The sequence below is a fragment of the Felis catus genome, chromosome B4 (assembly GCF_018350175.1).
Source record: "Felis catus isolate Fca126 chromosome B4, F.catus_Fca126_mat1.0, whole genome shotgun sequence".
NCBI lineage: Eukaryota > Metazoa > Chordata > Mammalia > Carnivora > Felidae > Felis > Felis catus.
Genome location: NC_058374.1, coordinates 46770673 through 46913774, shown reverse-complemented (window position 1 = coordinate 46913774; position 143102 = coordinate 46770673). Strand labels below are relative to the sequence as shown.

The 143102-nt window shown below is 42.7% G+C and overlaps 4 protein-coding genes across 17 annotated transcripts; 1 reads left to right on the top strand and 3 right to left on the bottom strand.

Annotated features, from left to right (window-relative positions):
- Nucleotides 1-26481: 26481 nt before the first annotated feature.
- Nucleotides 26482-41736, bottom strand: DDX47 (DEAD-box helicase 47). Its single transcript, XM_003988430.6, has 12 exons — nt 41592-41736; nt 40618-40711; nt 34862-35050; nt 34542-34613; nt 34192-34310; nt 33543-33614; nt 33330-33446; nt 32434-32580; nt 31749-31886; nt 29722-29792; nt 28581-28710; nt 26482-27034 (listed from the first exon to the last, which is right to left on the bottom strand). Exons 1-12 carry the CDS (start codon nt 41676-41678, stop codon nt 26903-26905), a joined length of 1368 nt encoding a protein of 455 aa, XP_003988479.3. The 5' UTR covers nt 41679-41736; the 3' UTR covers nt 26482-26902.
- A 20075-nt stretch (nt 41737-61811) lies between these two features.
- APOLD1 (apolipoprotein L domain containing 1) lies at nt 61812-122426 on the bottom strand. 14 transcript variants are annotated; one of them, XM_045061401.1, is made up of 5 exons: nt 119470-119658; nt 101733-101836; nt 95136-95301; nt 68187-68336; nt 61812-65590 (listed from the first exon to the last, which is right to left on the bottom strand). In XM_045061401.1, exon 5 carries the CDS (start codon nt 65585-65587, stop codon nt 64847-64849), a length of 741 nt encoding a protein of 246 aa, XP_044917336.1. In that variant the 5' UTR covers nt 65588-65590; nt 68187-68336; nt 95136-95301; nt 101733-101836; nt 119470-119658; the 3' UTR covers nt 61812-64846. The 14 variants fall into 14 exon arrangements, with proteins under 14 accessions (XP_044917336.1, XP_044917333.1, XP_044917335.1 ...); XM_045061398.1 differs by lacking the exon at nt 101733-101836 and adding an exon at nt 74068-74171; XM_045061400.1 differs by lacking the exon at nt 101733-101836 and adding an exon at nt 74068-74171 and having other exon boundaries at nt 95165-95301.
- Nucleotides 122427-124444: 2018 nt separating this feature from the next.
- Nucleotides 124445-128065, bottom strand: CDKN1B (cyclin dependent kinase inhibitor 1B). Its single transcript, NM_001009870.1, is given in 3 exon segments — nt 124445-124726; nt 126831-126960; nt 127530-128065. Coding segments are annotated over 2 exon segments (597 nt in total). The 5' UTR covers nt 128005-128065; the 3' UTR covers nt 124445-124726; nt 126831-126838.
- A 394-nt stretch (nt 128066-128459) lies between these two features.
- Nucleotides 128460-136254, top strand: LOC109501464. The gene is made up of 2 exons (XM_045061407.1): nt 128460-131091; nt 135689-136254. Exon 1 carries the CDS (start codon nt 128460-128462, stop codon nt 129090-129092), a length of 633 nt encoding a protein of 210 aa, XP_044917342.1. The 3' UTR covers nt 129093-131091; nt 135689-136254.
- The last annotated feature ends 6848 nt before the right edge of the window (nt 136255-143102 follow it).

Below are 143102 nucleotides of genomic sequence, written 5' to 3'. Positions count from 1 at the left end.
GAAAGATACGGGTTTAGAGTCATTGTGATGTCTGTATATTTTATGCTTGTAGTGATGTCTCTGGGACTTTGTCTCACAGGGTCCCCCTTAGGATCTCTTGTAGGGCTGGTTCAGTGGTGACAAATTCCTTCAGTTTTTGTTTGTTTGGGAAGACCTTTATCTCTCCTTCTATTCTAAATGACAGACTTGCTGGATAAAGGATTCTTGGCTGCATATTTTTTCTGTCTAGCACCCTGAAAATCTCGTGCCAATTCTTTCTGGCCTGCCAAGTTTCAAAAGAGAGATCAGTCACGAGTCTTATAGGTCTCCCTTTATATGTGAGGGCACGTTTACCCCTTGCTGCTTTCAGAATTTTCTCTTTATCCTTGTATTTTGCCAGTTTCACTATGATATGTCGTGCAGAAGATCGATTCAAGTTACGTCTGAAGGGAGTTCTCTGTGCCTCTTGGATTTCAATGCCTTTTTCCTTCCCCAGTTCAGGGAAGTTCTCAGCTATGATTTCTTCAAGTACCCCTTCAGCACCTTTCCCTCTCTCTTCCTCCTCTGGGATACCAATTATGCGTATATTATTTCTTTTTAGTGTATCACTTAGTTCTCTAATTTTCCCCTCATACTCCTGGATTTTTTTATCTCTCTTTTTCTCACCTTCCTCTTTTTCCATAACTTTATCTTCTAGTTCACCTATTCTCTCCTCTGCCTCTTCAAGCCGAGCTGTGGTGGTTTCCATTTTGTTATGCATTTCGTTTAAAGCGTTTTTCAGCTCCTCGTGACTGTTCCTTAGTCCCTTGATCTCTGTAGCAAGAGATTCTCTGCTGTCCTGTATACTGTTTTCAAGCCCAGCGATTAATTTTATGACTATTATTCTAAATTCACTTTCTGTTATATTATTTAAATCCTTTTTGATCAGCTCATTAGCTGTTGTTATTTCCTGGAGATTCTTCTGAGGGGAATTCTTCCGCTTGGTCATTTTGGATAGTCCCTGGCGTGGTGAGGACCTGCAGGGCACTTCCCCTGTGCTGTGGTGTATAACTGGAGTTGGTGGGCGGGGCCGCAGTCAGACCTGATGTCTGCCCCCAGCCCACCGCTGGGGCCACAGTCAGACTGGTGTGTGCCTTCTCTTCCCCTCTCCTAGGGGCGGGATTCACTGTGGGGTGGTGTGGCCCGACTGGGCTACTTGCACACTGCCAGGCTTGTGATGCTGGGGATCTGGCGTATTAGCTGGGGTGGGTAGGCAAGGTGCACGGGGGCAGGAGGGGCAGGCTTAGATCGCTTCTCCTTAGGCGATCCACTTCAGGAGGGGCCCTGTGGCAGCGGGAGGGAGTCAGATCCGCTGCCAGAGGTTTGGCTCCACCAAAGCACAGAGTTGGGTGTTTGCGCAGAGCGAGCAAGTTCCCTGGCAGGAACTGGTTCTCTTTGGGATTTTGGCTGGGGGATGGGCGGGGGAGATGGCGCTGGCGAGCGCCTTTGTTCCCCACCAAACTGAGCTCTGTCGTCAGGGGGCTCAGCAGCTCTCCCTCCCTTTGTCCTCCAGCCTTCCCGCTTTCCGAGCAGAGCTGTAAACTTATGACCTCCCAGACGCTAAGTCGCGCTTGTTGTGGGAACACAGTCTGTCAGGCCCCTCCGCTTTTGCCAGCCAGACTCGGGGGCTCTGCTTGGCCAGCGAGCCGCCCCTCCGCCCCGGCTCCCTCCCGCCAGTCCGTGGAGCACGCACCGCCTCGCCGCCCTTCCTACCCTCTTCCGTGGGCCTCTCGTCTGTGTTTGGCTCCGGCGACTCCGTTCTGCTAAACCTCTGGCGGTTTTCTGGGTTATTTAGGCAGGTGTAGGTGGAATCTAAGTGATCAGCAGGACGTGCGGTGAGCCCAGCGTCCTCCTAAGCCGCCATCTTGCCGCTCTAAACATTTTTTAATTAAAAAAATTCTGGGGGTGCCTGGGTGGCTCAGTCAGTTAAGCATCCGACTTCAGCTCAGGTCATGATCTTGCAGTTTGTGAGTTTGAGCCCCGCGTCGGGCTCTGTGCTGACAGCTCAGAGCCTGGAGCCTGCTTCAGATTCTGTGTCTCCCTCTCTCTCTGCCCCTCCCCTGCTTGCACTCTGTCTCTCTCTCAAAAATAAATAAACATATTAAAAAAAAAATTTTTTTTTTAATTCTGAATGATTCCCAGACCAGAAAGAGTAAAGGTGAGATAGAATGGGAGGTGGAGAGTGGGATGGGAGGGGTGTCTGGAACAGGGCCAAAGTCAGCCTAGCATCCTGAATCTTCTAATCAACAAAAATTAAATGTCCCAAATCATTAGGAAATAGGTCAAATAACTAAATAATAAATCATTTGTGAGACATTGGCTTCTACAGATTCTCATCTCTCTTTGATATGCAATTACCATTGCATCAATTACATCATAGTAATCTGCATACTTTTCACTCCAACTAGGTTGTAATCCCCTTAAGAGTAGACACTGATTTTGTATCCTCCACAGTGCCTAGTGAGCTGAGGATAGTCATTCAATGGGTTATAGTTACATGTTATTTATTTTTTTTTAATAGGTAAATTCATAGTATTCAAAACTCAAATGTTACATAAGAGTATGTGTGCGCATGTGTGTGTGTTGGGGGGGGTGTTTGAAGACTTTCCCTTCCTCAGCACCCCCCAAAATACCTGGTTTCCCTCCCTGGAGGTACCAATGTTACCTGTTACCTATTTCTTGTATATTCTTTGAGGGATATTTATTATATTATATATTATATATATATAAAGAAGGTGAAGGTAAATATATATTTTTTATACATTAAAACAGTGATAGTATATTATACACTCTGTACTATACCTTGCTTGGACTTTAGGCAATGACTAAGGTAAACAAGATTATAAGAAATGATGAGATGAATACTATACTCTCTGAGGAGAAATGGCTGATCGGTTCTAATTTAGTCTCCTTGCCAGGATAGGTCCCTGGGGAGGTTCAAGATAGTGAGGCAGGCAGAATTATGTCTTAACGACCAGGGGTGATAGTCTTACCAGAAATATGGAACTACGTGATTTCTCTTAAATCTTGGTACTATGGCTAGAGGAGGTATAGTTTTGGACTAGGCTAAACCAGCCTTGCAATTAGCTCTAATTAAATAATATCTAATATCATATCTAATTGGTATCTAATATCATTTATATATATATAAATTTATATATATCATTTATATATATATAAATTTATAATATCATTTATATATATAAATGATCATTTATATATATATATATATATATATATATATATATATATATATATATAAAATGAGTGGCCTGGCATGGGATTGGTTTTAAAGCCCATGTTGGGTGACAGGGGTATCACTGAGCCCTGATATTGGGTCTTAAAGCCCAAGCAGGATTAGAAGAATGTTCCTGCATCATAGCTGCCCAGAATAGCAAGTTGGGAACTAAAAGGTGAGGAAAACATCCTTAGGGGGCCAGGGAGGGCGAAGGGAAAGATGGTCCATCGTGAAGAAATGGAGCCCAAGGAGATGAATGGTGTATCCCCACAGAAGGATGTCACAGTGTGAGGTGTCTGAGCCAGAGCAGGGTGAGGAGGGCATATGTGTGAAGGGATACTACCATGGGATGTTGGGGCCAAGCAGATGCGTATGTCTATGCTATGAGATAGGCTGGCACAAGATACCAGAGTCTAAGCTGGGTGATGTCCCCACAGAGGTAGCCTGGAGTAGGGTATTGGAACCCAGACAAGGTAAGGAAGGCATCCACACCTGAAGGCAGCCTAGAGGTGAGAAGTCCAAGACCAAGTAGGGAGATTAAGATGTCCAAGCAGGGGGGTAACCTGGCATGGTATGTGAGTGCCCAAATGGAGTGATGAAGTCATCTACTTAGTGGGGTTAGTAGCAGTTATGGAATATTGGTTCCATACAGAGGGATTGATCAGAAAATGGACTAATATGAAGGCTAGTAAGAGCCATCACTGTTGGAGAAGGAAGTTACACAAATAGAAAGGAAGAAAACTAGAATAAACCCTGTGCTGTTAGATTGGAATTGGAAATATTGGCATGAACTCATGTTTTCCAATATAGAAAGATAGATGCAGAAATAGAGGTAAATGTGAAGGTGTGTCTAATATATGTATGTAATATATTTGTACGTACACAAACATATATTCTCTAACTCTGTCCACTGAGAGGGTCTAGGAACGGTGACACCACAATAGCAATGACCACACATAGAGCCCAGATGTTGGTTTCTAAATGCCATTATGTACCAAAGGCCCCTTGAAGAAATGACTCTTCCTGGAAAGTATAAAATCTGCCTGGAATGCCTTGTGGTGCCAGAGATAAAAAAAAAAAGTGCTCAAAGAATCTTGGGGATATATTAAAAGGACACAGAAGCCAGATGAAAGTAGGGCTCCCCTCTGGCCAAGTCTGGGATAGTTTGAGCTTCAACATAAATAATAAACAAAACAGGAAGCCATAAATCCGTACTGCTGTAAAGAAATAACTTGAAAGCTTCATGAAGTGGGGGTATTTATAAGCTTACAAACCACGTCTCCATAAAAGCTACTAATTACAAGGGGAAGAAAGTAACTGTTTGGTGAAGAAGCCTCACAGAGACCACCATAATCAAAGGATCAAAGTGAACACAACAGTAATGAGAAAATCACAATCAGGAGCCACCTCACAGGCTGCCATGAGAAAAACACAGCATCGATTCTCACATACTCAGTCAAAAGTGCATAACCCAAATCTAAGCAAAGGAAAAACATTCAATTCTAAACTGAGAAATACTCTGCAGAATCACTGGCCTGCAGTTTTGAATGGAGTCTGAGGATTGGGTTGTAATAATGTGTCAGTGTTAACTTCCCGATTTTGATGGTCGCATTTAGGTTATGTAAGAGAATATACTTGTTTCTAGGAAATAAAAACAAAAGTACCCCAGGGATGATGAAGCATCATGTCGACAACTTTCTCTCAAGTGGTTTAGGGGGAAGATGTTCCTTGCTATACTTGCCACAGTTCTATCAACTTGAAATTGTTTCAAAATTATAATTATTTTTAAAACATGAATGGGGTTGTGGAGAGTCACAAGAGACCCACTCACACCCTAAAGATGAGAATAAGGGGGCTAATCTACAAGATCACAGTTTTGTTTTGGTTTTAAATCCATCAGAAATATGAGGACACAAAGAAACCTAAATAAACTAAATTTCAGTGTTATAAGGGCTTCTTCCTAGGAAATAAGAGAACCATAGAAGCTTTCATCTCTAACAGAGTAGTGAAGGATAAAAAATCTATAAGAGATAGGAACAGGAAGAGCAGCTGAACTTTCAATGGACTTTTATTTATTTATTTTTTTTTTTAAATTTTTTTTTTCAACGTTTATTTTTTTTGGGACAGAGAGAGACAGAGCATGAACGGGGGAGGGGCAGAGAGAGAGGGAGACACAGAATCGGAAACAGGCTCCAGGCTCTGAGCCATCAGCCCAGAGCCTGACGCGGGGCTCGAACTCCCGGACCGCGAGATCGTGACCTGGCTGAAGTCGGACGCTTAACCGACTGCGCCACCCAGGCGCCCCTCAATGGACTTTTAATGGCTGTGGGTGGCAAGCTACAGAGCAAATCTGCACCTACCCACCCATGTTTTCCCATGGCCTTCACCAAATGCTCAGAGGTAATAACTCAAATTCTGGGGACAGAACAGCAGAGCTGAGAGAGGTCTCCTCGGGTATGCAGATCTTCCCAAGTGCACAACTGCATAAGAAGAAAGCTGAGAGGAATACCTCTGAGTGCTCTTGGCCTTCAGGGAGAGCACTGCTGTGGCCCTCCAAAGACTGAGGACAGAGCAGCAAGGCAGAGAGAAGTTTTCTAAGGTGCGTAAAGCCAGTAACATGACTGGAAAGCAAAGAGAACTTCCCAGAAACATATACTTAGCAGCTGGGCTAGAAACAGAGCTTTCCATGGTTTGTGAAGCTGGTAGCTAGATATAAAGCAAAAAGAGATCTCTATGGTCTTACTAGTGTCAGATCTCAAGCTCTGCTAAAGGGAAAGTCCTGATCCTGCCCTCAAAACATTTGAGGCCAATGGTGATCTAAATGAAACTAAAATAGCAAAACGCCCAGACCCATTTAAAATTCCAGCCTCCTATTGGGTGTGTCCTTTGTTGAGAATAAACATTACTTCAATTTTTATTTTCTGTCATACATATAATGTCCAGCATACAATCTAAAATTATAAGGCACATAAAGAGGGAAGAAAATATTATCCATTATCAAGAGAGGAAACAGCCAATAATAGCAGGCATAGAGCAGGCCTAAATTTTGTAATTATCAGACAGGGACTTTAAAATATCTTTGATAAATATGATAAAGGAATAGGGGCACCTGGGTGGCTCAGTTGGTTAAACCTCTGACTTTGGCTCAGGTCATGATCTCACGGCTTGGCTCATGAGTTTGAGCCTCACATCAGGCTCTCTGCTGACAGCTCAGAGCCTGGAGCCTGCTTCAGATTCTGTGTCTCCCTCTCTCTCTGCCCCTCCCCTGTGCTCTCTCTCTCTCTCAAAAATAAACACTAAAAAAAAAAAAAGTTTTTTGGAAAAAATAGACACCATGCATAAACAAATGAGAAATTTTATCAAAAAGATAAGAGAGAGAGAGAGGGATGGTAGGAGGGAGAGAGAGAAAGAGAAGAAAGAGAAGAAAGAGAAGAAAGAGAGAAAGAAAGAAAGAAAGAAAGAAAGAAAGAAAGAAAGAAAGAAAGAAAGAAAGAAAGAAAGAAAGAAAGAAAGAAAGAAAAGGGGAGGGAGGAAGGAAAAGAGAGAGGAAGGGAGGAGGAAGGAAGGAAAAAGAAAAGGAGGGATGGGGTGTCTGGGTAGCTCAGTCGTTTAAGCATCCCAACTCTTGGTTTTAGCTCAGGTCATGATCTCACAGTTCACAAGTTCAAGCCCTGCATCAGGCTCTGCACTGACAGTACAGAGCTCTGCTTGGGATTCTTTCTCTCTCTCCCTCTCTCTCTTTGCCCCTCCCCTGTTCTTCATCATCATCTCTCTCTCTCTCTCTCTCTCTCTCTCTCTCTCTCTCTCTCTCTCTCTCAAAATAAATAAACTTTTAAGAAAGGAAGGAAGGAAGGAATTGCTAAAAATAAAAAATATGATATTAGAAAGGAAGAAGTCATTTGATGGTCTTAATTATGGGCACAGCAGAGGAAAGAATCAGTAAACCTAAAGACATATCAATAGAAATTATCCAAACTAAAACAGAAATAGAAAAGGGTGGGGGTGGAATAAAACAGAGCATCTAAGATGCTGGGATGATATTAAATGGACTAACGTATTTGTATTTGAAGTCCCAGAAAGAAAAGAGAGAAAGAATGAGACAATATTTGAAGAGATAATAGACACAAATTTTTCAAAATTGATTACAGAAATCAATCCACAGACCACAGTATCTCAGTGAACCTATCATAGTTAATGTACTGAAAAACAAAGATAGAAATAAAATCTTAAAAGCATCCAAAGGAAAAAAAAGAACAATCATGAATGATGGCTGACTTCTTATCAGAAACAGTGGAGGTCAAAGGACAATAGAAAAGTTCTCTTAAAGAACTAAACAAAAAAAGAAACTCATCAACCTAGAAATCTATGTCTATTTCAAACATGAAGGTAAACTAAAGACGTTTTCAGGCAAAGCTGGGGGAATTTATGTTCATAAAACCTGCTTTACAAGAAAGGAAAGGATATAGATTGAAGTGTAGATCTGCAGGAAGGAATAAGAGCCCCAGAGACTATAAATATAAAGCTAAATATAAAAGACATCTATATGTTTTTTAAGACTGTTTAAAGACTGGCTGTTTAAGCAATACGACAATGACATATTTGTACAATATATAGCATATGGAAGTAAAATATATGACAATCAGGGCTCAAAGAATGGGAGTTTAGTAAATGAAATTATAGTGCCACAAGAGTCATGTATACATTGTTTAAGAACTAGGATGATGTTATTTAAAGGTAGACTGGGAAAAACTAGAGATATTTGTAATCTCTAGAAAAACCACCAAAGTAACAGGTGATGTCTAGCTAAAAAGTCAATGGTATATTTAAAGACATTCAATTTGTCCAAAAGAGGGCAGGAAAAGACGAACAGAGAAACAAATAGTAAGGACAAACAGGAACAAAATATCACCTAACCAAACTGTTTAGAATTAAACCTAAACATATCAATAGTTACATTAAATATAAATGAGCTGGCCTCCAATAAGAAAACAGAAATTTTCACACTGGGGAGAAAACACCCAGGTATCTGCTATTTGAAAGAAACACACTATAAATATAAAGACACAAAGAGGAAGGGGAGACCTAGAAAATTTTAAGAAACACACTCCAAAGTGTGGGGAGTCCTGAGAAGCAGGAGGAGGGCCTGCATGGAGGAGGGCCTCGCTTGTTCAGTTTTAAACTCCTGGGCTGTCCAGGAATCATGATGTGGGATTGGTGCCCCCCACTTTATCCTTCTGAGGAACTCCCTCAAGAAAGAAGGGGAGTTGGCATGCTGGGCAGTCAACAAAGCAGCAAATGTCAACTCCATGCCCATAACTAGCTACATTTCCTTATCAGCATGAGAGGACCACTCCAACTACTTAGTTATTTCTAACCAACACAAAGCCCTTGACCTTTAAGTTGGCCCATGCAGTCTTATTTCAGATAAATATAAGACTTCTCTTAGGCTCTAGAAACAGTGAAAATAACTCACACAACTTCCGTGAACTCTTAGGGAACTGAGGAAAAATCTGTGGTTTGAAACTAGAATTTGGAAGCTGCACTAAATTCTAACAACCTATGTATCTAAAAACGTAAGAGTGGACTTATGTTTTCCCATTTCTACTTCAACCATGTAAGGAGCTTGGAAGTGGCACCCTAATAAGTTAAAGCTAAACACACTGATAAATCAACAATTCTTTTAGGGTCTATAAGAGAGGTGAGGATAATGTCAAACTGCTGCCCCCAAGATTGGAGAGAGATGAGTGAATACAGGAAGTCATGGCTTCCTGGAGGAGAGACTCAAAACAGAAACCATGGTGGGAACCACTGCCAGGGTAGGAAAACCTGAACTGTAACTGAGAGTGCGGACAACTCAGAGAGTTAAAACTCCAGGTGGTTGGGGCGGGGCACCTGGTGGCTTAGTCATCTGAGCATCCAACTCTTGATTTTGGCTCAGGTCGTGATCTCACGGTTCATGAGTTCAAGCCCTGCATTGGGCTTTGCACTAACAGCGCAGGGCATGCTTGGAATTCTCTCTTCCTCTCTATCTGCCCCTCCCCTGTTCACTCCCTGTCTCTCTGTCTCTCAAAATAAATAAATTATTTTTTTTTAAGTTTGAAAAAAAGAGGTGCCTGGGTGGCTCAGTCGGTTAAGTGTCGACTTCAGCTCAGGTCATGATCTCATGGTTTGTGAGTTCGAGCCCTGTGTCGGGCTCTATGCTGTCAGCTGGGAGCCTGGAGCCTGCTTCAGATTCTATGTCTCCCTCTCTCTCTGCCCTTCCCCCGCTCACACTCTGTCTCTCTCTCTCAAAAATAAATAAAACATTAAAAACAAATTTTTTTTAAGTTAAAAAAAAAACTCCAGGGGGCGCCTGGGTGGCTCAGTTGGTTGAGCCTCCAACTTCAGCTCAGGTCATGATCTTGCAGTTCATGAGTTCAAGGCCCATGTCGGGCTCTGTGCTGACAGCTTAAAGCCTGGAGCCTGCTTCAGATTCTATGTCTCCCTCTCTTTGCCCCTCCCATGCTCATGCTATCTCTCTCTTGCTCTCTCTCTCTCTCTCTCTCTCTCTCTCGCGCTCTCAAAAATAAACAAACATTAAAAAAAAAAAAACAAAAAACTCCAGGCGGGCCCAGTCACAGGGGAGCCCCACATTTGTGAGATCTACCTCCAGGAGTTCAACCAGGTTCTCACAATGAATATAAGAGAAAAATCCTCCTGTGCTTCCAGCAGGGGGAAGGGAAGAAGAACGATTTGAAACACATCAGAGTATGCTGTTCTTCTTAATAAGGGCTATCTTCAAGAGAAACTAGTCAAACAGACTAGGACGTTATCAGACCTTCAGTAATATGGTACGGTATAGGGAAAAGAGAAGTGTTCTATAGTCCTATGATTAGGTTTCAGTCCTTTAGTGAGCCTATGTCTCTGGACTGTGAACTTCAAGGTGTGTCTCAGTTTTTTTCCTCCCCCTTTAGATGAGACAGGATGGCTAGGGTGGGCTGGAGTTGGGTATTCCCCTTCTACATAGAAAGCTAGTGTAGGCTGGAGCTGAGCTTCTCCAGCCTTCTATGTAGAAGAACCTTGAAGTGCACAGTGCAGAGACATAAACTCACTAAAGGGCTTTTATTCAGCACATCCTATCCAGCTATCAAGAAAAAACTACAAGGCATACCAAAAGGAAAAAAGAAAACAGAACTTGAAGACACAGATAAGCATCAAAACCAAACATGGCAAGAAGTTGAAATTATCGGAAAGGGAATTCAAACAATTATGATTAATATGCTCAAGACTCTAATGGATAAAATAGACAGCATGCAAAAATAGATGGGCAACGTATTCAGAGAGATATAAATCCTAAGAAAGAACATAAATGAAATGCTAGATATGAAAAACACTGTAACAGAAAAGAAGAATGCCTTTGATGGGTTTATACACTAGACATAGCTGAGTAAAGAATATCTGAGCTTGAGGAAATCTTAGTACAAACTTCCAAACCTGAAAAGCAAAGAGAACACAAACTGAAAACAAAAGAAGAGAATGTCCAAGGACTGAAAAAATACCGACTATGTGAACAGACCGATATCTATTAAAGACATTTAATCAATAGTTAAAACCTTCCAAAACAGACCCAGACTTCTCTGGTGAAGTCTATCAAACATTTAAGGAAAAAAATTATACCAATCCTCTAAAATCTCTTTCAGAGGATGGAAGAGGTAATACTTCCTAATTCATTCTAAGACCAGCCTTACCCCATTACCAAAACCAGACACAGACATTACAAAAAAACTATAAATATCTCCCATGAACACAGAGCAAAAATTCTCAACAAAATATTAACAAACCAAAGTTCATATAAAAAAGTCAATTGAAGGGCACCTGGGTGGCTCAGTCAGTTAAGCATCCAACTTCAGCTCAGGTCATGATCTTGCAGTTCATGAGTTCAAGCCCCATGTCAGGCTCTGTGCTGACAGCTCAGAGCCTAGATCCTATTTCAGATTCTGTGTCTCCCCCTCTCTCTGCCCCTCCCCCGCTTGTGCTCGCTCTCCCTCTCTCTCGCTTTCTCCCCCCCAAAATAAAATATTAAAAAAAATTTTTTAAGTCAACTGATTTCCTAAATATCAGCAATGGACAAGTGGAATTTGACATTAAAAACACATTTATATGAGTACTCAGAAAAAAATGAAAAGCTTAGATATAAATCTAATGAAACATATACAAGCTCCATGTGAAGAAAACTACAAACTCTGATGAACAAAATCAAAGAACTAAATAAATGAAGTGATATTCCATGTTCATGGATAAGAGACTCAATACCTTCAAGATATCAGCTCTTCCCAATTTGATCTATAGATTCCATCCAATCCCAATCCAATCCCAGCAAAAGTCCCCACAGTTACTACATTATTAAATCCAACAGTGTTCAACAACAACAAATCACAAGCCATACAAATAAAAAAGCATGGTCCATTCAAAGGAGAAGAAAATCAACAAAAATTGTCTCTGAAAAAGACAACAGATCTATGAGACAAAGACTTTAAAATAACTGCAAAGAACTAAGGGAAAATACAGAGAAAGTCAAGAAGATGATGTGTGAACAGAATGGAAAGATCAATAAAAATAGAGACAACCTAAAAAGAAACCAAAAAGAAAATTGAGAGCTTAAAAAGTACAAGAACTGAAAGTAAAAATTCATTTGAGGGATTCAAAGGCAGATTTGAGAAGGCAGAAGAAAGAATCAGCAAACTTGAAGAGAGGAAATAGAAATTATCGGGTCTGAGGAACAGAAAGAAAAAAGATTGAAGAGTGAACAAAACCTAAGGGACCTGTGAAACACAACCTAGACAACCAACATTCACATGGAAGGGAGGAATCCCAAAAGGAGAAGAGAGAGAAAAAGAGGCAGAATATTTGAAGAAATAATGGCTGAAAACTTCCCAAATTTGATGAAATACTTAAGTATAAACACACAAAAAACTCAAAGAACTCCAAATAAGATGAACTCAAAGAGATCCACACCAAGACTATAATCAAACTTTCAAAAGCAAACACACACACAAAAAAACAAACAAAAACAAAAGCAAACACAGAATCTTGAAATCAGCAAGAGAGAAGCAAATTATCACATACAAGTGATCTTCAATAAATCCAGGATGTTTCTCATCAAAAACTTTGGAGCCAGAATACAGTATGTTGACAAAAATACAAAAGACAGACAAGATGACAGGGGAGGGGAGGGGAGGGGGAGGGAGGGGAGGAGAAAAAAAACCTGTCAACCATAAATCCTGTGTGTGGCAAACTGTTCTTCAAAAGTGAAGGAGAAATTAAGACATTTCCAGACAAACAAAAGCTAAGGGACCACTAGACCTGTCCTGCAAGAAATGCTTGAGATTCCTACAAGGTAAAATAAAAGGACACTACACAGTAGCTTAAAACCATATAGAGAAATAAAGATCTTAATATAGATAAGTTAAGAAAAAAATATATATATAGGTAAATATATGGGCAATTATAAAGGCATAATTGTGTTAGTGTAAAAGCTAAAATTACTGTAACTTTGGTTTGTAACTCCAAATTTTGCTTTTTATATAATTTAAGAGTCCAATGTATTTAAAAGAATTATTAGTTTATGTTTTGCGTACAAAATGTATAAAGATCTAATTTTGTGACAACAACCAAAAGGGGTGGGGACAGAGCTATAAAGGAGCATAGTTTTTGTTTGTTATTGAAGTTAAGCTGGAATGATTTCAAGTTAGACTATTATAACTGTAAAATGTTAAATGTAATCCCCATGGTAACCACAAAGAAAAGAGCTACAGAATATACATGAAAGGAATGTAAACATTTCACTACAAAAAAAAAAAAAAAAATCAGCTGAACAGAAAAGACCATATAATAACAGAAATGAGAAATTTGAAAAGGGGGTGCCTGGGTGGCTCAGTTGGTTAGGCATCCAACTTTGGCTCAGGTCATGATCTCCCAGTTCATGAGTTTGAGCCCCGCATCAGACTCTGTACTGACATCTCGGAGCCTGGAGCCTGTTTCAGATTCTGTGTCTCTCTCTACCCCTCCCCCACTCATTCTCTGTCTCTCTCTCTCTCTCTCTCTCTCTCTCTCTCTCTCTCTCTCAAAAATAAATAAACATTTAAAAAAAACTTTTTTGTAATAAACTTAAAAAGCCATAAGGCATACAGAAAATAGCACAATGACAGAAGTAGGTCCCTTCTTATCAGTAATTATTTTACATGTAAATGGATTAAACCCTCCAGTCAAAAGACAGATTGGCAGAATGGATAAAAACACAATGATGTCAATTAATGCAGAAAAAGAATTTCACAAAATTGGACACCCTTTCATGGTAAAAAAAACATTAAACAAACTAGGAACAAAAGGAAATTATCTCAACGTACCAAAAGCCATATATGAAAAACCCAGAGCAAACCTCATACGCAATGATGAAAGACTGAAAGACTGAAAGCCTTCCCTCTAAGATCAGCAACAAGACAAACATGCCCATTTTCACCACGCCTATTCATCATAGTACTGGAAGCTCTAGCCAGAACAATTAAACAAGAGAAAGAAATAAAAGGCATTCTTGGAGTGCCTGGGTGGCTCAATTAGGTAAGCATCGGACTCTTGATTTAGGCTCAGGTCATGATCTCATGTTCATGGGATTGAGTCCCATGTCAGGCTCTGTGCTGACAGTGTGGACCCTGGTTGGGATTCTCTCTCTTGCTCTCGCTCTCGCCCTCTCTCTGCCCCGTCCTTTCTTGTGAATGCATGCGACTGTGCTCTCTCTCTCAAAAATAAATAAACATTTAAAAAAAAAGAAAGAAAGAAAAGGCATCCAAATTGGAAAAAAGGAAAATTATCTCTGGAGGTGATATGATCTTCTACATAAAAATACCCTAAAGATAATCCTAGAAAAACTACTAGAGTAAGTGAGTTCAGCAAATTAGCAGGATACAAAGTCCAACACACAAAAATCAGTTGTATTTTCTGTACACTATTAATGAATAATCTGAAAAGGAAATTACAAAAACAGTTCCAGTTATAATAGCATCAAAAAGAATAAAATTCTAAAAAAATAAAATGAAATAAAATAAAATAAAATAAAATAAAAGTAAAATAAAATTCCTAGGAATCAACATCACCAAGAAAGTAAAAGTCTCATACAAGAAAACTATATACTAATTCTAAAAGAAATTAAAGAACACATATATAAATGTTAACACATCCCATGTTCATGGATTAGAACACTTAAAATTGTTAAAATGTCAGTACTTCCTTGGGGTGCCTGGGTGGCTCAGTCAGTTAAGCGTCTGACTTTGGATCAGGTTTTGATCTCACAGTCTGTGAGTTTGAGCGCCACATCAGGCTCTGTCCTGATAGCTCAGAGCCTAGAGCCTACTTCAGATTCTGTGTGTCCCTTGCTCTCTGCCCCTCCCCCACTCACGCTCTATCTCTGTCTCTCTCTCTCTCAAAAATAAATAAACATTAAAAAAAATTTTAATAAAAAAAGGTCAATATTTTCCAAAGTCATCTATAGATTCAATGCAATCCCTTATCAAAATCCCAATATTTTTTTTTGCAGGAATGGAAAACCCATCCTAAAATTCATATGGAATCTCAAGGGACCCTAAATAGCAAAAACAATCTTTATTTTTTCAATATATGAAGTTTATTGTCAAATTGGTTTCCATACAACACCGCAGTGCTCATCCCAAAAGGAAAACAATCTTGAAAAAGAAGAACAAAACTGGAAGATTCACATTTCCTGATTTCAAATCTTAGCACAAGCTACAGTAATCAATACAGTTTGGTATTGGCATAAAGACATACTTATAGACCAACGGAATAGAATAAAGAGCCCAGAAATAAATCCTCACATCTATGGTCAAATGGTCTTTGACAGGATGCCAAACCTTTCAATGGGGAAAGGATAGTCTTTTCAACAAATGTTGCTGGGAAAACTAGTTATCCACATGCAAAAGAATGAAGTTGACCCTTACCTAACACCATATACAAAAGTTAACTGAAAATGAATCAAGGACCTAAATGTAAATAAGACCTAAAACAATAAGACTCTTAGAAGAAAACATAGGACAAAGGCTTCATGACATTGGATTTGGTAATGATTTCTTAGGTGTGACACCAAAAGCCCAGGTAAAAGAAGAAAAAGTAGACAAATTGGACTTCATGAAAAATTTAAAAATTTGTGCATCAAAAGACACTATCAGCAGAGTAAAAAGGCAACCCACAGAATGGGGGAAAGTATTTGCAAATCATATATATGATAAGGAATTAGTATCCAGAATATACAGAAAACTCCTAAAACTCAACCTCAAATAAAACAAAAACAAAAGCAAAAAAAACCCAAAAAACCAAACCCCAATTCAAAAATGGGCAAATGGAGAAGCAAAATGCGGTCTATACATACAATGGAATATTATCCTGCCTTTAAAAAGGAAGGAAATTCTTTAATATTCCATAATATGTATGAAACTTGAGGACATTGAACCAAGTGTAATAAACCAGTCACAAATAGACCAATACTGTATTATTCCACTTACGTTAAGTAGTAAGAGTAGTCAAAACCATAAAGACAGAAAGTACAATGGTGGTTGCCAGGGACTGAGAGTTGGGGAAAATGGAGATTTATTGTTTAATGGATAGAGACTTTTAGATTTACAAGATGAAAAGAGTTAGGGGGATGGAGATGGTGGTGGTGTTTGCACAATAATATGAGTGTATTTAATACCACATAACTCTTAACTTTAAAATGGTTAAGATGGTAAATTTTGAGTATTTTATCACATTAAAAAAGAAGTGGGGGAAAAAACCTGCACAGGGATGTTTACAGCAGCTTTATTCATAATTGCCAAAATGTGGAAGCAACCAAGATGTCCTTCAGTAGGCAAATGGATAAACTATGATGCATCCAAACAATGAAATACTATTCAATACTAAAAAGAAAAGAGCTCTCAAGCTGTGAGAAGACATAGAGGAAACTTAAATACATATTATTAAGCGAACCCGGTCTCAAAAGGCTAAATACTGCATGATTCCAACTATATGACATACTGGAAAAGACAAAATGATGGAACCAGTAAAAAATATCAGTGGTTGCCAGGGTTTGGGGTACAAGCACAGAGGATTCACAGAGCAGTAAAAATTTTCTGTATATTATAGTGGTAGATACATTTGTCCAAAGCCACAGAATGCACAAGCCCAAGCATGAACCCTGAGGTGATCTACGGACTTTGGGTGATTATGATGCGTCAGTGTAGGTTCACGGATGGTAACAAAGGTACCTCTCTGGTGGGGGATGTTGATAATGGGGGACGCGTGTGTGAAAGGAGATACATGGGAAATCTCTGCACCTTCCTCTCAATTTTGCTGTGAACCTAAAACTGCTCTTAAAAAAAAAATTAAATTAAATTAAATTAAATTAAATTAAATTAAATTAAATTAAATTAAATTAAAACAAGTCAAAAAAGGGCACCTGGGTGGCTCAGTTGGCTAAGCGTCTGACTTCAGCTCAGGTCATATCTCACGGTTCATGGGTTCAAGCCCTGCATCAGGCTCTGAGCTGACAGCTTCAGATTCTGTGCCTCTCTCTTTCTGCCCTTCCCCTGCTCACACTCTGTCTCTCTCTCTCTCCTCAAAAATAAATAAAACATTTAAAAATTTTTTGGAAATAAAAAAAGTTATATATAGATGTAAGGATTTATCAAAGTTTTATTTAAAAATTCATTTCAGGTGTGGCGCCCGGTTGGCTCAGTCGGTTAAGCGTCTGACTTCGGCTCAGGTCATGATCTCACAGTCCGTGAGTTTGAGCCCCGAGTCAAGCTCTGTGCTGACAGCTCAGAGCCTGGAGCCTGTTTCAGATTCTGTGTCTCCCTCTCTCTCTGACCCTCCCCTGTTCATGCTCTGTCTCTCTCTGTCTCAAAAATAAATACATATTAAAAAAAATTTTTTTTTAATTCATTTCAGAATGAAACATGAAATAATTCTTTTAAAGGAGTGTTGTCAGAATAATTCCCTAGAGGGGTGCCTGGGTGGCTAAGCATTTGACTCTTGATCTCGACTCAGATCACGATCTCACAGTTCATAAAATCAAGCCCCTCGTCAGGCTCTGTACTGACAGCACAAAGCCTGCTTGGGATTCTCTCTCTCTCTCTCGCTCTCGCTCTCGCTCTCGCTCTCTCTCAAAATAAAGTTAAAAAATAAAATAAAATAAAATTCCCTAGAGCTTTAGTCTTAAACCTTCCTGATAGTATACCTCTATTTAACGTCACTTTAACAAACTTCCATACTTGTACATATTCATTATAAATTGGTATTCCCATACTTTATGTACTTTATAAAACACAAAAATAGAAATTAGAGGATGAGTTTAAAATAAGGTATAAAAAAATTCTAGTATTTTCTTTCCACACCCCCAACAAACTGTCATACACTCCCCTAGATGCATGTGCCCCACCATGGAAACCACCCTTCTAGGCCATAGGGGAGAGAGGAATGAGCCGTGGCCACAGGCCACTGGCCAGTGGGAAACCCAGGAAGCGCGGAGAATGGAGGAGAAGGGGCAGGAAATGACTGTACTGCTGCCGAGTACCTTAAAACTCTGCAGTTTATGTACAGGCTATAACTCCTACAGGACACGCTTCTCCCCCTCCTTTCCTCTCTGTCCCTGCATCCTACCCAGGTGATCAACATAGAGGTGAGTCGCTCTTCTCCATTCCCACAGAAACTTCAGTCTGTCCCTTGTCCTCGTAGGAACTTTTGCCTCCTTCTAGGCTGCCCTTGGTGATCACACACGATTGGAGTTCACCTGGACAAAGATGCTGAAGAGGTGAGGTATGAATACGACTTACCCACACTCCTCCCAACATAGCACCTACAGCCTGGTTTGGGACAATACTGGCATTTATGAGGAAAATAGATTAGGCCAATCAGGGTTTTCTAAAACACATTTCTGTCCCCCAACATCTTCCACTACTCTTTCCAAAAAGAGACTCTACTCTTAAGACATTAGTCCTGAAAAGCAAGTATTTTCTTCCTTAGGCAGGGATTATGAACAAAATTCCACTAGAACTCTTTTGAAGAACAGGAGTCTATTTTAGTGTCTCTCTTTAAAGAGCTATAACCTCATAAGCACAATACAAAACCTATCCAAACTTACAGGGGTGCCTGGGTGGCTCAGTCAGTTAAGCATCCGACTCTTGATTTCCACTCAGGTCATGATCTCATAATTCGGGAGATCAAGCCCCCGCATCCAGCTCCGCACTGACAGCTTGGAGCCTGCTTAGGATTCTCTCCCTCTCTCTCTGCCCCTCCCCGCTTTCAAAATAAATAATCTGAAAGAAATACTCAAATTTATAAACACGCACATACTTTCCTTTACTCTTAAGGAAAAATGAACAATCTAATCTGGTTCATCGCCAAGATCCTCTCAACCCTAAAATTCTGATTTTGTGTGAGGTTTTGCACGTGAATAGAATGGCAGAGTCCAAATGTCAAATTTATTCATTTTGTAGGAATGTGGTGAAAATATAAAACTACAGTGCCGAGAGGCATCTTTCTCACTTCCCCCTCACCCCCAGCCCTTTGAATTCCACCACAAATCGATGAAATGGAATCAGAAGCCACAGATTAACTATGATGTAACCGAATCTCTACTTCATTTTATTAGCCTAAGCCCACCGTGCAAAAGTGCTTGAACACCCTTCGATGCATGCATGAAATCGTGGAAGATGCAGAATAAGAAATGACAAGGTTGTGGTTTTAACATATCGTAAACAAGCTTGTCCATGTTTCCTCACGAGATGAGTCATTACCTCCAGTAAATGCAGTAATATACGCCAAGCCCCTAGCAAATGCCTAGCACACAGCGGGCTCTCCACCGCCTTATGGTAAAGAATCACAAACAGACCATTACGTATGTACAAACAGAGTACGTCAAATAAGAAATCTTCTGGCGGTCCCCACTCTCTTGACCCACCCAGAAAACACAACAAGGATGTTGGCTTGAAGTTGGCACTGCATTAAATAGGTTGGGTTAGAGTTTCTAAGAAGGCAGGTATTGAGCAGGAGTCACCCGCAGCCTCCTCCAGCAAAGGAATGCTTGGAGAAGAGCCAGCACAGAAATGAGAGAGAGCGGAGGTAGCCCAGTATTTCTGACCACCATGCCTTCTTATGGAACCAGAGGGACATTTCCCCATCACTTGGAGCCGAAAGACTTCTTTAGGACAGAATGGACAAATGAGTGGCTCACCAGCTAACCAGCACCAAGCTGATGCGACAGAGGAGGGAGGGCAATAGATAAAGCTTATTAGATGGATATGCAGTAAGATAGAGGGATACAACAGAAGGGGATTAATGGCTCAGAGAATTTACATTCATAAACACAAAGCACATGTACTGGGGTAGGAAGGGGGTGAATAACAGCACCCATAGGTTACAGGCTGGGGTGTGGGTTGAGGGAGGACATAAACAGAGGGCAAGCGACTTCATCAAAATCCCAGGAGGGAAGGGCACACTTCTGAAGAGAACAGAGCTGCCTGTAACATGAAAAGGGAATGTAGACTGAAACTGTGAAGACAGAATCGCAGAAGGCAACTTTGTGTTCTTACTACATCTGAACTTCAGCTTACTTCAGTCTCCCAAGGCCTGTCTTGTGGGTCAACCTAGATCTTGAAGGCTGAGCCTTTTACATACCTGTGGGGAGTTCTCATATGCACTCTGGCCCCCTTTCATCACTGTGGGCCACACATGACATCAAGAGCCCTTGTGATCAGCCACCACGTCTCAGTCCCTGCTCAGTATTTATCCTTCTGCTCAGGATGAGAACTCCTGCCCATTCAGAGGTATCTTTTCTTCCTTCTGCCATCTACTGGTGGAAATGAAAATTTCATCTTCTCCCCCCAGACTTCCCAATAGGTTAAGTCTGAAAGCTCATTTAGGTAATACTTATTTGCTGGTAGAAGAGATTTTTCCAAAAGAAAAAATATATATTATGGTTCAATCATTCATTCAGTAAGCACTTCCTGAATGAATAATATGAAATTATAGACACACACACACACACACACACACACACACACACACAGTGCATATAGTATCAAGAGCAGAGTCCTGAAACCAAATTTTGCTTGGCCCCTTATGTGCTATGTGACACTGGGCAAGCTACTTAGCTACTCTCCATCTGTAATCACAGTAACAATAATGATAATCATAATGGATAACACGTATTAATCATATGATAAGCCACAGTCTACCTCACTTAAACCTCACAACCCCATGAGGAAGGTATATCGCTATCTGCATTTCTTCAGGTAAGACTGAAACACAAAAAGGCTGAAAAACTTGCCCACAGTCCCAAAACTCTTAAGGAGCAGATTTGACAGTCTGCCCTTACAGCTTATAATGGGAACAATAATATCTACCTTTCAGGATTATTCAAGGAACTAGAGACAACACATGTAAAATTGCCAACAGAGTATGTTCCAGAAAATGACAGATATTGAACAAATGCTGTGTGCTAGGACCTATGAGATGTTAAAATTACATCCACAAATAAGCCATGGTCCCTCCCCTCTAGACAAGCATAATCACAACACAATGCTAAAACAAATCCTGAATTTACCTAAGGCTGAGTTCAGCAAAAACAGCATCTGACTTTCTTCTTCAGTGTTGTCTTCCTGGTACCCGGCACTGTAGCTGGGATACAGCAGACACCGGAAGGGAGGGAGACAACAGAATTTAAAAACACAAAACACAAAAACTAGGTTCAAGACTCTGTGAGGCAGATAGGACGGATGATCTTATTTCCATGTTAGCAAAGAGAAACTGAGGTTCAGTAACTCCCATGAGGTCACATAGTAACAGTCAATAGGTCTTTTGACTAACATTTTGCCTATATACTCTGTTGCATTCCCCCATCCTTCTGGCTTCTTCCAGCACCAACATGGCACCCATAGGTTAATGAAAATATCAGGTGGAGGGATGGCTTGTAAGCAAAAACTTCCAAGAGTATGAGCAGACATCAGGGCCCCCATCCTAGAGATTACATGGTCCCACATGAGCCCATTTTCTTCCTGTCTGTCTTCCATTTGGCATAAACCAGCTCTTCACTCTAGAGTAGGCTGTTCAGTGCTACTTCCCAGAGTTCGAGTTTCTGTAGTTATTTTTAGCTGGAGTTTTAGTGCATTCCTGGGACAGGTGAGGCATGAAAAGGAATGTGGGTGTGGGTAACCCTTGAATCTCTAGTGCCAAGGTCTGGGTCTCTTGTCATTCCAACTAAAGAGATGACTCACACCCTGACTTATTATCTGCCCTGAGGCTTGATTTCACCTTAAGAAGTGTGTGGATTAAAACTTCTTGTATATTCTCTAATTTCAAGATCTTGGAACTTTTTTTTTTTTTTTTTTTTTTTTTGATGGTTATTTAGAGACAGGGGCAGAGAGCATGTGTGTGCATGCACACAAGCGGAGGAGGGGCAGAGAGAAAGAGAGAATTCCAAGCTGCGAGAATCGGACGCTTAACTGAGCCACCCAGGTGCCCCAGAACATACTTTCTTGATGTTATTTTGTTACCTGCTTTTGATAACACGGATGCCTTCACTTTTCGTAACTAATGCCACAGGCTGTGGTTCTTTCTGATCTCCTTTCCCAGGGCTTCGAGGGAGCTGGGGTAGACAGTCTCTGATTTAGACTTTTGGATATTATCTACAGATAGAAAGCTACCTGGAAAACATCTGGTTGTAAGCCAGATATCTTTATAGAAGTCAGACAAGTTTTAGGATATTTATCACATCTTTCAGGGACTAAGAAACAATAATCATAACCTAGTTGAGTCTAGACCCCTTTTGGCAACCACTGGAATCCCTTCAGAGCACCCTTAAGTTCCAGAGTGCCTCGAATTCTGGACCTGCTTTAAGCCTGGAATAGCCTACCCAACTAAAACCCTATCACTGGGACCCTTGCACCCCTTCCTAAGGCAGAGATATTTTCCTCCTCTCACTGTAGTTCTGGACAGAGGAAGTAAAACCAAGTTAGCTAGTTATCATGAAGCCATGATACAACGAATGTAAAGTGGCTTCATGATTCAGGTGAGAAATAAGGGGGAAATTTTCTCTGGGCCAGCATCACATGACTATCACAAGCTATTTCCTTTATTAAGGCCTACAAATTAGGCAGACCTGGGTGGCTCAGTCGGTTAAGCCTCCAACTCTTGATCTCGGCTCAGGTCATAATCTCATGGTTCATGAGTTGGAGTCCCAAATTGGGCTCCGTGCTGACAGCTCGGAGCCTGCTTGGGATTCTCTCTCTCTCCCTCTCTCTGCCCCTTCCCCACACATGCACCCACATGTGCTAAGTAAATAAACATTAAAAAAACATTTTTAATTTTTTTTAAGTGTATTTTTGAGAGAGAGAGACAAAGAGACAGAGCACGCATGGGTGAGGGGCAGAGAGAAAGTGAGACAGAATCCCAAGCAGGCTCCAGGCTCCAAGCTGTCAGCACAGAGCCCAACGCGGGGCTTGAACTCACAAACCGTGAGATCATGACCTGAGCTGAAGTCAGACTTAACCGACTGAGCCACGCAGGCACCCCCTCTCAAAAATATTTTTAGGCAAGGAAATTAAAAGCAAAAATGAACTACTGGGACCTTATGAAGATAAAAAGCTTCTGCACAGCAAAGGAAACAAACAACAAAACTAAAAGGCAACCAACGCAAAGGGAAAAGATATTTGCAAATGACATATCGGACAAAGGGCTAGTATCCAAAATCTATAAAGAGCTCACCAAACTCCACACCCGAAAAACGAATAACCCAGTGAAGAAATGGGCAGAAAACATGAATAGACACTTTCCTAAAGAAGACATCCGGATGGCCAACAGGCACATGAAAAGATGTTCAGCGTCGCTCCTTATCAGGGAAATACAAATCAAAACCACACTCAGGTATCACCTCACGCCAGTCAGAGTGGCCAAAATGAACAAATCAGGAGACTATAGATGCTGGAGAGGATGTGGAGAAATGGGAACCCTCTTGCACTGTTGGTGGGAATGCAAACTGGTGCAGCCGCTCTGGAAAACAGTGTGGAGGTTCCTCAGAAAATTAAAAATAGACCTACCCTATGACCCAGCAATAGCACTGCTAGGAATTTACCCAAGGGATACAGGAGTACTGATGCATAGGGGCACTTGTACCCCAATGTTTATAGCAGCACTCTCAACAATAGCCAAATTATGGAAAGAGCCTAAATGTCCATCAACTGATGAATGGATAAAGAAATTGTGGTTTATATACACAATGGAGTACTACGTGGCAATGAGAAAGAATGAAATATGGCCCTTTGTAGCAACGTGGATGGAACTGGAGAGTATTATGCTAAGTGAAATGAGCCATACAGAGAAAGACAGATACCATATGGTTTCACTCTTATGTGGATCCTGAGAAACTTAACAGAAACCCATAGGGGAGGGAAAGGAAAAAGGAAAAAAAAAAAAAAAAAAAAGGAGGTTAGAGTGGGAGAGAGCCAAAGCAGAAGAGACTCTTAAAAACTGAGAACAAACTGAGGGTTGATGGGGGGTGGGAGGGAGGAGAGGGTGGGTGATGGGTATTGAGGAGGGCACCTTTTGGGATGAGCACTAGGTGTCGTATGGAAACCAATTTGACAATAAACTTCATATATTGAAAAATATATATATATATATATATATATTTTTTTTTTAAGGCATAAAAATTAGGCGTGGGAATTGTTTGCAATTAGGGGAGGGAGAGAGGTTGGTGGGTTATTTTGAAGCTGTTTCTTAAATCAGGAAAGCAGAACTAAGGGATTATATCAAGAAGGAAACAGGAGAAAGGCCAGAAACACCCTTCCTACTCCTGAAACTAGAGCCTCTGGTACGCTGACTGCAAAAATAATTTACATTTCATTTAAAAGAATGTCATTTTAAACTTCTATACGTCTACCCATCTTACTATTTCTGAAGACCTACCTTCAGTCCTCTCTCCACTTTCTTTGTAATCAACTCTATCTGCCATTTCTATTCCACAATGCAGTCTTAAACCCCAAAGAATATAGCAGTACAGAAAGATGGTCTGTACTGGATTAATAATCTCCCCCTAAAATTTGTGTCTACCTAGAACTCCAGAGTGTGACCTTATTTGGAAATAGGGTCTTTGCAGATATAATTGGTTATGATGAGGTCACACTGGATTAGGGTACACCCTAAATCCAATGACTGGTATCCTTAGAGGAAGGCCATGTGAAGACACAGACACATGAGGAAGATGGTTACATCGAGAGGGAGGCAGAGATTAGAGTTACGTTGCCACAGGCCAAGCGACACCAAGGACTGCCAGCAACCACCAGAAGCTAGGAAGAGGCAAGGAGTCTTCTCTAGAGGTTTCAGATGATGCATGGTCCTGCTAACACCATCTCAGACTTCCAGTTGCCAGAACCGTGAGCCAATCAATTTCTGTTGTTTTAAGCCACCCAGTTTGTAGGACTTTGTTATGGCAGCCCTAGGAAACTAACACACATCTTGATGAGGGTTTCAGCAGCAAGACTTCGCAACGTTACCTTAGAGGATAAGGGAACATGAAGAACAGATCTAAATAATAGTACAAACTCACAGCTCTGTCCTCATTTACTAACAGATCACATTCATTTATTTCTGTGCCTCCTGTCCTCCACAGTAATATCTTTATTTGTTCTGTGTAGGACTCTAGCTTACAGTCTGGACCTACTAATATGCCTGAAGACGCATCATCCACATTTCTTTGCTTAGTATCCTATCGTCCCATCCTAGCAAAGCATAATTACATGTACACTTTAGAGACAATAGCTAAGCTTTAGAGCAGTTTTTAACCCTTTCAGTCTCCCCAGAAATAGGCACATACTTCAGGGGTCTACGGACCCCATGTGAGAGACCACTTTTTTAGAAAGTTCAGACACCTTCAGGATAATTCCAATCTCTTCTCCTTACCCACCACCCACACCCCAATTCAATGTCAGCGTGCTTCTGAAGTCCTCCAATGAATGACAACAGCAACCCTCCATTCACTTTTACCCAAAGGCTCAGAGAGAAAGTGTTGCTATTATCCAAGCCACTGCAGAAAGTTCCATCTGGAAAATACAACATTCAGGGAGAATTAACCTCCAATCATACCCACAATTCAAAACAAAGTCACAGTTATGGCCCCCACTCGACTACTTGACTCCTGCTTTTGTTCCACCCTTTTTCTCCTTTCCTTCTTTCTTACTGACTCCTAATTTTTCTAATTTAACCTTCACTCAAATGCACCACAACGAGGAGCAATGAAATTTGGAGCAACCTAAACAAAATAATCCATGTGTTTAGATTTCAATTAATTATAAATGCCTTATCCACAGGCATTCCTCTTAGGATACGTTTCTGGCAGAATGTACCCTGTATTTATAAAGATCTTCCTGCAAGTAACCATCCACACCTGACTACCACAGAGAATTTTACTGACATCTATTTTTCACTTCTTGCCAGATACTTTGACTCTAAGACGCACTTTCCATTAAGATATACATAGAAAGTTTCTCTTCAAAACTCAATCTTAAACCACTGGAATCTCTTCACCCTGGTTCTGCCAATTCAGACCCTTTCTCTTCTAATAAAATTGTTACATTTGACAAAAATGATTAGGCATCTTCTATGAGTTGAAAGTCTTCAGGGCACAAGACTGTTCATGACCGTGAAGCTCACAGCTGTTTCTGATTTCCATCAACTTTCCCCTATCTGACCCAGTCTCTACAGAGCCACGGTCTATTTTCTCTCCAGGAGCTGATGATCCAGCTTTACATATTCTGAGTTATGTAGCCATATAGATGGAGACAAAAGAAAAGAAACCAGTCTTCCTAACCCGAGCAGTCTTCTTCCTAACCCGAAAGCAGTCTTCTTAAACCGAGCAGTCAGGGAAGTGAATGTACCGAGGGATCTAAGAGACTCTGCAGTCTTACTTAAGGCCTTTGATCCATCCCCAAGAAAAACACAACCACCTTTTAAGCAGGACTTCCCATTCAAAGCCATCCATCACCTCGTTCCTTTGCAGATCTTTAAAAATCATAAATAATGTTTACCTTAATTAAGAACAAGCAATGATTTCGCCACATAACTGCCACTGTCAATTTCTTACCTATTAGCAAGATCTTACTTAAATCTGTAAAGTCCCTCAACCCGTAAAGGTTTTCAAGGAGTTTGAATCTTTTAAAGTAGGTAAATTTATTAGTCCACATTTGGTCTAATGAAGCACAAGCTAAGACTGCTTAAGTATCACCAGTTTTACAAATACAAGCTTCTTCCCTTTACAAATACAGGTCCAGGGCTCCATCAACCTAGTCCTTGACTTGCAGCTGAAAAAGCAAAAGGTCTGTGTGAAGTGATAAAAGAACACATCCTACTCATCTCGTGACCAAGAAACCAAAGCTGACACGAGCACTGTAAAAACCGGTGTGCGGTAATGGCACCCTATGGAAGGAAAGCGAGTGCTCAAGTAGATGAGCAGGTTCTCGACATCACTGTGACAGATTTCGGTCTGAGGAACTGTGCTGGAGGGGGCTTCATCCTCTTCTACAATCCCCTTATACGAAACAAAAGGCTGAAATCAAGTCTTTATAAAAGAAATTAACGGCCTTTCCGTTTCTTCATTTTTCCTCCAGCGACCTTGTTCCTGACACCCATAGCACCCTCCGTGTCGTCATTGTCCCCAGTGTCCTCCCGCACGCGTTTCTTCTTTTCTCCATGCTCCCTTAACTCCTGCAAGAAAAGAGAAAGGATGGGATTGAAAATGAATTACTGGCACTGAGGGTAACACATCCTGCTCTCCTCTCCTTAAAATGCAACACCGGGGCACCTGGGTGGCTCAGTCGGTTAAGCAGCTGACTTCAGCTCAGGTCATGATCTTGCAGTTCTTGAGTTCAAGCCCCATGTTGGGCTCTGTGCTGGCAACTCCTGGAGCCTGCTTCGATTTCTGTGTCTCCTACTCTCTGCCCCTCCCCCACTCACTCTCTCTTTCTCTCTCAAAAATAAACAAACATAAAAAAAAAAAAAACCACTACATAACTCCCTAATACCTCACACTAACAAAGGGAGAAGACCAAAACCCCGATACACAAAAATGTTTACATGAAAATTAAAACAATAAGCTATTATTTACACATGGCAGGCCAGCAAAGATTTAAGAGAATGGTAATACCTAGTATTTGTCAAGGTGTGGGGACACCCACATAAACTGTCGCCGACAGCTCTTCTGGGTGGGAGAGGGAGGAATCTGGTATTCTGTATGAATTCAAATTTTAACTCCATTTACTCCTCGGCCCAACAACTAATTCTACTTTTAGGAATTTATTCTAAGGAAACGAGTACACAAAGCTGTACATACTAGGATGTCCAACATGGTACTAGTTAAAACACAAAACATGTGAAAAAACATAAATATACACCCATGTAAGTCATGTTATATATTTATAATGGAATTTTTTGTAGCCACTGAGAAGTGATCACATTGCTCTATAGTTGTTAAAATAGAAAAAATGTTAATCATATACAATTAGATAACATCTAATTATGGCTAAAAAAAGAAAAATAGCCAAATGTTATCAAGAGCCAAATGCTCGCCGTGGGGGATAACTCATATGTCTCATTTACTATTTTAATCTTTTCCATATTTTCTGAAATTCTTTCCAATGTATATCTAATACTTTTATAAACCAGAATACCAAATGAGAGTTCTATGTGAGCAGAAAAACACAAGTCCACGCCTCAGCTACTCAGAAAGCAGCCCAGGGGCAAAGTCTCTTCATCCCTCAGACTAGAACTCTAGGGAGCAGATAGCACTTGCTAGGATTCTCTTTTACAATCTTCCCATCCTCACCATTATTATTACTGCTACTTACTGTTAGTTACTATGCAGTTCACATTAGCTTATCTGATGCCCAAAAAACCCCTATAAGGATCAAGGTAACTGTTATTTCCAATTTACAGGCAAGGAACTGATTCCGAGAGGTCAGACGCATTGTTCAAACCACAATGTCCAATTCACAGCTGGGTCTTCTGATCTCGAGTCCAGAGGTTTTCTTGCCACATGTGAAACATGAACAGTGGCTGAGCATGTGGTCACTGTGGTCAGACTGAGTCCAGACCTCGATTCAAATTACCTACCATCTCTACACGTTAGTATGCTCATCTTAAATTTAGAATAAAATAATACTTCCTGAAGTTAGTTATGAGGATTAATCCAACAGCATCTAGCACGTAGTTGCCATTATTTGCATAAAAGTTGGTGAAAAAGTAAGTTGCATACCATTCGGGCAAATCTTTGGGCTTCAGTGACACGCTCTGTCAGCATCATAACCTCATCATCCTGTGTTGGAAAGACAGGCAGTTTCTTCCCAATTAAGTGTTCTATGCGCTGGAAGAGTTCTACATCATACCTGAGGAAGGAAAATTGGTGTGGTTTTGGCTGGCTGACAACGCAGATGTCTGTCCATTCCCAAACTACACATTATGCGGTATGAGGCAACTGACGCAAGTTTTAAACAATACTGAATCCAGAATACTGATTAGAGCAATCTTCGGTACACAGCCCACTAGAAGATCACCCAACATATTTTTACTCCCAGAAAAGCCAAAATTTGTCTCTCTAAAAACAAAATCGGGGCGCCTGGGTGGCTCAGTCGGTTAAGTGTTTGACTTCGGCTCCAGTCATGATCTCGTGGTTTGTGCTGGAGCCCCATGTCGGGCTCTGTGCTGACAGCTCGGAGCCTGGAGCCTGCTTCGGATTCTGTGTCTCCCTCTCTCTCTGCTCCTCCCCGGCTAATGCTCTGTCTGTCAAAAATAAACATTAAAGTTTTTTATTTTTATTTTTTTTATTTTTTTAACGTTTATTTATTTTTGAGACAGAGAGAGACAGAGCATGAACGGGGGAGGGTCAGAGAGAGAGGGAGACACAGAATCTGAAACAGGCTCCAGGCTCTGAGCAGTCAGCACAGAGCCCGACACGGGGCTCGAACTCACAGACAGTGAGATCGTGACCTGAGCCGAAGTCGGCCGCTTAACCGACTGAGCCACCCAGGCGCCCCTGAAGTTTTTTAAACAAAATCAAAATAATTATTCTAATACTCTGAGTTGAGGGAAAAGTCACTACTCTCCAGCTTCAGCAGTTGAAAGAAGGAGCAGGGGTTTGTGTGTTTCTATATGCCAAATGCTACACTAGATCATACGTATATATATAGGATACATGTATATATATACATATGTATATAATCTTCATTAATGCTCTGTTAAGTAGATACCATTATTTCCATTTTACAAATGCTGAAAACAACATGAAGGAGGTTAAATGACTATTACAGTAAGTGGCAAAGTCAGGCCACCAAATCAGTCTGCACCAAAGCTCTGCTCTTTTCTCTGCATTGTTCTGCCCCTGAAGTCAATTTACTTACTGTGTGACAAAGGTGATAGCCTTTCCAGAACGCCCAGCTCGAGCGGTTCGACCTACTCGATGGATATAATCCTGAGAAAAAAAGCATAAATAAATCTGAGTTACATAAAATTTAAATAAAAAACTATGAACACAAAGTCTTACTGCAAACTTCTGAAAGGAAATAAACTCATGTTGCAACATGGAAAAATGGACTGGGCAATTTGTTCAGATAAATCTACTTCATCTTTTTTATTTTCCTTGCAGCACAAAACTGACTCTCTTTTCTTTACAGGAAGACAAATCTAAAGCGTATCTACACGGCTGCAGACAACATGGTCTAGAGAAAAACAGCACTGGATCTAGAGGCAGACCTGCATCATGGCTCTGGTCTTACCACCTACCAGCTACACAACTATCTACAAGTCACATAGCCTCTTCGAATCTTGGTTTCTATCTATAAAACAGGGATAGAAACACATGCCCACACTCAGAGTTATTGGGAAAATCAAATGAGACAGCACCTTGTCTACAGCAGTTAAATACAAAGCCAAGAGATACTAGTTGTTCTGGGGGCAATTCTGTCCTCCCCAGGGATATTTGGAAATGTCAGAACACATATGCGGTTGTCATAATGTCACCTATGGATAGAGGCCAGGAATGCTGCTAAGCATCCTACAATGCGAAGGACAGCCCCACAGCAAAGAATCTGCTGGCCCAAAACATTAATAGTGCCAAGGCTGAGAAACCCTGAGATACACTGAGAACCACAAGCTGACGACTCTGAAGAAGTAAGACTGACAAAGATCAGCACGTGCTGCATCTACTCCTGTGATCTCACACCTCTCTTTAGCTACCTTCATTCACATTTATTAATATCACATCCTCAGGCACATGCAAGATAACGAGAATAAATAAATCAAGAGCTTTCCCAGTTTTTGATACTTAACCAATAAAGGATTAAGAAGAAAAAAAAAGGAGACAGAAAACATTCCATTAAGAAACACACTTTGGAGGGGCGTCTGGGTGGCCCAATCAGTTAAGCATCTGACTCTTGATTTCAGCTCAGGTCATGATCTTGCAGTCATGGGATCAAGTCCCATGTAGGGCTCTGCTCTGACAGCAACAGAGCCTGCTTGGGATTCTCTCCTTGCCTCTCAAAATAAATAAGTAAACATTTAAAAAAAAAAAAGAATATTTTTAAAAAATACACTTTGGACGCATTGGAATATTATTCAGCCATAAAAAAGAGTTGAATCTTACCATCTGCAATAATAGAGATGGACGTTAAAGACATTATGCTAAGTGAAATAAGTCTGAGAAAAATAAATGCTGTATGATCTAACTTATATGTGGAATCTAAAAAAAAACAAACTGAGCTCATAACATAGACAACATATTTGGTGGTTTCCAAAGGTGGAAATAATTCCCTCCAAAGGTGGAGTAGGGAATCAACTGGGTGAAGGGAGTCAGAAAGTACAAACCTCAAGTTATAATACAAGTAAGCCATGGGAGTGAAATGTACAGCATAGCAAAAATAGTTAATAATACTATATTACATATTTGAAAGCTGCTAAGAGAGTAGACCTTAAAAGTTCTCAGTGCAAGAAAAAAAACTCATAACAACGTATGGTAACTAGACTTGTGGCAATCATTTTGTGATATATACAAACATCATACCATTATGTTATACAACTAAAACTAATGTTTTATGTCAATTATACCTCAATTTAAAAAAAAAAAAAAAAGAAAGAAAGAAATACAGTTCAAAACTAGAAAGTCAAGTCAGCAGGGACACCTGGGTGGCTGAGTCAGTTGAGTGTCTGACTTCGGCTCAGGTCATGATCTCATAGTTTGTGGGTTCAAGCCCCACATGGGGCTCTGTGCTGACAGCTCAAGAGTCTGGAGCCTTCCTCAGATTCTGTGTCTCCCTCTCTCTCCTCCTCCCCCATTCACATTCTGTCTCTCTCTCAAAAAAAACATTACACATCAAATCAACATTAAAAAAAAATTTTTTTTAAAGAAAGTCAGGTCAGCAATGGGACTCACCTTGGAATGGGTAGGAATGTCAAAGTTAACAACTACATCCACATGAGGTATGTCCAAACCTCGGCTTGCAACATCAGTTGCTAGAAGAATAGAACGAGCCTTTGCCTTAAACTTATTAAGAGATCCTAAGCGTTTGCTCTGACATGATGAAAAGAAATGAAAAGAATGTTAATCTTGATAAACTAAGGAATCTCAGAATCTAAGACACACAAACTAGAAACACTAAATATAAGAACCAAGACAGAAATTTTTAAAAGGATGTTTCCCCTAAGTCCAAACTAGGCTCCAGAGATCAGAAGGAAACATGGAAGCAACAAAAAAATATTTAAGACGAGGCTAGAAAATACTAACAGGAAACAGGGATCGTTTAACATGACAGATAGTTGAAAAATAATTTATTAAACATCTTTAGAGACCAAAGAATCAACGTTAGCACTAGGGCTGAATAAATCAACTGAAAAGCTTCCATACCAGACAAATAACTATGAAATCTTCTAATTTGAGCCTCTTACTATCCTAAAAGGAGGAAGTAAGCAACTAGAGCAACACTTTAAAGCCCATAAAATCAAAACAATTCTGAAAAGATGCATGAACACCTCATGTTGTTATTGTACAGAACTACTGCTATAAGCTTTACCCTTTTCACACCACCGTTTCACCACTAATGATGCCGAAGAATCTTTACCTGACTCATCTGTCCATGGAGGGGGATAGCAGTGAATCCAAGATTTCGAAGCAGCAAAGCTGTTCTCTGAGTATTGTTACAGGTGCTGCAGAATATCATAAAGGAGTTTCCAGCCAGTTCATTTAGAATGTAAACCAGGTAGGTATCCTAAGTTACAAACCCAAAACAATCAATGTAAGTAACTGATCTGGAAGAAAAGACTGGAGTCCCGGGAATATAAATTATCTAAAAAACTAAGCCTAGGGGCGCCTGGGTGGCGCAGTCGGTTAAGCATCCGACTTCAGCCAGGTCACGATCTCGCGGTCCGTGAGTTCCAGCCCCGCGTCAGGCTCTGGGCTGATGGCTCAGAGCCTGGAGCCTGTTTCCGATTCTGTGTCTCCCTCTCTCTCTGCCCCTCACCCGTTCATGCTCTGTCTCTCTCTGTCCCAAAAATAAATAAACGTTGAAAAGCTAAGCCTATAGTTGACTCTCAAATACCCAGACCCCAGCTACCAGTTTGCACTCCTGAAGCAGCATTATCATCTCTGTGAACCATGAATTTCACATGCCTGAAGCCAAGCACAAGGAAATCTATACTTGGCAACCAGGAAAAGTCCCTACATCAAAGCATAAAACGAGGGTCCCTTACCTATAAAAAAGTCACATAATCAGGAGACAAAAGAAAAACTACTTCAAGAATGGAGCTGGAAAGGAATTACATCATGACTTCATTATTGTGGTTTAGCATGCTGTGAATTCCCGGAATGTTTGACTTTATCAGTGATAAATATAAGCACAGTATGTGTTCTAAAACAAACAGTAGAACAACTCTTAGCTAATCAAAAGTGGACACACTTTCAGATGCTTTAGTGAGGAAGGAGAGGGAGAGGCAGGAACGATCAAAGTAAACACTTTACCTTGAATTTAGAAGGAATAAAAACGTAATATTGCTGTAATTTCTCAACTGTCTGGTATTTGGAGGAAACAGCACATTTCACAGGATTCTTCAGTGCTGCTCGCTGAAGTTTTTGCACCTGCAGAAAAAAACCTGGAATAGTACACTGATTCCTAAATTCTGTTTTTACTTATCACTTAATAAAGAAGAAATCAGAAGTCCTAGAAAACTTCACCTTCTTGGTCATGGTGGCCGAGAAGAGAAACGTTTTCCGATCTCGGGGAATCACTTTGAGGATCTTGTCAACCTAAGGCACAAAGAAAGGATACCAATGTAACATTTAGAGTGGATATTTACAAATGCTCTTTGTGAAGCAGAGAATGAAAAACTATATCACTGTGGGAATTTGGGAACTCAAAAATTCCATTCAATTCAGCTAAAATTTATTGAATATTTATTATTTGTACCATACTCTATGCTGTTTTAAAAAAATGCCACTCAGAGAAAAGAACAGTTTAAATTACAGTAGAGCTAATCTAAGAGAAAAGTCAAAAGTGTTCATCAACTAAGTTATGAGTGGGTCAGCTATGATGACAGAAAATAAAAATATTTCAAGGTATACGAAAGAGGTATATATCAAATAAAATAGAAACGAAATCTGGTAGAAATTTCTCATCTCTAAAACTACAGTCAGAGTATATTCTCTAGAGGATACTGAGGCACTGACAACGTGAGGAACACCAAGAATGAAAAAAAGGCAGCAGAAATGTTTAAATTAACTGATAATGATATATAGTATTCCACAAAGCAGTTGTGCAATGAACCGAAGTTTGAAAGAGAGCACTTGAGATGTCCTACAATGAGGAAAGAAACTGGGTGCTCACCTCTGTCTCAAAATCCATATTCAATATTCGGTCTGCCTCATCCATAACCAAGTATTTGAGGGCTCTTAAGTTGAAACCTTTTGTATTTTCCAAGTGGTCTATCAGTCGACCAGGAGTCGCTATCAAGAAAGGTTGAAGAGAAAGGGCAATGTTTAAGAACTAGGACAAAAAGAAAAGTTACCAACCACCCCACCCACCAAGCCCCCCAAAATTTCGGAAATTAAAAAATAAAACAAGACCACAAAAATCCTTTCTTCAAAATCTTTCTACACAAATAAGTTTTATGCAACATGGACAGATCTTCTCCAATTCATCGTTGTCAGTGCCTTTTACCGTTGTCAATTACTCACCTATTATTACATGTGGTTTTTTCGCCAGGGCCAGAGACTGGGACATTGAATCGATTCCACCTACAATCACAGCTACAGAAACAAAAAGAATACAGAAGAGAGACCCTCAATTTTTTCCATAGTTCACTGAATACGTTTTAAGCCAGTGCTAGATTTCTACTTAAATTTTTCTTCCCGTATAACTTTCCCTAAAGCTAAAATACCAAATTCGCTCTTAAGGTCAATAAAGTCATGTTAATAATATTTGCTTCTATTCTCCTTTTCCATTCATTCTCAACTTGTGAAGAAACTCTACAGTTCCTTTCCTGTCAGACACTTACCGCTTTGCACACCAATGGAAGACCCCAGGGCTTCAAACTGCTCTGAGATCTGAAAGGCCAACTCCCGAGTGGGCGTGAGAACTAAGGCAAACAATCGCTGGGGCGTCTCCAACAGTGCATTCAGAATGGGCAAAGCGAAGGCACCCGTTTTTCCAGAGCCAGTTTCTGCCAGCCCGATGATATCACGACCTAGGAAGAAAAAGAAAACCTCTAACCGCAAAGAAACGCTCTCTGCATTATTTCCCTTTTTCTACAATGACACAACGTGGGCACAAAGTAGACAGTGAATAAATATTTGATGAACTGGAGGGAGAGGAAGGTTGAACAGACAGAAGACATAGTCTCTGTCCGAGGTAAGCTTAACCCAGGGGTGACATACACAAATATGATATAATGTGATAAGGGCTTTACAACAGGCCCCTACAACATACAGTGAGAACACAAAGGAAGGAGTAACTCACTGCCCAGGGGAGTCAGGAAAGGCTAACAGACCTGATGAGTAAATTAAATCTGGAATTAAGCAAAGAAAGAAAGGAAGCACATTCCTATAAGAGAACAGAGGACGGAGGCTGTAAAGAACACAGCCACGTGCAGGGAGAGTGAGAAGTACAATGCGGCAGGAACACAGAAATGTTAAGGAGGGAGAGGGAGAAGAATGAGGCTAGAAAGGAAACTCATAAGCCATGATAGGGTGTTTTGATGTCTTCCTGTAAGAGAGAGAATTAAAGGATTTTAAGCAGGGAACATGACAATCAATGTTACTCCTTAGGAAGATAATCCCTATGCCTGATGGCATAATGAGCCAAGGAGCTCAACAGTACATGCATTTACACTGCTTCTTCTGAGGGAAGAATGCCGTAAGTAATCCCTTAAGAAGAGGTCCCCATGGTCTGTTATCACCAATCAAGCTGTAACTATAAATAAGATTTGGAAATTAACTCCCAAACCAAGGCCACCATCTCTAGGCTGGCTGGCCGCAGCTCACAAGGTAGCTGTGCACTCCAACAGCGCCTGCTGAGATTGCTTCCTAGTGATAATGACCTCCACGGTTGATGCTCACATTGTTCCCTGACTGTATATAACTGCTGAGATTTCCTTACCTAGAGATTAACCCTACAATAAACCCCTTTTCTCCGAGGTTACCTGAGTGACTCTCTTCCTTATGACCTAAGATGACCTTAACAGAATGGGGAACACAAAGAAAAGTAAGAGCTCAGTTAGGATACCAGGGGAGTTAGTATGGTGGTCTGAACTGAGGCAAGACAGTGAGGATAAAAACAAGTGAGATGTACAAAGTAATGAAAGAAAATGTGGTTGACACATGGGTTTCTAAGGGCATATAAAAAATTAGCTCTGGTGAGGAAAACAATGACTCTGGTTTGAACATAGGAACTTGAGGTTTCTGCAACAGGCTCAGAGAGAAATATCTAAAAACCAGTTGGACGCACTTGTCTGGAGCTCAGCAGAGAAGTACAGGCTAGAAACACAGAAGTGGGAGCATCCTAACAGTTTTGCTCCCCCAAGGGCAGACACATCAGAATAACCTATGGGATTCTTATACCTATACATGCCCAGGTCACACATGTGGAAATTCTGATTCGGTGACTCTAGAAATCTCTACTGTTTTACAAGTAAGACAGGTAATTCTGATGAGCACTGGCTGAGACTCACTGATGCAGATAGTGTTAAAGCTTCAGGACTGGATGAGAAATCTTAGTAGTGTTTTCAGAGTGAGGAAAAAAAAAAGGAAAAAGATAGAATTAACCTTACAAGGAAAAAGGAAAGGAACCAGAAGAATCTCATAAAGAATAGCTGGAAAGACAGAAGATAATACTGACTTGAAATTGAGGAGGAAGAGAGCTCAAGAAAGGAGAGTGATTGATATCAAGTAGAGCAGACTTCTCAACATCCGTCTTTTAGACACTGATCACTTAAACTAGGATCCTGCCAAGCCAGAGCAAGCAACTCCATAGTCTAGTGAATTCTACCATTTACCCTTCTAAACAGTAACATCGATGTTACCTATAAAAGTACAGGTGTAGATGTGAATTATAAGTCAGACCAGACAATGCACTAATTTTGTAAAGGTCAGAGCAACAAATGACAATATACGGATAAAATTTCTCCCTCATTTACTAACTTTAATGTTCCTCTTGGTTGTAGGGTAAGTGATAATGCATTGCAACAGCCTCTAACTATTTGTGAGCTAAGGGCTTCCAAAGCCTTTTATTCCCCAACTTTGGGGGGATTCTGCCCTCCCTGCCTGGGTACAACATACCTTCTAGAACAGGAAAACAAGAACAAGAACAAAAACAAAAACACACCCACTGGGATCTGTTCCCCTTTTCTTTCAAGGGAAGTCTTAAAATTTCAGAAGAAAGGGGTATACAAGAAAGATTTAGGGAAATAAAGGAGCTTAAGTCTCTCAATTCATGTGGCTGTAACGCCCACCGCCCACAAAGCAATATTCACTTTGTGAAATTATTTTTCTCTATTATCTCCTTTCTTCTTCTCACAACCTGTAAGCCTTTCCAGTGGTAGTATCTGTGTAGAATGAACACCCAGTAAGAGGAGCAGGAATAAATTCATTCACCTGCCACACTGCTAGCACCTAACACAACTACTTGGTATATGGCAGCCATTCAAAAAACTGTCTGAAATTCGTAGAGGACTTTGAGTGATCTCTGAATTAAAAATAAACTTAATATGGAGTGCCTGGGTGGCTCAGTCGGTTAAGCGTCCGACTTCAGCTCAGGTCATGATCTCACGGATGGTGGGTTCGAGCCCCCATCGGGCTCTGTGCTGACAGATTGGTGCCTGGAGCCTGCTTCGGATTCTGTGTCTCCCTCTCTCTCTGTCCCTCCCCCGTTCGTGCTCTGTCTCTCAAAAATAGATTAAAATGTTAAAAAATTTTTTTGAAAAATAAACTTAATACATGAAACAGATGGGAAGAAAAGCATCCTCAAAAATCATCAAAAGATTTTGCTCTCCCCACTGTAACACTATAATATAGGGCCAAGAACACAGGCTTTTCACTAGAACATCCTATTATTCAAATTCTAGCTCTACTGATAACAAGTTATGTGCACCCACCCAAGGTACTTAATCCACTGGCCATCACCAATAAAATAATTATTCCTGCCTTTCAGAATTGTTATAAGTTTAAGAACAATGGATGGACCCAGGATGCCATAATTTTGTAGAAACTGACACCATCATTAGTACTCAAACTAAATTTTAAAGTTAATTTAAGAGAAGACAAAAGAAAAACTCTGTTAGATTATTTAAATCTCTTGCTTAGAGCCAGCGTCTATAGGTTTTTTAAATGAAGCATTTGTAAACTGCTCCTTAGAATGAAATGACCTCAAGAATAAGAATACTTTCCATGATGATTGTATCAGTCACATTACTCAGTTCCTAGTAATCTTTCATGGACTCCTACTTTCTCTGCATTAAATACAAACTTTTTACTGAAAACATTATAAATAATTTAAGGATTATTACCACCACCTAATTTGGGTTCATTCTTCCAACACATGCTGTAGGGCAGGCAGGAAAATGCCAGAAAGCACCAACCCTTCTTTTTGCTTTTTAAAGCAATTCCAGTACTCCTGACTGCCGAAACTTCTTCCCCACTAATGGCCTTTACACAATCCTTATCCTCTTAGCGTCTCTAGACAACTTGAAAGTGTTTACATCCCCCTCCCTAAAACACTCTCCCTTACCTAATTTGTATGAAACTGTCCTCTCATGATTTTCAACCTGTTACTGAGTCTCCATTTCTCCCCTTGTCATCTCTTGACCCTATGTGGCAACCTCAGCCATTTCCATAGTTTCAGCTACAACTTCTCTTTAGATGTGGTATCTGCATCCAGTTCTGGACTCTTAATCAAGCTCTAATTCCCAGATTCCACCTGTGCGTCAGTCAAGTCTATTTCTTTGATGCCCGAAATCAATTATTTCCAACTGAACTCCTCTTTCCTGAAATTATTTTTCCTCCTATGTTCCCTTTTTACACCAGTAATATGTCCTAAACACACAGGCAACGATCCCAGATTTCCCTACCCCTTGCCTTCCATTAACTAACTAGTTATAAAATCATGATGACTCCTTTTCTATCATTTTTCTTTCTTTCTCACTACCTCTACCCTACCCTTTATTTATTGCCAAAATTACCGCAATGCCCTCCTAATTGGTCTCCCAGCCTCTTGTCTCTCATCTCTAAATTTCCTTATAAAGCTATGAGATTAATAGTCCAAGAAAACAACTCTAAGCATTTCATTCTCCTGCTAAAAAAAATAATCCCCAAAGGCACTCCACTGCCCATGGAACAAAGACCAAATTCCTTTACCCACATTTAAGTCCTGCATAATCTGGCCCCAAAGACTTTACTAATCCTTTCCCTATTCTCTATTAAGTAGTTGCAAGCCTCCACACATGCCCATGTGTTCCAGCCTCCTTAGCTTTTTTTTCATATTGCTCCCTATGCCTAGAAGGTCCTCCCCTCCCATCATGCACGAATGTCTAAATCTTATTCAGTCTTCAAGGTTCCGCTTGAATGTCTTTCCAACCTTTCCAGCCAAAAACTAAAGTTTACTTTAGTCCATTCCAATGAGTAGTAATCTCTTCTCCTCCCTCAGTGCACTTGGAATGTAACTTTCTTATGTCCCAGTTCACTTTGTAATAGATTTATAATTATCTCCTTACTAGAATCTAAGTTCTTAGAGTGGGCAGAATCTTAACTTCTGGTGGCTTACACTTGTATCAGATACTTACTATTTATAGAAGGAGCAAATGGAATTTCATAGAGCAAGTCTAATTACTTTTCCACGTGACAGCTCTCCAAATCACTGAAGCCAATTACCATATCCCATCCAGATCTACTCTTCTGCAGACTGAATGCACTCAAGCTCCTTTAACTATTTAGGACTATTCTTGTTACTATACCACACTCACTGCCACTCTTGGTCCCTCAAAACTGGGCCCCAGAACTAAGCATAATATTCTAGATGTGTTCTAACCAGCAAAGGCATTTCTCTCACTAGAGCTAGTTCAAGGGTTCTTAACCTGGGACATATGGGAGAGGAATTCAGAGTGAGGGGTAAATTCTACATACAGATATGTTCATACACTTTTTTTTTTTTTTTTTTTTTTGCTTGCCTGGAAAATCTCTTATACTAATGTAGCTGAGATTCCATTCATTTTCTCTATGGAACTTAATGAATTTCAGTGAACATTGCTAGGTCTCTTTTACCACCAACCCTAACACTGTGAAGCTGGGCTTTGGGAATCTAAGAGCAGGACTTTACCTCTACTCCCATGAAAGTTCACCCTGTTAGTTTCAGTCCCACTAGTCATCAGACATGTTAGCCATTCTTCTGAAAATCTGATAAACACGTCTCACAAAGCGAGAGCTCTCAACTCCTCTAGATACTGATGTGTGTTCCAGGCACCCTTATGTAAATCTGCACTTATTGATTCATAATTCCTAACAAGTTTCTTGTTCATACACTTTAATCCAGTGTGTCCTTAAAGTTAGCACCTGTTGCAAACAACAAATCTCCTTATAGAAAGTAAGCTCAGTAGAACAGAATTACTTTTTCAAAAGCCAATATGCCACAAATTTTGTATCTTTAGTGACCATATTTTTATATTACTTGAAGTATACAACAACAGCTCTCAAAAGTGGTAAGTAGTTGATTGAGTATAACTTCAAACTGAACCTGTATTAAGCCACATGTTTAATTTCAACCTACCTTGTAAGGCCAAAGGAATAGCTTCAATCTGGATCTTTGTGGGCTTTGTCCATCCCAACTGGTCACAAGCTTCACACAACACATCTGTCACACCCTTAGAATTCAGAAAAATACACTTTAGCAAAGAGGAACCCACACACCTGCCTCCCAGCTAATTTTTTTTTTTTAATGTTTATTTTATTTTTGAGAGAAAGAGAGAGCATGAGCAGGGGAGGGGCAGAGAGGAGGTTAACACAAAATCCGAAGCAGGCTCCAAGCTCTGAGCTGTCAGCACAGAGCCGCAGCCAGGCTGGAACCCAGGAACCACAAGATCGTGACCCAAGCCACAGTCGGTTGCTTAACCCACTGGGCCACCCAGGCGCCCCTGCCTCCATCCTAATGAAATGACTGTCGGACCCACCCTGCTGGTGACATGTGCATCCCTTACGCTTGGATTCAAGAAGTATTGCGAGCCTACTCGGTCCGCTCTTTATGAGCACTAGGAGATAGTAGCACTTCAAGACTTAACACTTTCTACTCAAAGAGACAAACCCAAGCTCTTCACGTGCACTATTTCATTCAAGCCTCACAATTCGCTGAAGTACGTATTATTACCCCCAATTTACAGATGTGGAAAGTGAGGCACCGCGAGGTAACAACGTGCCCCTAGTAAGTGACTGGGTCAGAATCCAAACCCGTTGCATCTTACTCCGAGGGGTGGGGGGGTGGGGGGAGGAAACTTACAAATACAAACGTCGCCACACCAAAAGGGAGAAAAGCGCAAATGGGGACTCTCAGGGACGGGCATCCCTCCCACCATCCAAACCCAGAGGCTTAGGGAGAGCGTCTGGAACCCAAGTTTCGGAAATTCTGAAGGAAACCCAAGCTAGGCCCCAGGTGCGTCTATACACTATTAGTCGGAACCTAAGGCAAATGGACTCTGCCTGCGCCCAGTGTCAGCAGTACAAAGAAAAGCCTGAGTCATCCACGCTCACCAGATCTTTAAAAGTTTTAGTTTCCTCCTCTTGCACCGCCGGCTGAGGCGCTTCGGTCGGAGAATCGTGCTCGTCGGGCGCCGCCATGTCTTCCGCGCACTCCGGAAGCGGGTCGCCGGCGCGCGGCGTGCCGGGAAATGTAGTTTTAGTTCTCCCCGGCCAGCGTGTTCTGGGCGCCCCCCTGCGGACTGGTTGGGATTTGCCGGCTGGAGGGCTGAGGCCTTGTGGAACTTAGTTTTAAAAAGGGCGTGGGGGGTGGATATTAACGTGTAGGCTTGTGGAACTGAGAGGAGTGCAGAAGGCACTGATGACCTGGGCCTCCTGTCTGTCCTTTAGGATCCTTATAAGAAGTTATTCCCACCTCTCACACCTGTTATGTTCCTTGCTTCTCCAATCATACAGCATTGAACAGGGTGATACTGCAATACTATTTATTTATTATAATTGTTTCATTCATTTACTCAGTTGAGCCCACCATATGCTAGGGCTATACTACATGCCTAGTGGCCAGGACACCATCCGTTGCTGTGGAGAAGACAGATAATGAATAAATGATCACAGATAATTTCAAACTGTGAAAAATGCTATGATGTAACAAACAAATAAAAATGATGGAGAGTAACCTGGGGAGGACAGGTTGTGGGGACAACTGTGAGCTTGGGCAAGGCCTCTGGGAAGCAGGGATAATTGAGCTGAGATCTCACTGGTGAGAAGACAGTCCCTTGAAGAGTCCAGGGGACAATTATTTCAGACTAAAGGAACAGCAAACGCAAAGGTCCAGAGGAAGCATAGCCAATGAGGCTGTCCTGGGAAACAGTCTGCCACTACTGAGGCAAATTAAAAGTTATTTTATGTTGCAGGTGCCTGTGCCCAGCAAGCACAATCCTCCAGCATGCAGGTTCTCACACGGTGCCACAGTGCTCATATTATTGGAGGCAGCTGGGATGCATCCTTGGGAGAGTGGATAATTAAAACGTGTCCATGGTGTGAGCAAATGGGCCTATAACAATACAGCCAGATCTCAAAAACCTAGTGCTGAGTGGGAAAAGTATAAAATATGTCATGTGCATTTAAAATATATACCCAGAGGGTGCCTGGGTGTCTCGGGTCAGCATCCGACTCTGGATTTGGGCTCAGGTCAGGATCTCAGTGTCGTGGGCTCGAGCCCTGGGTCCACGCTAAGCATGGAGCCTGCTGAAGATTCTCTCTTCCTCTCTCTTTCTCTCTGTGCCCCTCTCACCTGCTCGCGCTCTTTCTCTCTCTCTCTCTCTCAAATAAAAAAAAAAAAAATTAGGGGCACCTGGGTGGCTCAGTAGGTTAACCATTCAACTTCAGCTCAGGTCATGATCTCGTGGTTCATCGGTTCAAAACCCAGGTCAGGCTCTGTGCTGACAGCTCAGAGCCTGATACCTGCTTTGAATTCTGTGTCTCCCTCTCTCTCTGCCTCTACCCCACACACTCTCTCTCCTCTCTCTCTCTCTCTCTCTCTCTCAAAAATAAATGTAAAAAAAATTAATAGTAATAAAATTTTTTTAAATATTTTTTATTTAAAAAATAATTTCTAAAGATGTACTCCATTAAAAATAAAATCAGGTAAAAATTTTGCCCACAAAAATATCACTTTCTGCTAGAGCACATACAAATAGAAGGATACACTTCAGACATTTGAGAACGGTTACCATGGAGAGAGAGGAACTGCAATAAAACTGGGAATGAGGGGGGTGCCTGGGTGTCGCAGTCAGTTAAGCGTGCGACTTCAGCCAGGTCACGATCTCGCGGTCCGTGAGTTCGAGCCCCGCGTCAGGCTCTGGGCCGATGGCTCAGAGCCTGGAGCCTGTTTCCAATTCTGTGTCTCCCTCTCTCTCTGCCCCTCCCCCGTTCATGCTCTGTCTCTCTCTGTCCCAAAAATAAATAAACGTTGAAAAAAAAAATTAAAAAAAAAAAAAAACTGGGAATGAGGGAACTGGAAATAAAAGAATACATACACAAAGCAGGAGAAGGGACTTGTGACAATGTGCCTTGACCTGAGAATTGTCAACTCAGCTCAGTGTGCCTGAGGTCCTCCCCACCACCAAGTGAAAAAAGGTCCTGACTTAGGAATCACATTGGTGTCTGCAAAAACAAAAACAGGTAGGGTGAAGTCAGAGAAGCAGGCCCAGGTCAGACCCTGCAGGACGCTGTTAGTAAAAGAGTTTGGGGTTGGACGTTATCCTGAATACAAAAGGAAGCTTCTGGAGCGGACTGAGCAGGGAGGCATGTGACCTACATAAGCTAAGGTATCACTCTAACTCTTTATGAAGATAGATAGTAGAGAGGAAAGGGTGGGAAGAGAAACTCCCTAAGAAGCAAGAGATGATCTTCATACCCCAAGCTCTAAGCACGCTGCCTGATGCAAAATGGATGCCCCGTAACTGCTCGGTGGGTGAATTACAACTCGGCAAAGCGCCGGGGTCAAGTATGATGGCAAATCGGAGAGAACTGCACTGGTGTTTCTTTCGGGAGTGAAACTGCTTCCAGCTTTGAGATTACCTCCTGCAGAATACACTAGGGTCTTTGCTCTTTTCATATCCGTGTCTCCACCTTAAAGGGAAGGAGAGAAGACCCACACCACATAAAACAGGGTGACCAGTTTCGGGTCACCCTGAAACTGGTTCTATCATCACCCGCTTGGGCCAACACAGTCTGAGGCCTTTCAGCTGTCTGTTCAGCTCCCTTCCCCCCCCCCCTCCCCCACCATCCTCTCTATCTTTCCAGGACAGGCAATGAGGCCACCTTAGGTGATCTCCAAAGCAGGTAATTCGATGCGGGATAAGGGGAAGTTGACTTATCCCAAAGAAGTTCTCCCAAACTAGCGCTGTCTCCTTTTGTAGACCTGATGAGGGTCAGCATGAGGCAGGCTGAGGGACAAAGCACAAGTGAGCACCCACCCCCACCGCTCTTCCCCCAGGTGGAATATGTGATATTCCTCAGACACTCCTGGCTACCCAAGAACAAAGCACAGGGGTCTAAGTGCTTGCCATGGTAATATAGGAAACAAAGGCAAATGAAAAATTAAATTCCCTTCTGCCTATAGCCCATTGACAAGTCCTTGAGATAGAAGAGTGACCTCCCTCTAAGAGCTCAGCTGCCTCCATGATGACACTTTGCTGGGGCAAAAGAGAACCTTAGCTTAACATTATCCCAACCTGGAGGATCCTGTAAGTCTACTTCCTTTATCTCAACTGCCCCAAGATATATGCTGGCAATCATACTCCAAGCTTATGCCCCCCCCCCCATATATATCTGAAGGGTCTCATGACTGAGGTTTTATTAAAGGTAACAAATAGTGTTTCCCTAGCAACAGCTAGCCCCTCAAGATCCTGGAAACCTTGCTTCCAAAATTCCTTAGAGACATACTCTATCCCTGATCCCCTCCCAAGCTGAGGGTATATAAGGAGTTACCCATCAGGCCCCCAGTGCAGCTCTTCCTGCCGTTGGTCCTGTCCCCGTGCTTTAATAAAATCACCTTTTTACACCAAAGGTGTCTTCAAGAATTCTTTCTTGGTCGTCGGCTCTGGCCCCCACGAACCCCCAGCACCCCCAAAACTTCATCAGACCTGCTGGAAATGTTGTGTTACTTGTTTGACAAGTGAGAAACTCGAGTCATGTCAAGCGACATGTGACAACGCAAGGTAGCAAGAAACAAGAGGAGAACCCAGGCCTCTGGAGGCCCAGACAGTGCTTTCACCGCAGAGAACATCATCTCCCAAGACCACGAGCAGCTCTGTCCTGCAGTCACACTCAGATTCCTCGGCCCCACAGAGTTTTCTGTAAGAACGACAGAGCCGCTAAAGTATTTATTCAGCTTCCCTGACATTTGTTTTCTGATTTCATTTAAGAGGGGAATGGGGAATGAAGTGTTGAGGGAAGCTGGAAGCCCGGAAAGGGGCCGCAGATGGAAGCAATTGTAAGGACTAAAAAATTGCGTATCATATAGGGTCTAAAGTTACCCAAGTTTTGTTAAAATGTGTTACAGGAAAGAAAAAAAACCTCACACAGAAGATTTGTAATGGGAAATCTGTTTAAACTACTCAGCTGCTATTATAATATAAAACTATCCTCTTAAAAAAATATGTTTAAAAAGAGGCGCCTGGGTGGCTCAATCTGTTAAGTGTCGGATTCTCAATATTGGTCATGAGCTTATGGTTGTGAGTTCAAGCCCCGCATTGGGCTCTGCAGCGCAGAGCCTGCTTGGGATTCTCTCTCTCCCTCGCTCTCTGCCCCTCCCCGATTCATGCACTCTCTCCCTCTCTCAAAATAAATAAATTTTTAAAACATATTTAAAAAAAATTTTTTTAACGTTTATTTATTTTTGAGACAGAGAGAGACAGAGCATGAGCAGGGAGGGGCAGAGAGAGAGGGAGACACAGAATCTGAAACAGGCTCCAGGCTCTGAGCTGTCAGCACAGAGCCTCATGCAGGGCTCAAACTCACAGACTGTGAGATCATGACCTGAGCCGAAGTCGGATGCTTAACCAACCAAGCCACCCAGGCGCCCCTAAAACATATTTTTAAAAAAAAACAAAAAACCTGTCCTTTTCAGCCAAGCAAAAATTTTTTGTTTGTTCTCAGATAATTCAAGCATCAGCTATTGTTAAAACTTCCTCTCGTGCCGGCGTCCCCGAGGTGCAGAGGGATGTCAAGACAACATGGCCTGCTTGCACCATTCCTTGGTCCCGGGGTGTGCCGGCAAGGTTTGGGCCTCAACCAGCACCCACCTGGGTGACACGATTCATGTCAGACCAGCAGGGTGACCACAGAAGCTTCCACAGAGAAGAACCTGCTTCAACTGAGGGGACTGTCTGCTTCTGCCTATTCCTACCAGGCTTGGAGTAGCTGGGATATTTATACTCTGGGCAGGGATATAATAGAGGTCGTTCTAGTAACGGAGCGGTGTCACATCCTGTACTTTAGAACAATGAGGAAGATTGAAGAGGAAATCCAAATAAACACTCAAAATGGTGACGGGGAAAAGCAAGCCTGAAACAATATACTGGCTCCAGAAGGACAGGGCAAAGTGACTGCCCCCAACCCCCACTCTGAAAGCCTTTCGCAGGCTCCCACACACTTCTGCTTTCATATGCCCCTTTCTCCACAAAAAAAAAAAAAAAAAAAAAAAAAAAAAAAAAATCACTAACAAGTATATTTTAAGGCTGCATGAGAATAAGGATAAATACATAAATATTCCGTATTAAAATAGTTTCTCTGATGTAAAAGTCCTTCCCCCCCCCTTGATGTTAAAAGAAATTAAAACCTTTTTGGGGGCGCCTGGGTGGCTCAGTCGGTTAAGCGTCCGACTTTGGCTCAGGTCACGATCTCGCGGTCCGTGAGTTCGAGCCCTGCGTCGGGCTCTGGGCTGATGGCTCGGAGCCTGGAGCCTGTTTCCGATTCTGTGTCTGCCCCTTCCCCGTTCATGCTCTGTCTCTCTCTGTCTCAAAAAGAAATAAAACGTTAAAAAAAAATAAAAAAGATAAAAACCTTTTTTGTGGGCCTCTAAAAGTATGTTGGCCTCCAGACACTGTGGCCACTGTACCTGGCAGATAAGGGGAGGACCATGGCACAGCCTCCAGCAGGACAGGGACACTGGGCCGCTGTGGGGCAGAAGGACAGCAGGGGCTCCTGGACCAAACGCGAAGTGAGCTCCCAAACTTAGAGACAAGGCTTCGGGGAAGACGCAGACAAGAATCCGTTGCTCATCAGTTTCTGCTCAAAATCCGCCCTCCCCCCTGCGGCAGCTGCATGCCCCGTAGTCTGTTGTGGAGACAGACGGCTCCCATTCAGTTCTGGAAGTGTTCTGTATTCGTCAAGAAGGATCCAGTGCCAAACTTAATCAGTCAGAAAATTATGTTTAACTGACGAATTAAAAATCTGTTCTGAGTCTTCTAATGTTATAACGAGGGTAAAAACAAGAGGACAGTCTACGTGGAATTCAGAAGAAAGAGAGCTGACGTACAAGTTACTTAGTGACATAACCAATCTGTGTCTAGAGGAAAAAAGGTAACTAGTCCCAGTTGTTTGTTGCTTTCTTTTTCTTTTGGATTCTAGGTTGAAATTCTTAAATGCTTCTTAAAATGCGGAGGAATCGGTGTTTGTTTCTTTTTTCGTTGTTCAACAAAAATTCTCAAACATTGTGTCAGACCTTGGGCCAGACATCAGGATCCAGAAGGAAGCATGAAACCTATGCTCCAGTTGGGCAGACGCCTGTTTAAAAAATAAGAAGGAAGTTGGGGCGCCTGGGTGGTTCAGTCAGTTAAGTGTCCAACTCTTGATTTCGGCTCAAGTCACCATCTCTCGATCCATGAGTTTGAGCCCCTTATCAGACTACATGCTGACGAGACACAGCCTGCTTGGGATTCTCTTTCTTTCCTTCTGTCTCTGCCTCTCCCCCTGCTCACACTCCCTCTTTCTCTCTCTCTCTCTCAAAATAAATAAATAAACTTAAGAAGAAAGAAAGAAAGAAAGAAAGAAAGAAAGAAAGAAAGAAAGAGAGAAAAAAGAAAGAAAGAAAGAAAGAAAGAAAGAAAGAAAGAAAGAAAGAAAGAGAAAGAAAGAAAGAAAGAAAGAAAGAGAAAGAAAGAAAGAAAGAAAGAAAGAAAGAAAGAAAGAAAGAAAAGAAAGAAAAGAAAGAAAGAAAGAAAGAAAGAGGAAGGAAGGAAGGAAGGAAGGAAGGAAGGAAGGAAGGAAGGAAGAAGATTACACAGAAAAGTAATCACAAGTGGGATGAAAGATACCAAGGAAAAAAGCAAGGGGATGACCTAATCTTTATCTGTGAATCATGGCCATTTTCCCTATGGAAGTGGCTTTTAAACTGAGACCTGAAATTGACCAGCTGTGTGGGAATAGGGGGTGGTTAGGCTTCTTCTAGGTTTGGCTCTGTGGTAGGAAAAAATAAAAGATCAGATGAAGCTTACAGAGATGATAAAATGACGATTTAGGGGGAAGCTGGCAGTCTAGGTAGGGAACTGAATGTCTAGGACCATATGGGCCATGTAAAGGATCTGGGGATCTGGGGCTTTATGCTAAGGGCAATGGGAAGGAAGCCTTTGAAGAGATTTGGGCAGAGACGCATTTGAAAAGATCACTCAGACAGGCGGCTGCAGTGCAGAAAAGATTAGGTCAGGGGAGATGGATGCAGAAATATCACTTACCAGTTATCAAGCCAAAGATGATGGTATTTGGGACCAGGAAGGGGCAAGAGAGAAATGGGTTGGAGAGAAACGGACAAACTCAAAGGGTGTGGAGAGGTTAGATAAATCCTCATGATTGATTTAACTCAGAAGATGAAGGCCGGGGATGCGTCGATGGTCCCCAGTGTCTGGCTTAAGCGAGGAGAAATGGGCTGGAACCTTTACATAGCTAGGAAGCACTGGAAGAGGGGCAAATACGTGGGCAGATAAAGGGAGTGAGGTCATGTTCAGAAGGGAATGGTTATTGGAGGAACTAAGACTCAAACCCAAGCAGACAGGCTCCAGAGCTCCCAATCTTACCACCACACTGTATTGCCACTAGGTTATCCCTAGTATGGCTAAGGGAGGTAGAAATATAAGTAACATGTCCTTAAATTTTTCAATTAGCTGAAGCAAATTATTCTGTCTCCTGTGTAGTGCACATACCCCAAAAGGCATCTCTTCTGTGGATAATTAGTTTTGAATCTCAACTAGACCTTATCTCCCAATGAACATTACAACGTTGGCATCTGGATTTCTCCCCCACACCAGCTTCTCTCTCCATCCTCCCCCTCGCACCTCTTCTTTCCCTCCAGCCTCCGCATCAGCAAGTCCTACAGACTCCTTGAGTCCCTCTACTTTTCCCTTCCCATCACTACCACCGTGGCCCAAAATGGACTTTCTCCTTGTCTGCTGTCCCAGCAGACTGCATGCTCTATAAGAGCGGCGACCCCAACTGTGCTATTCCCTTGCAATGCCCAGCGCCTAGCAGAGAATAAGCATTCAGCAAATAGTTGCCCAGTGAATGAATGAGACTGGTTTGTAGATTAGTCTCCTGTGAGTGAGCTTATCATGAGCAAATCCCCAGAGCCTACTTATTTCCTAATTATATGGATCACGGGAGTTTCTGAATCCAATCTGACAAGGCCACATACAGCCGCTCCCGTGATGGGCACCACCCCGTAAGCGGTGGCTAAGAGCAGCTAGCTCAGTGTGGCAGTAAAGCCACCCTGCCATTTGGTCCCTTGAACATTAGCCAGAACCCCTTGGTCTACCACCATCCTTAGGCCTTTCAGATAAGAGATTTTTTTTTATGTCCGGGACCCGAAAATAGTCTGGTGTTTCAGACTTAAGAATTAAAGTGCAAAGGACGATATTCTAAGACGTAAACAAAACATAGAAAGAATGGAATTAACCTGAAGTCGACAACAAGCAGGAAATTCAAATGGTATGTTATAATCCTTACGTAGAAAACCACAAAGGCTAAAGCTTCAAGGTCAGTTCATACTGTGGGGTGGCTGACAAAGGAAAGGCAGCTTTGTCTCATTTCCTGGTTTCCTGGTTGTTTCACAAGCCTCTTACATAAGTGTTTTATTGTTAATGCATGCACAATTTAACAAATTGCTAGAAATAGAGGTGTTTTTGTAATTCCTTGGCAATGCAGGTACCATTGCCACAGTGAAATAATAATACACAGCAGCTTCCAGCTGCACTTTTAAACTTATTTTTAACATAAGTTAAAACATAAAAAACTTTTTAAAAAAAGTTTAAACATAAAAAACTTATTTTTAATGTTTTTATTTTTTTTTTTAATTTTTTTTTCCACGTTTATTTATTTTTGGGACAGAGAGAGACAGAGCACGAACGGGGGAGGGGCAGAGAGAGAGGGAGACACAGAATCGGAAACAGGCTCCAGGCTCTGAGCCATCAGCCCAGAGCCTGACGTGGGGCTCGAACTCACGGACCGCGAGATCGTGACCTGGCTGAAGTCGGATGCTTAACCGACTGCGCCACCCAGGCGCCCCTGTTTTTATTTATTTTTGAGAGAGAGAGAGAGAGAGAGAGAGAGAGAGAACGAGTGGCAGAGGGGCAGAGAGAGAGGGAGACACAGAATCCGAAGTGGGCTCCAGGCTCCGAGCTGTCAGCACAGAGCCCAAAGCGGGGCTCAAACTCACGAACCACGAGATCATGACTTGAGCCGAAGTCAGACGCTTAACCGACTGAGCAACCCAGGCACCCCTCCAGCCGCACTTTTAAATAGAAGCATGTGAATTTAAGTACAATGAGTTTGATGTCTAAATGTTTGAAACAAACATAAAATAAAACATTAAGTGCTATCCTGGACATTTCTCATCCCAGTGATAGTCCAACATCTTTTTTTTTTTTTTTAATGTTTATTTACTTTTGAGAGAGACAGAATGCGAGTAGGGGAGGGGCAGAGAGAGCCGGAGACACAGAATTCGAAGCAGGCTCCAGGCTCTGAGCTGTCAGCACAGAGCGGGATGTGGGGCTCGAAATCATGAACGGTGAGACCATGACCTGAGCCAAAGTCAGAAGCTTAACCCACTGAGCCACCCAGGTACAATTCGTCTCCTTAAGTAGAAACCAAACACTCACTCGCCCACCCTCCCTCACTGCTAGGGCACAGTCTCTGCAAACAGGAATACCCCTGCCAGGGCTTAGTTTAGAACAGAGCAATGCAAGGAAGTGGTCCCTGGCATTGGCAGCTAAGGGGGCAGCGGGGGGAAGGGGGGGGGGGCAGAGGTCCTGGGGTCAACAGCCTGTGCAGGTCACGTAGATGCAGTCTGAGGTGTCATAGCTTAGCGACAGCTGCGGAGGAGTTTCCGCTGGTGTGGTGACGTCACAAGGTTTGAGTATTGTTCCCGGCAGCATTACCCCCAAGCCTCGCTTGCACCCCTTTGGAGATTCTGTGAGCTTCCTAATATGTTTAATAAGTTTCTTTTCTGCTAAATTGGCTGGAAGAGCCTCTATTGTTTGCACCTTAGAACCTAAGTGGCAGGACTGCTGAGAAGAAACCACGCTTCCCCGATTCTACACAATTAAAACACGCTCCTCAGCTGCCCTCTGTAAGTGGCGCCGCACGCGGCCTGGTGAGCCTAGCACGTTTCCTGTGTCTGTCTACTGTCTGTCCCGCTGTCCTAGACATCCTCCCAACCATTCAATACACCCTCTCCCATTGTTAGTCTCAACCGATGACCTTGCTTCCTATTCGGGGAAAAATGAAGAGACCTTCCACAAGTTCCCACGCCAACCTTATCACCTGCCTGCCCCACGGCCTTCCCTCTTGTTTGGAAGGAGGTGCGCTCAGTGCCCCTACGAGTGAAGGCCAAACCCTACTGTGCACTTGGGCCAAACCCTGTCCTCTTACTTTCTCAAGAACACTCCTCTAAAGTCTCCATTTTCTCTCCCGCACCATCACTTTTTCCCTCTCCCCTGGATCATTCCCACAGAACATACCACATGTACTATGATTTCTCTTCGTCTTACAAAATATTTCTCATCACCCCATACCCCCCTCCAGCTACTGCCCACTTCTCTGTTCCCCTCAACAGCAACAGCCTTCAAGAGAGTTGTCTGTAGGGGCGCCTGGGTGGCGCAGTCGGTTAAGCGTCCGACTTCAGCCAGGTCACGATCTCGCGGTCCGTGAGTTCGAGCCCCGCGTCAGGCTCTGGGCTGAGGGCTCAGAGCCTGGAGCCTGTTTCCGATTCTGTGTCTCCCTCTCTCTCTGCCCCTCCCCCGTTCATGCTCTGTCTCTCTCTGTCCCAAAAATAAATAAATGTTGAAAAAAAAATTTTTTTTTAAAAAAGAGAGTTGTCTGTACATGCTGTTTCCAATCCTGTCTCTCAAATCCACTTCAGTAAGGATTTGTCCCCATTGTTTCCACAGATAGTTCCCATGTCAAGGTCATGAGTGACCTCCATGCTGCTAAACCCAATGCCCAATTCTTATTCTTCATTTTACTTGATTCTCCAGAAACCTTTGGCTCCCTCCTCCCCGAGAAATCCTTTTCACTTGGCTTCCAAAGTTTTTCTTCAGCCCTGATGACCACTCCTTCTATCTTCCTAGCTAGCTCTCCCTCATCCCCACCAACTCCTCACTCTAAATAGTTTTTTTTAATGTGACTTGAGAGGGAGAGAGAGAGAGAGAGAGAGAGAGAGAGGCAGAGGCAGAGAGAGAGAAGAGAAAGAATCCCAAGCAGGCTCTGTGCTGTTAGTGCAGAGCCTGGTGATGGGGGGCTCGATCTCACAAACCAGGACATCATGATCTGAGCTGAAATCAGGAGTCGGATGCCTAACCAACTGAGCCACCCAGGCACCCCTCATTCTAAAGGTTGGCGAGCCCTGAGCTGAGTCCTTAGAGCTATTCCCTATATAGTCTATGTCGACTCACTCCTGAAGTGTCTTATCCAACCTAATTGCTCAACTGCCACCTGTTTGCTAAGGATCCTTACATTCATAACTCTTGTCTAAGTCCTCCTAAAGCTCCAGACTCATTTATTCAACTGTCTACTTGTCTTTCTTCTCGAATGTCTCCAGTGTGTCAAACTTAACGTCTCTAAAATGGAACACTCCTGATCCCACTCCTCCCCACCCACAGCTGTCCCCAGGTGAGGAAATGACAATGTCACCCATCTCAACCGTTCAGGCCCAAGTCCTTACTGTCTCCCACTTCCCACATCTAAACTATCAGCAAATCCTGTTGGTCTACCTCAATAATATACCTAGAATCTTACTACTCTTCTCCACTGTCAGCTACCAACATCTCCCACCTGCCATATTGCAATAGCCTCCCAGTTGGTCTTCTTGCCTCTACTCTCGTCCCTCTGCAGGGAATTCTCAATGTAGCACCAAAGGGATCCTTTTAGAACATAAGTCTGATCAGATCCTTGCCCTGCTCGGAAACTTCCAATGACTTTCCACCTCCCTCAGAGTACAAGTCAATCCTCCAGCAGTCCACAGAGCCCTACCACTCGGCTCTGAACGCATCGCCCACCTGCTCCCCTTCCCTGCCCCACTGCAGCCACGCTGATCTTCTTCCCTCCCTAAATCACATCTAGCATGCTTCTGCCTCAGAAGCTCTGTCCTTTCTGGTCACCTCAGCCTGGTGTGCTCTTTCCTCGGGCGCCCGCATGGCCCTCTCCCACACGCCAGCGTCAGGTCTTCACTCAGATGTGACTTTCTCGTTGAGGCCTTGCAGCACCTCCCCTGCCCTTGCACTGTCTCCCCTGTCCCTGCTTGGCTTTTTTCCATAGCACTTATCGCCATAGAGTAAGCAGAATAATGACCCCCAAAGATGTGCACATCCTAATCTCCAGAATCTGTGAACACATTCTCTTACTTGGCAAGGGGGGATCACATTGCAGATGGAATTAAGGTGGCTAATCAGCTGACCTTAAGATAGGAGATTAGGGGGCACCTGGGTGGCTCTGTCATTAAGCATCAGACTTCAGCTCAGGTCATGATCTCACAGTTTATGAGTTCGAGCCCCGTGTTGGGCTCTGTGCTGACAGCTCAGAGCCTGGAGCCCGCTTGCGATTCTGTGTCTCACTCTCTCTCTCTCTGCCCCTCTCCCACTCACGCTCGCTCTCTCTCTCTCTCTCTCTCAAAAATGAATAAACATTTTTATTTATTTTTTTTAATTTTTTTTCAAAGTTTTTATTTATTTTTGGGACAGAGAGAGACAGAGCATGAACGGGGGAGGGGCAGAGAGAGAGGGAGACACAGAATCAGAAACAGGCTTCAGGCTCCGAGCCATCAGCCCAGAGCCTGACGCGGGGCTCGAACTCACAGACCCCAAGATCGTGACCCGGACCGCGAGATCGTGACCTGGCTGAAGTCGGAGGCTTAACCGACTGCGCCACCCAGGCGCCCCATGAATAAACATTTTTAAAAAATAGGGAGATTATAATAGACTGTCCAGGTAGGCCCAGTGTAATCACAAGGGTCCAGGAAAGTGGAAGAAAAGGCAGAAGAGGAAGCCAGAATGATGTAATGGAAGGACTCAACCCATCATCGCAGGCTTTGAAGAGGAAGGAAGAGGGTCCCAGCTTAAGAATGCAGCAGCCTCTAGAAGACAGAAAAGGCAAAAAAAAAAAAAAAAAAAAAAAAAAAACCCACAATTCTCCCTTAGAGCCTCCAGAAAGAATCCTAGCCCCATCAGCTACTTTATTTTACCCCAGAGAGGCCGTGTCAGACTTCTGACTATAGGAAAATAAATGTGTGTGGTGGTTTTAAGCCACTAAGTCCGCAGCAATTCATTACAGCCCCAAAAGGAAACAAATACACACTATCTTACAAACTAGGTATTTACTTCTTTTCTTATGTCTGCATTCCCTATCATCATTAGACTACACGTTCCACATTCCAAGATAGAAGAGATACTTGGCTATTTTGTTCACATCTCTGTGCTCACGCCTAGAAAAATACCTAGCATATAGTGAGCACTCCGTAAATACCTTGTTGAATGAATGAATATCTACTTGTCTATAGGTGTGTCATGTGTCTGGGAGGGAACAAGGAAGAGGAACGACAAAACAGCCGTTGTCAAGTGAAAAGGTTATATGCTTGTGTGTAAAAGAAGCAGTAAATTAGATTGCGCTTCTGGAAACAGGCTATATTACCCTGGGCCCAGATTGGTCATCCTGGCGAGGAGAGGAGAAGCCCAACATCCTTCCACTTATAAGGCAACGGTGTGGGGACAAGCTCCAACCTGACCATGGTGTAGAGAGGAAAACTCTCTCTCTTACTAGCTCCCGCGCACCAAAGGAAATGGTGTGAAAGACCCCACACTCCAGGGCTGTCCTGGGTGGTCAATGTGGATCAACAGCTACACGAGAAAGCTCAAAGAGCTGGTCATACTAAAGAGGTGAGAAGTGCTACCTGAAGTCTTCTCCCCTTTAGGAAACACCCCTTTTAAAGGAGGTCACTCTAGGGAGGAAAGCTTTCAGAGGTCAGCACCACGGATTTATGATTCAGTGGTGACCTAGGGCTGGGCTTGGGGTGTTTGTGTATGTGATATATACATACATATGTATGTATATATCACACACAACAGTATTCTATTTAGCCATAAAAAAAGAAAAAAATATTGCAATTTGTGACAACGTGGATGGATCTTGAGGGCATTATGCTAAGCGAAATAAGTCAAACAGAGAAACACAAACACTGTATGATCTCACTTATATGTGGAATTAAAAAACCACGCGAGAGAGGCAGGAGCAGGAGAAGGGGGATTGGATTAAAGTAATCAAAAGGTGCAAACTTCTGGTTATAAGATAAATAACAGGGATGTAATGTACAATATGACAACTATAGGTAACATTGCTGTAAAGTATATTGGAAAGTCGCTGAGAGATTAGTAGATCCTAAAAGTTCTCATCACAAGGAAAAATATTTTCTGTTTTTTTTGTTTGCGTCTATATGAGATAATGGAGGTTAACTAAACTCATTATAGTAATAATTTTGCAATATGTGTAAGTCAGTTCATCATATAACTTAAATGAGGCTGTTTGTCAATTATATCTCAATGAAACTGAAAGAAAAAAAAAAAAAAAAAACCCAAACCACCAAGCCTGCAGTTTCATGGAGGTTATCCACCTAGTTCTGGCCTGAGTCTGCCCAACCTGGCTCCTCTCTCTCCGCTTTCCTCCTTACTCCCCCTCACAGGCTTCCTCCCACCACCACTCTTCTTGGACCTTTTCTTCCTGATTCAGCTCTTCTCGTAAAGTCCCCAAACTACATCATTGTTTTGTCATTAAAACCACAGAATCAAGTTCATCTTAGCCCTTCACAGCATCACCAGTCGTAGTATACTGTTAAAACATAACAAATACCACAGCCACTCAAAACCTTTCTGGATGTATACTCAAATTCAGAGTCAAGTTTTAAAGTTACATTCCCTTGGGTTGGAATATGAGAAAATCTGTAATTCATGTAAATGAATCAAAGATTGGAGTATAACATGAAGTTGAGCAGGAAGAACCTCAAATCAGGAGAACCAGATAGAAGATGGTTGCAGGTGTTGGGGGTAAAAGCCTAGATGAGTCGTGGTAGCAGTGGAATTGATCAAAATGGAGTTGAGAGACATTTAATAGGAAAGCAATCCTTTGGCAAAACCTTATCATAGAAATAAGGAAGGGGAAGATTTAGAAGTGAAGTGAGAGGGGCGCCTGGGTGGCGCAGTCAGTTAAGCGTCGGACTTCAGCCAGGTCACGATCTCGCGCGGTCCGTGAGTTCGAGCCCCGCATCAGACTCTGGGCTGATGGCTCGGAGCCTGGAGCCTGTTTCTGATTCTGTGTCTCCCTCTCTCTCTGCCCCTCCCCCGTTCATGCTCTGTCTCTCTCTGTCCCAAAAATAAATAAACGTTGAAAAAAAAAATTTTTTAAATAATAAATAAATAAATAAAATAAATAAATAAATAAAAACGTTGAAAAAAAAAATTTTAGAAGTGAAGTGAGGGATGCCTGGGTGGCTCAGTCAGTTGAGTGTCTGACTTCAGCTCAGGTCATGATCTCGTTCACGATTTCGAGCCCCACATCGGGCTCCATACTGACAGCTCAGAGTCTGGAGCCTGCTTCAGATTCTGGGTCTCCCTCTCTCTCTCTCTCTCTCTGCCCCTCCCCCACTCGTGCTCTGTCTCTCTCGCTCTCAAAAATAAATTTAAAAAAATTTTTAAAGAAAAAAAAGACAGTGAGATTTCAAGGTAGGCGCCTGGGATTCCACTGCTACCTTTGATAGACGTGGAAGCGTTGTGAAACTGCACCAGTTTTGCCGAGGGGGAGGAGATGTTTAGCGTTAGGTGTGCTGGGAAGCAATGCCAGCCAATCCATGAGGACAAAGAGCACTGGTTCATTTGTTCATTCATTCAACAAATGCTTATGGAGCGTGTCCTGTAGCAGGAGCTGGAGAGACGCCGTGGGGAAGCTTATCTGAGATACTGTGTCTGTCCTTCAAGAGCCTTGAGGTATGCACAAATATCTCTAATAAAAGGCACCGTGTGATAAGTCTGTGTAAGAGACACAAACAGATTGCTCTTAGACGTTCAGTCAAGAGCAAAACCATGTCTGGCTGACATCAAAGTACAGCACTGTGATGAGGAGGAATCAGCTAGGGATTTCAATTCTGCACACGCTCCTGTAATCTGTTTTCTTCCGTCAACGACCTCCACCTTTGTTTGTACCTCATGGAATACACACCAATTTCAGTTGCCCTAAGAGAATTCTTTGTCACTGGTTTCATCCATACCAACATCCACGCCAGGACTGTGAGATGCTAGGAATAGACATGTAGGACTCAGTGAAAGCCTCTATGATAGAGGCAGGTCTGTGGCTCAGAGAACCTTCGAATCTCAGGAATGGAGGAGAAAGCTATCAAGGAAGCTAAACAGAGAGACAAATAAGAAAGACCAGCATCACAGAATTCAAGAGAGAAGGATATTTTAAGACTAGGTAATCAACAATGTCAAATGCTACAGAGAAGTTAGAAAGAATGAAAGTCCAACAATTAATAGTGTTGGGGAGCCTGGGTGGCTAAGTCAGTTAAACGTCTGACTTCAGATGAAGTCCATGAGTTTGGGCCCTATGTTAGGCTCTGTGCTGACAGCTCAGAGCCTGGAGCCTGCTTTGGATTCTTTGTCTCCCTCTCTCTCTGCCCCTCGCTCTCTCTCTCTCTCTCTCTTTTTCAAGAATAAATAAACATTTAAAAAAGCAATTAATGGTGTTTACTATGCAAAATCTCAGGGAACAATGTTAGAAAACAAGTCATCCTGGGGGTGTCTGGCTGGCTCAGTCAATAGAGCACACCCCCTTGGGGCTGTGAGTTCGAGCCCCACATTGGATGTGGAGGTTCCTTAAAAAAATAAAATCTTAGAGGCGCCTCAGTGGTTCCGTAGGTTAAACGTCTGACTCTTGATTTCGGCTCAGGTCATGCTTAAATAAACGTTAAAAAATAATAATGGATAAAAAAAATTTTTTTAATCTTAAAACAACAACCACAAATCATGCACAAAGTATTATCATCTTGGATAATTTCATGATACCTAAGATCTCATTCATACTCACACCTATCTGCTCACCCACAAGCCTCCAGTAGTTTTAGGCCATACAACTGCAGTGGAATTGAGTACATACCCCTAACGGGAAGAAAACCAACAAGCAGGTTTTGTGGTGGTTTCAGTGACATGACCCCCAGAAGTTTCATTTGCAGAGTTTTTTCTACAAGAGCTGGAAAAGCCTGTTGAACCAGTCATTTCTTCATTCGTGTCTGTGTGGTCTCTGAAGATGCCTTCCCAGCACATCAGCAGTTAGCAAAAAGTTCTTACTAGTCATGTCCTTCCGTTCTAGATGTTTTGTTCCCAAGTATCTTGCCATGATTGGGACATCTGGGACAGCATTACAAAATATCTGTGCACAAGTTTTTATGATCTAAGCTGAAGTTTGCTCATTTTCAAATCATACTCACATTGGTTTTTGTTTTTGTTTCTGTTTTCGTTTTTTGCAAATACTAGCCATTTGCAAAGCTACATTTTAGTTTCTTATTGATCAACCTAATGGCATAAGATTACCCTACCTGGCTTACTGGATTGTTAGCACTGTAAGATTCTAGAACACAGTCTCCGTTGCTGACAAATGACAGGAGGCAGGAGGTTGGTAGGTTAGTACTCAGTAAGTGTTTTCTGGATGAATGAATGAATCTGTCACCCTGTTGTTAATAGTGTCGTCATTATTGTGAGCTATCATTTTATATCATGAATACAGTCACTCCCGGAAGTGCTAACGAGCCTAATTCTGTAGTCAGGCTGCCAGGGTTCAAAGCCTGGACCACCTCTTGCTAACCGTACGACTTCCCACTTCCTTACTTTCTTTATCTAATAATATGGGGGTAATCATGGTGTACATGTGTAAAATTTTTGTAAGGTAAGTGTGATAATGCCTGTCAAATTGTACTCACAACAAGTAAGTTTTCAAGAAATGTTAGCTATTACTGTTATCATTAAATATCCACATCTTTTATTTATCATCTAAATGTCATTTTGTTCAGCACTAAGGAAAGTATGGTTCTTCAACGACATTTCACAAGTGCATTAAAAAAAATTTTTTTTTTAATGTTTATTTACTTTTGAGACAGAGAGGGACAGAGCGCAAGCAGGGGAGGGGCAGAGAGAAAGGGAGACGCAGAATCCAAAGCGGGCTCCAGGCTCTGAGCTGTCAGCACAGAGCCCGACATAGGGCTTGAACTCGTCAACCTGAGCTGAAGTCGGACACTCAACCAACTGAGCCACCCAGGCGCCTCTACGAGTGCAGTTTTAATAACAAGGTGAGGGCAGAATAAATGTCTGCATGCCAACCAGACATGGAAAAAGAAATTTGAACCTAAAAGAAAGATTTGAGACATCACCAACCCTTGCCTGACTCCATCTACAAAAATTTTGGTAAATTTGGCAACTGTATCCACACAAATGCTGGAATGAGCCATACTCTGACTGCTCCCGTGTACTTGGGAGGCAGAGGCCTCGGCTGTGAGTCACTGCTAAGGTTCTGGGGCAGATCAGGTCACGGGCCTGCCTGCACTCCCAGCCCTGGGGTTGCGCTGGAAATACAAAATGGGACTTAAACTCCGTCCTTTGCAGATGTAGCTTCGTATAGACAAGCTTTACCAGGGCAGGCAGGGGCACGTTGGAAGACCTTCTCCCCACAACCTAATGCTAATGCCAGTCAGGATCAGGGGTGCTGAGGGTCCCTAATGTTCCTTCATAGCCCCTACAGGGGTCTTGCTTCATCAGCATGATTTGCCTTCTCTCCTTAAAACTCTGTTTGCTAAAAGAACATTCAGATCTTAGGGCTCACTCTTGGTCCTATTCCAGACCACAGCAGGATTTACCTTCTCTCATTTGAGCTTGCCAGGAGCCAAAAGCAACATCCCAACCTCCTGTCAACTCAACAAGGAGAGATTTATTGCAATTAACTAAAAAGACACTTGTCACGACAGGAACACCATATGCTTCAGCAAAGATAGGATCCCAGCTTGTGGCTGGCCTTTGCAAACAATCCTGCCAACACAGACTTTTTTTTTTTTTTTTTTTTTTTTTTTTTTGGTTGCACAGTCATTAATAATGCAACATTCGGCCCCAGGGGTGTTTCCAAGGTGGAGACTCAGAGGCTGGCACTCAGAGATCACCTCCAGGACAGAAGTTCTCAAAAGATTGCAGCAACCATTACAGACTCTTTGCTTAGATTGCTGGACCTCTCACTCGATGTCCAGCCTCCTTTTCTTCTTTACAAAAGAATCCTAGGTATATTTGGAGCAGCAAATTTGTAGCTAAAACTACTGCATTTCCTAACAGGCCTCCCATGGTCAAGATCAGCTACTTGCAAGGTAAAATCTCCTGGAAATTTCTGGGACAGTTTTGCCTTCCTCATAGAGATCCTGCCCCTCACCCCTCCTTTCTGCCTTTTTCTAGTGTTTGGCTTTTGTGAAGGCTGATTTGGCTGATTCTAGGTCTCTTTTCAATTACTTCCCAGGTTGTAATTGTGTCCAAAGGCTTTGAAACTTGCTGAGACTTCTAGATAATAAGAAAATTCCTGTAATATGAGTTGATTACTTTTTAAAAATTATACAGCTTGATATGGAATATTCTAAGTGAAAATAATTACACGTCTGCCCCTTTTCAAAGTTATTAATTCATACACAGGCAGACACGAGATTAGGTAATTAGTTACAGAAAGGTCAAGAAGTCTGAGGAATGGGTAATTTATTTCAATGAAAGGAAAGAACTTATTTTGCTACAGTGGGAAAAAAATGTGGAATTCAGAAATCGCTGCATTGAACTGTATCCCCATTTATCTCTGCGCAATGTTTTTATCTCAATGTCTCACTTCCCTCTACTTTCTTTTCGCACTAAGGTATTGAATGAGAAATATATCAAGTTGACTGACTTTAACTTATCTGATGTAGGGTGGCTTCTACAGCACTCTTCTCTTTTTTCTCTCAGTAAATACTTTCGACTTTGACATTTGCCATCTTGGAAATGACAGGTGACTGAGGGCAAATGCATCAAAGTGATTAAGATCAGAATATTTGCTAAGGACCATTTTTTTCAGAGAGTAAAACATAGTTTTACTGAATCCTTGAAATGCAGAACTAAATAAACCTCCTTTTTTTGTGGGGGAAAAAAAACAATCCAAACAATTAGAAACCCAAGAAACTAACAATCGCACTTAGACCCGAGTACAAAATTTTTATTTTTCAAACTCGGACATTTTCCTGAAATACATTTATAATCCAAATACTCCTCTCCCTTCTTCCTTTTACAACATACCATTTCAATCTGTTTGTTTATAGAATGAAGGCCTTAAGGAAAAGCCTTATTCACATTCCCACAAAAGAAATAAATAAAAATTTATCTCTAGGATCCATTTAACTGAAATTGACTAAATCCTGGTAGAGGCTCCAATCTTTATAACAGACACATAAGAGGGTGGATAAGCTTTCATTATCGACACATTCCTATTAATGTAGCTAAACAGTTCATTAAATTATTCAAATGCATTTATTGTGCTCCTATTATGTGCGGAGTGTTGTTCCAAAGTAGACACTCTTCCTTAGGTGTAAAGAGGGCCATTGAAATGATAACTGGGAGTTTATGACTTTGATATCCCCTAGTGATAGGAAGTACCCTAATGATAGGAAAAGTTTGCTATTGCTGCTTCCTGAAATGCCCAGTTTATTTTTAGGGAAGGAACAACCTACCCACTGGAAGACTATAACTCAAACTTCAGCTTTAATAAAAGCTGGAGTTAGGGAGTGGTTGTACCTGTGTGATATAACACAAACGACAATGCAAAGTACATTCTGGTGATCTACAATGCTAGCTATCTGTGCAAGGTAGCCTAAGAAACGACACCAGTTTAAAAAGAAACCAGCACCAACTTCAAAAGAAACCAGGATACAGAGCAATTGCAATTTGTGGTAAAAATAAAAATTTACAACCACTAACCCCTTCCCCCAGCACTGAAAAGTACAGTTCCTCAGACACTCGGCTATCATTTGGGAAAGATGGGGGTAGACTGGACAAATTTAAAGTATGTTAAATAATTAAATAACACAGCCAAGTATTGCGTGTGTGGTCCCAAAGACTTTTCGACATATTTTTTAACATTACAGTTGTAGGAATGGAAATTGAAAAAGTTATATGTATTTTCTTAGAGACAGCTTACAGATTCCTTACAGATCTCAAAGTGAAAATATGACACATCGCCACCATGACACAAGCTATTTTGTCTGTCATCCCTAAGACATAACTTCACAGGACATCAGACTTCCCATGGTCTGAGTGTTTCCTTCACGTGCCTCTAAATTGGGGTTCTCCCCTGAATAAAACAGGTTCACTTTTCAGATCAAGTGTTATTTGCTAGCCAACTGCCTTCAGGATAAATATGCTTGCATCATTTCTAGAGCCCGCAAGTCAAACCTCCACTGATAAACTTAAATTCGGCCCCATCTCTCTGTTCAGAACTTCCCGCCTTTGCTGGGGAATGAAAGTCCCCTCTGACGGAGAGAGACTTATTCAAGGAGAGCGATGCTTTTTCCAGCTCATGAGCCACCTGACAAAGGCAAACTCAACCTCATCTCCTTAAAAGAGCGTCCATAGTCTCCCATTCAGAAGTCTGCTATTCCTATTACTTCCTAAATGTGGTGTGGTGATTAAATAAAATTAAATGCAAATAATAAACGGTAATTAAATAACAAACTTAAAATAAATTAAAAACACAATACATGGTCTGGCGGTTTTCATAGAAGGTAACAAAGGTCAATCTGCATTAAGTTCACAGTCCTTCAGGTACCAGTTTCTACAATGATTGGGCAACACTGCCCTCTAAAGGGGTTATTATGTTATATCCCTTACTTCACATGGTGGGAAATTGCCCCAGGATGCACTGACGTATCTCACGCACAAACACATTCTTTCTTTTGCTTTTGGGACACTGTCTGTCCTTGACCTTCTGTGAATGACTCTGAAGACCACGGAGCCCCTAGGGAGGCCATAAAACTTCATGAATGCCCACAAGGGGGTCGGATACCAGTATCTGCTGCGGTGATTTTCAAACCTTAATAGGTATCAGAATCACCCCCCAACCCCCCGCCCCGTCGTGGGCTTGCTTACACACAGGTTGATGGGCCCCACCTCCGGTTTCGGATCCCTTAAGTTGACAGTTGGGTCCAAGAATTTGCCTTTCTAACAAGTTCCCAGGTGATTCTAACGTTGCCAGTCCAGGGGCCGCACTTTGTGAGCCAGACACTGCCCTTGGCACCTTAATCTCACTTAATACCTCGCAACAGGGTGAGGTTTTAGCATCTGTTCTACAGACCAGGAAGCCAAGTCTCGGAGAAATGAACTGGCCAAGGTCACACAGCAGCAACAGAGCCAGTAACAAACGCAGCGCTGTCTCACTCCAAGCCACTGCTCTCTTCTGTACACCAGAATGTCAGTAAATGAAGCTGTTAGTCACTTCATCTTCCTTGGCCTCTGCTTCTTGTTGCGAGGGGGCAGGAATTAGAGGACCGTTTAGTTGGTTTTTCTCCCAGGGTATCTGGAGGTCTGGATATGATTCCCTCCCCCACCCAGGAAGATGCACTCTGCCCCAGGCTGGATTTGAGAACGTGTACAAGTAGAGGGGAGGGAAGGGCACATCAGTGGGAGAGGACCCTCTTGGGTCATGAGCCCTGCCCGTTCAGAGGGGGTCTGATTTGCTCTGGATTCTGGAGTTCTTTTACACTCAGAAACTCTGAAAGAGAGGTTTCAAAGCTAGTGTCTCCTCTCACAGGCATTCTTTGGACCTCAAAGCCTACTGGGGCTTGGAGAGGACCCAGAGGGTGGCTGCGTAGCACCCTCCCCAACCTGCTCAAACCACCTGTGCTGTGGCAGGGACCCTGAAACAACTTCAACAGAGTAGCGCCCACCGTTGTGGAGACTGAATCGTTTTGATAAAGGAAAAATAATTTTCGAGTCACATGTCCCACAGGATATGGCAAGTAAAAAGTCCCTAGCATTCAGCCCCAGGCAGGATGTCCTAGTGTTAGGGAAAGAAGGTCTGTGACTCCCTCCTTCCCCCAATTTCAAGAACAGTTTTTCTCATCCTTTGCATTCAGTTCAGCTCCTAATCCAACTTGGTGTTTTCCTGAGGGAGCTACAAATCTGGAGCATCCCATGGGGATGGTTTCTGGCCTCGGTCACAAGGGGGAAAGGATGTTCTCAGAAAAACAGCCCCGCGGGCTGGTCCGCAGAGATCTTGAGGTCGTGGCCACGGCCGCCCTTCGTGCAGAGCTGGACTCTGGACTCCAGCTGCTGGCTGAGTTCGTCCAGGGCCCCGGTGCAGGACTCCAGGCTCTCGGCCAGTTTCTGAATCTTGGCCTTCAGCACGGCCTGGCTAACCTTGGTGGCCCCCTCGGCCCGCCTGGGGATGAGGAAGCCACGTGAGCCGAAGAAGACGATGAAGTAGACAGAGTTGTACAGGGCGATGGAGGCGTTCTGCCCGCACTGCAGCAGCTGGCGGTCCCCGCGGCCCTGGCAGCGGCAGAAGAACTCCAGGCAGCTCAGGATCTCGCGCATCTGGTCCTGGCAGGCGGCGGCGATCTCCTGCACCCGGCGCAACTCCCGGGAATTGCAGAAGATCAGGGAGAGGTCGGACGTGATGGTGACGGCCCCTCCGGCGGTGGCCACCCCCAGCCCCACGGCCGACGCCACCAGCGAGACCCCCAGGGTGAGCGGGCTGAGCGAGAGCCCCACGATGGCGGCCACGGCGCCCGCGGCGCTCAGCGTGCTGCCCGCCACGTTGGCCGCCAGGGAGCGCCGGCGGAGGCGCTCGAGGCGCCGGGCCACCTCGCGCAGGCGCAGCACCTGGCCGTGCAGCCGGCCGCGGCGGTCCAGCAGCAGCCCCTGGAAGCGGCGCAGCGCGTCGGCGCCTTGCAGCTCCCGCGCCGCCGGCCTCTCCATGCCCTGCGGGGACACAGACGCGCGGTTAGCGCGGAGTCTCGATGCTCCCCCCACGCCCCAGTGAGGCTCCGCAGCGACTGCCACGCGAGGGGGAACGGGCGGGGCATTTTCCAGCGAGTCCTGTGGGTCAGGTGCGCAGGGACCAGTTCTGTACTCTGGCACAAGGCACCCCAGTTCCCGGGACCTTAAAAACGCGTATGCAATGCCCTCGTCCGCTTCTCTCCCCCGGGGAACGCTAAGGGTGGGCTTTATTAACTGTTAAATAAGAGGTAAGCTCAGTGAGGAGGGGGTGCCGGCATTACTCTGCCGCAATACTGAGGCCTCTGCTCTGTTTAAAACATCACTTTACAGGTGGTGGGTTGTACCAGTTCACAAAGCCCTGTCCTTACCTGAAGACTCGGATCCCAACACTTTGCAATTCATTGTTTTGCGTCTGGGATGAGTGAAAAAGACAAGTCCCCCCAAAACTCAAAAATCATATTGTCCATCAAATGTAAGGAACTAATTTTGCTACGTGCTATGCTTCCCTGAAGCAACTCTTGTGCTTGTTGTTTTTCCAGGCTCTTACGTTACAATCAAGCCTAAAATGTTATTTGCGCCATCTTTTCTAAGTCTCACTCTTTGATGGGTGCTTCATTAAAACTAAGTTCCAGTAAATGAATACTGCTATGTTTCTTTATTCCAAACGCTTCCTTAAAAAATGAGTAGCCACTGAAAGAAATAAAGTGTCCAACATTTTTAACAACTCACTGAGGGCTACCTAGTACCAAGTTGAGTTGAAGCCAATTGGAGATGACTAAGAGAGACAACTGTACATCTGGGGTAAAAGTATATCCTTCCTAGTTGCCAAAGATCCCCATCTCCATAACCACTGTACTCATCATTATTAGGACCTTCTTAAAAGTGGCATATAAGCCATAGCAATAGAGAATTTCAATACTGTGACATATCAGCATAGAATCATTATTCTCATCTGAAAGATGAGAAAATTGAAACACAGACACATTCTAGATACAGCTGATTCTTCACAGAACCATCTAGAATCTTGGTCTCCTGACTCCTAGGTCTTAATTGTATTCACATGCCCCCATTATTCCACTCACCAGTGATAAATTTCCAAGTAAAGAGACCTCTTAGCAAAATGAGGTAAAGTCACACAAAATATATAGTGGACCAAGGATATAACCCCAGTATTACAATCCCAATGGCAATCTTTCAGACAGAATCCTTCTAGGCTCCCCCACTTACCATTCACTTCTGGCTATCTCCAGGACAGAAAAATCTGAGGCTGTTTCTGGATGAGCATGCTTTATAGTTCCAGAGAACCAATGATTGCTCTGGGAAAGCCTGGTCTCATTCTCAGAATTTGCCGTTTCCTGTCCTGGCCCCTGCTGCCTTCAACCAGAAGGATGTGACATGGTGGAAAATGACCTGCCAGCCACACAGCACATCCCGTATCTAGGAAATGAACATTGTGTGTTCGCTTTCCCCCAAACGCAGGAAAAGAACCACAGGCTCTTCCCCAACTTGAAACAAGTGTTGTCATTCTCCCAAGGGGCATACCCTGCCTTTCCTCTCCTGAGAATAGCTAATGACGTTATCTGGGAGGACAACTAACGTACCCCAGGCTGACCAATTATAGTGTTTCTCGAGAGGGCACCACCACAAAATCATTTTTTACAAAGAAAAAGAAGAGGGAGAACCCTCTTATGTCTGAGGTGGCTACTCATAATCCACTCCCGTATTTTAAAAGTCACTGTGGCTCTGAGTGGTTGAAAGGCGATTCATTCAGCCCACAGCCTTAAGAATGTAAGACCACACCCACAGGAAGTGCTGCGTGCAGTTTTGGGCATCTCCAGCTGTGGAGAAGATACTGGAGGTCTCAGAAAGGGCACACTGCAGGCCAAATGCGTCAGAAAAATCAGTGGGGTCAGGCTGTACAAGGAGCTAATTATACACTTTCAACAGCCTGGATTTGGCTTCCTGGGTTTTCATTTGAAGTGGCAATTATAGCCCATACAATAGTTAAATGAATGGATCCTATCCCTAGGTTAGCGAAGCATGGGCTGAAGGGCAATCATCTGGATAATTCAGAAGGGAAAAACACATACAGCATCTGTGGATACTTTCTGGGGCATTCAGATATGTGGTTGGAGCTCAGCCTGGAAGCCCCAAATACATCATCCTTCTAACATTCCCACCTTCGAATAGGAAGGCCAAATTGGTTTTTCACTTAAATAATTATGGTCTCAACTCTCTGGTTCATCTGGAAAGTCTTAACAGCCATATCTTTCTGGAGCATAATGAATTTCTCCATCTTTATAACTATGCTTTGTATTTATCAACACGACACCATTTGCTATGACTCACAACCGCAGTCCTTTTGAACTTGATTTTTCAGAATTTGGTCCATGTCCAAATATTCCGGCTACAGCTCCTCAAAGGAGAAATATGAACTTAGTCAAGATGCCTTCAGTGTCTCCCTGTGCTTTTCAGGTAAAAGGTAGGAACATATCTTCCTCTGTCCCCATAGACATAATCACTCCAAACGGAATGTGAGCCAGAGTGCACTGGGGCAGGGGGCAAGGTGGGAATGTACCCTGGTTCTTCAGCTCCCAACTTCCCTGGATATTTCCTTGGGTGCTCGGGTTTAGAAGACCACAGTTAAGCTTGTATTTCTTGGGCGAGGAATCTTATTGGGATACAGGAGGGTCGTCATCTTCAGAGCATCAGTAATCATAGTACAGACCTATAGTGAAGAAAACAGAAGGTAGAGGAGAAGGGTCAACATAAGGCTTTGAATTACTTATAAGAATGGACACTTGAATATAACACTTTCATCTCAGCATTTACTTTCATATATTTAAGCACAATAAGAAATCTGAGGAATGATTGAAAACTGTTGATCAAAAGTTTTGTCCTCTTCTCATTGTGCTGCAAATCTTTATAGCCTTTACGATACGGACTTCTGTGTATATGTTATACTGATTCTTTTTTTTTTAATATTTATTTATTTTTGAGACAGAGAGAGACAGAGCATGAACGGGGGAGGGTCAGAGAGAGGGGGAGACACAGAATCCGAAACAGGCTCCAGGCTCCGAGCTGTCAGCACAGAGCCCGACGCGGGGCTCGAACTCACGGACCACGAGATCGTGACCTGAGCCAAAGTCGGACGCTCAACCGACTGAGCCACCCAGGCGCCCCATATGTTATACTGATTCTACTCTCTGCTTTTATCCTTTGGAGACTGGGAGACACCCCAAAAAGGTAAATGCTGTCAAGAGTAGAACTTTGTAGCTGTAGATTAGTTACGTTTAAAATGCCTACTTGCAAATCTTGCTTCTTTGGGATATCAAAATGTATTTTGTGATGTATTAAGGATACTGGTCCTGAAGTCTACCAAATATTATAGTACATTTTAGCCTAATTCATTATCTGTATGCAGTTATAAAAGTAGCCGTAGATGACTAGGAATGACGTCATTTGTATTAAACCCAGATCTATTTCTGAGTATGTGCTTCATGCTGCTGTGAAAAATGTTTTACCTTTTACCTTTGTCAGTTTGTAATGAGAGGATTTCCTTTTACCCTTTGTAGCTCAGAGAGCACCTGATGTATCATCTCAGACACAATAAACATGGTCCTGAAGGCCAAAAAAAAAAGTTTTGTGTGAGTTGTTCCCCCAAAAATCTGTGGCCTGCATCCTCAAACTTCTATTCTAAATTATGTCTGGGGCACTTGTAACACATTGTCCCAGAGAGACTACATTGAAAATGGTGGCTGACCCTCAGATTAGCCTTCAGATCTGTTAAACCTATGATGCAGATAAACCATACTATGAATGGTACTAACTTGAATTCTAAGTTCTGCAACCATAAGGAAATACAGGGGAGGAAAGAAGAGAGGAAGAGAGCCTTTTAAGCATAGTCATTTCCAGACTCCAGTCCCGAAGAGTCTAAATCAAGAGGCCCAGAGTGGGGTCTGGGAAAACGTAGGTGATTCTGATCTGTAGCCAAGGTTGTGAACCTCTGCTCTAAAAGCTGTGAATGTTCTGACTGCTGGTTACATGGCAGCAGAAACAGTAGGGCTAAGTGACAGCAGTGTGTGAGTTAGGTGATTTTTTTTGTTTTTGTTTTTAATGTTTACTTATTTATTTATTTTGAGAGAGAGAGAGTGTGTGTGTGTGTGTGTGTGTGTGTGTGTGTGTGTGTGCGCGCGCGCGCGCGCGCGCGCATGAGTGAGGGAGGGACAGAGTAAGAGAGAGAGAATCCCAAGCTGGCTCCACGCTGTCAGCACAGAGCCAGACACGGGGCTTAATCTCACAAACCAGGAGATCACGATCTGAGCCGAAATCAAGAGTCCGATGCTTAACCAACTAAGCCAGCCAGGTGCCCCTGTGAGTTAGGTGTGTATACAGTTATTAATAGCCATTAATTTGGGGACCCTTGTTAAAACTATCACATTTTAAGGTAAAGTGATGATTATAACCAGGGGTCTCCCAGAGATCCAGGGACACCTGGACCACCTCCATGTTTTTGAGGATCTCAGTGAATTAAAAAGGTAAAAAATTTCTCAAACAAGATATAAAAAAAAAATGTGGTTTCTTTTCATTGCAATGTAATGTATATTGCAATGTCAATATTTTGCTATTCACAAGATAATCACAGGATTTATAAAATATTAATTCACAGTGCACTACACTGGTAAAGCAACACAAGTTTAGAATTGTATGATGATAATTTTTTCCTTTTAATCTTTACCAGAATATCTTACTGACTATACATAGAACCTCTTTTGGAGTCAACATCAAAAGTATAAAATTGAAACAATTTGTGAATGAGAGGTTTAGGCCAAAGGTCTTTCAAACTTTCCTGTGTTAATGGTCTTAATATGTACAATCACTCAAATAAATAAAAGTAGGTTAAAATAATAACACAGATCCATCTGAGCATTTTTGCCCATGTGTTTTGTAAATGTCATGAGAACATAAGCACTCTAGCACATAGTTCTCAGAATTGCTTGTTGAATTAAACTAAAGAAAAATATTTTGCTCTCTCAAAGAAATATCATTATTTTCATAATGATTTTATGAGAGTTTAGCATGAAATTATCTCTTGGAAAATACAACCTGGTAGGTTACTCAGAGTACTGACACTGCAGAGGACTTTCAGGATATCTATGTTGCAACGATATCTCAATATTATTTCATCAACTCATGGAAACGCACAAGAAAAAAAGGGCCGAGTGAACTCTAGCCATTTTCATTTCTCCAAACTGGCCTCTGATCTTTGTTAATGTACACACTCCTCGTTAACCACTATTGTTTAAACACTGTCTGTGTTCTTTTTTCCACTTAACGTTCCTGCAGATACACACTTCGTGTTGACATAGTCCTCACCTTGTCATTTTTAATAGCTATGTAATAATCCCACTGTTTGCTTAGTCATTTCCCTATTAGACAGTTGGATGGCTTCCAGGGTTTTTTTCTTTTTTTCACTATTATAACTAGAGTTGCCGGGAACATCTGTGTACATTTCACCCATTTGGATTATTTCTTTGAGGCTATTCACAAATGGGAAAATACCAAGTGGAGGAGGAAGAACATTTTCATAGTTTTTGTTACATGTTGCTATACTTCTTTCCAGAAGAACCACTTCATAATGCCATTAGCTTTTAGGAATCCCAGCTGCAGGATTTAAGACAATTTAATTTTCTGGGGCGCCTGGGTGGCTCAGTCAGTTAAGCCTCTGACTCTTGATTTTGGCTCACGTCATGATCTCCCAGTTCATGAGATCGCTGGCAGCCTGGAGCCTGTTTGGGATTCTCTCTCTTCCTTTCTCTCTGCCCCTCCTCTGTGTGCACTCTCTCTCTCTCTCTCTCAAATAAATAAATAAACATTTTAAAAAAGACAACTTAGCTTTCTTATATTAATTTTCTTGGTTTATTTCAGCTCCATGGATATGTATTAAATACCTACAGTGTGCCAGACATCATGCTTGATTTTGAGGATAAAAAGCTAAATAAGATACCTTTCCTGCCCTCCAGGAAATGGCCATCTATTAGAGAGAAACATCAGAACAGATCATTTCAATTCAACATGGAAAGTGCCAAAGGCGTGTGCACGAAGGAAGCACAGGGAAAGTGCATGTCTAGGAAGTACCAGGGAAGAATTTCTGGAAGCACTGGTAGAAACTAGAGAGTTGAACAGATATTATATGGATAAGATTAGAAGGAAGAGGAGGACAGAATAAGGAAACAGAATGGACGAAGGCGTGGAGTAGCATTTGGGATGCTTCAGGCAGTTTCATATTGCTAAGCATAAAGTGAGAAGCTGGGAACGTCCAGGGATGAGGCTGAGAGGATGTATAGGAGTAAACCGTGATGGCTTTCTTTTTTTTTTTTAATTTTTTTTTTTTTTTACATTTATTTATTTTTGAGAGAGAGCATGAGTAAGAGAAAGGCAGAGACAGAGACAGAATCCGTAGCAGGGTCCAGGCTCTGAGCTGTCAGCACAGAGCCCGATGCGGGGCTCGAACCCACGAACCATGAGATCATGACCTGAGCCAAAGTCGGACACTTAACCGACTGAGCCACCCAGGCACCCCTCGTGATGGCTTTCAAATGCCATGTCGGGGAGAGGGAGGCATTGAAGGCTTTAATCTGTGGCTTTACAGTTGTATGAAGGATGGTTTTCAGAGGTACACAGCTAAAAGGCCAGAGATGAGTTAGAAGGCTGTTAAAGTAAATGAATGTGAGGCGCCTGGGTGGCTCAGTTGGTTAAGCATCATCTGACTTCAGCTCAAGTCACGATCCCATGGTTCACAGGTCTAGCACCACGTGGGGCTCTGTGCTGACAACTCAGGGTCTGGAGCCTGCTTCGGATTCTGTCTCCCACTCTGTCTGCCCCTCCCCCACTTGCGCTCTGCCTCTCTCTGTCTCTCAAAAATAAAATAAAAACACTTTAAATGTTTTTAAATACATGAATGAGATTATCATGGATGTATACAGTGTTGGTAAAATGGAATGGAGCAGATAAAAGAAAATATATATTTTGGAAACAAAATTGACAAGTCATACTTAAAGCCTCTCAGACCATCATATCCACTTCCATTCTATTGGTCAATCAAGTCAGGTGGCCAAGCCAACATCAATGGGCTAGAGAAGTATACTCCTGCCATTGGGGAAGGCAAGAAGAAGAAATGCAAACCATCAGGTCATCTCCCAGAGTGCTTTTCTTATGGAGGAGATATGTATTCCAGGATGAACTGCAATACTACCAACCATCTCATGTCTCATATATTCTCTTCCTCCTTAGTTATTTTTTTGGAATTATAGCCTCTATGTGGATATAGAAAAAAATCTCACTCTGGCTAATATAATCAAACTATTGGTACGCACCTGCAGGAATATGCTTGAGAGTGAACCAAGGAGGTCTGGCGAACCAAAGCTGGAAGGATATTAGCTGTTTTATAGTTGGAATAGGCTATTTGGATGCCCTGGACCAACCCCTGTTCTTTCTTGTAGTAGCATCAGTTTAATATCAAAATTCTAGGAGTCAACCCGGAGTAGCTGAGCTTAGGTCAAGTGCCCATCCCCTGGCTGTACTGAGTAGAGAGAAGGGGAGTGAATAATTTCAGCTTCCAAATGCAACATGGTAACAGAACTTTACCCTCCCACTAACACTACATCTAGTCAGGGAGAAGAAATTTCACAGTAGGAAATTATGGTGGGGTGTTGCGGAGAGGGAAACCGATGCCTAAGGAAAAAAAGAAAAAAGAAAAAGAAAGTATCCACCATAAACATTTTCATCTATCTTGACCCACCTGGAGTTCATTTTAGTGCATGATGGGAGTTAAGCTAAGCAGAAAGTGAGAAAGCATTTATGCTTTTCTATAAATGTGTTATTTCTGATTTGTCTTGTGTTGATTTGTTACTATTGTCTGCATCTGTTTCTAGAAACTCTATTCTGTTCCACTGATCAATTTCTCTGTTTTTGATTCAATATAATATAATTTTGAAAATCACTGCTTCATAATAGGATTTTTATTTTTTATTTTTAATGTTTATTTCTTTATCTATCTGAGAGTGAGAGCGTGCATGTGTCATGAGTGAGAGGCTGAGAGAGGAGAGAGAGAATCCCAAGTAGGCTCTTACCCATTAGCACAGAGCCCAATGCGGGGCTTGATCCCACAAACCACGCGATCATGACCTGAGCTGAAATCAAGAGTCGCACACTTAACTGGCTGAGTCACCCAGGTGCCCCAGGATTTTTATTTTTAGAGTGAGAATCTCTCATCATTGTCTTTTTCTGGAAAAAAAGATATAATCTTACTTATTTTTCTGGCAAAATCTGACTGGGAGCTCTTCAACTGCCCCAATCTCCCCAAGGTGATCAATTGAAGACACTTTAATTTTGTTCCACTTCCCCCTCCACAGGTGTGCACAACACACCTGGGATCACGTGAGTGAAACATACATTACCTCATCAACATGGCAGCATTTACCCCATGGGCTCTATTCCAGCATATCTTCTTTACCACATGCCTTTTCCTCTGGTGCCAGAAGACTGCAGCTGAGTCCACACCCTGCCAGTAGCCATAAAGATTCTCTTATCTCCCAGGACAGGACACCAGGAAACTATTACCTTTGTCTCTCTTTTTCCCAAGCTTAGTCATTATCTCTCAAGTTCTCAGACACAGACAATAATCATTGCAACCTAGATTAGAGCACCTGCTGGCTTTGTATGTACAGAGGCACAATAAATCTTAAGCTCTCTCTCAACTTTTAGACGCCTTGAATAGTTTCATTTTTAGCATGTCTCTTACAGGCAAGAGAATGTTGGATAGTAGTTTTCTGTTTTGACTTTGCTCAAAGCCTGTTTTTTAATGAAGAATTTAGTCATTTCGCAGTAAACATTATAGTGAAGCGGGATGTATCTTCCAATACGCTGGAAGTTGGTTGTTATTGTTCTAGTCATTTGCTTTGTTATTTTATTTTATTTTATTATTATTTTATTTTAGAGAGAGAGAGAGAGAGAGAATGCATGTGAGCAGGGGAGAGGGGCAGAGGAAGAGAGAGAGAGAGAAAGACGGAATTTCAAGCGGGCTCCATGCTCAGTGCAGAGACCAATGGGGGCCTCGATCCCACGACACTGGGATCATGAAGTGAGCTGAAATCAAGAGTCAGATGCTCAACGAACTGAGCCACCAAGGTGCCCCTAGTTATTTGCTTTAATAATAACAATAATAATAATAAACCCTTCAATGGTAGGGTTTCAACTCTATTTGCTTTTGAGTTAGGTGAGAAAATAACTTTTTAATCCACCTTTCCTAAAATTTAGCACTTTAAAAATTATTTCTGCTGCTACTTTCTATGCTAAAAAAAAAAAAAAAAAAAAAAAAAAAAGGTTAAATTACCTTTGAAAAACAGGCAAAGCAGATTCTATAAGGTGGGGCCCTGCATGTAGAGTAACAACACTGGCCTTGAGTCCTGAGCCTTTGGTTCCCGTATGACTTTGAGCAAATAACTTAACCTCTTTGATCCTCGATTGCCTTTAGAGGGTTTTCTTAAATGAATTATAAAATACATGTGGAATCCTTTTGAGACCTACAAAATGTGTTATAAATATATTATTAGTACCTATTTTCAAACAGTGACTGTGATTTCTGATTATCTGTAACCTTTTAAATAGTTAAGGGGCGCCTGGGTGGCTCAGTCGGTTGAGCGGCCGACTTCGGCTCAGGTCATGATCTCGCGGTCAGTGAGTTCGAGCCCCACGTCGGGCTCTGTGCTGACAGCTTGGAGCCTGGAGCCTGTTTCAGATTCTGTGTCTCCCTCTCTCTGACCTTCCCCCGTTCATGCTCTGTCTCTCTCTGTCTCAAAAATAAATAAACGTTAAAAAAAATTTTTTTAAATAAATAGTTGAAAAAATGTAGACTTTATTATTCTCATAGTATAGCATTTGATTTACCAATTGATTTCATTTTATATCAGTGTTTTACCATTGCCTTTCTATGGCTCCCTCAGAATATCTTTTTTACTTTTCAGCTATGGCCTAATCCAAAAGTGATTTTTAACTCATCAATTTATAATGTTCTCTGCCTTATTTGCAACCGGAGTAGGTAGCCTAGGAACATATCCCCTATCCTTGATCTAACAATATCTCTTTATCTCCTTGCAGAGGATTCCAGGATCTGTGTTCGCACTACATTGTATGATCCTGCACTACTGACCATAGCCAACTGGACCAGAGGTGGCCATCTGAACCCAACTTAGCCAATTAGATTCTTTCTCCTGGGAGGTTGGAATATGGACCCAAAGAGAGTTGAGTTAGTCTTCTCTCAGTGGCTGCAACTGAAATATGGAAGTCCAGATCTGTGAGGCAGCTACATTTTGCCTATTATGTACACCAAAGAGCAGAAAAGGTGTGTTTGTGGGGAACAATATAGAGACAGGGACCTGGAGGTAAACAGAAAGAATCACTTTTTCTTTTTCTCCATCCCTATGTTCCATGAGCCATCTGTATATCCTTAGTTTTTTTTTTTAATTTTTTTTTATGTTTATTTATTTTTGACAGAGAGAGAGAGCCAGGGCACAAGCGAGGGAGAGGCAGAGAGAGAGGGAGACACAGAATCCAAAGCAGGCTCCAGGCTCTGAGCTGTCAGCACAGAGCCCGACGCAGGGCTCGAACTCACAGACCTCGAGATCATGACCTGAGCCGAAGCTGGACGCTCAACTGACTGAGCCACCCAGGTGCCCCCTTAGTTTTTTTTTTTTTTTTAACTCCCCTTTTATTCCTTGAGTGATCTTGATTTGATTTCTCATCTTTGCAAACAGAGAACCCTAACCAACACCAAAGCATACAAGATCTATTCTTTGAATTTCACATTAAAATAATTAATGTGGATTTTGGGAGGTGTTTCTCTGCAGTACCCATGAGTGAATCAACTATTTAATAATCATGCAGGGGTTTCTCCTACTTTGTCTTCACTTCAGGGATAACAATGCTTTCTTTTCATGGAGAATATAGTTTATCATCATTTCCCTCAACACAAAAGAAATACTTTTTGTAACATGTTTATATAATATAAAAATGTAGAAAGTTAGAAAGGTTTCCCTCTCCATTTATTTGCTTTCACCCTCCAGAAGTAACACTGAGGTTTATAGTTTGCTATGTATTCTTACATAATGCTTATGATTATACAAATATGCATTGTGGCTTTCTTTTACAAAAAATAGCATATTGCTGTATATATTGCTATGCAACTTTTCTTTTCCACTTAAAAAATATAACCTAAACATTGTGTTAGTCATTTCCCTACCCCCATAGATCATTTTTTGGCCTTTCTGTCTGCTCTGCTCTGTGTCCCAGCCGGCTGACCCCTGTGGATCGTTTCACCAGGCTCCCTGGCCAGATGCTTCTGCTAGGGTTCAGCCAATGGGAGTCACCAGTAAGATATCCTAGCATAAGAGAAAAAAATCAGTGTTCCTTCCCTGCATTTACCCACTTCAGCTCTGTCTTTTTGCAGTAGATTATCCCCTCTTTGGCTGAGTTCCACTTGTGGCCCTGCCTCTATGGTTCCAAATTTCACCAGGTTCCTGTTATGTCTTCTCCTTTGTACCTTCAACCCCATGGATCAGCTTCCCACTCTTGCTAATCTGTAGGCATTTCTCCACCTCTTCTTTGCTGGCCTAACACTGCCCAACCTCCATAAGTAAATCCTTCCTTAAAATCCCTTCATTTGACTATCTGGGTGAGTTCTTTTTCCTGCCAAGACCTTCTTGTATACAGATATTTTACCAAGCTGATACATGTAGCTGTCGCTCAGCTTATGGGCAGGCCATGATTTATCTATCCATTCCTTTATTGATGGGCATTTATCATATTTTCAATTGAGTTGTTTATTACAAACAGTGGTACAGTGAATATTCTTATATGTGGTCAAGAGTATGTTCGTGTCTATTCTTGGTGAGTATTTCAGTAGGAGAGATTCCTAAAAGTGGAAATTCTGAAACAAATGCATACATATTTTGAACTTGATAAATATTTTTTCTCCCTCCTGGGCAGAGAGTCAACAATTTTCTCTCCTATAACATGTTTACATACAATGAGCAACAAATAACTATAGCTATGGTAAATAAAAAAGTAAGGCCCTGGTAAAACATGCATGTTTAGACCATTCATCCAAAAGAAATCATGGATATTTTTAAACCTAAAAAGAAAGTAAGTCTTTATAAAGGAGTTTCTGAATCCTGCAGCTATTCAGACAATGTAATCCTTCAATCAGCTTTATTTCAAGGAAAGAGAACAATTTCTGACTGTTCGAACTAATCTGACCAGAAAAAGTTCCAGTGGTCCCTAAGTGTATTAGATTAAGCACATGATTAAGAATATAATCCAAAGAACATTCTGATGGTAAGTTTCAGAGGACATTCGCATTATACGCAACTTCTGTTTGGGGCCCAGACACCAAGATGTCTGCTATCATGTTCTGAAGTTTAAGTTTACCGGGTTTAATTTCTCAAAAGCAGAAACAGATTCAAGGAGGCAAGACAGATGTTTATTGAACACTGTAATAAATTAAAAATAATCTAAATTTCCACCATGTAGGGAAATGGTTAATTACACTGTGGTACATCCATGCTGTGGAACCCTATGCTGCAGTTTTAAAATGTACCTTCTTGGGGCGCCTGGGTGGCTTAGTCTGTTGGGCGGCCGACTTCGGCTCAGGTCATGGTCTCGCGGTATGTGAGTTCGAGCCCCGCATCGGGCTCTGTGCTGACAGCTCAGAGCCTGGTGCCTGTTTCGGATTCTGTGTCTCCCTCTCTCTGACCCTCCCCGAATCATGCTCTGTCTCTCTCTCTCTCTCAAAAATAAATAAAAACGTTAAAAAAATTTTTTAAATATACCTTCTTGATTATGAGTGAAATGGTGCACTTTTCACATCTGGGTTTTTTTCCCCTTTCTGTGTCCTCCTATGTGGATTATATGCTCATATCATTTGACCATATTTTTACTGGTTTACCTTTTTTCTAATCCCCATGCAGAAGGTTTACAATGATCTGGGTACTAATTCTTGTTTTGTATGTAGGAAATGTTTACTTTCATTCTGTTGCCTGTCTTTGAATTCTGTTCATGGTGGTTTGTAGTCCTAACATCATGTAACCAAATTATCAATCTATCGATATGACTTTTTACCTTTCTGTGTCTTCTAATAATAGACTCTTCTGAGTTTTTAATACCACTTCAGTTAATATGTATAAATGGTAAGAAGTAGAAATTTAATATCTCCTTCCAAAAGGAAGGCAAATTATCCCAACATGTCTCCAAAAGACCCGTGAATGTCTTCTTGTCTTTCATGGACCCTGGTCCATGTGGTCATGGACCACATGATGTGGTCAATCCCTCTCAACACACTTCAGTAAGGCTGAATGAATGAGGAGTGATACCTAAAATAAACTCTGGGAAACTTTTACTAGTATAAAATGCAGTAAACGCTGGCAGCAAAAAAGAAAAAAAGATGTCCACTATATAACCTTATGACTAAGTCTCCATGTTTTTATTAACTCATTTGCTTATTCCCACATGGTTTAAATTACCAAAGTCTTAGGACGCCTGGGTGGCTCAGTCAGTTGAGTGACAGACCCTTGATTTCAGTTCAGATCATGGTCTCACGGTTCATGGGTTCAAGCCCCACATTGGATTCTGTGATGACAGTGCAGAGCCTGCTTGGGATTCTCTCTCCCTCTCTCTCTGCCCTTCCCTGGCTCTCTTGCTCCCCCCTCTCTCTCTCCCTCTCTCTCTCTCTCTCTCTCTCAATAAAAAATAAAAAATAAAATTACCAAAGCCTGACATGCTTTGTAGCAGTTGATCATTCCAGATAGCAAGAAAGCTATCAAACACAACTAGAGTTATGTCAAAGGGACCTAGGAGGCAATGTTGGTCAAAATGAGACAATTTGGGCTTCACTAATAATTTGCAATGGATTGAAACTCATCAAATATATTTAAAACCATGAGTATATAATGGCTTAAAAAACCCAACAACACGGGGTGCCTGGGAGGCTCAGGGTTAAGCCTCCCACTCTTGATTTCAGCTCAGGTCATGATTTCACTGTTTGTGAGATCGAGCCCCGAGAACCGCTCTGCACTGAGAATGTAGAACCTGCTTGGGATTCTCTCTCTCCCTTTCTCTCTCTCTCTCTCTGCCCCTCCCCTGCTTGTGTATTTTCTGTTTCTCTCTTTCTCCCTCAATAAATAAATAAATAAACAAACACTTTTTTAAACCCCAAAACAAAAAACCCCCAACTAACTGGTCGTATTTGAAAGATGGAAGAAAATTAATTCAATATCTTGAAAACTGATAAATTAAGGGACAGAACATTTACCCTGCCTTTCCTATATGTACTAGGTATAAGGAAGTGCTGTAAAAGTCAGGAGATGGTTGCATGACTCTGTGAATATACTAAAAACCATTTAATCATACCCTTTAAATAGGTGACTTATATGGTATGTGAATTATATCTCAATAAAGTAATTCAAAAAATCAAAAGTGGTTACTTTTGGGGCAAGGGAAGAGGTTGAGATGGGGACAGGACACATAAAGGAGTTTCTGGGGTGGCTGACAAGGTTCTGTTTCTTCTTCTTCTTCTTCTTCTTTTTTTTTTTTTTTAGTTTATTTATTAATTTTGAAAGACACAGAGACAGGATGAGCAGGGGAGGGGCAGAGAGAGAGGAAGAGAAAAAGAATCCCAAGCAGGCTTGGCATTGTCAGCACAGCCACGGGGCTCAAACCCACGAAACCGTGAGATCAGGACCTGAGCTGAAACTGAGAGTTGGATGCTTAACCAACTGAGCCACCCAGGGGCCCCTACAATTTTTAAAAAATACAAAAAAAAAAAAAAAAAAAAAAGGAATAGAAAGCAGCTGTAGAGGAAGGAGGGGAAGCTTGCTATACTACTTAACAAACTAATTGGAGGAAAATGTAAAATTCTTGAAGAGATTAGCCATATTAAGAAATTAAGACAGTGCGGAGCTATCCTTACAAGATGCCAGCCTTTGTAAAGAGTCATGGGGAGCAGCAAATCTGGAGGCTACTGATGGAAAGCCACACGGGTCCAGTTCTGCATTCTGTGGTGGTGAAGCAGGTTTGATGGAAAAAGAACCAAAAAAGAGAAATCTGGAAAACTGATTGCTGGCATTGCAAGGAGGATAAAAACACCAGAACATAAATCAAACTCCCTGCAATCACTCAGGCTTTTTTTTTGTTTGTTTGTTTTTATTTTATTTTTGGGACAGAGAGAGACAGAGCATGAATGGGGGAGGGGCAGAGAGAGAGGGAGACACAGAATCAGAAACAGGCTCCAGGCTCTGAGCCATCAGCCCAGAGCCTGACGCGGGGCTCGAACTCCCGGACTGAGAGATCGTGACCTGGCTGAAGTCGGACGCTTAACCGATTGCGCCACCCAGGCGCCCCTCACTCAGGCTTTTCCATCTGGCACTAAATGTTCTCCAATACATTTCTTCGCCACCGGGTCAGCTTCCCCTGAGAGATCTTTTCATGCCTTTCCATTCAGACTCTCCTTTGCTCTCAGACTTTGCTCTTCTGCCTTGTAGTAGGATTCTCCAGAGAAACAGAGCCAGTAGGATATATACAGAGGGAGAAAGATTTATTTAAAGAATTGGCTCACACTATTGTGGGGCAGACAAGCCTGAATTTTGTGGAGCAGACTGGCAGGCTAAAAATTCAGGGGAAAGTTGATGTTGCAATTTTGAATGTGAAATCTGCAGGCTGGAAAGTCAAGTGGGAGTAGACAGTGCAATCTGGAGGCAGACTTGCCTCTTGGGAAAACCTGTCTTTGCTTTGAAGGCCTTCAACTGATTGGACGAGGCTCACCCACATTATGGAAAGTAATCTGCTTAACTCAGAGTCTATTGATTTAAATGCAAATTACATCTTTAAAAATGACCTTCATAGCAGTATCTAGACTGGTGTTTGACTAAACAACTGGGCACCAAAGCCTAGCCAAATTGACCAATAAAATTACCACAGGGGCGCCTGGGTGGCTCAGTTAAGCATCCCACTCTCGATTTCGGCTCGGGTCATGATCTCTTGGGTTGCGGGATCAAGCCCCATGGCAGGCTCTGTGCTGACAGCATGGAGCCTACGTAAGATTCTCTCTCTCCCTCTCTCACTCTTTGCCTCTCCCCTGCTCGCACACCCTCTGTCTCAAAATAAACAAATAAACATAAAAAAAAATTTAACTATCCCATCCCTCGTTTTCTAATTCACAATCCTGGGTTGCCAGTGTGTTCAGAGGCATCACTGCTTCCTCCTGCTTCTCCAGAAAGCACGTATAGACCACCCCAAAATCCTTTCCACCGGAGGATTTTCTCTCTACTGCCACATCCTTCAGAAGCAATGAAAAATACCTATTCACCAAAATGTTTGCCTCCTTTTGTTCTCTCGTGTTACCGTTTCAGTCCGCCATCCCTCTATCCTGACGTGGTGAGTTCTCTTCAGAGTTGCTTCCACTTTCAGTCAAACCTACTACTGAACTAGAGACCTTTTTTTAAGAAATCTTGTTTCAAAATTAATTGTGAATTGTTGCTCATTTTTAGTTTAGGAAATTGCTATTACCGAAGCGGTTATATATTTTTTTATTTTTTTAATGTTTATTTATTTTTGAGAGAGAGAGAGAGAGACACAGCGCGAGTGGGGTCGGAACAGAGAGAGAGGGAGACACAGAATCCGAAGCAGGTTCCAGGCTGAGCTGTCAGCACAGAGCCCGACGCGGGGCTGGAACCCGTTAACCATAAGATCATGACCTGAGTTGAAGTTGGATGCCTAATCGACTGAGCCACCCAGGTGCCCCAAATTTTCTATTTTCATTAATTTTAGAGTTGCCTGATTTATCAAATAAAAATGTAAGCTGGGGCGCCTGCTCAGTCCATGGAGCTTGAGACTCTTGATCTCAGGGTTGTACGTTTGAGTCCCACACTGGGTGTAGAAATTACTTAAAAATAAAATCTTAGGGGTACCTGGGTGGCTCAGTCAGTTAAGCCTCTGACTCTTGACTTCAGCTCAGGCACTTATTTTCTGTCTTTCTTGTTTTCCAAAAAAGTGCATTTAAAACTACAGATTTCTGGGGCTCCTGGCTGACTCAGTTGGAAAAGTGTGCAACTCGATCTCAGGCTTGTGAGTTCAAGCCCCACATTGTGTTGGGCATACAGATTACTTTAAATACATACATACATACATACTATGGATTTCCTTGTTTGGTCCCATTCTGTGGATCTTAATATGTAATGTTCTTTTTTGTTCCATTCTAAATAATTTGTATCTTTTTTTTTTAATGTTTATTTATTTTTGAGAGAGAAAGATTCAGAGCACAAGTAGGGTAGGGGCAGAGAGAGAGAAAGACACAGAATCTGAAGCAGGCTCCAGGCTCTGAGCTGTCAGCACAGAGCCCGACGCAGGGCTTGAACCCACAAACCATTAAGATCATGACCTGAGCCGAAGTCGGACACCTAACTGACTGAGCCACCCAGGTGCCCCAATAATTTGTATTTTCTATTTTGACTTTCTCTTTAATCCAAGAGTTATTTACGTGCCTCTTTTTATTCTTAATTTTTAAGTGTATAGATTTGGGAATGGTTCTTTTTAATGTTTATTTATTTTTGAGACAGGGAGAGACAGAGCATGAACGGGGGAGGGTCAGAGAGAGAGGGAGACAGAATCTGAAACAGGCTCCAAGCTCTGAGCTGTCAGCACAGAGCCCGATGCGGGGCTCGAACTCACAGACCGCGAGATCATGACCTGAGCTGAAGTCGGGGAATGGTTCTTTTTATCCTCAATTTCTAATTTTATTACATTGTAATCACTGCATGTGACTTGAAATTTGTTAAGCTTTTCTTTATGGTCAAGTATCTGCTTCCCAAACTTTTTTGGTGTTGTGGTACATGTAAAAAATGATATTTGTGCATCTCATTAGGGTAAAAGGAATTTGGAGCCCCAGACTAGGATGCTGGTGGGAGTCAGGCTATAATCCCCAAACCTCTGGCCCATGGGACACAGGTCCCACATGGTATACAGGTTGGGAAACTAGCCTACTACATGCTCAATTTTTGTCCATGTTTTATGTGTATTTGAAGAAAATGCTATTTCTCTGCTTGTTGGAGATATATATATATGTATATATATATATATATATATATATGTATATATATATATATATATATACATATATATATATCTCAAATACATATGGGATACATATATTTGCATATGTTTGATTAAGATTTTAATGTCTGGGGACGCCTGGGTGGCTCAGTCAGTTAGGTGTCCGACTTCGCCTCAGGTCATGATCTCCTGGTTCATGGGTTTGGGCCCAGCATCAGGCTCGTGCTGACAGCTCAGAGCCTGGAGCCTGCTTCAGATTCTGTGTCTCCCTCTCTCTCTGCCCTTCCCCACTTGTGCTCTGTCTCTGTCTCTGTCTCTCTCTCAAAAATAAACATTAAAAAAACAAAAAGCTTTTAATTGTCTGATTCAAATCTTCTATAGTTACTTCTTTGGCTCTGTTTTTCTCTCAGTGATCACATCCTCCACCTTTCCTTCTAGTGGCAAACACTATCCTTCATTTGGTGCTTATCATCCCATACATTTTGTTAGGTTTTAACCACTACAGACGTATCCGGAATCAATACATAGTATTCTTGTGGTTGTTTTAAACTTTCTATAAATGATATCTTACTAGGTGTATTTTTTTGCCAATTTGCTTTTTTCATTCAACATTACATTTGTGAAAGACATCCCTATTCTGAAGGTGAAGCTCAAGCTTAATCATAATTTACTCAGATTTGCTTGTAGTACAACTTTTTATTAATAGAATCCGAGTTAACTACTCATTTTCCTATTGATGTGTATTTCTTTTTTTTTTTTATGTTTATTTATTATTTTTGAGAGAGAAAGAGCGCACAAGTGGGGGAGAGGAAGAGAGAGGGAAAGAGGATCCGAAGCAGGTTCCGTGCTGACAGCAGCGAGCCTGACGCGGGGCTCGAACTGATGAACCATGAGACCTCGACCTGAGCTGAAGTCAGATGCTTAACTGACTGAGCCACCAAGGTGCCCTTGATGTATATTTCTAATGCAGATTTCTAATTTTTTTATTTTTACCGTGTTGCTCTGAACATTCTTGTGCAAGTCTTGTTGACTTCCTAGAATGAATCCTCAGAATGAAATCCTAGGCCTTGGGTTATGTGCATTTGTAATTCTTCTAGACATTACCAAATTGTTCTCCAAAGTGGACATACTAGTTTACCTTCCTGCCAATGGTGCAGAAGAGGTCCTATGGCTCTACGTTCTCACCAACAATTGGTATCACATTTATATTCATTTTTGCCAAACTGGCTAAAAAAATGAATCACATTATTATTTTTCTTTGCATTTTTTATGAATCTTAGGAAGGTTGATCATCCTATTTGTCATCTGGTTTTACCTTTCTGTGAATTTGTTTATATTTTTGTCTTTTTCTAATGGGTTATTTATATTTTATTGATCTGTAGGAGTTCTTTATGTAATCTGCACACCAATCTTTGTGGGTTATATCTGTTACAAATATCACCTTTTGGATTGTAACTTCTCGATTTTTTTTTTTTTTTTTTTTTTTTTTTTTTGAGAGAGAGAGTGCACACCTGAGCAGGGAAAAGGCAGCAGGAGAGGGAGAGAGAGAATCTTAAGCAGGATCCACACCCAGCATGGAGCCTGATGCAAGGCTCTATCTCACAACCATGAAATCATGACCTGAGCTGAAATCAAGAGTCCGATGCTTAACCGATTGAGCCACCCAGGCACCCCTGTAACTTCTCAATGTTTATAATGACTGTTAATAAGCAGACATTGTCTACATGTTAATGTTGAAATTACCAATTTTTTCCTTTATGGCTTGGGTTTTCGGCTTCGTTTTATCCTAAAGAGCAAGACCATAAAAACATTCTCCCGTTTTCTCTTCTAAAAGTTACTTTTCGGGGTGCCTGGGTGGCTTAGTCGGTTAAGCGTCGGACTTCGGCTCAGGTCATGATCTCACGGTTCGTGGGTTCGAGCCCCGTGTGGGGCTCTGTACTGACAGCTCAGAGCCTGGAGCCTGTTTCAGATTGTGTCTCCCTCTCTCTCTGCCCCTCCCCTGTTCATGCTCTGTCTCTGTCTCAAGAATAAATAACCATTAAAAAAAATTTTTTTAATAAAAAAATTAAAAAATATATAAATAAAAGTTACTTTTCAGTTTGAGTCCTTATCTAGAATTCATTTTTGGTATATCTGTGAGCTAGGGATCTAATTATGTATAAGGGGTTATCAAGCATCACTAGTATAGTTTTTCCTTTCCCTATTAGATCCAGAGTGTCCATTTTGCATAAATCGTTTTCATAAATAGTTTGGTCTGTTCTGAGCGTCTGTTCTGTTCCTAGTTGTCTACTTGTCCATCCATGCACTAATGTCATTCTGTTTTAATAACAATAGCTCTATATTAACGGTGCATGTCTGGTAGGAAAAGACCCCCATCCTTCTCTTCTGTTTCATTGGGCCTTGGAGAATCCTAAATTAAAAGTTATTGTCCCTTCTGAAAGAATGGTGGTTGCCAGGAGCTGTGGGGAGAAGGGAATGGGGGATTAGTGTTTACTGAGCATCGAGTTTCAGTGGGGATGACGAAGAGGTCTGGAGCTGGATAGATTGGATGGTCACGCAACAATGTGAATATACTTGCATGCCACTGTGTACAATTCAAAGTGGTCAAAATGCTCTAAAAAGTCAGCGTCTCTTAAAATTATGAAGATACCATTGCACCGATATTTTTTAATACGGTGTTTTTGATGAGAAATCTGATGTCTGTTTGATTCTCCCTCCCTCCCTCCTTTGTAGGCATTCTGTTTATTTTGTCTGGAAGATTTTAAGGCTTTTTTCCTTATCTCTTCTATTCATACATTTCATACTATTTGTAGGTCCTTTCAATCTGAGGAAGCAAGTCTTCTCTGAATGACTTATTTAAATGCTCCACCTCTCTTCCATATTCTATAGTCTTTCTCTCTGGAACTCTGATTAGATAAAACTGAAAATTCTAGATCTTTCACGTATCTTGATTATGTAGAGAACTTTCTAGCTCTGTTTTCCAGTTTGTTAATTTGTTTTCCAGCAAATCTGATGGAGCCCTTTTATTATTTCAACAATCAGATTCCATAATCTCTGGTTTATTCATACTTATGTGTATTCAGCGTTCACAAGAACGTGAACACAAGTCATAACTTGTTGCAAAGCCCTAATCTTCTTGCTCTACGGACTCCATTTTCTCAGGTGGAAGTTTGACCGTCTCTCTCTGTCGTGGTGGCATTCTTCAAAGTTGGACATTCTTGATTTTTCACTCATCTCTGTAGAGGGCATCTGTTAGATCTACCTCGCGTTGCTTTTCTTGGCCTGTTTTGAGGAAGGATAGGATTACCTACAGGATTACCTATAGGATAGGATTACCTATAACCTGAGGTTATACCTCGGTGGCTAGTGTTCTGGTGCAGATGCTCCTCATTCTTCCCAGACGTTGCCAGACACTGAAGGTGGGGCCCTGCCTTATCTTTCTTACTGTCACCTTCCTCCCCATTTTTCTTCACTGGAGATAGACACGACCATTACTATTATCCGGCAGAAGGGGTAGGAGAAGGTGGTGCTAAGGAGGGATCAAACCATCTAGACATTCCTGCTGCGGTCCCCAAATCAGTCAACTTATTTGAACTTTGAACTTTTTCCTGCTGCTAGCATCTACCAGTTTGGGGCAGTGAGCATTCAGGGTGTCCTTCCTATATTTTGCAGCAAAACAAAAACAAAAACAAAAAAACAATATTCAAGTTTTGGCTATCATAGATCTTTTTCACCTGCGCCTGTATCATACAGGCATTTGTCACAATTTCTGGTCCCTGGAAATTTCCCCCTCTTGTTCCCCATGCAGTTGTGATTTTCTTCATCTACCTTTTCCATTTCTTATAGACCTTATAGAAATTTGGAGCTGGAAGAAAAGGTTGTGCCACTTTTGTTCAATCTATTATCTTCAAGTTCACCCTTTTATCATGCTTGAGTTATACATAAAGAGAGAAATAAGACAAAGAAGTGATCCATGGGAACCAAAATATCACCTTTTCTGATAAAAGTCACTGAAGGGGCACCTGGGTGGCTGAGTTGGTTAAGTGTCTGACTTCAGCTCAGGTCATGATCTCGCGGTTCATGAGTTCAAGCCCCATATCGGGCTCTGTGCTGACAGCTCAGAGCCTGGAGCCTGCTTTGGATCCTGTGTCCCCCTCTCCCTCTGCTCCTCCCCTGCTCACCTGCTCTCTCTCTCTCTCTCTCTCTCTCTCTTTCAAAAATAAATAAACATTAAAAAGAGAGCCACTAGAGAATGTAGCTTAGCATGGAAGGCAAATGAGCTTACTAATACTGAACCACCCAGTATTATACTGACTGAACCAGCCAAACCCAGCAGCCCCAAGAGGGGCAGATCCCATCACCTAGGTGGCCCTGCCCTGCAAGTAGCCGAGTGGGTGCTTTCTTGGGCTGTCTGGCTCCCAAAGAGGAAGAAGAATGAAACCAAGCCATTCATGCTCAATTTATTTTTCTGGAATTTACCAATCAGATTACATCACCCTCTCCAAGAACACAAGATCTACTAAGTCAGGTTCCTTCACAGATGGAAGTTGTATTCATTCCCTGTTGGGACTGTAACAGATTACCACATTGTTACTTAAAACAATGCATCTTTATTCTCTAGTAGTTCTGGAGGTCAGAGGTCCAAAATCCATTTCACTTTTCAGAGGTAAAGTCCAGGTGCTGGAAGGGCTGGTTCCTTCTGGAGGCTCTGAGGAAGAGGAAGAATCCCACTCGCCCCCCCCCCCTTTTTTTTTTTTTTGTCATTTTCAACATTTAGTGGCTGCCTGTACTTGTTGGCTGTGTCTCCTTCCTCCGTCGCCAAAGCTCGTCATTCCCATCTCTGGCTTTGTCATCACATCACCTTCCTCTCTGACTCTTCTGTGTCCCCCTTTAAAGACCCTTGTGGTCACATCAGGCCAACCAGATAATCCAGGATAACCTCCCCACGTCAGGATCTTAACTTAATCACATCTGCAAAGTCATTGTTCGCAGGTTCCGGGAATTGGGACATGGATATGCTTGGAAAATAACTCAGTCTATGGCAGAAGGTAATATCAAAAGTCAGTTAAGAATTATCCCCCCACTAATATTCCCTTGATTTTTGTTCTCTTAAACCACTGGTTTTAGCCATTAAGCCTATGTCAGCAGAGGTGTGTGTGACATCATCACGAGAGGACCTCAGGAGCCTATCAGAACAGTCCTGCCCCATCTTCATGAGACTACTCCTCCCTCTTATATTACCCAACTTTGTCCCCTCCCAGGAACACTGGTGGGCAAGACAGATTTCACTCACAAAAGATTCCAAAATAGTTCCCTATATGCATTAATTAAATAGTTCAATGCCATTTTGTACCCAAATCTGAAATTTTCAGTTTTCTTTTATCCGTTTTTATCATGCCTATCCATGTTTTCCACATAGCATACCAGAGGATCAGGATTGAGATTTAAAAAACATTTTTTTCCAATGTTTATTTATTTTTGAGAGAGACAGAGAGAGCGTGACTGAGCAGGTGAGGGACAGAGAGAGGGAGACACAGAATCTGAAGCAGGCTCCAGGCTCTGAGCTGTCAGCGCAAAGCTCAAAACAGGGCTTGAACCCACAAACCATGAGATCATGACCTGAACTGAAATCGGACGCTTGACAGACTGAGACACCCAGATGCCCTGGGATTGAAACTAAATGACAAAGGGGCGCCTGGGTGACTCGGTTGAGCTTCGACTCTTGGTTTTGGCTCAGGTCATAGTCTCAGGGGTTCATGGAATTGAGCCCCCGTCACGCTCTACACTGCCAGCACAGAGACTGCTTGGGATTCTCTCTCTCTTCTGCTCTCTGCCCTTCCCCCACACATGCTTGCTCTCTCTCTCTCTCAATAAATAAATAAACGTTTTTAAAAACTGATAAAACTGGGCTCCTGGGTGGCTCAGTTGGTTAAGCGTCTGACTTTGGCTCAGGTCATGATCTCACGGTTCGTGGGTTCAAGCCCCACATTGGGCTTGGTGCTGACAGTGCAGAGCCTGCTTGGGATTCTCTCTCCCTCTCTCTGCCCCTCCCTCACTTGTGTGCACTCTCTCTCTCTGTCTGTCTCTCTTTCTCTGTCTCAGAGTGAATAAACAAACTTAAAAACATTAAAATCATTTAAAAGAATAATAATAATAAAATTAAAATAAAAATGACAAATGCACTATTCCCATTATAATATGCACAACAAAACCTCAATAACAAAATGCTAATAATGTTGAGGGGAAAAAAATTTTAACATAAACATCTTCCCTTTATCAAATGTCTAGAGAGAAATTAAGGTCCAAGCCATGAAATAAAAATCATGAGACATTAAGGTTCAAAGAAAGCAAGGTTCAAAACAAAATGATCCTGTTTTTGTGAATTAAAATTCAAAGAAATTAAAGTCCAAAATTCATTTCCCCCAACTTTTTATTCGAGCTGCTCTGTCTCAGATGGAGGGGATTTCGATGTTTGGGTAGAGGCTGGGATCTTTAGCAACTACATTTTAAGCTGGATCTCACTGGAATGGGGGCAGCTCCTAGAGGGCCTCCAAATTAGAAAGCAATAGTTACCCCCAGCAAGTCTGTACTCTGCTTTTTCCAAGAGTCTACAGATTTACGGAACATGCAAAATGATCACAGCACCCGCTCTACACACACCAGAGGCAGAAAACAAGCCGATTTTTCAAGCAAATTATCAAGCAAAACACATTCCCAGAATCAGTAGTGCGGGTCGCCAACAGTATTTTGGGTCGCCAAAAACTGTTGCAGAAATAACAGCCTCACCAGAAGCCAGTTGAGTGAGACCAAGAATCCAGAATTGATGGACTGTGAGTTAAAACCCAGTTAGGAGGGGGGCGCCTGGGCTGTTCAGTCCGTTGAGAGGCGGACTTCAGCTCAGGTCATGATCTTGCGGTTCATGGGTTTGAGCCCCGAGTCAGTCTCTGTGCTGACAGCTTGGAGCCTGGAGCCTGCTTTGGATTCTGTGTCTCCCTCTCTTTCTGTGCCTCCCCTGCTCGCACTCTGTCTCTCTCTCTCTCTCTCTCTCTCTCAAACAAAAAAAATAAAGACTTTTTAAAAATAAATTTAAAGGGGCGCCTGGGTGGCTCAGTCGGTTAAGCCGCCGACTTTGGCTCAGGTCATGATCTCGAGGTCCGTGAGTTCAAGCCCCGCCTCGGGCTCTGTGCTGACAGCTCAGAGCCTGGAGCCTGTTTCAGATTCTGTGTCTCCCTCTCTCTGACCCTCCCCCGTTCATGCTCTGTCTGTGTCTCAAAAATAAATAAACGTTAAAAAAAAATTTTTTTTAATAAATAAATAAATAAATTTAAAAACCTAGATACGAGAAATCGACTAGCTACAGGTTAATTTCCGCACAATGGCACCTTGCATTTTTCACATCCAGGAAGTTCCACCACTGGCAAGGCATTTGAGGGGCTGCTGCCTCCTTGCCAAGTTAGAATCGCGCAGCACTGGCAACGTCTTCGTGGATCAGATCTTATCTGTGGAGCTGTCCTTTCCCACCCAGATATTAGAAACCTCTTAATTCCCGTGTCCCTTTTGAATTTTAGTTGTCTGCACTGCAGTGTTGCACTGAAGGTGAATTCCGTCCAGTGACAGAGCTCCCAAAGTAACCAGTAAGCATTTTTATTCCTGTGCTGCCGTGGCTTTTTCCACCGCCTCTTTCTGTGGCATTCCTCAGGCGGAAGAAAACCATCACCCGGGGAGGATTTCTCCATCCCATTTCCGTAACCAGTTTCTAGCAACCTCGAGGACAAGTAGAGGGAGTGATTCTTGAGCCACATAAATGCAAACTTAGTCCATCCACTTTTGCCCTTGAAGATAGTTCAAAACAACATAAAAGAGGAATCAGAATTAGGACTGTTTGTTTACATTACCCACCTAAACTTAGTACTAGCACATTGAAAACTAATCTCTCATTAGTGCTCTGTGGTCCAAAGAGAACCCAGCTGCCCCCACGGTTTAAAAACAGCAAATATTTTTCTACTCCTTCAATATCTAAAAGGGCAGTATATGAAAAGACTGTTTTTTCTCCCTATAATTGAACCCTTGCCTCAGCTGTAACTGCTTATTAAGACCTCTTCAGCCTGCTGGCCCCTGATAAGTCCCTCTCATGGCCCCTGTGCCCTTGCCAAAGTCCTCTTACAGCCTCAGAGTGGCTTTTCTAAGGCCTTTTTTCCCAGGCCACAGCTGCTAAGAGCCCACTGCACCACCATAAAAACCTACCTGGCTCAATGTAACACTGCCAAGATCGAAATGTCCTGCACACACACACTAAAGAGCAAGACCACAGGGCCAAGGCCAATCCCATGCCACTCCAGAAGCCTCAGTCATTCCATGGGCATTCATTCGCTTCTCCCTAATTGTGTACCTTATTTCTCCCACACCAATTTTCTGGCCGATGTATCAAATGTCGGAACACTGAAGCAGAGCCCGATAAATAAATAGCACCCCTTCCTCCTTTTCTGAGTTCAAAACAAACTGAGATAAAGGAGTGGAAGGAGAAGGCCAAAGTCGTACCTAGTTCCTGATAAACCTGGGTTGAGAGTCAGAAAAGCTTCCCAGCACCCAGCTGCAGAATAAAATCCAGCAGTCCAGGTCCAAGGGGGATTTGCCTTGCCGTGAGTGGAGGCGTCAGCCCGCCCTGAGAGCAGACCTCATGCTGGCTGGATTCCAAGGAGGAAAAGTGGGTGGGAATGAACTGAGCATGCCCACTTTATTTTCCCCAAATCTGCCCCTCAAATCATGCCCCTTTTCCGTTCAGGGCTGAGTTAAGAAAGGGCAGAGAAAATGCAACTGCCCTTACTCGGAAGGGTGGTTTTGGCTTGAAAAAAATTTTTTTTTTACTAGTAAAAATATTATATGTAATACTTGAGTAATTAAACAGCATGACCTTTTAAAAAATTTTTTAATGTTTATTTATTTTTGAGACAGAGACAGTGGAAGTAGGGGAGGGGCAGAGAGAGAGAGAGAGAGAGAGACAGACAGACAGAATCCGAAGCAGGCTCCAGGCTCTGAGCTGTCAGCACAGAGCCCAACACGGGGCCAGAACCCACCAATGGTGAGATCGTGAACTGAGCCGAAGTCAGATGCCCAAGTGACTGAGCCACCCAGGTGCCCCCCCTTTTTTAAAAATTTTTTTAATGTTTATTTATTTTTGAGACAGCATGACCTTTTAAAAATCAAAATGCTAGAAGCTTCCCACCTGTTAGACTGCAACACTATGGCTATAATCTGAAATTCTAAAGATGAGATTTCTGGGGCATTGTTAATTAGCATTAGGGAATGTTTCCTCAGTAGTTTTTCATATGTCTTTATGAAAAAAAAACGTAAATTTGGAGTGCCTGGGTGGCTCAGTCAGTTAAGTGTCCAACTTTGGCTGAGGTCATGATCTCACAGTTCTTGAGTTGGAGCCCCCACGAGACAGCATTGGGCTCTCCGCTGTCAGCACAGAGCCTGCTTTGGATCCTCTGTCCCTCTCTTTCTCTGCTCCTCCCCTGCTCACTCCCTCTCTCTCTCTCAAAAATAAATAACCATTAAAAAAAAAAGTAAATTCATACATTTATTAGCTGTGCACTTAAAAACATGATTTACAATTTGGAGCGAGATTTTTTTTTTTTTTTTAGAAATAGAAGGTATGGCTTCTTTTTTTTCTTTTTAAGTTTTTATTTATTTGTTTCGAGAGAGAGAGAAAGCGTGAGTGGTGGAGGGCATAAAGAGAGGAGAGAGCAAGAATCCCAAGCATGCTCTGCACTGTCAGTGGGGAGCCTGATGCGGGGCTTGAACTCACTAACCCTTGAGACCATGACCTGAGCCAAAGTCAGATGCTTAACCGACTGAGCCACCCAGGTGCCCCTGGAGCCAGATTTTAATAAAAGCTTTTCTCATCACGGAGACAAATGTTTTCAGCCTTCTCAGATTCCCTCCACTGCCTCTTCTGTTCTTTCATTTTGTCAGTGCCCCACCCATGTGAGTCACTGCCCATTTCCAGACTTAAATGAAATGGCAGTGTGTGAAATCAGTTTCTGAGTGGTCACAGAGTGGCCAGACGACACTATCTAGGAGTTTAGGAGGTGAACCCTGGCCAACGGAAATGGAGACAGGAGCGTGCCGGCAGGTAAATGCCCTCTTGTGTCCCTCTTGGACTGCTCTGAGAGACAGCTACTTCCTGCAGCCTTTCTGAAAGATCCCTGCTGAAAGGCCTTCCACTGGGAAGACCACTTCCATCCCTTTCCTCATTCTCTCCATCTGAAACTATTTGGGCTGTTTGGGGTCATCCTGCCCTTGCCTTAGGGCGACCCTCAGCACTTACCGCCTCCAAGCTCCCACAAAGCCAACATTTACTGAGTGTTTCTCAGGGAGGCAAAGACAATATCACATTACATACCATATAGGAAACCTTCCTCTTTTTTCTTCATTTTACTTTATTTTTTATTAAGTAATCTCTACATCCAACATGGGGCTCGAACTCATGCCCCCGAGATCAAGAATTGCATGCTCTACCAACTGAGCCAGCCAAGCGCCCTTAGGAAACCTTCCTTTTAAATATTTGTTCAGTTTCTATTTCCTCAAAATCTCTAGGCTTACAGCTCACCCATCTCTACTGCTTATTCAACCTTCTCATCAAATTTTCTTCCAATGATCCCCCTCAGCCTGTGGTAGGTGGAGAACTTTGGTCTTCCCTCACATGTTAATTCTCTTCACTGCCAGCCACCCTGCTGAATTCAGCAAGCCCTCTAGGGTGAGCTGAGTATACAAAGCATGCATTCGTCCCGTGGACAAGAAGGGAGGTATTGCCAGTACATCATTATAATACATCTTTCCCTCTGTCGCACGGGCATAAAACAAAATCCCAAGCAGAGGGAAGAAAAAGTTGTGTCAGGGGTGAAGCAAGTGTGGGGCCTCGGCACGCTCAAGTGTGTAGTGCAATCTGGTGGAGGAAAAGGAGATCGGGAACAGGGATCTCGAGGCAGGGGCAGATATGACCCGAAACTGGGTTCAGAATGAGGTCGAGTCACCTGTGCTGAAGGAGGGCAGGAGCTGGGAACGTGTTTCCAGGAAACACTGGCACAGGCAACAGGAGTGCAGTTTAATACGCGATCTTATATCAACAAACACCCCATATGTTTACTGCCAGGATCAGAACTGATCCCAGTGGCAATGAGACTGATCCTGAAGGTAGACAAATGGATCACCTGCCTGGACTCGAGGGATGAAGAACCAGGAAGCCTGGTGAATATTAACATCGCCCCTCACACTTAACAATACATTCTCCTTATGTATTGGTTTCCATTGCTGCTATAACAAATCACCACAAACCTAGTGGCTTGAAACAACACAAACTTAATACCTTGCAGGACTGTGGGCTAGAAGTCTAACCTGGGTCTCACGGGTGGCAATGAAGGTGTTGACGGTGCTGCATTCCCTTCTGGAGCCTCTAGGGGAGGCTCCTTTTCCTTGCCTCTTCCAGCTTCTAGCAGCTCTGTGTTCCTTGGCTCCACGGTTCCTTCCTCCACCTTCAAAGTCAGCAAAGGCACGTTGAGTTCTCTCATCCCGTCACTCTGATGTCTTCTGCCCTCCTCTTCCACCTTTCAGGACCCTTATGACATTGCATCCACCCAGATAATACCAAATAATCTCCCTATTCGTGGGTCAGCAAATGAGCAAACTTAATTCCATCTGCAACCTTCCCTCCCCTTTAGCCATGTAACATATATTCACAGATTCTGGGAATTAGGGTGTGCGCATCTTTGGGGATCCATCATTCTGCCTACAATACGGCACTGAGTGCTATGGAGAAAAACAAAGCAGGGATGAGGGAGAAGGAATGACCAGTCTTCCATAGGCGTGTCTCTGACCACAGCTGCTTTTGCTTTGAAGGATTCATTTGATTAGATTAGGCCCAGCTAGATAATCCAAGCTATTCTCCCTGTCTCCAGGTCCTCAACATTAATCGCATATGGGAAGACCCTTTTGCCACTTAAGGCAACACTCATAAGTTCCGGGGAATAGGATGTAGACGTCACGGGGAGCCATTATTCTGCCTTACACATCTTATCTGTGATAGAATTTTCTAGGTGTCCAGGCTTCTCATTGACCCTGAAATTTCCAGCTGGAGCTCTGACAGAAGCCCTTGAGAATTCAACTAGTAGATACAATGACCTCAATTTTGTCAGAAAGCAAAAGATTCTTCCCTCTTAACTCCCTTGATTGTAAAAACATGTGTCCTGTTCTCTCTGCTTGGAAGTAAAGCAGCAGCATGATGCCACTACCACCATTAAGATACAGAAGAGTTGGGGCGCCTGGGTGGCTCAGTCGGTTAAGCGTCCGACTTCAGCTCAGGTCACCATCTCACGGTCCGTGAGTTCGAGCCCCGCATCGGGCTCTGGGCTGATGGCTCAGAGCCTGGAGCCTGTTTCCGATTCTGTGCCTCCCTCTCTCTCTGCCCCTCCCCCGTTCATGCTCTGTCTCTCTCTGTCCCAAAAATAAATAAACGTTGAAAAAAAAAAAAGATACAGAAGAGTTACATCAGCCCCAATAATCCCCTGGTGCTGCCTCTTTATAACCAACGCATCTCAGCCCAAATCCCTGACAACCAAGGATCTGGTCTCCGTCTCTTTACTTTTGCCTTCTTGAGGATGCCATACAAATGGCATCACACAATCGGTAGTCACTCAGATCTGGCTTCTTTCACTTAGCAAAATGCATTTGAGATTCACCCGTGTGGCTGTGTGTATAGTTCATTCTTTTTTACTGCTAAGTAGTATTCCATGGTATGGTTACACCACAGTGTGTTTATCCATTCAGTTGGTTTTTTTTTTTTTAATTTTTTTAATGTTTTATTTATTTTTGACAGACGGAGATAGAGCATGAGCAGGGGAGGGTCAGAGAGAGAGGGAGACACAGAATCCGAAGCAGGCTCCAGGCTCTGAGCTGTCAGCACAGAACCCGATGCGGGGCTCGAACTCACAGACCGCAAGATTGTGACCTGAGCCGAACTCGGACGCTCAACCAACTGAGCTACCCAGGCGCCCCATATCCATTCAATTGTTGATGGACATTTTGGTTTCCGGTATTTGATGATTGTGAATAAAGCTGCAACAAATACTCATGTACCATTTTTTTTTTCACGTGAACTTCAGTTTTCATTTCTCTTGGGTAAATACCTAGAATTACTGGGTCATTTGGTGTGTGTTTATCCTTGTAAGAAAACTCCACACTGTTTTCCAAAGTGGCTGCACCATTTTGCATCCTACCAGCAATGTATGGGAGTTCCAGTGGCTCCATAGCCTCATCAGCATTGAGCATTTCAGGTTTTGTTTTGTTTTGTTTTAGTTTGGGTTTAGTTGGGTTGGGTTGGCTTGGCTTGGGTTTTTAGCCATTCTAAGAGGCATGTGGTATTATCTCATTGTGTTTGAATTTGCAACTCCATAATTACTGATGATGTTGAACACACGTTCATGTGTTTATCTGCCATCTGTGTGTATCTCCTTTCATGAAGTATCTGTTCAAAGCCCTTTGCCCATTTTTGAAGAACAAATATTGTTAAAATGTTCATACTACTCAAAACAATGCACAGTTTAATGCAATTCCTATCAAAGTACCAAAAGCATTTTTCACAGAACTAGAACAAATAATCCTAAGATTTGCATAGACCCACAAAAGACCCCAAAGAGCCAAAGCAGTCTTGAAAAAGAAGAACAAAACTGGAGGTATCACCATCCCAGATTTTGAGATGTTCTACAAAGCTATAGGAACCAAAACAGTATGATACTGGCACAAAAATAGGCATATGGATCAAAAGAACAGAATAGAGAACCCAGCAGTAAAACCACGATTATTTTATTATGTTAACCTTCAACAAAGGAGGAAAGATCATGCAATAGGAAAAAGACAGTCTCTTCAACAAATGGCATTGAAAACACTGGGCAGCTACATGCAAAACAATGAAACTAGACCACTTGCTTATACCATGCCCAAAAATAGACTCAAAATGGACTAAGGACCTAAATGTGAGACCTGAAACCATAAAAATCGCAGCAGAGAGCACAGGCAGTAATTTCTCTGACATCAGCCATAGCAACATTTTTCTAGATATGTCTCCCGAGGCAAGAGGAACAAAAACAAAAATAAACTATTGGGACCACATCAAAATAAAAAGCTTCTGTTCAGTGAAGGAAATAACCAACAAAATTAAAAGGTACCTACTAAATGGAAGAAGATATTTGCAAATGCTATATCTGTTAAAGGGTTAGTATCCAAAATATATAAAGAATTTATAACACTCAACACCAAAAAGCCAAATAATCCAATTCAAAAGTGGGCAGAAGACATGAACAGACATTCCTCCTAAGAAGACATATAGATGGCCAACAGACACACAAAAAGATGCTCGATGTCACTCACTCATCATCAGAGAAATGCAAATCAAAACTACAATATCATGTCACACCCGTCAGAATGGCTAAAATCAAAAACACAGGAAACAACAAGGTTGAAAATGTGGGGAAAAAAAAGAACTGCTGTGCACTGTTGTTGGGAATGCAAACTGGTATAGCCACTATTGAAAACAGTATGAAGTTTCTTCAAAAAATTAAAAATAGAATCACCATATGAGGGGCGCCTAGGTAGCTCAGTCTTGATTTCAGCTCAGGTCATGATCTCATGGTTTGTGGGATTGAGCCCCACTTCAGACTCCACACTGACAGTGTATAGTCTGCTTGGGATTCTCTCTCTCTCCCTCTCTCTCTCAAAATAAAAAAAAAAACATTTTAAAAAGAGAAGGAGAAAAAGAATTACCATATAATCCACTAATTGCATTAATGAGTGCAATTAATGTAGAAATTAATTCTACAAAGAATATGAAAAACACTAATTTGAAAAGTTTGATAAGCACCCCTATGCTTATTGCAACATTATTTATAATAGCCAAATTATGGAAGCAGCCCAAGTATCCACCAATAGATGAACAGATAAAGAAGAGCTTAAATATATACATATATTTATGTATATATACATATACATATATGTATGTATACATACATATATACATACAGCTCCAGGCTCTGACCTGTCAGCACAGAGACTGACACGGGGCTGGAATTCACGAGCTGTGAGATCATGACCTGAGTTGGATGTTCAACTGACTGAGCCACCCAAGCACCCCTGTAATAGTAAAAATTTAATGGCAAGACAGAAGAAAAACTTTTTTTTTTTCAGTAAGTCCATGTCAATTATTTGTTTGGATCACTTAGATAAGAAAAATAGGGTAAGTATCAGAAAGGTAAAAAATCAGGGTGTCTGGGTGGCTCAGTCAAACATCCAACTCTTGATCTCACCTTAGGTCTTGATCTCAGGGTCGTGAGTTCAAGACCTCACAATGAGCTCCATGCAGGGTGTGAAGTGTACTTAAAAAAAGGGGGGGGGGGCACCTGGGTGGCTCAGTCTGTTAAGCATCTGACTTCAGCTCTGGTCATGGTCTTGTGTTTTTTGGGTTCAAGTCCTGCATAGGGCTCTGTGCTGACAGCTCAGAACCTGGAGCCTGCTTTGGATTCTGTGTCTCCCTCTGTCTCTACCCCGCCCCTGCTCACACTCTGTCTCTCTCTCTCAAAAACAAATGAACATTAAAAAAAATTTTTTTAGGGGCGCCTGGGTGGCGCAGTCGGTTAAGCATTCGACTTCAGCCAGGTCACGATCTCGCGGTCCGTGAGTTTGAGCCCCGCGTCAGGCTCTGGGCTGATGGCTCAGAGCCTGGAGCCTGTTTCCGATTCTGTGTCTCCCTCTCTCTCTGCCCCTCCGCCGTTCATGCTCTGTCTCTCTCTGTCCCAAAAATAAAATAAAACGTTGAAAAAAAATTTTTTTTAAAAATAAATAAATAAAATAAAATAAAATAAAAAATTTTTAAAAGGCAGAAAATCACTATATATATTTTCACCTTGTAGTGTGATAAATAACAAAAGCAGCCTCTAAAATTGCTCAACTATTTGAAATTTTTAAGTTATCCCCTTAATGCTTATGTCATGGAGAAAATTCAGATTATAACAATAAAGATAATATTTAAAGATATTATTTAAAATATTATCTTTAAATAAAATATTATTTAAAGATATTAAAATATCTTTAAAACATTTAAAGATAATATATATATATTTCACATATAGAATAAAAGAATAAAATAAAAATAAAAGAATCTTTTGCTCATTTTTAATTGGGTTATTTTCTCATTGATAAGTTTTGAAAGTTCTTATATATTCTGCACACAAGTCCTTTGTCAGATATGTGATTTGAAACTATTTCTCCTAGTCTATGGTTTGTGTTTTCATTCTCTTTTACAGTCACTTTCACACAGCAAAAGTTGTTCATTTTGATGAAGCCCAATTTATATATATATATTTTTTTTGATGGATTGTGCTTTTTCAGCTTCATATCTAAGAAACCTTTCCCTCATCCAAGTTCACAAACATTTTCTTCTATGTTTTTTTCTAGAAGCTTGATAGTTTTACATTTTACATTTAGGTCTATGATTCATTGTGAGGTTTGGGCATATCCATTTTTGCATAAGGTGTAAGTTGAGATTCTTTTTTTTTTTCTTTACTTTGGCTTTTTTTTTTTTTTTTTTTTTTGCATATGGTTGTTATTTGTTTCAACATCATTTACTGAAAAGACTATCTTCCTACATTGACTTTTTTGCACTTTCATTAAAAATTGGTTGGGGTGCCTGGCTGGCTCAGTCAGGAGAGCATGCAACTCTTGATCTTGGGGTTATGGGTTCAAGCCCCACATTGGTGTAGAGATTACTTAGAAATAACATCTTTAAAAAATTGGTTGACAATGCATGGGTGTGTCTATTTCTAGACTCTACATTCTGTTCCATTGATCTTTGTGTCTGTCTTTTCAATAAACACCACTCTCTTGATTACTGTGGCTTTGGTGATTAGATAAATCTATTTTTAGTAATCTCTACACCTAACCAGAACTCATGAGCCCAAAATCAAGAGTCACATGCTCTACTGACTGAGCCAGCCAGCCACCCTTAGGTATATCTATTTTTTTTAATTAACTTATTTATTTTGGTTGGGGGTGGCGGATGGGGGTGAGGGAGAGCACAAGCAGGCTAGAAGCAGAGAGAGGAGAAAGAATCCCAACGAGGCTCTGTGCTGAGCCAGACACAGGACTCAGTCTCCTGACCATGAGATCATGACCTGAACCAAAATCAAGAGTCAGTTGCTTAACCACCTAAGCCACCCAGGAGTTCCTAAAGCTATTTTTTTAATCCAAAATTTCTATCATTCAAGATGGGTCATCTTGAGCAAGTTACATAACCTCTCTTAACATCAATTTTCTCAGCTATAAAAAGGATATTAGGGTGGCTCAGTGGGTTAGGTGACCAACTCTTGATTTCAGCTCATGATCTCACGGTTTGTGAATTCAAGCCCCACATAGCACTCTCAGCTGTCAGCGCAGAGCCTGCTTGGGAGCCTCTGTCTCCCTCTCTCTGTCTGCCTCTCCCCTGCTCTCTCTCTCTCTTTCTCAAAAATAAACATTAAAAAAAAAAGAGGATCTTAGGAGTACCTATGTGAAAGAGTGATTATAAGGACTAAGAAGCCAAGGCATGGGAAGCATGGGAGTAGAATTGTTCTGTTTCTAGCCTCCTCCTTTCTTCCTGGATTAGCATCTCCTTCTTTGGGGGAAACAATTCTTCTTACTCACATCAAGCACGTAGTCCTTTTGTAGCTGCCAATCATACTACATGTCCCACCCTGGCCACAGGGAATGGTCAAGGGATGAACACAGGTGCCATGCATAGCTAATTGGAGACTTTCTCCCCTTAGTACTATGGGAGATTGAATTCCTAGCCCTAACTTTTGCTTTTCCCTCTACCCACATACTTTACCATGTAATTTCAGTTTTTCTGACTCAGGAATAAGTATATTTCCTTGGATTTTACCTTTGGGGCTGGCCATGGGACTTGCTTTGGCAAACAGAATGAAGCAGAAGAGACAGAGTACCAATTTTGTCTAGAATTGAAGAGGCCGTAGAATCTTTCTTGTCCTAGTCAATAGGTAAGGAGAAGAAAACTTTTTCACTTGAATGAAGATTGAGTTTTTTTGTTTTATTTTTGTTTTATTTTTTTTAACGTTTATTTATTCTCTTGAGACAGAGAGAGAGAGACAGAGCATGAACGGGGGAGGGTCAGAGAGACAGGGAGACACAGAATCTGAAACAGGCTTCAGGCTCTGAGCTGTCAGCACAGAGCCCAACGCGGGGCTCGAACTCACGGACCACGAGATCATGACCTGAGCCGAAGTCAGACGCTTAACCGACTGAGCCACCCAGGCACCCTGAAGACTGAATTTTGATTAAGCATCAAACTGGACAATTTTAGTTACTGAACGACACTGTGAAAGAGGGTTTTTATTATCCAAGAGTGAGCTAGTAAGCTCCAGAAGCCCAAGACTGAGACTCAAACAGGAACAAGTGAAGGCTAGTGACTCCCACTAAACAGACCTTGGTTGGGGGGGGGGTGACCCCACGTGACATTGCATTTTTATTATACCTTCCTCCACGTCATGCTCATTCAAATATTTTTAAACCATTGCATCTTCTTGTATCTCATTCCTTATTGTCCCTATTTTATTGAACTTTAATCCTTTTCAACAGCTTTCTCTTGCCTTATTGGCACACTTCCTGTTCTCCCTTTTCTTTTAAAATTTTGATCAAAGCAATACATTTTCCTACTGGTGAATCTCAGCAGTAAAGAGCATAGAACTAAAATCAGCATTCCTTTGCTCCTCCCGTGCAGTATTGTTCCAGGTCCTCCAAAAAGGAGCCACCAAAATATAGTTAGACATGCAAGACATTTACCAGGGGAAACATCTGTAGAGGAAGTGAAGAGGAGCCAAGAGAAGTTGGGGAAGCTGTCCAACCATGATGCATATCTGACCTTGAGTGAAGGAGAGCGGGAAGGAAGGAAGGCTGAGTGAAAGTGTCTTGGATCGCAGTGAGGTTGTAAAGAAAGTTCAGCAAGGCCACTGGGGAGTCCTCAAGCCAGTCACCTGAAACCCACACTTGACTTTGTGCTGAGACCATGCTTCCCAAGGCTGCCTCCAGCCAATGATTGAACGCAACGGCCATACTGAAGTAAGACCATACCTGGGAGCCATGAGACTCCTCTGGCTGTTCTTTCCACACCACTCAATCCATCATGGCTTTTCCTATCTTAAACCTGTCACTTCTCATACCTCCCTTTTGTGCATCCTTCCACACCCAGAGTAAGATGGTCCGGGGCCTGCTTGTACTTCTGGGGAAGGCTCAGTTGTAGGCAGTCGGTAGGAAACAGATCGAAGCACAGGAGAAAACAGACAGAGGAAGCCACTTAAACTGGACCTTAGTCTAGGTAAAAGGAGTTGGTGTAACTCTTGAAATCTAGCATGATTTACCAGAACAGGTCATTCAAATGAGATAAAGTAATTTTATCCTGGAGTCTACTCTCTGCACATCTCCCGTCTCGTGGCGGTAGGCAACTGGTAGCTGATTCAGGGTTCAGAGCTTCCCTCATGTCTATCTCCACACGGAGAATTGACCGAGAAGTGCTCTACTGATCCTCTAGAATTCCACACCATGAAGTAGAGGGAAAACAGTTGTGGCCTGCCAAAACCAGATTGTAGCGGATGATTACCACAGCTGTGGAGACACCTCAGGAGCAGGTCCACAAAAATGTCTGCTGCTGTAAACTGTGCATCCGTGCACTGGTAACACCAGACTATGACAAGACTACTATGGGTATTAGCAGACTCTACATCGTACGTCCCAATCACCTTCCTCCACGCCTTGGTGCCTTTGTAGATTTTGTTCAGCCACATGGATACCCCTTCTGCTACTCTTGTTTGTTGGGCCTGGGCCCCGAAAATTCCTATTTATCCTTCAATAGTTAACACAACATCTCCTCTGCAAAGCCTTCCCAGAGCTGCCCTCTCCCACGTGTATGCTCACAGAAGGTTATGCTAACCTATCTCATTGTTCATAACTTATTGTACTGTGGTCACACACACACCTTTGAGCTCCTTAAGGGCTTGAGAGCAGGGATGTTTTTTTTTTTATACCTAATGCTTAGCATACAGTAGGTGCTTAATACGTTTTTATTGGAAGAAGGAAGGAAGGTAAAAGAAAACAGACGCAGAAAAAAAAGAAAAGAAAACTGACACAGAACTTCTTTCCACATCGACATTTTCCAGAACTTTGTGCAAATGAGCATCCTCAAAGCTACGTTAGGTAATTCTTCCTCATACCAGGTGTGAGAGCCATTGTTCCTACAGTTATGTTAGCTATCTTAATGATTCAGCCAGATGACCAGAGAAGAAATTATGCCAAGCACTAATGCAGTGACATCATACCAACATGGCCTGGTTCTCATTTGATTAATTAAGAAATATTGTGCTTAGTAATGAGGCTCTGCCGTAGGAAGCAGGTCTAAGACACCAGCCCTAAAGAAAACATACCTATTATTCCGAGAATGGGCCATGTGACATCAGATTATTAAGTAGTGTTACAACATGCCCTTGGCTTTGAATTGTTCCCAGCCTTCCCGGAGTAAAGAATAATGTGTAGTCAGTGTTCGCTTCACACACAGCAGAGCAACTAAGGAAACCACACTCACACTCCAGCTGCTAAAATGGAATGGATAAATGTATTTATATGAATATACTATGCAAAGGGGAGAAAGCAGGGAGGAATGAAAATGGATGGTGAGGAATATCCGTGAACAGGTAAGGAAAGGATATATTTTGAAAAGTTGCCCCATGTGTGTATACATGAGCCGTGTCCAGTTAGACCTAATATTGAATTACACTCTCATTCATAATAGCTGACGTTTTGAAGCACTTCCTTTAGCCACCATTTCCACACATTATAACAATGTTTTTATAAAGCACTCTCAGATACATTATTTCAGTGGCTCATGTCGACCACCTTGTGGGGAGGTTATTCCTTCCCTTCGTAAGCTTAGCCTAGACATCGTGATGCGAAGATGACGACCCCACCTACAAGTCTGTGGTGGGTCACTGAGGAAGACCATAGACTTCAGCTAATCAGATCTACCTCTGCCCACCCAACCCACTCCCATCCCCAGCTGTGGGTATATTCCCATCCTGGGAAAGCAACTGGCTTTCCCAGGACCTACCTCTCAGGCTCAAAAGAAAACCTAAGGCTTAATTATTCTTTACAAAATTACCTTCAAAACCCAAAGGACAAGAAAACCACCCTAAGAGCTTCTTACAGACACAAATGAAATGGCCTTTAAAAAAAAAATTTTTAAGGGTATTTTATTTTATTTTATTTTATTTTGAGAGACACAGGGGTCAAGCGGGGGAGGGGCAGAGAGAGAGGGAGACACAGAATCGGAAGCAGGCTCCAGGCTCTGAGCTGTCAGCACAGAGCCTCATGCAGGGCTCAAACTCACAAACCACGAGACCATGACCTGAGCTGAATGAAGTTGGTCGCTTAACCGACTGAGTCACCCAGGCACCCCATGAAATGATCTTTTTATGGAGTCCTCTCACCAAATTAACAAATTAGCTAACTTCACTTGGCTCTTATCTTGCTACACTTCCCCCAAAACAAGTTGGGCGGCGCCCCCCCCCCCCCCCCCCCCCCCGCCCCAGGCAAATGAGATAGGAGGTAGGAAACTAACACAAACAAGTTTAGCAAATATAAAGCCTTGGATCATGTCCTCCTACCTAACTCGCAAGGTGGCCTTGGAGAAACACCAGAATCTATATGGATCTTCAGAGGCAAGCTCATGCTTTAATAATAACTCCCTCCTTAGGCCTTCCGAGCCTCTTTTACCATAAAATGGCCTTATCCCCTAAGAAGGGGTTTCCTAACCTTAAAATGTCCCGTGGTAGTTGTAGCCTGCCACAAAAAAAAAAAAAAAAAAAAGTCTACTGATCAAAACTAAGTAGCATCCTCTGTCTTCTTCCTAAAGCAACTTTGGAAAACGATACTATTCTTTCCTTGCCGAGGAGAGAGGGAGACTAAGGTGCAAGAAGTACTAAGATTTTCCTATAGTCATTCCAAAGTTTAGCAGGAGCTTTGTTTTTGTTCTTAATGAAACAATTATTAAAGATTAGGGGGTATCATTTTTCCATAAATGGCAAGACATTGCTGGCCAGAAATATTTAATCACTATACAGTCTTCCAATCTGGCAGAAAGTGAAAGAGAATGATTTGGGATCGAGTGTCACACTGAGCCAGCTGGCCTTGTTCTCATTGAGATTATTTACAAGAATAACAGGACAGCCTCTAAACCCAGGCGAGAGTCAGAAGAGTCAGCGAGACCTAGATCTGAGCCCTCGTTCAGCTGCTTAATGTGACGGTGAGCAAGAGTTAGTTCCAAAAACTCAGTTTCCTCATTGATATAGCTATTTCTCAGAATTTTTGTCAGGGTTAAAAGGAAAAAATGTAGATAAGTGGCTTAGCACACATTGAGTGCTCCATAAAAGTTGGTTCCTGTTATTATCTATCTGTAGGGAGAGAACATCTGCTTATCAGACTATTGGGGATTGTTTTGCCTATGTGCAAAATTCAACCTAGGCACTTCAGGGAGGTATAAATCAAAACCTAATATTTGCAATCATTTTTTCCCTATTTTTTTCCCACTATGAACGAGGGACAATCATAGATACTATTAAAAAGGAGCTGGCGGGGTGCCTGGGTGGCGCAGTCGGTTAAGCGTCCGACTTCAGCCAGGTCACGATCTTGCGGTCCGTGAGTTCGAGCCCCGCGTCAGGCTCTGGGCTGATGGCTCGGAGCCTGGAGCCTGTTTCCGATTCTGTGTCTCCCTCTCTCTCTGCCCCTCCCCCGTTCATGCTCTGTCTCTCTCTGTCCCAAAAATAAAAATAAAAACGTTGAAAAAAAAATTTTTTTTTTAAAATGAGCTGGCATGAAGTTTGCAACAGATAGTTCAGGTACAACCTACTATTCAGTTACTTGCATTCTAATGTATTTTTTCCAAATGAAGGAAAGAGCAGGGAGACATAATTAATGAACAAGGATTTTCAGGTAACATTGGGCACATCTGCCTTTCTATGTGCAGGGAGAGAAAGACTGAAGGCCAGTGCCTTAAGGGACCTTGAAATTTGTAGTGAGCTTCCAATTACCTGTTTGAGCCGGGTTTGGAAGGAACTTTGGAACGGCCAACCCATTTTCAAGGAAACAGAGACCTAGATACTAAGTTAGCACATCTAGTTCACAGGAACGCTATGCTCTATTATAGCTATACTATTATATTTTTATAAGCCTTTTAAACAAGAATGAAATGGCTTCTAAAAGATGTGAAATTATCTGCCCAACCTGAAGATGAAAAGTTCACTAGGAAGATGTGATGTGAAGCTTAGAGTAAGTTAATAGATTTTCCCCTTTTGGAAATTTTTAGCATATGAAATGTATCTCTACCCTGCAAGTTACTCCAAGATATATTTTTTAAATATTACTTACAGTTGCTCCCCAGGAAAGGATACATTTCAAATGTATCTTGATTAGACAGTCCCGTGTAACAAAAGTTCCTTTCCTTGAAAAAGTCTGCAGGAGTTCAGAAAACATAGTAACTTCGCTTTACTGTAACACTGATACTCTTTTCCTGGGCCAGCTTTTGCCTGCTCCTTTTTAGAACACAAAGAATATCCATCTTCTCAATCTCCCTAGCTTTCAGGCCACCTGACGATAGCACAATGCAAATCACTCAGTAACTACATATTTAAATAACCGCTATAGAACAGGAGTTCAGCAGAGGTGTCCTGGGGGAAAAAAAAACGAAATCAATGACCCTGTGCAAGATCTGTATTCTCCTCATTCAAAGCCTCCCCAACTATCCGTCCCCACCTGCCAAGCCAACTTTATCTCTCTGTATGGCCCGGAACAACCCCCCCTCCCCAAATCTAGCTCTTGCGTAGCTACCAATCAGAATCAACCCCTTGCTCAAAAATCCTCAAGGACTTCTATATCAGTTAAGATTTGCATTTGGCAGCTAGTAACAGAGACCAGAAATAATAGTGGCTTAAACAAGATAAAAGTGTATTTTTCTTTTACTTAGAGGAATTCGGGAGATAAGCGGTACAGAGCTGGTGTGGCATCGCCTACAGTTCCTGTATCTTTGTGCTCCACAATGCACCTTCTATCCTCAGAAACAAAGGATGCCTCCTCAAGTTGCATCCATCTTATCCACCCTCCAGGCAGCCAGAAGGGGATGGACGGGCAGATGTCAAACTTTTTCTCAAATGCCGCAGATGTCGAAAACTTTTTTTCAAATGCCTTCAGGGGCCTAACGCAGTCCAGCATACTTCAGGAACACTCTTTAAATAACTGCCAGCCCCATGAATGAACAAATTCTACGGCAGTACTCAAGTAGGGCGATTTATCACTTAGAAAACTTTGGCAAATGTTAACAAGTAGACCCAGGGCACCATATTAGAAACTATAAGGCACAGATTGAAACTCTTAAGAGAGGACACCCTGCTTTAAAATAGCTATATAATTGGCTTTCCACAGTACTAAAATTCCCAGAGTTAGAGATTTATTCTGTTGGGTTAAGAGACTATGTTTCCAGTCAAAGGCACTGTGTTATGCTGAGGAATCAGAGAGCGTTAGAATAAGTAAAGGCAACTTCTGACACACACAGACTTAAAGCACGCATGAAATATAACTCGAGACTACCTAGCAGCACAGGAATGCCAAAATCAATAGGCATTTCAGAGCAGGGTAAAAGGTCCATGAATGTCACTTGGTAAATGTGAGTCAAGTGATTTGTTACTGCACTAACAAGGTGCAAACAGAAGAGGTTAGTTTAGGGGAGGGAGGGAAACTGCCCCGGGGGCTGCTTGGAGCTGCCAGCGGACAGGTGGCTGTACTAATTGGCCCCGGGTTGGCCCTGTGCGTATGAAGGAGTGGACCCCTTAGAAAAGGGGGTGGCTGACAGGCAACCAGAGAGGAGAAGCAGAAAGTAAAGTCAAAAACCATCTCTTGCACGATGGACAGCAAGGACGGCGTGGGTGTCATAAAAGGGGTGCCGCATCAAGACCCCAGCTCTGGGTTCCAGTCCTGCCTCAGCCCCCCCCCTGCCCCACAGTTGGGTAACTTTGGGCAGCCGACAACCTCTCTGGGCCTCAATTTTCCCCAAAGAGGGGCTTGAACCAGATGATTCAAGGTCCCCCCAACAGCGTTAAAGTGAACGTTACTTCATAGTAAGAGCTCCTACTTCAGCGCATCCAAAAAAGGCTGTTGAAATCTACGAGAATGAGTGTTTAAGGAGCAAGAGCAGGTTAGACAGGGGAAGACAGGACGTGTGGGAAGACGGGACGTGGAACCAATGTTGGAAACAAAGCGCGAAACCAAAGAGGCCCTTTTGCTGCTCTGTACCACAGGCCCGAGGTGTCATCTTGGATGTGAGCTTAGGACTTAGCCCAGTCCGCACAGGGAAGGCCTCTTCTCCTATGCGGGGGCTGGGGAGGCGGAGGGGGAGGTGGATACTCCAGAGTCGAAAAAATACTAATAAAATGGCAAACACACACATAGCTATTATTTTTATGCAGGCTTTGTCCTAAAATCTTTACCTATTTTTAATTTTTTTTCTAGAGAAAGAGGGCTTTTAAATCATAAAGAGAGAGGGGCGCCTGGGTGGCTCAGTCGGTTGAGCGTCCGACTTCCGCTCAGGTCACGATCTCACGGTCTGTGAGTTCGAGCCCCGCGTCGGGCTCTGGGCTGACGGCTCAGAGCCTGGAGCCTGCTTTGGATTCTGTGTCTCCCTCTCTCTCTGCCCCTCCCCTGTTCATGCTCCATCTCTCTCTGTCTCAAAAATAAATAAATGTTAAAAAAAATTTTTTTAAATCGTAAAGAGAGAGGCAAAGCAAGAAGCAGAATTAAGGTATGTAACATGCTTGGCCCAGGGCCTGGCACGTGATAGGCACTCATCATCGTTGTTGTTGCTGACAAACCAGGGGCTCAAGGAGACGATTCCCCCCACTTCCTTCTCCCATATAACCACCCTCTACCTTCTGCAGCGGAGTAACAGTGTCCTACTGATGATGGAGCTCCACTCCACTATCCACGGGGCTCCCAGCGCTGCTCAGGTATATATATAACCCCACCTCTGGGCCCCCAGCCACAATCTTCAGCGGAGGATATGCTACAGATAAGCGGTTACTTCCTCCTCTCTCTCCATCACGGCTGCTCCCTTTTCAGTGAAGATTTGTTTTCCTGGCAGAGGGGAGGCGGGGAGGTGAAGGGCAGAGAAGAGAAAGGAAACAAAGAGAAGGTGTAGGAGTGATTTCAGACCCGGGTGCTCCCTGGTGCTGCTACTTAGAGCTTTTGTTTTCGAGCAGTATGGAAGACCGACCCTCTTCCTAGAGACTGAAACCGAAACAACCATGACTGGGGCTGGGAATTACAGGTCACTTAGATTCAGTCCAAAAACACCTGAGTTGACAGCTGAGGAAATGAACAGGAAGCAGTGAATTTGCGAACCCCCCTCGCACAAGCTTAAGGGACAGCTTCTTGCTGGGTCGCAGACCGAATGAATGCAGGTGGTTCTATCGGCTTAGCCAGCAGAGGTCTCTCTTTTCCTAAGCTTCAGTTAAAAAAAAACAACAACCACCCAACTCCATAGGCTGTCCATTTTTATCATCCCTCCTCTGAAGTCTCTTTCCAAAACCAAATAAATAGTGAATCCTTTGGCCAAATTATTTGTAAACATTCAATCCAGTCGCCCAGTAAAAATGGAAGACAAAAACTGTTGAGCTATTTGAAGAAAGCGATTCAGTATCCACTCCTAAGCTGTTCACCTGCTTAGAAGATTCACACCACCTGTACCGGCAAAGGGCAAAACATGGGCCGGCACCCAAAACAAGTCAGGCAACCAGCTTCCGTGAGAAGAGGAGGCAAGGTGAACCAGCAGCTAGTGGGTGGAGGCAAAGTGGCGAGATTCACTTCTTCAGCTCCATCATTTAAAGACCCACAGCAGGCCATAGTATTTTCCAGGAGGAGGGGAGGAGTCCTGCATTGAAGCTGCAATATATTAGTTGTGGCCAGTATCCCCCCTGATGGTCCCAGGACTTCGTGTCCCCTTCATTTACTGAAGCCAGGATTTTTCTTTTAATATTTATTTATTTTTGAGGGAGAGAGAAAGAGAGAGCAAGTGGGGGATGGGCAGAGAGAGAGGGAGACACAGAATCCAAAGCAGGCTCCAGGGTCCGAGCTGTCAGCACAGAGCCTGACATGGGACTCCAATGCACAAACCGTGAGATCATGACTTGAACCGAAGTCTGACACCTAACTGACTGAGCCACCCAGGCGCCCCAAAGCCAGGGGTTTTTTTTGGTTTTTTGTTTTTAATGTTTACTGTTTTTGAGAAAGAGAGAGAGACAGAGCACGAGCAGGGGAGTCCCCAGGTGCCCCTGAAGCCAGTTTTAAAATGTGTTTTATATGGTGTATGTTTAAACAGCATCACAGAGAAACATAAAGGTGCAAGCCTACAGGTCATGATCTCACAGTTCGTGGGTTCCAGCCCCACATTGGGCTTGCTGCTGTCAGCCTGTCAGCACGAAGCCTCCTTCGGATCCTGTCTCCCTCTCTCTGTCCCTTCCCCACTTGGCTCTCTCCCCCCAAAAAATAAAATAAAAAATAAAAAGGTGCAAGCCTAAACATTCTTTCCCACCTCTTATGGAAATTTTTAAAAATATTTTAATGTTTATTTTTGAGAGAGAGAGAGACAGAGTGTGAGCAGGGGAGGGGCACAGAGAGGGAGACACAGAATTTGAAGCAGGCTCCAGGCTCTGAGCTGTCAGCACAGAGCCTGACGTGGGGCTTGAACCCATGGACTGGGAGGTCATGACCTGAGCCAAAGTCGGCCACTTAACCGACTGAGCCACCCAGGTGCCCCCCACCTCTTATGGAAATAATCCTGATCAAGACTAAGGGCTTTGACCAGAATTAGATAAAATGAGGAAATAAGCAAGTTTAACTGAAGCTGCACAAGTCTCTTCAAGTATCCAATGGCTTCCCATTGCTCTTAAAGTCAAGTCCAGAATTCCTAATGTGGCTTCCTTCAAAAGCCCATCTGGACTTGCCCACAGCTCCCCCACAGCACTCACTCCCAGCCACAAGCACCTTTCTTCACTTCCTCAAAGTTCTTTCCTGCCTTGGAGCTTTGGACTGGCTCAGCCTGGGTCTCTCTTCTTCCCCTCCTTCCTTAGACTGGTTAATTCCCGCGCAGTCTCCAGATCTCAGCTGAAGGTCATTTCCTTAGGAGAGACTTCCTAGCCGCCACCACTAGGTTAGGCCCCCTGTTTCTAACGCTTACAGCATCCTACATGGCAACCAACGACAGAAGGCCCCTCGTGGAGAGACAGGTTTTTCAAGACTTGTTTCTTTTTGGTGAACACAGGCTGGCTAGGGGAAAGAGTTTGGATTTCAGCCCCCCTTTGCTCTCTCAGCTGGACACCTTTGTATGGGGCCCAAACCATGGGAGCACAAGACAGAATCTTTGAGATCCCTTCACAACACTTATCCTTCAGAACACTCACCTAAACTGCATGTAATAATCATGGCTGTGATGCCCCGTCCATCTCCTCCAACAGCCTGAAGAGGGCAATGCTCCCATTTGTTACGCTGAAAACAGAGCCTGGCCCTTAGCACGCAACAATGAAGCAGTGTTTGGCATCACTAAGCAACCATGAAGTTATCACATGCTTTTTTCTGAAGCAAGATAATAAATGTCCACCGTTCAGCCTGTACTGTTGTACTAGCATCTTCCTTTGACTCCTGCGAATATGTGGTTTTCAGCCAAAAATCAGGATTCTAGCTTCCCTGGAAAATAACCTGATCCGCAGGGATAGACTACGTGATCCTGACTAGGAAACAGAAATCACAGAATTGTGCGCCAGAAGGAACCTATAAATCAACTTGTTTAACTTCCCCACTTTACAGGAAATCAAGGATTAGAATATTTTCGGCTGTAAAATGAACACTGGATGCAGTGATCTTCCATACCTGGTATTCTGAGATCCTAAGATTTGCCTCAAACCAGTCCCATGGAGAGTGACAGCTCAAGATTGGTCTGGTTAGCAAACTAGAAATTTAAAACAATCTCCTGAGCACTACGTCCTACATAACAAAACTAAGACAGGGAGTTAGTTAATCTGTTGAATTCCGGGCAGAATCCGTGGGTGTGCCAAATCCCAAAGATCTAGGAATGTGAGGTTTGGGATAATGTTACCCACAGGATCCCTTGTGCCAAAAAAGATGGAATTGGCTCAATTTTCCATGGTTTGTTAAGATATTCCCGAGTTAATGGGAATGATATTTATACCTCGTTTGTGTGCCCTGGAAAGAAAACCATATACCCAAAGACACACGCTCCTCATAATTCATATATGGATTTACTGATATCTGAAACTAGACAGAAATAGACAGAAAAGAAGGGGATAGGCATTATAGAAATGCTTGTTCTCCGCCAATGTCTGAGAAAAGAGACTGACACAAAGAGAAACTTATTCTGCATTAAAGAACTGTAAGGATAATTATTTTTCAAATTTGAAACATGTTTATAGTTGTTTCTTGTTAAAAACTGTTTACAAAAATGAGGTCATACCATAAATATTGCTCTGTGCCTGCTTTAATATTATTGACAACTCTCCCTATTAACGTAGATAAAGCTACCTAGGGTGTTTTAATGACTGCGATCTGTGTCATTCTTGGATATACCATATTCAAATAATCAATCCCACATTCCTATATCTAAGGAGTTGTTCAGTTGTTTACTTTTTTGTTTCTTTTTATAATCAAATATATAACTTCACAATAGTCATTCTGGTAAACATATCTTTAGTCATTATTTCCCAAAAGTAAACTTGTAGAAGATGAATTGTTAAATCAAAAAGTAAACCCACAGTATATAATGTAAAATATAATGTGTGTGTGTGTGTGTGTGTGTGTGTGTGTGTGTGTGTGTGTCCGTGGGGAGGAGCAGGGGAGAGATTTAACATTTTTCCCATGTGGTTGGCTATAACCCTATAACCTAACAGCATTTATTCCATAATATAGTCTCTCTCTACTGATTTGACATTTTGCGTTTTATCATATAATAAATTCCGCTTGAAGCTTTTCAGAGAATAGAGAAGTTGAAGCAAAAGCCAGTTAAGGTGATGACTTATCAGCTCAGATTACCAGCTGATATATAGAAATTAAAAGCAGGAATGGATGGGGGCACCTGGGTGGCTCAGTCGGTTGGGTGCCTGACTTCAGCTCAGTTCATCTCACAACTCGTGAGTTCAAGCCCCGAGTCAGGCTCTGTGCTGACAGCTCAGAGCCTGGAGCCTGCTTCGGATTCTGTGTCTCCCTCTTTCTCTGCCCCTCCCTTGCTCATACTGTCTCTTCAGATTCTGTGTCTCCCTCTTTCTCTGCCCCTCCCTTGCTCATACTGTCTCTCTCTCTTTCAAAAATAAATTAACATTTACAAAAATTTTTAAAGCAGAAATGGATGAAATGTGTCAAAAAGGTGGTTGTATTCATTTTAAGAGGCTGACTCAGCTAGAACTTCTAGTGTGATGTTGAATAGGAGTGTTAAGAGATAATATTTTTGCTGTCTCTCAGCTTTAGTAGTAAAGCATCCAGTTTGTCATCAGTAGGTATCATGTTAGCCCTAGGTAATTTTTGGAGATGTTCATTATCCAATTTAGGAAGTTTTCTATTCCTTTTTTTGCTGAGTTTTTATCATGAAGGATGTTGGATTTTTCCAAGTACTTTTGCTGCATCAACTGATATGATTTACGATTTTTCTTTAGACTGTTAATGTGGTAGGTTATATTGATTTTCAAATGTTGAACCAAACTTGCAAACATAAAATAAATCCACTTGGCCATAATGTTAAAAAAAAAAAAAAAAAAAAAAAAGGAGGCTGATTCAGGGGAATGTCTATGGGCAAAAAAAGGTGATGGCACTAAGCCAAAGACTAGCAGGTTTGGATTGAGAGGAATCTTACACTGAATTTGAAAGGTGGTCATGGCTTCCACACATGCAAACTCTTTGCTTCTCTGGTCACCAATGAAGCCAGGAAAAAAAAAAAAAAATCACTCAGCCTTGGATAGAAAGGAGGGAAGCAAAGGTTAAACTATCAAGAAAGGATGATGGCCATCTTTGTATCTGAGTGATGCTAATTGTGAATATATTTGCCTAAACTTATGTATTCTATATGTAATTTATATCCCAATAGTTTTAAGCTACAGTTGAGTATGTTCTCATATTTTAAGAGCCTTTTGTTCTCTTTCTGAAAACTGTGTTTATATCCTTTCTTATATTTCTGTTGGTTTGCTTTTTCTCATTGATTTGTAGGAACTTTATATTTATCAGGGAAATTAGCCCTTCAGTATATGGGTTGTGAACATTTTCCCAGTTTGCCATTGTATTTGTGTGAGTGTGTGTGTGTGTATGTGATTGATTTAGTACCGCAAACAAATCTATACCAGGTCCTTTTTGAGATAATTAGAGATGGCCCTAAACTGAACAAATGCCTTACTTTTTAAGCTTTTTTAAAAATTGTGTTAAGTATACATAACAAAAATTTGACCATTTTAACTATATTTTGCAATATATTAATTCTGTTTATTAAATACTTCATAAAAAATTGTTCTTGGGGCGCCTGGGTGGCTCAGTCGGTTAAGTGTCCGACTTTGGCTCAGGTCATGATCTCACGGTCCGTGAATTTGAGCCCCGCATCAGGCTCTGTGCTGACAGCTCGGAGCCTGGAGCCTGCTTTGGATTCTGTGTCTCCCTCTCTATGACCCTCCCCCATTCATGCTCTGTCTCTCTCTGTCTCAAAAATAAATAAACATTAAAAAAAAATTGTTCTTAAGAGTGGTAACAGCAGCAGGGTGCCTGAGTGGCTCAGTCAGGTGAGCATCTGACTTGATTTTGGTTCAGGTCATGACATCATGGTTTGTAGGATTGAGCCCCATGACGGGCTCAGGCTCAGGCTTGGCATTGGTAGTGCCCAGCCTGCTTCAAATTCTCTCTCTCCCTCTCTCTGTCCCTCCCCAGCTTGTGCGTGCGTGCACTCTCTCTCTCCAAATAAATTTAAAACCTTAAAAAAAAAAAAGTGAGAATTAAAACTGAGAAATAGGAGCGCCTGGGGGGCTTAGTCCGTTAAGCATCCGACTCTTGGTTTTGACTCAGGTCATGATCTCATGGCTCATGAGTTCAAGCGCAGCATGGGGCTCACACTGACAGTGCTGAGCCTGCTTTGGATCCTCACTCTCTCCCTCTCTCTCTGCCCCTCCCCCCATTCACACGCGCACTCTCTCTGTCTCTGTTGAAAATAAACATTTTTTTTTAACTGAGAAATATATTTACAAGGTTAATATAGCAGATTGTGGATGGTTACTTGAGAATCCAAGATAAGAACTGGATGTCTCTGTTAATTATATGGTTTATAAATAGATGGAATGATTAGTATTTATTATATAACTGGTACTGTGTAAGTACTGCCCATACATTATCCCACTGAATAGATTAATAATCCTGTGAGAGAGGTAAATGCATCCCCATGATATAGCCAAAGAAATAGAAACTTTAGAAGGTGAAGTAACTTGCAAAAGGTCTTATAGGCAATGAGTTAGGTAACTGGGACTCAAACCCAAGCAGTCTGATTTCAGAGCCTGAAGTGCAACCACCATACCCATGTCTCACAAAGGATTCACAGAACACTGTGTAGGAGATTCTTTTAGACAGAACATGGACAGACTTTAAAGTGTTTCCAGTAGTTGTGTGCATATGTATGTGTGTGTGCTTGTAGAAGTGTATGTAAGTATATATGCATGTATGTATGTATGTATTTAAATACGCATATAATTTGCCACTTTAACCATTTTTTATTTATTTTTAAGTTTATTTATTTATTTTGAGACAGAGAGAGTGCAAGCAGGAGAGGGGTAGAAAGAGAGGGAGATTTAGAATCCCAAGCAGGCTCTGTGCTGTCAGCACAGAGACCAGTGTGGGGGTTCGATCTCATGAACCGACCCGTGAGATCATGACCTGAGCAGAGATCGAGAGTCAGTCGCTAAACCAACTGTGCCACCCAGGTGCCCCTAACCATTTTTTAAATGCATAGCTCAGTGGAATTAAGTATATTCACGTTGTTGTGCAACTATTACCCCAAGCCATTGTCTCTGACTTTGCTCTGAAAGCCTTTGCCATACAGAACATTTTTACTCTTATGTCATTGAATTTAACAATACTATATTTAATAGATTCTGCTTTGGGGAAAGCAGAATTTTAAAGATTTTAATTTTATAGCAGAATTTAATAGATTCAGTTTGGGGAAAGACCTTCCCCGCTCTGAGATTATATTTTTGAAAAGTCCCCTGAAGTTTCTTCTAGTGTGTCTCTAATTTCATTTTTTTACACTTCAGGAAAAAAGTGTAAGTTTTTACACTTCTTTAATCCTTCAGGAATCGATCCTAGTATAAAGTATGAGATAAGGATCCCACTCCATTTTTTTTAAATGCTAGCAGGAATTCCATTTCCAGCTAGACAAATTCATTTTAAAACCAAATAGGAAAAAAGTCAAGCAAAAGCAGCCAAATTCTGGGAAAATTCTGGGAAAAAAGCAGATTAAAGGGACTGGTTGGATGTAGAATATTAGTGTTACCAGAAATAAAATTACAGTAATTAAAATAATATAGTCCTGAGTGCATAAACAAATAGAACAATGGAATGGAATAGGATAATCAGAACTTAACAGAATTTAATATAAAAGCATAAATTTAATTATCCCCTTTATCATCTTGAGTATTTCTATCCAAGAATATGGGACACCCTTTCATTTGTTCAAGTCTTCCGTTAGAGATACATCCACAGAATGAGAACCTTACTCCATCTGCCCCCTGCCTTCCTCTCCACTAAAGAGTGACAAGTAGTGAAAAGTTACCTGTGGAGGCTTTGTTTGGGGTCTAAATTGCTTCCCAGCATCATTCCTAACATATTGGATTCCCCAGTGTCTCTCTCTATTCACATAATGTGGAAAGCTGTTATCAAGTCAGATTTAATCAGACATATCTGTACCATAGGTCCATAGTCTGGGCCCAAACCCAATACTAAGTGTTAAAGATGAAACAGTAGGTGTTCGGTGTTGGCAGAATTCTTTTTAAAGCTTCCAGAGGCTGAGTTTGGGCCTTGCTTTCAGTTGGGAAGTTAGGACGGCAATTGGAAGTTACCAGCTACTCTCAAAGATAGTGCTTCAAGTGATCATAGGTGTTGGTCTAGAACAGCAATGTCTAACAGAAATATAATGGGAGTCATATATGCAAATTAAAATGGTCTAGTAACCAAACTAAAAAAAAAAGGGGAAAAGAAACAGATAAAATTAAATTTCATATTTTTATTTGATCCAATGTATCAAAAATATGATCACTTCAACATGTAATCAATACAAAAATTATTGAGATATTTAACATTCTTTTTCATACTAATTCTTGGAAACCTGGTGTATATTTCAGTTACATCTCAATTTGGACGAGCCACATTCAAATGCTCAATAGCTACATATGGCTTCTGGCTACCATATTGGAAGGTACAACTCTAGAAGAAATCTTCCTTGAGTGCAACTCAAGGAAAATTGCTTAATTTATTGAATATCCATAAAGTCCAAGATTGGAAATACCATATCTCAAGGGTCTAGAACAGACTTTGGAAGTAACTAGTCCTCACACTCACTTGATATTTGTCTCCTGTCTACAATGTCCTTATCAAGGGGTCATCCAGACTAGTGCCTGACTCACACTTCCAGGGATGATGAGCTCACTACTTCCTGAGGCTAGCCAGTCCATCTGGGGACTTTCTTAACTCAAACAAATTCCTTACTAAGGGCACAGGCAGGTTAGTTTATGGTGGTCCAAGTTAGGTTGTGTAAGTAAAGGATTGATTGGGTTAGGAAGGACTGGAGGAGGTAAGAACTAAAAAATGGCTGGGGAAGTGGAGTTAAGAGCTGTTAAGACAAAAGGCTGGGGCTGGACGTCAGGTTAAAATCATTAGTTACACTGCCACAAGAGTAAGAGACTCCCAAAATGTATGCATATATGCTAGTTTCACTAATGTGAAAATAGAGTGATTTAGAGAGTAATTTGAATTACTATAAACTTTTGAAATTTTCACAGCAAAGTAAAACATAATTGAGTTACAATTAATGCAGGATATCGTTTCTATTAGACCCGTAATACAACCAACATTCTCCTAAATCTTAAAGTACTTTATCAAAAGAATTAATTTCCAGACCCAGAAATCAAAAGGCACTTGAAAAGTCATATTTCCTTTCTTAATTTTTTTCGCAATTTTATTTTAACGTTTTCCTTACTCAAAAGCACTCTGGAAATCAAAGAGAGAAAACTTCCTTTAAATTTTTTCAATAAAAATGACAGCGACTTGGCTGAATTATGATGGAATCTGGCTGGGTAGCACTTGAAATAATAGACCTGATCTGTCTTTACATCTCCCCGGTTTCTTTTCTTTCCTTTCTTTCTTTCTTTCTTTCTTTCTTTCTTTCTTTCTTTCTTTCTTTCTTTCTTTTTTTTTTTTTTCCCCTCTAGGTTGTAAGGTGCTCTTTTCCGGGCCACCTCATCCCCAGCCCCCTCCCTCCCCAAGTCTACCTTTCCAAGGCAGGGGAAGGTGCATCTTCTCCTGGGCTTCCGTCAGCGCCTCCCTAGCACCTCTGGCCAGCAGCCGGCGAAACGGCGTGCCCCGGACATCCATTAACGTTTTATACTACATCTCTGCCCCCGCCAAAGCTGCTCGGGTTTGTTTACCGCGGCCCCACGCTCCCCCACCCGCCTGCACACTGTCAACGGCACTTTGGGGCAAAATTTTGGAACAGACAGATGCTCCGCCCACCCTCCTCCCCAGAACCAGCTGAAGCTCCCCAGTTCGGGGCGCCGAAATAGGTTTCGTCACACGATGTGGGGTACCGTATTTTTTACAAGCAAACAAGCATCCAAAAAAAAATTCAAACTGCACCGTCGGGCCAATGGGGAAGGAGCGGGAGGTGGGCGGAGGAAGAGCGCGGCGGGCGGGGCGGGGCGGGCGCGGGGGCTGGTACCGCAGGGGATTCGTGAAAACGCGCCGGGCGCAAGGTTTGGGGCTTTTTTTTTTTTTTTTTTTTTTTCCTTCCCTTTCCTCCCAAACCAGCTAAAGCGCGAGAAGCTGGAGCCTTTCGGATCCACCTTAAATTTTCAGTGGACTCGGCGCAGGGGTCAGTGGGCGCAGCCAATGCCAATCAAGTTTACAACCACCAGCCCGGGAGGGAAAAAAGAGAGGAAAAAAATAATCTTCAAGTTCCCTAGTCCTATACACACTCGGACGGACGCACGCACTCACATACGCGGGCACACAAAAGGAAGCGGGGGTGGGGGGGGTGGAATAGGCGCCCGAGGGAGGAGGGTGGGGGTAAATGTTTGCAAAACGCTCGTTTGGGGCTCGGTGCCCGCGGCCCGAGCGCTCGGGGAAGGCGCGCGGGAAGCGCGGCCCGACCCGAGCGCCATGATGGTCGCCGCGGTTCGGAGCCCATTTTCTGGAGGGGGAGCTGCAATGATGCAATCCCCCGGCCCCGCGTCCCGGCTGCGCGCCCTTCTCCCTGCCTTTTCTTAGCGTTCCTTTGAGGCGCGTCGACGCTTCGCGCCCAACACGCATCGATTTCTTGTTGTATTTTGTGCTTTCTGATTCCTGCCTACTGTGTGTCCCCACGCGAGACAGGCCTGGGACTTGAGTGTCCGTGTAAATACTTTCGCTTCTGCAGGGTCTGACTGAGGCTGACCCCACCCCACTCCACCCCACCCCCACGCGAGCCAAGATCCGGGAGGTTTCCTCCCCCTTACCCCGCCGTGGATGAGGCGGGGGTGGGGGGATCTAGCCTGACTGTGGGCGCTTCTTCTCTGCCGCCGCCCCCCTCCCCAGTTTCGCTTACAGGATTTTTACCTTACAGTTGGCCGGGAGGGAGGGGAGCGGGCGTAGGGTGTGGCTCAGGTAAAAGAGATGGCAAATTTAAAAAAGAAATTCGCACTCTGAAAAACAGATTGGAGATCCAGATAGGCTTTTCAAACACCTTTTTCAGTCCTAAAAAGCTTATGAAGAGCAAGTGTTACGCTCACAATGATGAAGATGAAATGGCGAAGACGGCCTTTCCCGGCCGCCGGGAAAGGTCGCCTGGCGCGGCCGGGGCGGTGGGCGCACCGGGGCCTGAAAGGCCGCGCGCCCCGCTCCCATCCTGTGGATTTCCACGGTCCCTTCTGTCCCCCAGTCATGCCCCTGGCCCCACGTTTTCCTATTTCTTCCCTGCCCCAGTCCGACGCGTTGGACAGCTGGGGATGCGATGGGGGGTGGGGGTGGGGGTGGGGGGGAGCTGGATTTTGCAAAACGGCTGTAAAGGAGGAAGCGACCCCGCAAGCGGCTGTGGCGCTCGGCCCCTCCTGCGCGTCGCTGCGGTCCTCCTTGGCCGCCGGCGAGCCGGGAAGCCTTTCGAAATGCGCGGGGCTGCGGATCATTGGAGCCCAGGGTGGGGGTGGGAGCGGGCTGCTGCCCCGGAGGGTCCGCAGATTCGGAAAGGTTCTCCCCTTCGCTCAGATCCCCCCACCGGTCTGGAATATGGCAGGGTGCTTGGTGTAGAGGGTCTGACTGGAGAGAAGTAGGGGCTTCCGCTTCTTTCTCGACCCAGAGGAGAGATGATGAGGGAGGAAAGTTTCCGAGAAACCGCCCCGCGCCGCTGCGCGGGCCGGGGAGCAGCCGCCCTCCACGGCCTGCGGGGCGCCCCGAGCGCGGGAACTGCGCGCAGCCACCCCGGCGGCGCGGGCGCTGCAAGTGGCAGAAATGCAGCGAGACTTGATGGCCTTTTCGTCGCGGGGCGCCAGCCAGCCCGACGCCGCAACTGCCGCGGCAGGCGGGAGCGGGGCTTCGGGGCAGTTTGGGGAGACGACGGCGCAGTGGCCGGGGGAGCGGAGCAGGGTTTGGCTGGCGCCGGCTGCCGCGACCCCTCAGAGGGACGCCCGCGGCGGGCCCAGCGGTCCGGGACCAGGGAAGGGACGCTCCGAATCTCGGGGACGCACTTGGAGAGTTGACACAGACGTGTAAAGGATCCACCCGGTGACTTGGGGGCTGCGTTCCTGTGAACGTGCCTGGCGCGGCGAGCATCCACTTCTTCCTGGCCCTACACTCCTAAAACGCAGTCTCTAAAAATTCACATTAAGGATGCCGCTTGAGGGAGGGAAAATAGGGTGCAGGCAGCAATTAAGAGGATTTTTTTCCTCTGTTAGAGACACTTTTTAAGTACTCTTTTTGGTTCAGAGAAACTAATTTTATTTCATTATTTCCTGACTCTCCATTCCTTCCTCCCCATTTTGAATTGTTTTTCTTGCTTTCTCAGTGTCTTCCTGAAAAACACCCTGTATGCGTGTTTTGAATAGAATCACAAAAACACCTTTAGCCTTTAATTAAAATAATACCTACTTGGAAGATGTAGCTCCGCCACCAAAGGACCTTCTTTTCTCCTTCCCGTCAGCCGAAGAGAATCAACTCTGCTTTTTTTTTTTTTTTTTTTTTTTTTTTTTTGCTTTGCTTTGCTTTCTTCTTTTTTTTTTTTTTTTTTTTTCTTTAACAGCTTCAGGTCAAAATAAGTTTTAACTGTCTTGTGTAGAGCCCCCTTTGGGGTGCAATAATGTAAATGCTAGTATTTCAGGTAAACAATTTAACCCAAGTTCAAATGTTTGCGATTTAACCATTTGCAGAATCCTAGAAAAAAAAATTTACACCTTAGCCACATTTTTAAGAGAATGTGTAATAACAGGAATCATTTTTAGTAAATTTGACTTTAAAATACCTTGTCTAAGTTTTTCTTATTAAAGTAAAAAATATCTTACCTCTGCCACGTCAACATGGGCCCCAAACCCTCAGATTTGGTATTTAGATTAACCAGTCTTGGGTTGTGTAGATTATAACCAGGAAATTTCAAAATTGAAGGATTTGTTATGACCAGTTTGAAGAATACCTGTTCCGTCTAAATTAGGGTGGAATTCCAATTTCTAAAGGACCTATATATATCTAAATATTTTTGACAAGAGGTGTAGATTAGGTGGTCTGAACAATCGCTCTAACTTCTCACAACACTTGCATGTGTAAATACAGAATTTAGAGAAGTCACCATGTTACTTTCATTTTCAGTCCTGCAAATGTATGAACAGTCTACACTTATGTAAAAATGTTTGAGTCGGACACATATCCTAGAAGATACAAATATTGGAACTAATGGAGATTTGACAATCTTATTTATATGAAAATGTGGCTTTTCCACTTTCCACGTCTAAAGCTTTGTTCACGCATACAGAACTAAGTGGAAAATACTATCACATTCAGAACCACATAAACATCATCTGAGATGTGGGCCTAAATTATCAAGATATTTGCCACTTCGTGTTATATTTGTGTAAATACACCCATAATGCCAGGTCAAATACCTCAAAGCTTAGTAAAGCACATTACAATTCAACTCGATAGCTATGGAAGTTTTCTTTATTGATTGCTTGATGTGTAACAATAATTGGCATCTTTTTCACACATTACAAAAAATTATACTTGGCTCAGTATGCAACCTTTTAAGCATAGCCATATTATTTAACAGAAGAAGGGAAAAAATCTATTCTACCCAATACAGCATTTACAAATGCACAAAACATGCCACTTTGGCTTGTATATGGTCTAGATTAAAAAAAAAAAAATCTCTTTTTAACATAAATAAGTTAGTATAATTTTTCAGTGTCTTTACAGAGTTATGTACACAGGTACACTTCAAATGGTTTTGTTTCATACACATACACAGGCAATGTAAAAATACTGTTTAAAGATGTAGTATCCATTTCAGTAATTCCACGTATGCTTTTCTCTATATGCACTTTCCTTTAAAAACACCATTTCCTTGGGGCAAATTAACAAATAAAATGAGAACCTTTAAATTAAAATTATTTCATTATTTTTATGTGAAGTTACTGAAAGATGTTTAAAAAATATCCAAGGTATTAGAATTATTTTGACTGTGTCTACACAGCTCAAAGTCCAAAGAAAATTAAGAAATCTTCTCAGCAAACCTGATAAAAATTAGATGGTTAAATCTGAGCATTTAGAACTCCCCCCATACACCCCAGATATTTGCCCAGAATTACCTGAAAGGATTACTTAACTGCTGAATAATTAAATGATAAATTCCAATTTTAAGAGAAACTGAAGGGGGGGGGGGGGCGGGGGGAATAAGAGGATAGTTTTTTGTTTAAAAAAAAAAAAAAAAAGGCATTTGCCACTACATAACGGAATCATCAGAGCTCCCAAATGAGAAAAAGCTTCATGTACAAAAAAATTAGCAATTATTTGCAACCAGTGTTCAAATTTGGATGATTTTTTAAAAATGAATTATCAGTTTTCACTGAAAGAGACATTACATCTTTAAAGAAAACAATTCAAACCCTTCCCCAAAACTGCTTCTCTTCATGCAAGTCAAATATTTTTCTCCTTGCTCTAAATGGAAGCAAGCTCTTCAGAAACCCCCCCCCCACGCCAATTCCTCAGCCCCACCCTGCCGTCCCTCCCCCCAAAGTTTATGTGCTACATAAAAGGTAAAAACTATATACACAGGTAGTACAATGAAGCAAATAAGGAAAAACCTAATTGCACAATGCTACATCCAATGCTTTTAGAGGCAGATCATTTAAGAGTGCCTAAAATTTTAGTGTTATTGTGTTGTTGCTTTTCAGTGCTTATACAGGATGTCCACTCCATGGAGTCAGCGATATGTATTTAAAATTTTTAATTTATATCTTCCTTGCTTCACCAAGCAGTGATGTATCTGATAAACAAGGAAACGTGCTCTTAATTCTGCAAAAGAAACAAGAAGAAAGAATTAGGAGAAAAAGCACTAGAATAGCATTACCAATAAAGTACAGGAATTATTTTGTCACTGTCTTAGTTGTGAAATACCTGAGCAATGGAAAAGAAAGTGTGTACTAAAAGCTGATGACCATAGTCCTCTCCATCCAACGTTTCCTTCACTGGATTTTTTACTTTTCTCCGTGTTGTTTATTTTTGTTTAGAGGAGTGGGATCTCAACAGTGGGGAGATTTGTCCCCCAGGGGACGTGTGGCAATGTTTGGAGACATTTTAGGTTGTCACACTGGGGGTGGGAGGTTGCTACTGGCATCTGTTGGGAAAGGCCAGGGCTGCTGCCAAACATTCTACTAATGTACAGGACAGCCTCCCACAACAAAGAATTATTCAGCCCAAAATGTCAATAGTGCAGAGGTTGAGAAACCCTGGTCTCGAGAATCGGGGTCAAAGACAGTGAGAAAGAAAGGAGAATTAAGAAACTGTAACACTTAAGAGTATCAAAGTTTTCTAAATTTGAAAAATAAGTGGAACTGTAACTTATAAATGCTCTCCAAAGAAAATTCTATTAACTTTTTTTTTTCAAAATATTCTTGTTTCTCAGTCATATGCAAAATATACACAAGAATGCTTTTGAGGAGGTCCTTACCACTATTTCTAGTATTCTCTGAACTGGCAATGTTTACTAACAAATGCCTCTCTCTATGTCAGAATGGGACCAGATCAAAATCTAATAGGTGTGATTCACTGTGGCTCATCTGATGAGCTAAGCTTCAGGTCACAAACCACAAGTCCCAAGCTGCAGGTGGCTTCAGAAAATTTTTTTCATCCACTTTTCCCACTTCGTATACAGCTGTAATATAGAAGTCCTATAGTGATGTTCTGTATAACCTTTGAAAAATGCCAGATGTGTGTGAAGAAGTCATATATAGGACACTATGATTTAAAAACACAACAAACTTGAATCTCACCTTAATCTCTAGGTTCCTTTATTTTTTTTTTTATAAGTGAGGATTTTTAAAAGCCAGGATCAACATGTACTAAAATCTCTTTATGTGCTAAGCTATGAGTGCATTGGGGGGGGGGGGGGGGGGGGGGGAGAGGTCACGGTTCTTATCAGTAAGAAGTTTACAAACTATTAACATATGCACTTTGATCATTATGGATAGCCAATCCACGGTAAGTTGAGGGCTGAATTATTCAAATTAGCTGTCCATATTGACCAGATTTTAGTAGATGGAAAAAATCTCCACTTCTCTTCTGTGGGGTAGACCTGCCCTTGCCGGCCCTTATGACTATTCACGGTTTCCCCTAAAATATCCAAATCATCCTGTTATAGCACAATTAGCATACACATGCTGACGTGTTCCTGGATTGCTTACTCCAGCAGAGTTAATTTAACTTCTGCTTTGTGACTTCGGAAGTAATCATCAGAAATTCTGTAGGAACCTTAGTATTTTTGAGGTTTCTAGTTTGTTTTTTTTAAATACACAGGGTTCCTTTCCTGTTCCCAAAACTTGTAAGAAAACAGGGAAAGCAGCAGTTTATGAAAACGATAAAGATAAAAGCATGTAACCATTGGGTTAACCAAATAGGAACCATTTGTACCTAACTTTTCGCTCAAATTTTAATCATTTACTTGCCATTTTCCCATGTATGGCTCGAAATCTGTTACAGACTCAACTTGAATCCCTGGGAAATGAATTCTCATGAAGTGAGACTGGGGCATACCCCAGTTCTTGTTCAGAAGAAGTTAAGAACCTACTGTTCCCCAACATGTTTTGGTGGGATTCACAGGGAATTGGCCTTCTATCCATTGGGCCTTGGTCACAAGTACTTGCCGAGGACACTTGGTCTAGTCATTCCATGTTTCAAGGAAAAATGATGTCAGGACGTGGAAAGCGTGAAGCACCACAGTACCCCGGAATCCAGTGATGCCCCAGCCTTTCCCATTCCTATTTCTGGACCTCACAAAATATAAACAAAAACAAAAACCCACAAACTCTATAATCTGCCAGCAACCACTAAGATCAGGTTATCTTGGGGTTTGAAAGCCCAATTCGGGATGTAAGTTACTTGCGCCTAGCCATCAACCCACCGATGAGTTTACGTTTGACGTCTTCTCAGGCCAGGCTTCTTGGGCGTCTGCTCCACTGAACCCGCGTTCGGGGAACCGTCTGAGACATTTTCTTCTGTTCTGTTGGCTCTTTTGTTTTGAGGAGAGGAATCTAAGGGCAGGAGGGAATTTTAAAAAGAACATACAATCTTTATTAGAAAAACAATGGCTGACAGAAGTTGGCACAATAGGTAGGGGATGAAAAACCCACACCTCCACCCACAATCCTGGACCCGTCATTCCCAGTGGCCTTTAAGGGCACAGAATGAGGTTGTTTTCACATAACAGAAAGTGTATTCTACGCCCCCAAAGCTCTCTGTCCATTGCGAAGACGGAGGCCGTGGATACACATCCCAACGTTGTCACAGACCCACCGCTGGCTAGCGGGGAGGAACTGCCATGTTTTCGGTTAGAGAAATTATCAGATAATACCATCTCAGGCTCCTGACTTAAAAATAATAAACAGGCAAGCAGTCAGCCGGATAGCATTTAAAACCCAAGATTAGGCCACTTCGCTCCCCACAAGCTAAATCAGAATACGCTACAAAAGTAAGTAAATAAATAAATGAATAATAAACAAACAAATAAATAAAAAGCTGAGGTTAAGAGCCTCAAGCAGGCAAAGCGGTGCCCCGGACAGACAGACAGACAGACATTTTCTGCTTGGGGAAGGGTCATTACCATCTGTAGCAGGTCGCTTCCTTATCCCAGGGCACTGCTCCGCTAACCCCGTCTGGTTGTCCGATGTATCAGTCTTTTGGTCTACCAAATGTGTGTCCTCTGTGTTTGCCTGAGACCCAATTAAAGGCACCGCCTGGCGGTTCCCGCTGACATCCTGGCTCTCCTGCGCCGGCACCTTGCAGGCGCCTTTGGGTGGCCGCGGGGGTCTGTAGTAGAACTCGGGCAAGCTGCCCTTTTCCACCTCTTGCCACTCGTATTTGCCCTCCAGGGGCTTGTGATTCTGGAAATCAAAATTCCACTTGCGCTGGCTTGCCTCTTCCATGTCTCTGCAGTGCTTCTCCAAGTCCCGGGTCAACTCTTCGTGGTTGACCGGGCCGAAGAGGTTCCTGCAGGCGGAGGGCTTGGGGTACTCCGCCTGTCTGGCGTCCATCCGCTCCAAGCTCGGGCTCCCGTTAGACACTCGCACGTTTGACATCTTCCTCCCAGGTCTCTACGACCGCCTCGCGCGCGCTCTCCGAAAACAAAACTGAACAAAACAAAACGCCCCGACCCAGCCCGAACCCCTCTTATAAGCCCTGCGACTGCGCTCCGAGCCAAGAGAAACAAACACGGACAAGTAACTGCCCGAGCGTCAGGGGCGCGCTGGCTCTGGGGGAGGGGTGAGGGGAAGCCCCGGCCAGGCAGCCGAGAGCCGCCGCCGATCAAGTGTACCGGCGAGCGGGAGGGCGGGGAGGGGAGGGGAGAGGAGAGAGGAGGGGGGTGGCAAAGCCAGTCCAGGTCCCGGGCTGCTGCGAGCCCGCGGGTCCCGCCAACCGAGCGGCTCTCCAAACCTTGGCGGCGTCGGAGTCGCGGAGCGGCGAGGCTCTGGGGACAGGGGAGGGGGAGAAAAACACCCCGAAAAGACGAGCCCCCTTTTTTTAGTTGCCCAATATGGCGGTGGAAGGGAGGCTGACGAAGAAGAAAATGATTGACACCGCAAGTCTATTTAAACAGAGGAGGAGATCCATTGGTTGCGGCGCCGGGAGCCGCCCCGCCGCGGCTGGCAAGCCCGGCCTTAAGGTGGCCCGGCGCGTCCCCGCCCGCGCGCGCGCGCGCCGACTCCGACATCGCCGCCCGGAGATTGGCTGGTCGCGTGACTGCCGGAGGTGCGCCGCTGCCAGCAAACCTGCTCCGGCTGGCCTCGGAGAAATTAAAAACGAGACAAACAAACTAGCCAAACGGCCGGGGAGCCGGGGAGGGGCGGGGGCGGCGGGACCTCGGGTTCAGGTCACCGCGCTGCGCTGGCTGGCGCGCCCACTCCGCGCCCGGGAAACCGAGGGGCTGGATCAGATGATCTCCAAGGTGGCTGGCGGCTCGTTTTACGCCTCGGTGGCGATCGTGTTTTCCCGGCACTCGCCGGGCCGCGGGTGCGGGCCACTGGGGGCGGAGGCGGACAGTGGGAGTTCTGCCCCCAGCTGGGCTCTCGCCGGTGGCCCCAACCTCTGGCACTGCGGGGCTGGGGGCGGGGGAGCCTTCGCCGAGGGCCTGGGAGCCCCCCTGCCTGGGTGCCTCGGCTGTGGGTGAGCAGTGGTTAGCTCACCCTTAACCTAGAAGTCTCTGCTCTTCTGGGGGGTGGCGGGAGGTTGGGGAAGAGGCCAAAGCGAACGTGGGCGCAGCATTTGTAATCTAGTCTGAACCCAAGCTCTCTCCCTCAATAAAAATAAGGATTTCAAGATCAAAAACTCGACTGGTCTCCCAGGTCCCTAATAAAACCTGTAGCTGTCTCAGACACAGGTTTCAAAAGCGAGGTCACACCCCTGACCCAGGTTCTTGCTTCCCGAGCACATTTAAGGCCACTGACATGGGCTGCGTGTGGGAACTCCTCTCCTCTTTGTATTTTTCACTTCTTTCCCGGGTTGTAGCAGTTTCCTCTACCTGAGTCCCGCCGCCAAATACAACAGCTCCTTCCTTCCTCCACCTTTCCCTCCCACTAGATTCACTGCTACAACCCACCCAGAGCAAAATTTAGATGCAAGTGAATGCCTTTACATAGCTACAAATCGTTGAAGGGTGAAAGTAATCTGAAAGTCCAGATTATGAAATGATTCATAAAACCACAGCAACCCTGTCCTCACTTCTGATACTATTATTTGGGCGTTTCTCTGCTCCCCGTTACAACTTGCAATTATCTATCAACATGATCCTGAGCAGGATGGTGAGAGTTAAAGATGTATGGGGAGGGCTGTCGTTTCTGAGACACCACCACCCGCCCATACATATAATCTTGGTTTGGGTCAAAGTGGATACATTTTACTGGAAACTAATCTCCTTCACTTCTAATAGTACACAGCAGCAATGTTTTCTTACGCATCTATGCTACAGATGAGTTTGATTTTTAACTTTTCTTAACCACGTATTGTTCCAAAGTGTGTTCCACTTTGTGTCCCTGCCTCACCTCGGCACTCCAGAATGTAAGAGCTGGCAGGGACCTTCAGAACCCTGTGGCTCAAACCCTCTCTTTCCACCACTGAGGAAATTGAGAGCAGGAGAGGTTTCCTGTCCAGGACACACATCCAGTAGATGGCAGAGCCAGGTCTCCTAACCCTCAGGCTGGTTCATTTTCTCTTTCTTTCCTTCCTAATGGTTCAGGTTTTGCCTGGATTCGCCTGTGCGATCCTCCTCTCTTGCAAGGGATTCAAAATGGCTTCTGCTCATTCCCTGGGCTGCCTGCAGATGTTTCCTAGATGTGGCCTGTGGTCACTGATATTTATACGCAGCTGTCACTGGCCTTTGGTATCACTATGCACTAGTTCAACTAAAACGCAGATTCCAGAAGGCCAAGGGTGATGATACCCTAGAGAGCAGTGAGAGAGGCCGTGCCCAAAACTAGTTTCAAAGTCAGGACTTTCCACCTGATTGGCAGAAAATATTTCACCTGCGATCCACGTGAGAGGTCTCACCTTTATTTTTGTACACCTAAGGAGCTATACTTAATTTCCTGGATTAGAGAAGGGGGGAGAGGGACAGGAAAATTAGGGTAGGCCTCAAAACCATATTTTATACACTATTCCCGGAATTAGATCACTGTTGACATTTTAACATAATTGCTAGACTACCCAGGAATTCTGTATTATACATAAGCATAAATCCACATGTATAAATACACAAACTACCACATAGATGTAAAAGGAGATATTCTAGAGTATTACAACATACCACAAGAGTTTGATTTTATTCATGGAATTAATATCTTACATAAAAGTAGAAAATTAATATTTCTCTCCCCTACACACCCCGAATCTTTCTTCAATTAATATGTGGGAGCACCATTTTGTTGCTTTGTTACTCTGGAAGAGTAAATGAGTCACAGTCACGCCACCTTAAGAAAGGCTGTGCTTAAATCGACCTTGCTGCGATCTGAAAGCGTTTTGGTTACAGGCAAGGCACCGGAGATCGGTAAGGCAAATAATGAGTAGTAGCGACGAAGCGTGAAAAAAATACTATGGAGTCCCCAAGGGAAGAGGGAACGCGGAGATCCGAGCGAGCGCCATCCTCCTTGCGGAAAGTGGGCGGCTGCAAAAGAGTAAGCCAGGGTGAAAAATTTCAGAAAAACACTGCGAAGGCGGAGCTTGGGTAGAAGACAGAAAGTTCCCCTCGCACTGCTCTAAAATGGGCTCTGCTTCCCCAAGACCCAGAATCTAGTCCTGAGCCGTGTTTTTGTCGTTTTCACCCCTGACGGTTTCCTACTTAGAGCTGAGAAGCGTCGCGTAAGCCAGCCAAGATTTCTGTGTCCTTCACAAACTGACACAGAAGCAGACACCAAAATAACTTTAAACACCTGCGTAGTAGACAAGGGTCCAAACGGGGTGGTAGGGCCAGCTCGCTTCCCAGATGCAGTCCTAGGGGCGAGGATGCGGGGTGGGTACTTGCGCAGCCCCGAATGTTTCTGCGAAAGTCCGAGTTTCCTGGCCCAGTTGCCCCTCCCACCACAAGTACGAGCTTTTAATCCTTCCTGGACGATGTTGATAATAAGGCAGCTTTCACTCAATTTCACTATCCTCCTAAACCCACATACTTTTACAGTTTGAAGATTTCACGATCATCTGTTTCTGACATTTTCATTCAACTTAACAAATATTTGTTAGGCCCCTTCCATTAATTTGCTTATTCTTTTTTTCTTTCAACAAATAGTTACAGACTGCCTTGGATATGCCAGGCCTTATCCTAGGCTCTGGGGATAGAGAAGTAAACAAACAGATTTAGACTAGGATGAAGCTTACTTCTAAGTAGGGGGAGGGGAGACAGAAAATAAACCCCAAAATACATGACTAAAATACATACTATGTAAGGAAGTGACACATGCTATGGAGAAACCCTAAGCAGAGGAAAGGAAAACAAAGGGTTTGTGAAGTCCCTGTGCGAACAGAGTGGCAGAGAAATGCCTCATTGAGAAATTGGCCTTGGAGAAGCTCAGAAGGCTTGAGAAAGGAAGCCGTGCGGGTAGCTGGGGAAAGGGTATCCCAGTAAAAGGGACAGCAAATGCAAAACCCCTGATGTGAGATCTTTGTCCGATGTCTTCCAGGAACAGCAAGGAGCAAGAGGAGAGTGGTAGCAGAAACTCAGGTCGTACAAGACCATGTAGGCCTGTGTGGAGTTTTTATCATGGGAAGCCACTGGGACACTAGGAAGTTCTGAGCAGGGGAATAATGTGATCTTACCGTGTTTAAGGTATTCCCCACGGCATTATTCTCAGCAGCAGTGGGGGTAAAAGGATGACTTAAGTCACAAAGCCTGCCTTTAGGGAGTATACTTCATAGGTGTGGGAGGCCACCAGGTGCACAAAAAGCTACAGAGGTAGAAGGCAATACATGGAAGAACAGAAAGAGGAAGTCTTCAAGGAAGTGTTCAAGTCAGTTCTTGAAAAAATGAGAAAAATGTCAAGATTATAAGGATGTATTGGTGGGGCTGGTAGTTGGGGGATGGGATCAGACAGTTGGCAGGCCATGGATGGCATGCTGAAAAAAAAATCTGTTTATTCAACAAGCAATGGGAACTGATGGAGCTTTTGGTGCAGTAAATAATGTGATCACTGTCCAGGCTTGTCTCTTGAACAAGAGCAAGCCTGGGCCCTGAGAGACAGTGTCCAGGGACAGAGCTAAATGGAAAGCTGGGTAGACAGCCCCATTATGGTGTTAATCCAAAGGAAGCTGGTTGTTGGGCAAAGTGTAATGTGAGGCAAGAGGGTAGAAGCATGGACCATGAGACCAGGATGAGAGTATTTGGAACAGAAGGTGGGAGGCAATCTGGCATGATCACCTGAGCTACAGAGGCATAGCTCTAGATGCTTTGTATGTGGTGATTACAGCCCCCAGAGTAAGTGGAGACGTAAGTGTTAAGGGGCCCAAACTGTCTTGGACAATCAGATCTCTGTATTAGGAAGTGGCATCTGACAAGAGTAAAACGTGGGTCCGATGAACCTGGAGAGGCTGACTCAGTGAGGTAGTTTTGGAGCCTGATTGCAGTTGTTCAAGCAAAAGACACAACAGCATTAAGCAGGGCTGTGGAGGAGGGAATGAAATGTACAGAACGAATGTAGGATTGCCTCGGTAGTTAGAAGGGATAAGGAGATTAGAGAAAGACGGAGAAATGGAGGACAACTTTAAGGACTCAAGGTTGGGTATTTCAGAAATACTGTCATTAACGAAGAACAGTAACACAGGGGGTCAATGTGACACAGACTGCTAGCTGTCCACCAAAACCCATTCTTTCTCCCTTAGTATCAGAATTATAACTGGGCTGACAGCTGCCCAGCCACAGTAAATTTCCCAGCCCCTGTGCAAATAGAATGTGGCCTTGTGGATTAGGTATTTCCCAACAGAATGCAAGAAAAAGGGATATGTGTCTTCCCGGCCTAGCACATAAAACCTGTCACATCAACCTCCTACTTTTGCCTCTCTCTCTTTCCTTTCCTATGGGCTATGAAGGTGAATACTACCGCAATTTTGGAAGCCACATTTTTTTTAAGTAAAGCTCTGCACCCAATGTGAGGCTTGAACTCATGACCCCAAGATCGAGTCACATGCTCTACCACCTGAGCACCCCTGGCAGCCACATGTTGAAGAACATAGAACTACATCAGCCTGGGTCCCTGGCCTGACTTGAGAAATAAATAAATAAATAAATAAATAAATTTCTATTTCGTTGAAATTTTGGGTCTATTTGCTATAGCATTTTGTAGTCAATTCTAATTAACGTAGAGGGGGAAATCAGGGAATAAGGAATAGGGAAGATTCAGAATTTGATACAGTCAGTGTGTGCATTGAAACTGGATCCCCCGAGAAAAGAAAGAGAGCCTATGTTCCTTAAGAGGGCAACAGAGGGGCGCCTGGGTGGCTCAGTCGGTTGAGCATCTGACTTTGGCTCAGGTCATGATCTCGTGGTTCATGGGTTCGAGCCCCGCATCAGGCTCTGTGCTGATGGCTCAGAGCCTGGAGCCTCCTTTGGATTCTGTGTCTCCCTCTTTCTCTCTCTCTCTGCCCCTCCCTTCTCTCTCTCTCTCAGAAATAAATAATAAACTTAAAAAAAAAAAAGAGGGCAACAGAGATGGTATTAGAAAAACAAATCTGAACCATAATGTGAAGGGGTGTCATGGTTGGTGGGGCTCTGTAAGACCCGTCCATATTTACAAATATGCCATTAACCATACGGCCACATCAGATACTTTGTTACAAAGGTATGGGAATAAGGATGCATGTAGCTTCTCCATCCCTTGATGTCTATGTCGCACTTGAGGTGTGCAACATTGTTTCTTCACTGCCCCAGGCTCTCTTCTCTGAGAGTCTGTCCTCTTACTTAACCTTGTATGCTGAGGGACAGCAGATTATATGACACTGTTCCCATTCTGATCCTGAAGTTGACCAGATGAGGGGAAAGCAGGTGTCCTATCTGACCTAAACTTGGCCAAATTCCTCTAATGAAAATTTGGAATCAGGTCACAGAAACTGGTTAGTAAATTGTCAGTCAGAGATTAATAAAGTGATGCAGATTCAGAGCTGAAAGAGTTGTTTTAAAAAAGGCATCTTCAGGGGTGCCTGGGTGGCTCAATCGGTTAAGTGTCTGACTTCAGCTCAGGTCACGATCTCACAGTCTGTAAGTTCGAGCCCTGCATTGGGCTGTGTACTGACAGCTCAGAGCCTAGAGCCTGCTTCAGATTCTGTCTCCTTTTCTCTCTGCCCCTCCCCCACTCACACTCTGTCTCTCTCTGTCTCCCAAAAATGAATAAGTTTTTTAAAAATTAAAAAAAAAAAAAAAGGTATATTCAGGAGGCACCTGGGTGGCTCAGTCGGTTAAGCATCTGACTCTTGATTTCAGCTCATGACATGGTCTCACAGTTCATGAGATCCAGCCCCTCCTCAGGTTCTGCACTGACCCCACACAGCCTGCTTGGGATTCTCTCTCTGCCCCTCCCCCACTGTGTGCCACCCACCCCCCCCCCCGCATAAATAAATTAAAAAAAATTTTCTTTATTTAAAAATATTTTTATGTTTGTTTATTTCTGAGACAGAGAGAGACAGAGCATGAGTGGGGGAGGGGCAGAGAGAGGGAGACACAGAATCCAAGGCAGGCTCCAGGCTCTGAGCTGTCAGCACAGAGCCCGACGCGGGGCTCAAACTCACAAACCGTGAGATCATGACCTGAGCCGAAGTCGGTCGCTCAACCAACTGAGCCATCCAGGTGCCCAATAAAAATTTTTTAAAAAGAGCGTTGTTATAAAAAAAAAAAAAAAGATATCTTCAGCCCACATGTGATGGAGATGCAGATAATGATCTTCTGTAGAGTTCCAGAAGAAAGAAACGGGCATGCAAAGAGAGGCAGTGAAGAGACCATGGGATTTAGAAAGACAGATAACCCTTAGCAACCAAAGACTCCCCAGGTTCTGGATCCTGCAACTCATGAGGTTCCTCTCCCTGGACTTAGGTTTTGTGGGACATCCCTATGTTTATAAAACAATTTCCCCTTCTTTTCCAAGCTAGTTTGTTATGGGTTTCTGTTAGTTGAACCTGAGAGGTTCCTGATGAACTCAATGGTTTACATATTTGAAAGCAGTTTCTCTGGTGTTACCACATTTGGCCCTTATAAGACAACCGTTACGAGGCCAATGCTATCATGTTGTCTTTCAGATGAAGTCTTAAGACGGAAGGCTGAGTGTTCCAAAGCCAAGGAAGAGAGTGAGGAAGGTACTAGAAGCAGCATGCCTGTTCTCATGAAGCAGAGTCCAGAGTCCATGGTGACAATACTTGAAGAAGATGCAAGGACTCCATAAATTTTATGACTGAGGCATCATTGCCTTAATTTACCTACAATGCACTACACTTCCCCCCATCTCTGGGGGAAATGAAAGTTAAATTCCTGGAAAGAAAAATAACATCTTTGAAAGAAATTGGGTTGCAAGAAGGGTATCAAACTGATATGGTGGGGTCATTCTTTAAAGAAAAAATGCATCAAGCATTTCTACTTAGAGAAAAATCTTCATTTTCAAGTAAAATATGGTAAGCGAGGGCAGATTTACTAGTATTGCTGGTTTCAAAAGAATGGGAAATAAATAGAAAAACCTGGAGTCATAACCACATACCTGATTTACATGATTTATTTACCTGATTTATTCAGCTTCCAAGACTGGAACATAAGTGGCCAACTTCTGTGAGTAGAATATGGAATTTGGGACAATAAACAGGTTCACCACCAATTCACTGTTTTCAATTACATTCTATTCTTTAAATTGAGAAAACATGATGGGGAAAACCTCCTTCGATCATGATCTGTATTTAATTTATGCAAAATTACACCTAAAAAGGGAGGGGAGTGCTCTTTTTCTACTCCTGATCACTCTCTGAATAATTATTCACATGAATATTTGTTCATTCCTTCATTCATTAAATTTTTAATGAGCCCTTACCAGATGCCAGCCTTTCTGGGGACACAGTGGAAAACAAAGATAGCCAAAGTCCTGCTTTCATGGAATTGAGCTTACACTCAAGTGTGAAAGGCAGACAATACACAAACAAATAAGCATAGTTTGTCATGTTGTTACAAGTACTAAAAGGAAACAAACTACTTTAGGGTACAGAGAGTAATGACGGCAGATGCAATATTAAGAGGAAAGGATTCTTTGATAAAGTGACATTTGAATAGAGACCTGAATGAAATGAGGGCATGGACTATGTAATTTTCTATGTTCCAGGCAGAGGAAATAGCAAATCCAAGGGCCCTGAGGTAGGAATGTGCCTGGAATGGCTGAAGAACAATAAGGGAACGGTAAGCCAGAAATAAAGTAGGGCCTGGGAGGTAGGAAATGAAATCAGACAGTAAGTAGGAGCCCAGATTAAAGATTTTAGATTTTATTCCAATCAAGGTAAGCCATCTTTGAGCTGAGAGTTTTGATTGGACTTTGGCTAACTTTAATCACTTTGCTGAGTGGAAGCACTACAAAGAAGCAAGAGAGAAGCAGAAAGACCAGCGAGCAGACCATTGCAGTAATCCAAAAAGGAGGTCATGTCATTTGAGACCAGAATGGTGGCAGTGTAAGGAGAAAAAGGATAGACTTGATAGATGTGTTTTTAAAGACACAGCCAATGGGATTTGCTGAAGGATTGGAAATAGAGCGTGTGCATGAGCGAGAGGAGTCCATAATGATGCCAAGGCTTTTTGGCCTAAGCAACTGAAGAAAAGTTTGGCTATTTACTGAAACGGGGTTGGCTGAAGGATGGACGAATTTTGCTTTGTGTTAAGTCTGAGATATCCATAGACATCCAAATGGAGAGGCTGAGTAAGTAGATGTATACATGAGTCTGGAATTCAGGGGAGAGAGGTTTGTGCTGGAGATACAAATTTGGAAATTTTCAGCATTTAGATGATGGGACTAGAAGCCACAGGACCAGATAAGATCACCAAGGGAGTTTAGACAGAGAAGAGAAGAGGCCTGAACAGTAAGAAATCAAGAAGATGGGAGGATCTAGGCAAAAGAGACTGGAAAGGAGACACTGATGGAGTAGAAGAGAGCCTAGGGAGAAGTGACCCAGAGAGCAAGTTAAAGAATGTGTCTCGGGGCGCCTGGGTGGCGCAGTCGGTTAAGCGTCCGACTTCAGCCAGGTCACGATCTCGCGGTCCGGGAGTTCGAGCCCCGCGTCGGGCTCTGGGCTGATGGCTCAGAGCCTGGAGCCTGTTTCCGATTCTGTGTCTCCCTCTCTCTCTGCCCCTCCCCCGTTCATGCTCTGTCTCTCTCTGTCCCAAAAATAAATAAACGTTGAAAAAAAAAATAAAAAAAAGAATGTGTCTCAAGGAGGAGAGAATTACTGGTTCAAATGGTTCAATTGCTGCTGACAAGAAATAGGACTGAAGACCTACCACTAGATTTAGCCATGGAGGTCACTGGCAATCTGGACAAGAGTAGTTTTGCTAGACTGGAAGATATGAAAGCCTGACTGCTATCTATCCACATGAATAAAATATGCACACATGTACCTAGTCTAAGCAGAGGGTAGCTAGGTTCTAATATCAGGCATCAGTCTGGAAGCAGGCCAGGGGTGGGGTCTGAGCATTGGCAGATGGGAAGTAAACACATTATAAGGGGGCCTCCCATTGCTTACCTGCCCTACTTATTTCTTTGTATGGTTTCACAAGGCTTCCTTCAATGTCTTTTCTTAACTTTCCTAAAAATTATCACGTCAACAAACTTCCTTAAACCTCTTTGAAAGGAATAGCTTTGGGAGCCTGTGCTAAGAGAATTAGTATGGAATTAGCTTTGCTTGGGAGTCTCATATTTCAACTAGCTAGTGTTCTGCATAGAAATTCATTGTACAACAGCATCTTCTGTTCCCATCATAACAGACTGTCTTATTTACCAAATAAACAATGTAAGGCTCTAGTATAAATTCTTGGCATATCAAAAGGGCAATGAGTTGCATTTTTATTTATTTTTGACAAAAAGCCTTCCTTACTCTGTCATAATGGTATTCTTCTACAAACCTCAATAATCTGCTTAGGATATTCCTGTGTCTGTGGAGTAATTAGATCTCCAGTGTCAAATGCAATTTGTTACCTTTTTCCTTAACTCAGGATTAGATTTTCTGACCTAGAATGTTTCAGAGTAGTTTTCCATCTCTTCTTTTATTGAAGAAACAGAAACATCCAGAATAGTTAGGCCCTCTGTGGCCACATGAGGACAGAAGAGGGTAAGTAATAAGATAGAATTCCCCCTCCCCCCCCCCCCCCCCCCCCCAGCATTCATCAGGCAGGAATGTAATTGACCTGCTGCGCTATTTAAACAGCACAGGAGGGCAGCACAAGGCCAGAACTGTCAGCCCTAATCCTGCAACTATGCCAAACCACAACCATATTTGTAATCTACTTTTTTTTTTTTAAATGTTTATTTATTTATTCTGGGGGAGAGAGAGAGAGAGAGACCGAGCGCATGAGCAGGGAAGGGCATAGAGAGAGGGAAAGAGAGTATCCCAAGTAGGCTCTGTGCTGTCCGTGCAGAAAAACCCAACTCTGGGATCCATATCATGAACCATGAGATCATGACCTGAGTCGAAATCAAGTCAGAGGCTTAACTGACTGAGCCTCCCAGGTGCCACTGTAATTTACTTCTTAAAATGCATACACAAGAGTTTCAATCCCTACCAAATTTAATTGAACTATAAATTTACATAGATCTTATTAAATGTTTTCAGATTATTTTATGTATTAATAATAGATACATTACTCACATAGTGATCTGAATTTAACTTTTATCAAAGCAGAGTGTTTTAATAGCTATGCAATCAAGGTAAGTATTATAACCCTTAACAAGTGAGGAAGTACAATAAAGATAAAAGGTGACTTATCTATGGTCACACACAATTAGGCATAAGGTCAATGTAACAACTTAAATCTGATTCTTTTCTACTAAACTTAGCTCTTTCAGAAAGTCAGCCTCTTCAACATATAAAAACACATATACTGCCTCCATGACATATTCACCTTGAATTCAGATATAAATTGACAGCCTTTTTTGTGTCTCCAGTGAGGCCAATTCTTATGCTCTAAACAAAATAAATGCAAAGTAGATAGCACCCAATAGGTATTAGTGACCAATACGCATGATTCCAGTATAGCTCAAAGAGATACCTCCCACTGCATTCTAGTAGGGATCCTAGATACGGTAGTTATGGAACCCATCAAGTCCACAGCCCCACCAAAGGTTATGGCATGGGCTCCTGACCAAGAGCTATGGTTTATAATGGGGCCTGATACAGAGAGCTCTGCCTGAAAGAAACAAGATGGTAATTAGCTAAGTCAATCTTATACTTTCACTCAAGATTTAGAACAAGGAAGTATGGCAAGAACCATAAGGTCATGGTGAAAAGAGAACCGACAGATGCAGAGAGAACACATGTAGGGACCCTGTAGTCACTATGTGCTAGAATGACAGGCCATGGACTTCCTAGGCATAGGTGTCTAGAATTCCCAACATCCCAAATGAACTTTTGATTCCTGTTTACCTGGGACCCTTTCAAGGCCCCACAGTTTTGGCTTTGTATTTTCTAAAGACTTGGCAGTATGGCTAAGAACATGTGAACACACATGCACACATATCCCACACATTCAAGGTAACAAACGGGACTGTTCCTTACAACCAAAAGACTATATACCATCACGCACAGATATTCTTCACAATCAATATAAACCCACATTTAATCCCAACCAGGGTCACACGGAACATATGCTTATATGATCAAAGCTGTACTTCATTCACTCAGTATCTATTGATTACTTATGACATGTCGGGCATTATATGAGTGCTGGAGTTACAGAGAGAAATAAACAACAGAGACAAATAAGGCAAGGTCTCTACTTGAGGGGCTCCAAGCTCAGCAGGAAAGACATAGGAAGATTATACAAGAAACAAATTATACAAAATTTGGAAAAATTGTATACCGACTGCCTAAGTGGTAGATTCCCTTTTGCTTGTACGTCATCCTGATAGGGCTCTTCTATCCAAGTCCAGTTTATCAGTTAACACAGATTTGTGTCAGCATATTGTACACCCAAGTGAATAGATGAGAACAGAATTAAATCATCATTCTTGAGTGCTTTGCTCATTGGGATGTAGAATGGTGTAATTATATGGACACGGTTAATAATTACTAATTTCATCATGACCATTATTTAACATGAGTGCTGGCTTCTCAGGAGTTTAAATGTGGTTTGATGTTTTAGATTTAAGAGTTAGACAACCCTTGGGGCACCTGGGTGGCTCAGTCGGTTAAGTGTTCACCATCCGCTCAGGCCATGACCTCACAGTTTGTGGGTTCGAGCTCTGTGTTGGGCTCTGTGCTGGCAGTGTGTGGCCTGCTTGGAGTTCTTTCTCTCCCTCTCTCTTGCTCCTAGACTTCTCGCACACACACACACAAACACACACACACACACACACACACACACACTCTCTCTCTCTCTCTCTCTCTCTCTCTCTCTCAAAATAAATAAACTTAAAAAAAATCAACAAATATTTAAGTGTGTGTAATTTTGTGAACCATACGGGCAATCACTAGAGGAATTTTGAAAAGTGAACAAAATACAATCACTACCTTCAATGGGGGGAGTTTTATTCTATATATACAAAGAGACAATAACATTAATTCAAAGCCAAATATGTGTGCTTTGAAAAGATAGTACAAGCAAAGTGTTAAGGAAGATTTTAGAGGAGATCAGGGGTTGCTTTTGAAACGGGTCTTGAAAACTCAGTGGGTTTTAACTGGAGGGGAGGAGTAACTGAATCAAATGGTACAGTTTATTAAATGTTAACTTGGTAACTTGAAGAGTCATTTTATTCCCCCATTATTGTTTATTGTCACTGTCCAAGATAGCTCACAGATTTACCAATCCTTTAAAAATATAGGAAATTCTCTCTTCGTTTTGCCTACTGACAATCTTATCTCCTACCATAAAAGCTGTATATGCTAGATATAGTCATTATTAGCACATTGCAATTGGTAAATAGGGAAATAATGTCAATATAACTCAGAAATCATGTTGGTTCATGGGGCACCTGGGTGATTCACTCAGTTAAGCATCTGACTCTTGGATTCTGCTCAGGTCATGATCTCACGGTTCATGAGTTGAAGCCCCAAATTGGGCTCCATGCTGCTGCTTGAAATTCTCTCTCCCTCTCTCTCTCTCAAAATAAATAAATAAACTTAGAAAAAAGAATTATTTAAAAAAGAAAAGAAAAAAGCAGACAATTTCTCAGGAATGCCTTTCCTTAGGATAAATAGAGGTTTGGTAGCTTCAAGAGCCTTTAAGTTTTTCACAATAGTAGCTTATATGGTGAAACTGCACAGTGTAAATAAAAGTATAAAAGCATTTTCTCCTGTGTGTGTGTGTGGGGGGGTGCTGATTGAGAAGGCTAAATCTTGGGTCACATATATTTTTTAATGTTTATTAATTTTTAGAGGCGGGGGGCAGACAGAGAGGGAGAGAGAATCCCAAGCAGGCTCCACACTCAGCAAGGAACCCAATGTGGGGTTCGATCCCATGAATCGTGAGATCATGACCTGAGCTGAAATCAAGAGTCGAACATTTAACCGACTGAGTCACCCAGGCACCCCTTGAATCGTATTTTTAATTTTGATGAAACTGCTTTTCTTTTTTTTCTTTTTTTTTTTTTTAATTTTTTTTTTTCAACGTTTATTTATTTTTGGGACAGAGAGAGACAGAGCATGAACGGGGGAGGGGCAGACAGAGAGGGAGACACAGAATCGGAAACAGGCTCCAGGCTCTGAGCCATCAGCCCAGAGCCCGACGCGGGGCTCGAACTCCCGTACCGCGAGATGGTGACCTGGCTGAAGTCGGACGCCCAACCGACTGTGCCACCCAGGCGCCCCATGAAACTGCTTTTAGTTGGAAGCAGCGTCCTCTAGGACCTACATGTTACAAGAGGGAAGCCCATGTCCCAGGGTTAAAGGTTCTAAAGAAATGCTATATAATAGAAATATGAGACACACATATAATTTTAAGTTTTCTAGTAGCCACATTTTTAAAAAGCAGAGTAGAAAGAAACAGGTGAAATATTTCGACATATAATCAACATAAAAACTATTAATGAGATATTTTACATTCTTTTTTCCATACTAAGTCTTTGAAATCTGCTGTATATTTTACATTTACAGCAAGCACATCACAATTTGGATTAGCACATTTATTTTTATTTTAATTTTTTTTGGATTCACACATTTAAATGCCCAAGAGCCACACATGGCTAATGGATACCATATTGGGCAGTATAGTTTTAAAGGATGACTGTGAGGTTGAATACAAAGGCCAGTGGAGATTTAATTGGTATTATTTTTCATTAGCATAGTAACTTTTATTGTCCTCAAGTAACAAAGTTGTGTAAGTTTTGAGGGTCTGCTCCTAAACCTATATTTTCTCTAAGTCCTGTTATTTTTTAGTACACCACTTTAAAGAACCTTGTTTTCCCTGTACATGGTTTCTTAGCCTTCCTCTCAGCTATGGGTAGTCATATGATACAGTTCTGAGCAATGTAAAGGGAAG

What these genes read in the sequence shown, in the direction of transcription:
- DDX47 (XM_003988430.6), bottom strand. Translation starts at nt 41,678, where the DNA reads ATGGCGGCGCCCGACGAGCACGATTCTCCGACCGAAGCGCCTCAGCCG. An exon ending in CTAAAACTTTTAAAGATCTG is followed by an intron (nt 40,712 to 41,591) that starts GTGAGCGTGGAT and finishes CTGAATTCTAAG; the next exon opens with GGTGTGACAGATGTGTTGTG. An exon ending in GCTATCACCTTTGTCACACA is followed by an intron (nt 28,711 to 29,721) that starts GTAAGTAAATTG and finishes TTCCTTCCTCAG; the next exon opens with GTATGATGTAGAACTCTTCC.
- LOC109501464 (XM_045061407.1), top strand. Translation starts at nt 128,460, where the DNA reads ATGGCGGTGGAAGGGAGGCTGACGAAGAAGAAAATGATTGACACCGCA.